Genomic DNA, 144,179 nt, shown 5'->3' with positions numbered 1-144,179 from the left:
TTAGCGCCCCCCACCTTGGTCTCCTGGAATTGGTGAGGCCGCATGGGGTACTTGGGGGCTATCCCAGACTTTGGAGTAACCGCAGTAAGGCTACAGCCAAAGACCTATAGCTGTCCGGAACCGCTCTTTGCAGGCCCCTTCCCTGCAGGTCCAACTTCGGGGAACCCTGTCACGCCCTCTCCAGCCGTCGCGGAAGCACACGCAGTGAACTTTCGCTAAGATCGCCCCTTTCGCTAAGATCTCCCTTTCCCTGGACCTTCAGCCCCAGACCTAGATTTTACTGAGTCTTATTTGTATATTTTAAATAGCCATTTGTATGGGAAGCGACTTATTTTTAAAAGAAATAGAATGTTTTTTTTCTTTCTGTGAATCAAGAATAAAATGTGTAGGGTTGGGTCCCCCAGCGTTTCTAATGGGAACGTATAGGTCGGAGCATGCTCACCGCATTGGAGCTTATAGCGCCGGTCAGCTCTTTGACTGAAGGGCAGGTCGCAGTGCCAACTCGGCTTTAGGAAGATGGGGGAGTGGAGGGGAGGAAGCTGTCAGTGGTGATCTCATTTCCCTGCATCCACTTGCAGGAATCCTGGGGATTCCGTTAACGTGTGGTAGCCTTGGTCCCAGAGTGTCGCTGAAGCTCCTCTGGGCTCCTGGAGTTTTGAAACTCCAAAACTCTACCGTGTGGTCCATGAGGGGCAATGAGGGTCTCCGAAGCTGGGTACCGAAAGCTCAGAGACCCATAAACCACCAGGAGATTCGCGGTTAATTCCTAAGTGTCTCACTATGCTGTGATTTTCCACCTCCTCTTGACGCAGCGCCTATCCATGGTGGGATTGGGTCGGGCAGCGGCGAGAAGAAATCAACAGTAGTAGGCCCTGGACACTGCCTCAGAGCGGCTTTGTACTGCGGGAACTTTGGTGGCCCTAGGTTAAAACTCAGTCCGCTAGTGCGCTTCCCCTCGTTTTATCTGCGCTCCCATTGCACATTAGGCTCCAGGGTCCAGGGCCTTAGTGTTCCACCCCTTGGGTTTGCAACTGCTCCTCATTATTTGGAACTCCCTGCAGGCAAGTCCCTCTGAAGAAGTGGTGATCTCATTTCCCCATCCACTTGCAGGAAGATGCACCTGAGAAAAGCAGTTTAGGGAATCAGGTCCAGGGGAAGGGAATAGGAGCCCCTAATAGGTCTGTGAGTGGTAGGTATCCAGCCAGTTAGAGGCCCTAGATTTCCTGTTCAAGGAGGAGACAGGGAGGCAGTGTTATCACCTGGGATTTGAGGGTGGGGGTGGAGAAGGACAGAGGGGGATGGGAGTGGGGAGTTTGGGTCTCAGCTGCCGGCCACCTTGCCTTCCATATGGATGTGGTTATCTTAGAAGAATCTCGTTCCTTAAACCTCCTTTTGTCTTGGGAACTGAAAAGGGCATTGTCGGGCCTGAAAAGGACCTAGACAAAATCCGAACTGTTTGGATTCAGGACTCTGTTTAATCAGTCCCTGGTGACAATGTAGTGGGTGTTAGGCAGGACAATAGTATCTTTTTAAACCTTGTGGCCTTCAGGAAGACAAAGGGCTTGAATTTTATGGGCTTACAACTTCAATTAGAACAGTGCCAGTGTGCATGGGAGATTATCAAATTTGTATCATAAAACCCCTTTCTATTAAATGATTGTTGGGGAGGGAGCTTGAACATTGTAAGACATATATTGGGACCTGCCAGAGGCTTCCCAGTTAACCCTGGCAGAGCAGATGGGGAAAGAAAAGCAGGAAAGGATTTCTGAAGACTTGCAGCTATGGTCAGCTGGCTGGGTGCTTGGCTCTTCCTTCAAGAATGAAGGGAAAGAGTCATAGCTTACTGAATGCCATTGGTTGTGACAAAGATCTCCTAAATATCCTTGAGGAGAAAATAAAAAGAAAGCACTACAGGGCTGAGGTTGTGGCTCAGTGGTACAGCACTTGCCTCACATGTGTGAGGTACTGTGTTCAATCCTCAGCACCACATAAAAATAAACAAATAAAGACATTGTGTCCATCTAAAACTAAAAAAAATTTTTAAAGAAAGAAAGCACTACCTGTTCCATTCTTTTCCTAGAACTCCAGAGAAAGTAGATTTTGGAATCTGCAAAGTGGACAGGGCCTATTAAATATAGTCTCATGGAGAGACTATCTAAACCAAGAGGTTTTGTAAGAGAGGGTATCCTCAATCAAATCCATCATGGTCCCAAATAGTGGGACAGAAGACACAATCAGTTGTTTCCAAGGAAGATGGTTAGAATCACAGCAAGATGTCCAGCCAGGCAGCCAACTGTGTCCTGGACAGGAGGAGAACAGCAATTTCTAATGAAAGTAGAACCAGGAAACATAATGTATGAGCAATTACTCACTTCTTTTCACTCTTTTTCCTTTAGGCTTGGAAGGAAAATCCAAAGGGGAAAGTGTAAAATGCATTCCCATCATGAATTATAGAGGCCCCAGGATGTCGCATTTTTTTTTTCCTGTTCACACCTGTGATAAGCTGGAATAGATATAAATGTCAGGTTCATTTGTGACCTAAGAGGTCAATTCTTCTAGGTTCTGACAAAAGCTGAATGAACCCAAGGCCTCTCCACAAACAGCTGTGAAAATAGTTAAGAGCACCCTCCCCAGATGAAAGTGTCTCAGACTTTTGTCACCCATCATCAACATCACAAGGCAGGTTCACACTCAGAAAACTTTGATTGAAACTTACTGTGTTCCAGGCATTTTTCTAGACACTTTCACAGTTGATATCACAGAAATTTTATACTCTCTGTGTGTGTGTGTCCTGTTTTATAGGTAAGAAACTGAGACTCAGTGGATGGGGCAGGTGACTTGCCCAAAGTAGTTATAAACCTCAAAGAAAGTTACCTTTGTCCTCGGCTTAACTCACATATAGAGACCTTCCTTACAAGCTGCCCTCAAGGAAGACAATTGTCATTTTGATGTGACAATAGAAATTCTATGAAACCATCAAAAATTATCTTATGGATAGCCTGGGAGTATGTGAGAGCATACCAAAAGCACTCTGTGTAGCTCAGAGCCACTCCCAGAGGCTGATCACATAGTAGAGTAGTTGCTAACACCTATTGATTCCTGCATGCCAGAAAATATTCTGAGTTTTTTCCCCAAATACTATCTCATTCAATCCTCAAAAAAAACATCATGAGATAGTACTACTACCCCCACTTTCCAGATGGGGAAATTGAAGGTCAAAGAAGTTATAAGTTCCCAGGGTCATAGTGTTAGTGTCAGAGAGGTTCTGAACCCAAGAAGTCTAGCTCCAGATGCACACTTTAACCACATGGTGGGAATGATTTCTCATTCTTTATATTCTGTTGCTCTCAGTGGACAGTCCTAGTTACCTCCCTGCTTCTTTAGAAAGGTTCTGTAGTGCCTGCCAGCCCCCCACTTCCATTTACCAAATCTCTAACTTTGGGACATAACCTCTGTGTTTCCCCTAGATTTGTTTGTGTGTGTTATTGTCCAGCTGTCAATGAAACACAGCTCTTGTCTGCAGGTCACAATATTCTCCTGTGACTATCATTTTACCATTCTTCTTCCAGAAAAACATCTGCTGTTGATGTCTTGACACAGATTGTCCACTCAGCATTCAGTAGAGTCTCTGCTGGCTCTGATAAGCTCCTCTAAGCTTTTCCCAACCCCCAGGCTCAGTTCCCTGTGGGGCTTTATGACTTTGGCTTTCCTAGTCCTTTCCCCAGTCATCTTTTTCCTTCCTGGGTCTCCAGTTTTATCTTTATTAGTAAATATGATCCTCTTCACATTTTCTCTCTCTTCTTCCCTTGTAAACATTAAGTCACTTAAGTCTCTTGCAGGTGGAGATCACAATTTTCACTTCAATTTTCTTTCCTCATTGTTCAGAGGATCTTACATCTTAGCACATCTCTTATCTGACCAATTTAGCACTTTAGAATCTTAGATAATGTGATACTGATGGGTTAGAAAGAAGTTATTTGAGCCCAGGTTAACCTATATCTTCCTTTCTAACAGTGGTGTTTAAGTGTTTATTATTCTCTTGCCTTGTTGACACAGTTAATTTTTCTTCTCCTCTCCCTACCCCACCCCTCACTTCACTACTTTTAAAAATACTTTTGACTTGTGAATAAGATGTTCAGGTAGGATAGTTATAGGCTTGGTATGGTTGAATATTTTGTTAATTGTGTTTATCTGTTCTGAGTGGTTCAGTTAACCAGCCTGCACAGGTTATCTGTAAACATGAGAACAACAGGAGTTTTTAGAATGCTGAGAAGTACTTCCTTATCCCAGAGCATAACAATTGCTATGGATATGATTGTATCCCTCCAGGTCACTTACCATTTTTCTAAGTCATGCTATTGGTGGGGCTTTAATAAATGGTTCCTTAATTATTTTCAGAATTCTAATTCTATACTTTTTCACTCCTCTCTGACCCCCCCACTCCACGTATATACTAATAACTAAAGGTGTCTAGCATCTTCCTCTTTATTTTGAGCTCAGTGCTTATATTACTGTCAGTAAGTTCACTAAAGAATTGAACAACATTCCCTTCAATGCTGATCCAGAGCGATGATATAAATTTAGAGAAAGATGAAAAATTGTTTAGGCTATTCAATGAGTAAGTTCTCCTTCTATTCCAACTCCTTCCCTCATCTACCCCAAAGTTTCTAGCACAGGGATTCTTATTTTTTCCAACCATGTCCAGTAGAGAAATTTTAATGTTTGTTTAGGAAAGTAACATCATCACAAATTAGAGGTAGAAAATGATTTTCTCTTCAATAAACTGCCCTATGGACAAAGAAAAATCTCAAGTTCTTCACTGAGGCCATGCAGTTTCAAAAGCTGCTACAGTTTCACATAGCTCCTATGAGTAGGATGTGATAGAAGGAACATCAGAAGGGACTTTGGTCATGCTTAACTTCCTCCTGCCTTCTGATTGGGTGGTCCTTTATGAGTCAACAGGTTTTCAAATGCTTTCCCAAGAGCTCTTGGACTCTTTTCTCTCTTCCTAATACACCAATTGCTCTCCTCCTGACCCCCCTTCCTTGAGACTGGATTGGGTATTTTGCAGAATTTACTAGGAATGGGAATAGAGGCTGTTTGCAAATCAAACTGGAGACAAAGGTATCAAGAAAATCCATTCAAAGGGCCCTTGAATCTCTCACCTGAGGCTGTCTTCTTCCTATTATACCTTTCTCCTCCAGCTTTGCTTAAGGACAGTGTTTGAAGCAACAATTCCTCCAATCCTAAAGATGTTATCAGCTTAGGTTTAAATTCTCAACTAGAGATAACCCTGAATCATAACTTCTCAGATCTGATACAGTTACATAAGCATCAGTGTAAGGACAAAAAGCAATTTTTATGGCAAACTGCAATGCAGAGGAAAATGCACAAAACACCAGGAAAAGACCAAAGAAACCTCATATGGAGTAAAGAACCAAATCCTGTTCTGGGAAACTGTTTTTATTGCCTAATCACACTAATGGATTCATTTATCTCTTTGACCAAGTATTCAACATGCTCTGTTTCCCTGATGGGAACATTTCATATTTAACTCAGTTAAAGCACAGAGGCAGGGCAGATTTTCTTATTGCTCATGTATTGTGGATTAAACATTATCTTAAATAAGGCCAATGATTTTATCAATGTGGGACCATGTGGGAGCAGGAGGAGCACTAACAATACAAAATAGAGCTCCCAGAATATTGTTGTCCAGGAAAAACTACAAGGATCCTCTCTCTCTTAACTGAACTTGTCAGTGATTAAGTGGAAAGAGATCATATTCCTAAATTCCTCAGGAGTGCCTAACAATGGGACAACTTATGTCCATAACACATTCAATTATGTAAACAATAGGAAATTGCTTATAATACACTTGTAAGTGAATGTGAAGGAAATTTTAAAATGCCATGTTCTTTTTCTTAAAGAAAGAAAAACTGTGATTCATAATCCCATTTTTCATACCCATATAGAATGGATATTTTGTTTTTCTCATTCTCAAAGGACATATACCACGATGTGTTAATAAGCTATGTTCCTAAGTCTAGCTGGTTTTTTTTGTTGTTGTTGTTGTTGTTGGTCTGTTTTTGTGGTGCTGGGCATTGAACCCAGGGTCTTAAGCATGCTAGTTAAGTGTTCTGTCATCACTGAGCCACATCCCCAATCTAGTCATTTCCATAATGACATTTGGTTTCTCATTAGTAAAATACTGGTATAATAAATAGGAGACTCGGGTAAGCTATTAAAGTGCCAGGAGGAAATTTCATCTGTATCATTGTAAACTATAACCACAAAGAGAAATGTCTAAAATCATATTGGCTTGGAAAGAACATTTCCCCTTTATTCTTTAGTTTCCCTGTTCTCTATAGCCTGGGACATTTCCTGTCTATCAAGAATCATGCATTGGGAACTACAACGATGGGTTCTGCCATTAAAAGGTAAAAAACAAACTAAGAAGAAGGACAAAAGGAAATAGACAGAAGCAGCTGGCTGTTTATTCCTTATTTGGCAGGACATGAGTTTGAACAGGACTATAGTGTTTCCAGGGAAGCTCTACCTTACCAGCTGTTGGTAAATCATGGACTTTTGAAAACTCCGCTACCCAAAGCCCATGTCTGTAAAGGCTTAGAACATAGGCTCTTGGCAGCTGCAGTACAACAGGCTTTAGATGCCAGGCCAAAAACATGCTATGATAGTGAACAAACAGGACATTTTAAAAGGAATTGCCCCATAGGAGGAGGGTTTAACAAAAGTAGGTATCAAAGGAATAGAATACCGGGTATTTGCCCACGATGCCGTAGAGGGAGACATTGGGCTAATGAATGCCGTTCTCAAACCACCATTGAGGGTACTCCTTTATCAAAAAACGGACAAAGACCAGGTATTTATCCACGATATCGTGGAGAAAGGCATCAGGCTCCATTGCCAAAAAACGGACAGGGGGGCCCAATGCTCCGGGGCCCACAACCACAAATATACGGGGCAGTGGAGGATCCCAGCAACACCATCAGGGTAGTGCCCAGGACACATTGTCCATTAAATCCCTCATCAGACAAACCCGAGGGAGCACAGGGTTGGACATCTGTGCCTCTGCCAGAGCAGTATTAACTCCAGAGATGGGAGTTCAAATCATTCCCACAGGAGTAAAAGGACCTCTTCCCCAAGGAACAGTAGGCTTATTATTGGGACGTAGTTCATCTACATTAAAAGGACTTATGATAAGTCCTGGGGTAATTGATCCCGATTATGTAGGTGAAATAAAAATTATAGCTAGTTCTCCAAGAGGTATATCAGTAATTTCACCTGGAGATAGAATAGCACAGTTGTTAATAATACCCAGCCTACATAATAAATTTCCTAGTCATAGTGTAGAAAGAGGTTCCAGGGGATTAGGCTCCACAGGTGTAGATTGGGCTATGTTGTCTTTAAATTTAGATTCTCGCCCAATGCTAAAACTAAATATTCAAGGTCATGAGTTTAATGGGCTACTGGACACAGGAGCTGACCTTAGCATCATATCTCGTCAAGAATGGCCAAAACATTGGCCATTACAACAAGCCACTCAAACGCTTTGAGGCCTAGGAGTGGCGACTAATCCCCATAGAAGTTCTATGATATTAGATTGGAAGGATCCTGAAGGATGTGAAGGAACTATACAGCCATACTTGTGGATAGGTCTTTGCCTCTGTAGGTGAGGCAAAGAACCTCACCCCCCCACTGGTGCATAGACCTATCCACAAGTATGGCTGTATGCTGGACCGGTAGTCAGTGATGGGTATGATCCAATTGCAGTGGTATCAACCTAAGACAGGAGGCTGACGCCTAAAGGTCAGTTTTCCGATGACGGGTAAGAACCATATGTTGAATTGGACAACCTACCAGGCACGGTCCTTAAGCCACATTGCTTGTTGTTTAATTAATCAGAAGGGGGGAAATGCTGGGAGCCATTAGCCAAGTAGGTATGACAATTTCCTTGCCAGCGTACCCCATGTTGCAGTGACATTGAATGTAGGTGACCTTGCTCAAGGACCAAGGCGGATTAGGGCGTTCCCGGTTTAGGTTCCAGGTTTAAGGTTTAAGATTATTCCTGCTGGGAATAGGGCGTATCCTGCTGCCGGAGTTCCCCTTGAGTTCTCACGGGATTCAGACAGTATATTTTGGGAGACAGAAGCCCAGTGGGAGTGGATTTGGGCAGAGAACGTGGATTTCCCCAGAACGTGTTTGTAGACGGCTGGTGTGAGTTCGGGAATAAAGAGTTGCTGTTTGAATCTACAAGCTGTGTGGTGGCTCGTGATTGTGTGCCCAGCCAGACTGCGGCATTTGTGCCCAGCCAGACTGCGGCAATAGGCAAATGATTAATCCACAACTTCTTCTAGATGTTTTCTGTTGCCTTCAATCCCTCTTAAACACACACACACACACACACACACACACACACACACCATTGTAGACTATGTAGCATTAACTTTCTCCCTTCTTTATCATCATATGATGTCACAGCCAGACAGCTTTGCAGACCACCAAAGGAGGCTGAGGAACTTTGGCATAAGAACCTAGGTTAGAGCAGGGAAAGCATCTGGGCTCCAAGGGAGGTAAGAACCCTATCCTCTTAGCAACTACTGATGCTGTGTGGGGCCACTAAGAGACAAACAACTTCTCTGATCCCACAGAATGAGAGAAACTCATTCTGTTCCCAAACCACACACACACACACACACACAAGTGTGTGTGTGTGTGTATGGACCTATATAAATGATATCTTAATATCTTAAATATATAAGGAACTCATCTATTTCAATACCCAAATATTGACAAATAGATTGTATATATATCAAGACGTACAACATGGTTAAATATGTGCATTGTGTAATGATTACCATAATCAAATAATGCACATACATCACTACCCGTGCAGTACCTTAGATAAATATCTTAAATATATAAGGAACTCATCTATTTCAATACCCAAAACAAATAAATAAAAACAAATAACTTGATTAAAAAACAAATTGACATTCCTCAAAAAAAAAAAAAAAAGAAAGATGGCCAACGAGTTTGAGTGTGTGAAAACATGCTCAACATTATGGTCATCTGAGAAATGCAAATCAAAACTAAAATGAGATACCACCTCATGCTTATTAGGGTGGCAATTATTTTTTTAAAAAAGACAAGCAATAAGTGTTGGACAGGGTGTGGAAAAAAGGGAACTCTTGTACACCATTTGTGGAAATGTAAATTAGTATACCCATTAAGGGTTTGGAAGTTTCTCAAAAATAGAACTAGCGTGTTGTCTAGCAATCCTTTTTCTGTGTGTGTGTGTATTTCCCCTCCAAAGGAAACAAAATCAGTATCTTGAAGAGATATCTGTACCTGCATTGTTCATTGCAGCATTATTCACAATAGCTAATGGGGTAGAAATAACCATCCATGGATGAAGGCATAAAGAAAATGTGATGTGTGCATGCAGGCATGTGCATGCATGTGTGCACCCATGCCCTCGTACCTGTGCACATACGCATGACACAGAGGGATATTATTCAGCCATAAAAAAGAAAGAAATCTTACCATGTGAAACAATATGGATGAATCTAAGGGTTGTTTTATGGAGAAAGGAAAATACTATATGACTATGGAATATAAGAGTTGAATTCATAGAAACAAAGCAGAATTGGGGTTACCAGAAACTGGAAGGTAGGAGAAATAGTGAAATGTTGTTCAAAGAGTATAAAGTTTGGGGTATGAGATAAACAATTTCTGAGTGTCTAAGGTACTTCACAGGTAGTGATGTGTGTGCTTATTTGATTTTGGTAATCATTACACGATGCACTTATTTAACCATCATGTTATACGTCTTGATATATACAATCTATTTGTCAATTAAACATATGGTTTTAAAAATAGATTATCATTGTGTATAAGAATGACAAAGGCCAAAACATTCATCAAAATATCCAAATTTACAATCTTAATTTTTTCAACCCTGTGAATCCTGTCTATAGTTGCTCTGACTAGACCATGCTTTCCTATAGTCTTGTGGCTCTTGTTCAAAACTTTCCTTCAGGACTGGGAAGTAGCTCAGTAGTAGAGCATGCATGAGGCCTGGGTTCATTACTAGCACAGAAACGCAAAATATTCCTTCACTGTCTGTTATGGGGAGGTCTTCATCAAGACTTCCTTGCTTCCCACATTTTTTACCTGCTGAAGCTTGAAACCTTGAGATCATCTCAAGGAAGTCTGCCCTGCTGTCATCATCCAACCAGCACATTCCTGCCTTGGAACTTCTTTAGATTGTCTGTTTTGCTAGGAAATGCCTTCCTCTCCAAGTCACCCAACTCTTTTAACTCTCTTCATGTGACTTCATTTTCAGAATTCTTCCTTTGCCTACATGGCGTTCTGTAACTAATTGGAAGAGAAGTAAAGAATTCCCATAGGTGCATGCTGTCAAGCTGCAACTAAGCTTAGAACTCTTTCATTCATAAGGCCACTAACAAAATGAAGAAAGCGTGGACTTGGGGAATCAGTCAACCTTAATTTTGAATTGAATATTGGCTGTCATACTGATAGCCTCAGACTCTACAACCTTCATCCATAAATAATGTCATCTACTAAATATGGTTCATGTGAGTATTAAGAGCATGAATAGTGTCTGATAGCTGGTCTCTCCTATTTCTACAGAATGCATTTAAATCTCTTACATATGTCCAGTATAAGGGTCAATTGGTTTACTTGATCAGGGCAGTCAGTTGGGACTGTTTTGCAGAAGCACACAACTCCAACACATCAGTGACTTAACTACAAGGTTTGTTTCTTATTTATAGTGTATATCCCTGAAGCTCTGCTTCATTTATTTTCATTCTGAGACTCAGGCAGAATGATCCATCTGCTAGATAGGACATTGAAAGGGCAGAGGGGAGAGGGAATATAGCAGAGCTATAAGGTAGCTGTTACACTTCTGACTCAAAAGGGCATGCGTCACTTCTCACATTAAATTAACTAAAGTATGGCCACATGATAAGCTTGATGTTAACCTGCAGGAAGAGGCAGTGAAGATATTCAATAATAATACAATATGACATTTCTGGTCTTAAACGTTTGATTTATAGCCAAATATTATGCATGTTTACAATACAAATTATTCACTTTTTAATAATTTATTTATTTAATCATTTTAATTAGGCATATATGAGAGAAGAATGCACTTTGATTCATTGTACACAATTTCAGCACAAATTTTCATTTCTCTGGTTGTACATGATGTAGCATCGCACAATATATGCTGTCATACATGTACCTAGAGTAATAATGTCCATCACATTCCACCATCTTTCCTGTCCCCATACCTCCTCTCCTTCCCTTCCTCCCCTTTGCCCAATCAAAGTTCCTCCATTTTTCCCATACCCCCATGGATCATTATGGATCAACAATCCACTTATCAGAGAGAACAACCAATCTTTGGTTTGTGGGGATTGGCTTACTTTGCTTAGCATGATATTCTCCAACTCCATTCATTTACCTGCAAATGCCATGATTTTATTCTCTTTTAATGCTGAGTAACATTCCATTGTGTATATATATACCACAATGTCTTTATCCATTTGTCTATTGAAGGGCATCTAGATTGGGTCCACAGTTTAGCTATTGTGAATTGAGCTGCTATAGACATTGATGTGGCTGTGTTACTATAATATGTTGATTTTAAGTCCTTTGGGTATAGACCAAGGAGTAAGATAGCTAAGTTAAATGGTTCCATTTCAAGTTTTCTAAGGAATCTCCATACTGCTTTCCAGATTGGCTGCACCAATTTGCAGTCCCATAATCAATGTATGAGTGTGCCTTTTCAGGCATATCCTTGACAACACTTATTGTTTTTGTATTCTTGATAACTTCCTTTCTGACTGGCATGATATGAAATCTTAGAGTACTTTTGGTTTGCATTTCTCTAATCACTGGAGATGTTGAACATTTTTTCATGTATTTGTTGATCAATTGTATATCTTCTTCTGAGAAGTGTCTGTTCAGCTCCTTAGCCCATTTATTGATTTTTTTTTTTTGGTGTTAAGTTTTTTGAGTTCTTTATATATCCTGGAGATTAGTGCTGTATCTGACGTGTGTGGCAAAACCTCCCAAAATGTATGCTCTCTTTTCACCTTATTGATTTTTTTCTTTTGCTGAGAAGAAGCTTTTAGTTTGAATCCATTCCACTTATTGATTGTTGATTTTATTTCTTGTGCTTTAGAAGTCTTGTTAAGGAAGTCGGGGCCTAATTCAACATGATGAAGATTTGGGCCTACTTTTTCCTCTATTAGGTGCAGGTCTCTGGTCTAATTCCTAGGTCCTTGATCCACTTTGAGTTGAGTTTTGTGCATGGTGAGAGATAGGAATTTAGTTTCATTTTTCTGCATATGGATTTCCAGTTCTCCCAGCACCATTTGTTGAGAGGATGTCTTTTCTTCAATGTATGTTTTTGGTGCCTTTGTCTAGTATGAGATAACTGTATTTATGTGGGTTTGTCTCTGTGTCTTCTATTCTGTACCATTGGTCAACATGTCTATTTTGGTGCCAATATCATGCCATTTGTTACTATAGCTTTGTAGTATAGTTTAAGGTCTGGTATTGTGATGCCTTTCTGCTTTACTCTTCTTGCTAAGAATTGCTTTGGCTATTCTGGGCCTCTTATTTTTCCAAATGAATTGCACGATTGCTTTTTCTATTTCTATAAGAAATGACATTAGTATTTCAATTGGAATCACATTGAATCTGTATAGCACTTTGGCTAGTATGGCCATTTTGACAATATTAATTTTGCCTATCCAAGAGCATGGGAGAGCTTTCCATCTCGAATTATTCCCTGTAACTTCTAGAAGAAAAAATACCACAATGTGATATTTTATACCGTGAAGTATATACTACATATACTACCTTAAACATATGCTACAGGGCTGGGGCTGTGACTCAATGCTAGAGCACTTGCCTAGCATGCATGAGGCACTGGGTTCGATCCTCAGCACCACATAAAAATAAACAAATAAAATAAAGGCATTCTGTCCATCTGTAACTACAAAAATTTTTTAAAAAAACATATGCTACATACATGTACAATAGATTTGTACTATAGATTCCAGAAAAATCAGGAGTTATCTTTTTTCATCATTGTACACAGCAACAGGCTCTTGATGACCTTTGGGAGAATGGCCAATTTTACAGGTAGGCAGGATAGCACCAGAGCACACCATGAGCAGTGATCATCAGAAATGAGACAGGGCACTGTGTTTACTGGCTTAATTTGAGGGCTGTTCCTGTGGAGTGTATTCTGCCATGACTTATCTGCAGGATGATAAAAAGCATAGCAGGGACCCAACTACGTTCTTATTTGTTTTATTACTTGTTCTAGGGAGTCTTCTTATAATATGGGCATCAGAATAATGCAAGGACAGACAACAGAAATACCAGCAAGTAAGTTTGTCAGTCCAGCTCCCATTTAAATTCACAGCATAGCCTCATATGTTACCCAACAGATAAAACACAGCTACCAGTCTGTTTTTAATTTAGGACCATAATTTAACCAAGTCTCAACTAGTGAATATTTATATAACTGTAATATATTTGTAATATTTTATATAAAATACGGAACTAATATTCTTATAGGTATTCCATATCTGCATCAATATTTCTTCAGGAAAAAATATTCAAAATATGGATTTTTGACTGAAGTGCTATGTACATCTTTAAGGCTTTTGATTCAAATTCCTTGGTCCTACTTTTCAGAATCCCCAAATCCTTTAACACACTCACTTCCTTCCTCACCAGACTTACATCCACAAAAAATCATGTAGTAACTCCCTTGTATGTACCTTCAGCTCCCTTATCACCCTTACTTCATTGTACTGGTAGCAAAATTATGATTCTTGTTAAGTTCAACCCTTCTAGCTACTCTATACCAGCACCCAGGCAGTATGAGGCTGGAGAAAAATGCCCAACCACATTGGCTGGTCTCATTTTAAATTTGTGACCACCAACTTCAAATCAGTCCTTAAAGTTTGCCAGGACCTTGTGCTAGATGTCTCTAGACCATTCATTCTCTCAGTATCTTCCTCAATTTTTCCACACCATTTTATTTCTTCTCAACTGCCTCCTTTTCCACCCTGATTCTCAGGTTTCTAACCCACTGTGCAAACTGAAACATCCAGAAGGCAGAGTATCCTTTGATTGCGCCACCACATTATTGTCTTAATAATGAGTCTTCTGTGATAACATCTTCCCAACTGTTAGCACAGATGAGTAGTCACTGCTCCTATTTCCTTCAACGTTATCACTCCAACGATTTTGTTCTTTTGCTTCTATGTTATTATTTGGGGCAGTGCATCATTCCCAGCCACATATAAACTGTTGCTTTTTCCCCCCATCTTAAAATAAATATTTTCTTTTGAGCCTCTATCTCTTGCCAACTATTGTCCCCTTCTAGCAAAGCTATAAATACTTGTTTATATTCAATCTTGTATTTCTCTTCTTCCATTCTCTTGTTATAACCATCATCAATGGAAGGTTTGCATATAATAGGATTTACCAAATTGATGAGTTTTGCAAATATAGACAGTCATACAGCAATGATAATTAAGACAGGACCTTTTCATTGCCCATCCCAAAGTACCAAATGCCTATTTGCAATTAATTTTCTCTCACCCCTAGCCTCTGGTGGATGACTGCTGATCTTCTGTAATTATGGTAGACGTCTTTTCCCTAGGTTTTTTTTTTTTTTTGGTGCTGGGGACTGAACCCGGGGCCTTGTGCATGCAAGACAAGCACTCTACCAACTGAGCTATATCCCCAGACCTTCCCTAGTTTTATATAAATGGAATTACAAGGTACACAGCCTTTTTGTAAGACTTCTTTCAGTCAGTATAATACTTTGTTTTTTATTTATAGTTGTTTGCTTTTTTAATAAGCTTCATGTCACGATATCAATATACCACAATTTGTTTACCAGTTCACCCATTGGTGGGTATTTGAGTCACTATCAACTTTTTGCTATTATGAATAAAGCTGCTACAAACATGCATAAACAAGTCTCTGTGTGTACATATGCCTCCATTTCTCTTGGGTAAATACTTACAAATGCAATTGCTGAGTCACATAAGAAGCATACATTTCACTGTAAAAGAAACTTCCAACTGTTTTCCAAGTTAGCTGTACTATTGTGTATTTTCCATACAAATGAAAACTAGAATGATAGGTCTAGTTGTTCTACATCCTCAACAACACAGGGATTTCAGGCTTTTAAAATTTCAGTCATTCTAGTGAGTTGTAGAGAAGTATCTCATAATGTCTTTAACTTGCATTCATCCAATGATTAAGGACCTTGACCTCTTTTCATGTACTTATTTAGCATCATATAGCTTCAATTGTCTGCCCATTTAAAAACAAACAGGTCTGGTAGTATAGCTAAGTGGGTAGAGCAGTTGCTACCATGTGCAAAGTGGTTTTGATTCCCATCACTGGGGAAAAAAAATTCACAAAACAAAATCAGGTTGTTTGTATTTCTGTTATTGGGTGATTTGAACTTTATGTATTCTGGGAAGAAATCCTCTCTTCTTTCAGATGTGAGTTTTGCCAATATTTTCTCTCAGTGACTTACATTTTTATTTTCCTAGTAATGCCTTTCAAAGAACATAAATTTTGAATTTTGATGAAGCCCAACTTATTGAGATTTCTTCTAATCTAAGCTTATGCTCTTAAGAAACTTTCATGACCCCAAGGTCAGGAAGATTTTTTTTTCTGGAAGTTTTATACTTTCATTTCATATGTTTAAGTTTATGATTCATTTAATCTTTGTTGGGAAATAAGAGTTGAAGTTCATTTTTTTCCATGTATATATCCAGCTACCTCATCAGTATGTTTTCTTATACTTTACATTCCCACCTGTTAAAATAGATGAATAGCACATTATTACACTCTGTCTTTTCCTTTTGAATTATACCAGTATTTTTGTTAAATGTGAATTTATTATATGTGTAGGTTTATTGTTGGATTCTCTGTTCTGGTGACTTATATGTTTATACTTAAATGAATACTACACTTTTTTGATTACTGTAGCCCAATAGTAAGTTGTGAAATTAGGCAATGTAAACACTAACACTTTCTTTTATTTCCTCAAAATTATTTTGGCTATTCTAGATGTTTTGCATTATCAAATACATTTTAGAATAAGCTTGTCAATTTGTATTTTGTTAAAGCCTGTTAGGATTTTGATGGAGATTACTTTGAACTTATAAACCCATGTTGGAAAAATCAGTATCTTAGTAATATTGAGTTTTCCAAAAGGTTGGAAATATTTCCATATCTTGGCTGTTTTGAATAATGCTGCATGAAGATACAGGTATTTCTTCAAGTACTGTTTTTACTTTCTTCAGATATATATCCCAAAGTGAAACTGATGGATCACATAAGTAGTTATATTTTTAAGTTTTCCATAATGGTTGCACTCATTTATATTCCCACCAACAGTGCACAAGGGTTCCATTCTCTCCACATCTTCACTACACTTGTTATCTCTTGTTTGGTAATAGCCATCCTATCAGGTGCGAAGTGATGCCCCCTTGTAATTTTAATTTGCATTTCACTGATGATTTTATCTCTACCATTGATTTATTAGCTACACCTGTTTTGTTTTTCAAAAGTGATATGGTTTACAGTTATGCATCTTGTTTCATCCTACTTTCAAAAAATATTATACTTATTCATGCAGAAGTTTCAGACCTTACAAAGGTATCTCTCAATCCCTTTCCTTCCTGTGTGCTATGGTTCTCAGACACTTTGCCTCTTTGCATGCTATAAACCATCTAATTCAATGTTGTTAGTTGTGTTTTAAATAGTGGATTATCTTTTAAAAATATCTAAATAAGAAAAAGTTTCACATCTATCCACATACTTACTATTTCTGACACTATTCATTTCTTTGTGTAGATCTGAGGAATCCTTCATTTGTTGTATAGGGCTACTGGTAATAACCTTGTCAGCTTTTGTTGTTGTTTTTTAATTTGTGGTAAGGACACTTAACATCTACTCTTATAAATGTTTAAGTCTACAATATAGTTTTATTAATTCCTGGCACAAGGCTGTACAACAGATCTCCAGAATCTAGTCATCTTGCATAACTGAAAAATTGTATACTTGTTGAATACATCCCTCTTTTTTGGTCTTAAAGTGTTTTTATTTCACCTATATTTTCGTGTGTGTAGGATTCTGGATTGACAGATTTTGTTTTTCCTTTCAGAACTTTAAAGATGTTCAGTTGTCTTCTGATCTGTGTGGTTTCTGATAGTCTGTTGTCATTATTTCTCTTTATGCAGTATATATGTGTATATATATATATATATATATATATATATATATATACACATATATACACACTTATATATGTATATATATATATATATATATATGTTCATTTTTTCCATGTATATATCCAGCTACCTCATCAGTAGTATCCAGCTACCTCATCAATAGTATCCAGCTACCTCTTCATATTTTTTTCATTACCAAAGGATTTCAACAGTTTGATTATGATGTGCCTAAAGTAGATGATGTTTATTGTTAGAGTCTGTGAACAAGTCAGGATGGCGCCTGGCATTTTCCAGAGGGAGTGGTTTGTGAAGTAACACCAGCGAGCCATTAAGTGTGGAAATTTCTTATTGGTTGACTGCTGTATCTAGTTTATGCTAATTAAGATAAGCTGTGTGGAATGTATAAATATCTCTGTTTCCTACAATAAACGGCTCCCACTCCTGCTGTATCAATCTACACAAGTTGCTCGTCACCCCCCGGTTATTTTGCTGCAGCCGGACTGCGGCAGTTTATTATATTTGGGATTTTTGAATTTTAGAGTTTTTATTTTCAACAAATTTAGATTTTTTTTATCATTCTTTTTTCAACTATATTTTATATCACCTTTGTCTTTCTATATTTTATATCACCTTCTCTCCATCTGGAACTCCAGTTAAATGAACTCTAGGCACTTTTTGATCTGTCACACAAGTCACTAATTGTGTGTGTCTGTGTGTGCACGCTCATTTTTTCTTTGTGCTTCATGTCTACAGTTTCTATTGAATTATCTTCAAGTTCAGTTACCTTTTATGACTCTTTGTTATATCTTCCATTTCTCTTCTTCTCAAGTTTGTTTCTCTTAGCAACCTCACACATACTTGTAAGATGCATAGCACTTTTTTAAAGGTCCTTGTCTATGAATTCCACATTCTCTGTCTATTCTGGGTCTATTTCTATTGACTGACTTTTATTCTGTTCATAAGTAATAGTTCTCTGCTTCTTTAAAGGCTTGGTGGCTTTTATTGAACATAGAATTGTGAATCTTTCTTTATTTGCTATGGGTTTTTATTGTATTCACTTAAAGATTATTGAGGTTCTTTTCCTGAGATCCAGTTATGGTGCTTGAGGTTCATTCTGACCCTACTGAGACTTGATTTTTAAGCTCTACTAGGCTGGGACCACACCATCTTTCTTTTGGGACTAATTTAGTTTCATCACTAAGGTATGCAGCTTCTGAGGATTCTAGCTAGCATATATCATTAGAGTCTCCCTAGTTTGGTGATGAATTCCTTTGAGCACTGTGTGACCTCCAGAAATTATTCTGGAAACTCTTTCCTTAACCTTAAGAAACTTTCTGTGAAGAAAGTTCATATCAGTACTTAGCCAAAGAGGAGAAGACTTCTTCAGAATCTTCAAAGAAGTCCCCCAGTCTTCTGTAAACTTAATCTGACCAGCATTCGCCTCATCATTCTGCTGAAACTCTTTGCCTCAAGGTCATCCATGATCTCCAAATTGTCCGTATAACCCTTGCCTGTATTTCAGATTCACAGAAAATGGTTAACTCTTCTTCAGAACACATAAGCTACTATTGAGGACATAAATAACATATAGAAGCACTAAGTAAATTTGTTTAGCATTTGCCATGAATTCTCACACTTTCTTAATGTGGGGCTTACGTAGGTGAAATGCTGTGAAGATTGAGGATTGGATATTTGAATTTCTTCAGTGGGCTATAGGATGATTTGGGCAGAGGAACATTGCTTCCAGGAGAGTAGAAATTGTAAGAGGAGGTGTTTTGGAGTAGGGCACTATACTGGTTAGTTTGCATTTAAGAGGCATACTTGCTAACAGGTTGTTTGCTACTTTTAGGAATTAGCTAACCCTAAGAGGGGCAAGCCTCAAAGTATCATAAAATACAGAATATAAAAAACATGATTAATACACAGCTACAACAAATTGACCCACCTCAAAGAGATTTATCTTCATCAGGTATGAGAGAGATGTGATAATTCCTGGAGAGTTTGATCTAGTCATGAGTCTGGTGACCAGGGACACTACTGTGAATGGGCCACTGTCTTCTCTCAGCTAGGCTGCTGCAGTTTTTTCCTTGCTTCTAGTTTTACTACCTTCACACTGTAGTCATGGTGATGTTTATATGTTGCATGTCTAATCATGTTGCTCATCTGCTTAACACCTTACAGTGCCAACCCCCTACTTATAGAATCAAGTCCAAACTTGTAAAAATTGGATACAGCTATTGGTTAGTCCCATTCCTTGTCTTCAAAGACCTATACTCACCACAAAATACACAGTCTAATCAGCTATACTGCCGCAGTCCGGCTGCAGCAAAATAACCGGGGGGTGCCGAACAACTTGTGTACGTTGATACAGCAGGAGTAGGAGCCGTTTATTGTAGGACAACAGAGGTATTTATACATTCCACACAGCTTATCTTAATTAACATAAACTAGATACAGCAGTCAACCAATAAGAAATCTCCACACTTAATGGCTCGCTGGCGTTACTTCACAAACCACTCCCTCTGGCAAAATGCCAGGTGCCATCCAGACTTGTTTACAGACTCGAACATTTGCCAGGCGCCATCCTGACTTGTTTACAGACCTTAACACTATACTGACAACTCCCCATCCCCATCAGTTCTTTTATTTTATTTTTATTTATTTATTTTTTTAACAACATAACATTTTATTTGTACATTTTTTCCAGTTATTAGAAAAATTATATTTTTCTGTATAACCTAGATCCTGTATCCTATTAGGACATCCTGTCCTTGTATTGTTTTTATTTGTATGTTTTATCTTTTTTTTTTAAATTTTTTATTGTTGGCTGTTCAAAACATTACATAGTTCTTGATATATCATATTTCACACTTTGATTCAAGTGGGTTATGAGCTCCCATTTTAACCCCATATACAGATTGCAGAATCACATCAGTTACACATCCATTGATTTACATATTGCCATACTAGTGTCTGTTGTGTTCTGCTGCCTTTCCTATCCTCTACTATCCCCCCTCCCCTCCCCTCCCCTCCCCTCTTCTCTCTCTGCCCCCTCTACTGACATTCATTTGTCCCCCTTGTATTATTTTTCCCTTTCCCCTCACTTCCTCTTGTATGTACTTTTGTATAACTCTGAGGGTCTCCTTCCATTTCCATGCAATTTCCCTTCTCTCTCCCTTTCCCTCCCACCTCTCATCCCTGTTTAATGTTAATCTTCTTCTCATGCTCTTCGACCCTGCTCTGTTCTTAGTTACTCTCCTCATATCAAAGAAGACATTTGGCATTTGTTTTTTAGGGATTGGCTAGCTTCACTTAGCATAATATGCTCTAATGCCATCCATTTCCCTGTAAATTCTATGATTTTGTCATTTTTTAATGCAGAGTAATACTCCATTGTGTATAAATGCCACATTTTTTTTATCCATTCATCTATTGAAGGGCATCTAGGTTGGTTCCACAGTCTTGCTATTGTGAATTGTGCTGCTATGAACATCGATGTAGCAGTGTCCCTGTAGCATGCTCTTTTTAGGTCTTTAGGGAATAGACCGAGAAGGGGAATAGCTGGGTCAAATGGTGGCTCCATTCCCAGCTTTCCAAGAAATCTCCATACTGCTTTCCAAATTGGCTGCACCAATCTCCTCTTTATGTAGGATCCTGTTTTGCATTTGAAAATCTCTCTTCTTAGGAGACCACCACGTTTTCATTGTCTTTCAAAATGAAAACTTATTCTCCACTGTGTCTTCTTACATTGTGATTTCTTAAAGTTGAGCCTTGAATACCCAAAACTGTAAAAATAATTCTTAACAGTAAAATATTGGTTAAGAATCTCTTATCTAGAGCGCTCAAGATTGGAAGCATTTTGGATTTCTGATTTTTTAAAAATATTTTCATGAACATAATGAGACTTCTTGGGGATGGGACACAGATCTAAACACAAAATTCGCATACATCCATACACATAGCCTGAAGATAATTTTATGCAATATTTTTAATCAGCTTATGCTTGAAACAGAATTTGTGTACATTGAAACATCAGATTTGTGCTATCACGTTAGTGCTCTAAATTTTTCAGATACTGGAACATTTCAGATTTGGGATTTTTGAAAAGTCAAAATTCAAAGTATGGTTTCTACTGAATGCATATCACTTTTGCACAATTATAAAGTCAAAAAATCATAAACTGAGCCATCGTTATCTCAGGGACCATCTGTATACATATGTGTATATGCCAGCACATAAATATATACTGCATAAGTTTTATAAATATATACATTTTTTTATGTATGATGCTAAGGATAGAACCTGAGCCCTTACACATGCTAGGCAAACACTGTACCACTGAGCTACATCCTCAACACCTACATATGTACGTTTATGTGGAATTAGAGTATATACAAACATATGACATAACATCTAACACTTTATTTATTTATTTTGGTACCTGGAATTTAACCCAGGGGCATTTAACCTCTGAGCCACAACCCCAATCCCTCTCCCTCCCACCCCCAACTTTTGTTTTATTTTGAGACATGGTCTCACTAAGTTGCTGAGGCTAGCTTTGAACTCATGGACCTCCTGCCTCAGCCTCCCAAACCACTGGGATTACAGGCATGAGCCACCATGCCCAGCTAACACTATGGAACATTTAGTCTATAATGGATGCTTTTAAGCACTTTATATATTTCATCTTATTTAATCCTCATAATTATTTTATTGATTTAATACTATTGTATTCCTGTGTTTAATTAAAGAGGGCCATAAATTCTTTGACACTTTTCCAATGAGGGTGAAGTCCAATCTTTTAATCTGGGCAGACTCTGTAACTGCATGGGCCAGTCGTTTATGGGGAAATACTTTAGTGCCAGTTTCCAGGCCCAACCCTTAGAAACATCCCTTTTCCTCTCCTGGTACAGCAGGTTTTGGATCTCTGAACCTCTAGTGTAAGACACCAACTACCCTGCAGAAGATACTAACAGGAAAGGCCCTGAGTCCAGCCTTCCAGCCATACCCACTTAGGTGCCAGATTATAAAGGAATACTTCCTGGACCCTTTATACCTGAGCAGTTGCCAACTGAATACCACCAAATGACCCAGGCAGTGCCACCAGAGCATAGAACTGCTATCAGAGTACTACTCAAATTTCTGATGCACAAAATCTTGAGATTTACTAAAATGGATATTATGTTAGCTTTTAGTGGTTAGGTAGTTCCTTATACAGCAGTGGATGGCTAAAACTCCAGCTCACAGATGGAAATCACAATGCTTGGAATAACTTGTTCTGGGTCGCACACCTCATCAGTAGCACAGCTGAGATTCCAGCTCAGGCAACCTGCCTCAAAAGCCTATAAGCATAGCCACCCCTGTGAATTCGTTTAAAATGATAATGAACTTTTGGAGATATGACATATAGAACAGATTGATTCTTTTTTAGCATCTACTCTAATTCCCATCTAATGAAGAATTTGTGCCAAAGGCATATATCCTCTCTCTGTTCACGGTTATCTATTTACACAGATTCTTACATCCTTCTGAATTTTAAAATGTAATGAAGTCCTTCCAAAGATTTGCCTGTGTTTATTTTCAAACAGTTAGGAACAGATCCCCCTTTCTCTTCTGCCTTTAGCTTAGATTTATATCAGCAGAACTGCTTAATTCCAAGAGGGCACACTAAGTCCAAGTTTCAGGAAGTTGATTTCTGTAGTATTAAAGGTGGCTTAGTAATTTTCCAATAGACAGAGGCCCTGGGGTCTTGGCAGTTTCCCTGATAAGCTATCAGGCCATCTATTTTATTAAAATGTATCATTTCCTGAAAAAGGGGGTAGGGGTGGGGTAAAGAGGAGACTCCATATGAGCTTCTAAACAGGCAAATAGATCTGTACCTGCAGCCTTTCTGGAGCCAAAAAGGTCAGAGGTCAAGGACCCAGAGGAACAGATGAAATCCAGGGATTTGGGCAAATTAAGCTCTTCAGCAATATGCACCTGGTGTACACACCGTTGTTCCCAAGATGTAATAAATAACACGATATGTGACATCCGAGAAGGCAGGTTCTTCATGCAAATATTATTCTTCTGTTTTTGAAGACATTTTCACAACAAATAGGAGAAAGAAAAAAAAACATTAAACTTGGACTTATTTTCTGTGGGATCACTTCTAAAACATTTTGATTTCAGCCTCCCAGAGACTGACCACGTTGAGAAAAAGAACACAAAGTGATAGACACACAGTTATCAACAACATTTCCTGAAATTTAAAACACAAAATTAATTAGCTATCACAAAATACTCCTAAATATACTTATTTAATTGATTCTTACGTTATAGTGTTTTATGCTCTAGAAATATCTGGCATAAAACACAGAATTCTCAAAATTGAGAGATCAATTGGCCAAATGGTTCTTAAACAGTGTCCTTCAACTAACTGCCTTCTAATAGAAATAAAATCACAACATAACACATGGCTCAGGGACAGAGCTCGGACTTAGCATACATGAGGTGCTAGGTTCCATGTCCGCACCAAAACAAGCTTTTTTAAAAAAATAAATAAATAAATAAAACAAAAGTCCTAGGTACCAGATGCTGGTCATAGCATTTACATTTATCTTCATAAGTGCTGTATGGGATGAATATTCTTATTATCCCCCATTTTACAGTTAAGGAGACCAAGACTTCAGAGAGGTTAAGCAACCCGCTGAAGATCACAGAGTAAGAAGGTGGAGTCTGGAACTACACTTAGGTGAAACACTACCCCTGGTGCATAATTTAGATATCAGAACAGCTCCACTTTTATCTATTTTTATGCATAAGATTAAGAAGTACGAGACTTTGTTTTTTAATTAATTATTTGAAAATCACTGTGCTAATCTAACCATTGCTTAGGTCTGTGAAGTAGCAGAAGTCCCCAGTTCCCAAACCAGCCTGCAAAAGATTTCACTGCTCTGAGTCAGAACTCCTCCCTGGTGGAGAGTCTAATGTCTCTCCCAGTGTACCCAGCTGCTTGTGAGTGACCACAAATTGGATTAAATATTTTTTGCTGAATTTTTTTTCTCTCTCATTTTATTTCTCTCTATATACAAAAACATACCAGTCCTGGGGGAAAGCAGCTTTATTTTTTACTAATCCCCGCTTCTAAAAGGAAAAAACACCATCAGAATGCTACTGCCTTTGAGTTCAAGTCCACATTCCTACAGCTAGTCTGGGGGCAGAAGTCAGGCACATATAAACGTCTGTGCTGCTTACAGAACAACAGCCAGAACTGTGAGACCTCGAGACCTCAGTGGATAAGTCTGGAAACTTGATCCTTTTCTGTCTGTGCCCAAGGCTCTGGTGTTGTGGTGAGGACAGTTCAGAGATGCACAGAGTGTAATGTGTCAGAGTTTACGCTCTGGACTAGGACTCAGCTGCATATGAATTCTGGATTTCCATAATCTACACCACCTTAGGCAAATTACTTAATCTTCCTGAGTCTCCTTTTTTTTTTTTTTTCATTTTTAAAAGTTTTAAATAGCTTCAACTACATCAAGTTATTGCGAGGATTACTTAAAACAATCCAGATAGTTTACCACCACTTCTGGCCAACAAAAGGTAGAAACATATTTTAAAAGCTGTGCTATTTTCCATGAATAGGAAAAAAAAAAAGAAAAAAAATTAAAAAGCACAACAATGCTAGTAAATGCTCACTGGAAACAATTACCTGCTAATAAACTCTGAGACTGAGTCCTGATTTCCTCTTTCTTTAAAAAAGCATATTTTAGGGAAGTGTTAAAGACAATTAGCACCAAACCAAGACTTTTTCTGTTTCTTAATAACTGAAAAATAAAAATTTTATTTTCTTTTTTGTTCTTATCTCTTTTATTGTTCCTTCCAAACTTATAAACTCTTGCTTCTGCTAGTGGGTTTAGTGGGCTTTCAAGGAAAAATTATAACGAAGGGGGAAATCACTTAGTTTTCTCCAAAATGAGAGTGCAAACCAATGACCAGAAAGATAATAGAGGAGAAAAAATATAAATGAATCTTATGATGTAAGAATCCACAACTACATGCCATGGACTGAATGTGTTGCCCCCTATCAAAATTCATATGTTGAAGCCTACATCCCCAAAGTGATGGTATTTGGAAGTAGAGTTTGGGGAAGCAATTTGATCATGAAGATGGTGGTCTCATGAATGAGATTAGTGCACTTATAAGAAGAGACACAAGAGAGACAAGACACAAGATAGCACTTGTTGTTGTTTGACTTCATAATGGCTGCCAATCTAACTGGAGTGAGATGGTATCTTAGGGTGGTTTTGATTTGCATTTCTCTGACTGCTAGAGATGGTGAGCATTTTTTCATGTACTTGTTGATTGATTGTATGTCCTCCTCTGAGAAGTGTCTGTTCAGGTCCTTGGCCCATTTGTTGATTGGGTTGTTTGTTCTCTTATTGTCTAATTTTTTGAGTTCTTTGTATACTCTGGATATTAGGGCTCTATCTGAAGTGTGAGGAGTAAAGATTTGTTCCCAGGATGTAGGCTCTCTATTTACCTCTCTTATTGATTCTTTTGCTGAGAAAAAACTTTTTAGTTTGAGTAAGTCCCATTTGTTGATTCTAGTTAATGACTTTTGTGCTATGGGTGTCCTATTGAGGAATTTGGAGCCCGACCCCACAGTATGTAGATCGTAGCCAACTTTTTCTTCTATCAGACGGCGTGTCTCTGATTTGATATCAAGCTCCTTGATCCATTTTGAATTAACTTTTGTCCATGGCGAGAGAAAGGGATTCAGTTTCATTTTGTTGCATATGGATTTCCAGTTTTCCCAGCACCATTTGTTGAAGATGCTATCCTTCCTCCATTGCATGCTTTTAGCCCCTTTATCAAATATAAGATAGTTGTAGTTTTGTGGATTGGTTTCTGTGTCCTCTATTCTGTACCATTGGTCCACCCGCCTGTTTTGGTACCAGTACCATGCTGTTTTTGTTACTGTTGCTCTGTAGTATAGTTTGAAGTCTGGTATCGCTATACCGCCTGATTCACACTTCCTGCTTAGCATTGTTTTTGCTATTCTGGGTCGTTTATTTTTCCATATGAATTTCATGATTGCTTTCTCTATTTCTACGAGAAATGCCTTTGGGATTTTGATTGGCATTGCATTAAACCTATAGAGAACTTTTGGTAATATCGCCATTTTGATGATGTTAGTTCTGCCTATCCATGAACAGGGTATATTTTTCCATCTTCTAAGATCTTCTTCTATTTCTCTCTTTAGGGTTCTGTAGTTTTCATTGTATAAGTCTTTCACCTCTTTTGTTAGGTTGATTCCCAAGTATTTTATTTTTTTTGAAGATATTGTGAATGGAGTGGTTGTCCTCATTTCCATTTCAGAGGATTTGTCGCTGATATACAGGAATGCCTTTGATTTATGCGTGTTGATTTTATATCCTGCCACTTTGCTGAATTCATTTATTAGCTCTAATAGTTTCTTTGTAGAGCCTTTTGGGTCTGCTAGGTATAGAATCATATCATCTGCAAATAGTGATAATTTAAGTTCTTCTTTTCCTATTTTTATGCCTTTAATTTCTTTCGTCTGTTTAATTGCTCTGGCCAGTGTTTCGAGAACTATGTTGAACAGAAGTGGAGAGAGAGGGCATCCCTGTCTTGTTCCAGATTTTAGAGGGAATGCCTTCAGTTTTTCTCCATTCAGAATGATGCTAGCCTGAGGCTTAGCATAGATTGCTTTTACAATATTGAGGTATGTTCCTGTTATCCCTAGTTTTTCTAGAGTTTTGAACATAAAGGGATGCTGTACTTTGTCGAATGCTTTTTCTGCATCTATCGAGATGATCATATGGTTCTTATTTTTAAGTCTATTGATGTGGTGAATAACATTTATTGATTTCCGTATATTGAACCAGCCTTGCATCCCAGGGATGAATCCTACTTGATCATGGTGCACAATTTTTTTGATATGTTTTTGTATCCGATTCGCCAGAATTTTATTGAGGATTTTTGCATCTAGGTTCATTAGAGATATTGGTCTGTAGTTTTCTTTCTTTGAAGTGTCTTTGTCTGGTTTAGGTATCAGGGTGATGTTGGCCTCGTAGAATGAATTTGGAAGTTCTCCCTCTTTTTCTATTTCCTGAAGTAGCTTGAAAAGTATTGGTATTAGTTCCTCTTTAAAGGTTTTGTAAAACTCTGCTGTATACCCATCCGGTCCCGGGCTTTTCTTAGTTGGTAGTCTTTTGATTGTTTCTTCTATTTCCTCAATTGATATTGGTCTGTTTAGGTTGTCTATATCCTCCTGACTCAATCTGGGCAGATCATATGACTTAAGAAATTTATCGATGCCTTCACTATCTTCTAATTTATTGGAGTATAAGGATTCAAAATAATTTTTGATTATCTTCTGTATATATGAAGTGTCTGTTGTGATATTGCCTTTTTAATCCCGTATGCTAGTAATTTGAGTTCTCTCTCTTCTTCTCTGCGCTAGCATGGCTAAGGGTCTGTGGATTTTGTTTATTTTTTCAAAGAACCAACTTTTAGTTTTGTCAATTTTTTCAATTGTTTCTTTTGTTTCGATTTCATTAATTTCAGCTCTGATTTTAATTATTTCTTGCCTTCTACTTCTTTTGCTGTTGTTTTGCTCTTCTTTTTCTAGGATTTTGAGATGAAGTATGAGATCATTTATTTGTTGGTTTTTTCTTTTTTTAAGGAATGAACTCCAAGCAATGAATTTTCCTCTTAGAACTGCTTTCAATGTGTCCCATAGATTCCGATATGTTGTGTCTGTGTTTTCATTAATCTCTAAGAATTTTTTAATTTCCTCCTTGATGTCTTCTATAACCCATTGATCATTCAGTAACCTATTGTTCATTCTCCAAGTGATGTATGCTTTTTCCTTCCTTCTTTTATCGTTGATTTTCAGTTCCATTCCATTATGATCATTTAGGATGCATGGTATTATCTCTACTCCTTTATATTGTCTAAGAGTTGCCCTGTGACATAATATATGATCTATTTTTGAGAAGGATCCATGTGCTGCTGAGAAAAAAGTGTAACTGCTTGATGTTGGGTGGTATATTCTATATATGTCAATTAAGTCTAGGTCATTAATTGTGTTATTGAGTTCTATAGTTTCCTTATTCAACTTTTGTTTGGAAGATCTGTCCAGTGGCGAGAGAGGTGTGTTGAAGTCTCCCATGATTATTGTATGGTGGTCTATTAGACTCTTGAACTTGAGAAGAGTTTGTTTGATGAACATAGCTGCACCATTGTTTGGGGCATATATATTTATGATTGTTATGTCTTGTTGGTGTATGGTTCCCTTAAGCAGTATGTAGTGTCCCTCTTTATCCCTTTTGATTAACTTGGGCTTGAAATCTATTTTATTTGATATGAGTATGGACACTCCTGCTTGTTTCCGAAGTCCATATGAGTGATATGATTTTTCCCAACCTTTCACCTTCAGCCTATGTATGTCTTTTCCTATCAAATGAGTCTCCTGTAGGCAGCATATTGTTGGGTCTTGTTTTGTGATCCATTCTACTAGCCTGTGTCTCTTGATTGGTGAGTTTAAGCCATTAACATTTAGGGTTATTATTGAGATATGGGTTGTTCTTCCAGCCATATTTGTTTATTTATGTTACTAAACATGGTTTGTTTTCCTCTTTGATTATTTTTCCCCCCTTTACTGTCCTACCTCCCACTGTTGGTTTTCATTGTTATTTTCCATTTCCTCTTCCTGTAATGTTTTGCCAAGGATGTTTTGAAGAGATGGTTTTCTAGCTGAAAATTCTTTTAACTTTTGTTTATCTATCGTGGAAGGTTTTAATTTCATCTTCCATCCTGAAGCTTAATTTCGCTGGATACACAATTCTTGGTTGGAACCCATTTTCTTTCAGTGTTTGAAATATGTTATTCCAGGATCTTCTAGCTTTCAGAGTCTGTGTTGAAAGATCAGCTGTTATCCTGATTGGCTTACCCCTAAATGTGATCTGCTTCCTTTCTCTTGTAGCTTTTAAAATTCTCTCCTTATTCTGTATGTTGGGCATCTTCATTATAATGTGTCTAGGTGTGGGTCTCTTATGATTTTGCACATTCAGCGTCCTGTAGGCTTCTCGGATTTGGGATTCTGTCTCATTCTTCAAGTCTGGGAAGTTTTCTCGCATTATTTCATTGAATAGATTGCTCATTCCTTTGGTTTGAAACTCTGTCCCTTCCTGTATCCCAATGACTCTTAAATTTGGTCTCTTGATGTTATCCCATATTTCTTGGATGTTCTGCTCATGGTTTCTTAACAGTCTTGCTGAGCTGTCTATGTTCTTTTCAAGTTGAAATACTTTATCTTCATTGTCTGATGTTCTATCTTCTAAGTGTTCTACTCTGCTGGTAGTATTCTCAATTGAGTTTTTAAGTTGGTTTATTGCTTCCTGCATTTCTAGGATTTCTGTTTGTTTGTTTTTTATAACCTCTATCTCCCTGTATAGTTGATCTTTTGCTTCTTGGATTTGTTTATGTAATTCATTGTTGAAGTGATCTTTCATTGTCTGATTTTGCTGTCTGATGTCTTCCTTGAGACTCCAGATCATCTGAAGCATGTATATCCTGAATTCTTTATCTGACATTCCATCTGCTGCAGCTATTACCTCTTCTAACCTTGAGTTGACCTGCATTGCTTGTGGTCCTTTCTTTCCTTGTCTCTTCATACTGTTCGCGTTCCTTTCTACTTGGTGAAACTGTTGTGCTATTGAATTTTCCCCCTATATATTTATATTGGTCTTATATAGTTGCAAAGTCTCCCTCGCAGGCGCAAGCGGCGGCTCTGCCCCTCCTCCAATTGGGGCAATGTGCCTACCAGGCCGGCAGGCCGCTGGGCCTGCTCTGCCGGTCGGTAGCAGGTCCGCCTACCTTGCAGGCGCGGGCGGCGGCTCTGTCCCTCTGCGGGCCGCTAGGCTTGTTCTGTCGGTGGTCGCAGTTCTGCCTACTTTGCAGGCGCAGGCAGCGACACTGCCCCTCTGCAGGCCTCTGGGGCTATTCTGCCAGTGGGTCGCAGGTCCGCCTACCTTGCAGGCGCGGGGGGGGGGCGGCTCTACCCTTCCTCAGGCCACTGGGCCTGTTCTGTCTGTCGGTTGCAGGTCTGGCCTGTTCTGTTGGTGGTCACAGTTCCGTCTACCTTGCAGGCGCGGGGGGAGGGGGCGGCTCTGCCTCTCAGCAGGCCGCTGCGCCTGTTCTGCCGGTGGGTCGCAGGCCCGCCTACCTTGCAGGAGTGGTTGGCAGCTCTGCCCCTCCGCGGGCCACTGGGCCTTTTCTGTCGGTGGTCACAGTTCCGCCTACCTGGCAGGTGCGGGGGGTGGGGGGCGGCTCTGCCCCTCAGCAGGCCGCTGGGCCTGCTCTGTGGGTGGTCACAGTTCCGTCTACCTTGCCGGCGCCCCCATCAGTTCTTTTAAAACATCAAGTTCTTCTTTTTTTTTTAAGAGAGAGAGAGAGAGAGAGAGAGAGATAATTTTTTTTTTAATATTTATTTTTTAGTTTTCAGTGGACACAACATCTTTATTTTTTATGTGGTGCTGAGAATCGAACCCAGTGCCCTGCGCATGCCAGGCGAGCACGCTACCACTTGAGCCACATCCCCAGCCCTCAAGCTCATCTTTATACTTATTTTTTTCCCTAGTACTGGGGAAACACAAGGCCTCTCACATTCGAGGTGAGTGCTCTAACATTGAGCTACACTCCAGCCTTCTGATTATTCATGCTTGTTCTCTCTTGTTCTAACTTTAAAGAATCCTTCAGTCCTTGATTCAAACATATCCTCCTCACAGAGTTTTTTCCCAACTGTCCCCCAATACAGGCCAGCTTCAGGGACCGACAGAGTCCTGCTTGGTCACCACACAGCCCACTCCCCTTCCCCATCACAGCTCTAATTGGACTTCTATGATTCTATTTATTTCTTTCACTTACCATGAAGACAGGGATCGTATAAATGTGTCCATGTCTGTATTACCAGCAACTTGTATGGGGCTCAGGAAACAGCAGTCTTTCAGGAAATAAATGTAAAATGCATGAAGGTGAGTAAAGTAGTGATCTCTAGGACCAGGCCTTCTCAGAAAGGTACTGAACCAAGAGGTTGGTTTCAGAAGTCCTTCAGACTTTTAACACTTTGTTGGGATGAGTAGTAGACCTTGAATTAGAACCAAACTGATCTCCAGGAGAAGAGAGAAAAGAAAAAATAGCATTTTCTTGGTAAATTTCTTCTATATTCACTTTGGGTCATGTAGTTCTTTATGTGCCAACAGGTTAATATACCCCTCAGTATCAGTGAGTGCTCTGACCTTCAGTTGATGACGACATTGGACAGAAGATGTCATAAGAAATTCAGTGTTTCTGAAAGACAACAAAAATTCCAATGTGCATTACAAAGAACACTTGTGGTATTTCTCTGTGTTCAGCATTAAAGGTGTCGGGTGCTATACCTCCATTTTTCTGTACCTTTAACTTAAGCAATATTTTTCAGATAAAGAGAACAAAATTTATAGAAGATTGGAGAAAGAAACCCTCAAAGACTAAAGTAATATCTCTGTAGGAAAATAAGTTCTTAAACATCTAAAAGGAATGAGAGGGAGGAGGATGTAGAGGTGCTAAATATCCCCCCTGAATTTTGATTGAGGGCTAGAGTAGAGAAATGAGCCTGAAAATATAGCAGGAGGTATTAGGTTAGACAACAGGGAAATGATCGTGGCAATTTGAGAGACCCAGCACCCACCCACCCACATACACCCACACAAACACACACATACTTTCTGCCTCTCCCTCCCTCCACCCCTACTCCCTGTCTAGCAGATCAATTAATACCAAGTTTGTTTTAAAAGCAATTCTGATTTAAAGGATACAAGGGTATACCAGACAACTTCCAAGGCAACTTTAAGCAAAGTGGCAGAACTTTTATTCCTCTAGCAATTCTCCTCTTGTTTATGGCTTTCTCAGCACTCTTTCTTCCATGTCAAGGAGATGTTGTCAGAAATTGTGAAAATTGCTGGTAACAGTTCTATCATCAGAAAAGCAATCATGCTGGGTATTGAACGTACTGAGGACAATGCATTAGAAATATAAGGAGGGGTCACTAAGAGCAGGGTGGGGGGAAGGTTTTTCCTTATTATTATGTATAATGAATTTAAGAAACATATATCTAACTAAATATTTTCTCCTCTCAAATCCACCAGCAGCAGCCAGAGTTAGGACTAATGGATTCGAAAATAAGGGCAGATTTAAGTGCATGTCATTTAAGCAAGGACTTGTTAAACATTAGAAGATTGCTAGGAATCTCAGACAAGGATTTGTGCATTGTAGGTAGTTGGATTAGAAAGCCAGTCGGTAGAGTGCTTTTCAAATCTAAGATTCTGTGTCTATTATTTACTCATGTGGGTAAGTGTGTTAGGCACAGTTGTGTAAAAGTGCCAGCTGCAACTGTTTATTACTCTGAGAATGATTTCTTTTCTCTGGACTGTGGCTTTCCACTTCACAAACATAAGCATCTGTAGCAGCAAGAAGGTTTTATAGCCCATTCTGTCCTTTTTGTTTCCAATGTTGTTTGGTGTTACATGGGGGTGGGGATGCAGGGGAAAGGAGTGTCCCAGCTGGAAACAACCTCCAGGGAGTATATGTCCTACCTAGAACCATCCCTGACTCTCTGCTGTCTTCATGTGGTGTATGAAGCACCCAGCTGCAGGAGGTTTTCATTTCACTGTCTACCTATTCCATTTTCCTTAGTCTATCTTGTCTCCAGTTTTATTATCTATTAGTATAAATTATATGGCTGTTGTTCTGTTTCATTCCCAGAGTCTTTGGGACTTGGATTTCTCTTTAGCCCTTGACCAATACTGCAATTTTCATATTTGCTTTTCTCTCTTGGCAAAATTGAGATTTTTAGGTTATGTGCTGCCAAATGATAAAAATATATGGTTGTTATATTTTTACACATCTATAAATCCTTCAATTTATTAAGAAAAAGAAATTAAAAGACCTGGTTACTGTAGAAAATTAGAAACACAGAAAAGAGTCAAAGAACCAGTCATTAAAATAGTGAAGTGATAGCCAGTAGTGTCTTTTTGATGGCAAAATAAAAAGTGCATGGTTTCTCCATGGAATAAGGAGACTTAGGTTCTACTTCTGTAGTTTCCTGGCTTTGTGATCTTTATCATCTCAGTAAAATTGAGGCAAGAATTAAACATACCTTGAGTGTGGAGTAGCCTACGCAGAGCATTTCAAGTCATCCAATAAAGGTTAAGAGACTGCTGCTCTGAATAGTTAGGAATTGCTGTATTCTGGTTTTTTAAATGCCTGCACATTTTCTCTCCATTCCCACCTCACCTCGTGGCAGTTCTTAAAAAGAGAAAAAAAGAAAATAGAGAGGGAAAAAAATCTATTGATCTGATATTACTTTATTTAAGGCCTTCAGAATAGTTGATACTTTCTATGAAATACACTTTTCTTGAAATTCAATTGGATGAAAAGATTGAACCATTTGTATGAAAAATCAAACACGTCTAGGAAAGCAGGTCATTTCCAACAAGGCCCACACATCTCTGAAATCCTGCTTTACGCCCTTCTCTTCAGCCCCTAGAGGGCAGCATGCACTAAAAGAAACTCACCCAAGGCCCAATTAGAATCCATTTAAATGGCCACTTACCTTAGATCCAATTGTTTCTCATCAACCTTAAAAAAGACCTTCGAAAAATCTCATTAGACACACTATCAAGAGTTTTAAAAAGTATTAGCTGTAATTAATGGCTACCACAGTACTGCTTTATTAAGATCATCAAATGAATAATATTAAGTATCTGGGATTTGCCCAGGAAGAAGCACGTGCTTTCTCAAATGGGATTTCTCCAGCGGAAGTGATTTCCTGGCCTATCTGCCCTGGGCAGGCTCTCTTCAAACCTCAGAGTGACAGAGCCATGGCTAGAGGTCTCTCTGCTCTATTTCCTCTCACCCACCTGCCTCCTCCACTTGCCCTTCATTCTTGGCCCACTAAGAATAGAGGCGCTCAGGGCTGGGGATGTAGCTTAGAGATAGGGCGCTTGCCTTGCTTGGATGTATGAGGCCCTGGGTTCCACCCTCTGTATGGGTCAGGTGGAGGGAGGGGACGTTCAAGGCTCCAGAGCCTAGGTTCTTGGACACTGTTACTTTGTTTCTAGAGTTCACTTTTGCTTTGCCCGCTAATACCGTCGTCAGTGCAAATATAAAGGAGGCTTAGCCCATAGTCTTTGCCCACAGTCAGACCACAAATCCTCCAATGATAAAATAAAGCCCATGGCACACAGGCTTCTGAGACTCTCCATCACAGCTCCTCCCGCAGGCTCCTTGGGCTCATAGTGCTGGTGCCTTAACGCCTGAATCTCCATTCTGTTTCTTTCTCCTGGAGCCTTAGATGCATTCTGGGTTCCACCGCTAATCGAAGCCTCATGGTTCTAATATGCAAAATGAAGGAGGATGCCAAGTGCCTTCATCCCCGTTCTAGAGAGGCAGATGGGGATTACAGGCTCTTTGATGCCAAAATCATGGAGGAAAAAGTAACACAATTTCTCCTATTCATAGAGACACATCATTGAGGATTCTATACTAATTCCTGTTGATTTTTGGATTTTTGGCGACTCCTTTTTTCTTCAAAAATGTCTGGCTTCAGAGGGATGAAACAGTTTTCATCAATGTATGGGATGTTGTCAAAACAGGACACTAGAGGATTTTTTAAAATGAAAAATAACCCTTCCAATATTGAAAGGCAGTATCCATTAATTCAATCGAACATTATTTTCATAAGCAAATATGTTTGAAAAAAATTAGCAAGTAAATGCATAAATAAATTACCTACATTGAAAGCTGTTACTGGCAGATATGATGACATGTTTCCTGTTAACTAGTTTACATTTCTTTTGAAGTGAATTTCTGGCTGACAGTGTTTATGTCACAGATGGTATCCTCACCTGCTTCATTAAGGCCTGTTTAGAATACAGTTCTAATGTAGGTTTTATTCCATGTAAAGCCACCTAGAGATAATTTTAAATGATCATATCGACTAACAAACACGTAATCAAGAAGCTCTTAAAATTTTATTAAAATTCAGGTCTTTCACCATTAGCAAACCTGCTTCATTAACATATTAATAGATAATGTTCCTGCTCATAATTAGCGTGTATTTTCTTTGCATCATTGTAGTTGAAAGAATTCAGGTGGGGTTTGATAGAAAAGTTTTTTTTTTTTTTAATTTCTGCCAACAAAGCACCTGGGAGAACAATGAAGCTCCTGACCACCGTTTCCATTTTAACCACCTGCTTCCTCCTCCCCACATTTTTTTCTCCTTAAACTTCACTCTATGATTTATTTTGCCCACATCAGCCCACCGTGAATTACAGACAAGCAATGAACTACCTACAAATGGATGAGAATTCGGATTGGACGAGATTGAAGGATGAATGCTACCTGCAAGAGAAATATCAGGTACAAAAACATTCTCATTTAGAGTTTGAGAAAAGCTGGAATATGAGAATGAAAATAAGCTCATCTGTCTTTAAAATAATTTTAAACCCTCTCTTGTGCAAACTCGTAATTCCAGCTATTCTGGAGGCTAAGGCAGGAGGATTACAAATTCAAGGCCAACCTGACCATGTCTCAAAATAAAAAAAAAATAAAAAGGGCTAGGATTGTAGCTCAATGATAAAGCACCCTGGGTTCAGCCTCCAGTACTGCAAACATATGACCAGTGAAACTCCACACCATGTACAACCACAAAAATGAGGTCCTAATTAGGCTAAGTTATATCCATGTTTGTATAATATGTCAAAGTACACTTTACTGTCATGTGTATCTAAAAAGAACAAATTTTAATAGGCAAAAACAGTTGTAGAAAATGTGAGTATAAAGAATAGACAATCTAGTCCATGTCTATGTTTCTATAAAATAATGATATCCATTTTAAGGAATGCTGTCTTATAGAGAGGAACCATACAGAGAAGTGATGGTTGTTCTTTTTTATTTTTCAATTACCACAAAATTTAGATTAGGTCTATAATTGAGGTCCTTGGGATAAAGCCACAGTGTTATTTTGAAATATTCTCACTGAGGCAATGGATTAGTTGTGACATATTAGCAATAAAAAATAGAATTCGCATTATCCCTTAAGGCAATAATCAAAATAAAATGGAAAATGATGTTTAAATTAAAAATAGTAATTGTCTTCAATATGGTCTAAACAATTCACCAATTCTTAACCACATTCTGAAGCCACACTATTCTGTGACTTTAGAGTTCATCTTGACATGAAGCAGAAGCTACCAGTATGTTGGCAAAATTACACTATTGTGTGATTGGCATATTGCAACCTCTTCTATGGGTCAGAACTTAGTCTTGGTTATTAGGAGTACCCACTATTTTCCCGAACTTTGGATTTTTGTTCTAATGTTTTAGGTCTTAGAGAATATGTGTGCCCCCTCAACTCATTTTATCCTGGATCAAAAGTAGGCCCAGAGAAATTTAGCAACTATCTCAACTTGTCAAGGGCTGAGGAGAAAAATTAAGACCTGATTTCTTTCTTTTTTTCTTTCTTTCTTAACCATTCCTTTCTTATAATTTGCTAGTTCTGATTTTCTCAATAAAAGACAAAAATAACATATCTATGAGTTGCTAAAACAAAGTGACATATCAGGCTGATTGAGGAGAGACTAAGTTGAATATGACCATAAAGAACATTTTCGTTGTCCATCTGAGATACCACCTGAATAAAGGGAGGATTAAATATGATACTGGAGAGGTGCTGCTTCTTTATCCTTCTAATAGTGTAATTATGAACTACTATTTCTACATTTATGAATTAAATTTACAAGACTTAGTGCAGCATGCCCACTAGAACTTTCTGCAGTGATGGAGTATTACCCAATGTGGGAGCCACCAGCCATATGCATCTGTTTCACTTAAAATGTGATTAGGGCAATTGAGGAATTGGATTTTTAATTTTATTTAATTTTTAAAAATTTAATCTTAATGAACAAATTTGTATAGCCACATGTAGCTAGTGGTTACTGTATGGGACAGCACAGAGCATATTCCTTGAAGAGTTAGAGTCAAATAATGTCAGTGAGCTAGAGACCTCTGGTGGAGGGGAATGTTATCTGCAAGATACAGAGCACAACTTTAAGATGGTTGATTTGATTTGATTTGATTTTTTAAGATGCACATATTTCAGAATTGGGCACACATTTTAATACTAAAACTGCCGCTGAATGTGATTTGTAAATTCCATAGCTAGTAAGGTATGGAATAATGAAGAATGTAGGGACTAATTATGCTGTTTTAAATTCCCTGTGGTAATAAGTTTCTATTGTTGGGCTTGTTAACAGGACATGGAAGGACAATTAAAACTGGTTAGAAACGTTGTACATTTTGGTTATCTGACTTGAATAATGGAATATCCTAGGACCCCAGGCAGACCAATAAGCATTTTTCAAGATGAGAGATGGTCTCAGATTGTATTCTATCAATTCAGAGATGATGTAGATTGGCTGAAGACTGCACTAAATTCCAAACAGCTGTTTGATCACCTGTCTAGAAAAGAAATGCAGACACTATTGCTACCTCCTGCACTGACTTACAACCACACGTAGTCACCTCCATAAGGTTAAGGTAAACTTTTGTTCTTATATTAGGCTTAAAAGGAGAGATGTGGGCCTTTTACTTCCTAATTTGTGCTCCCTAAAATGAAGCTCACCAATATATTTGTTTCCTTTCTGACTCTACTACCTTCTATATTGTTTATTACCCTCTTTAGCCATCAAAAGCCTAATTACTCAAACCACAGTCTGATACAGCCACTCTCCAGGCAATGTGAGGGCTCCTCTTCTCTTCTCTGGCCATTCCTACCTCTTCTTGAATCCTACGTTTGCTTGGCTTCAATCCTAATACTCTGCTTGCATGGCTGGAAACTCCCAAAGAACTGATGAGACTGTCAGCAGACAGTTGTCAAAAGTATTAAAACCATATCCTGAGCTTTTTCTAGATGTAAATTTCTTAAAATAATGCTCAGTGTGTGCTAGCTGTCATTATATGGGAATTTAAAAATCTTATGTCACCAAACCCATCCTTTATGGTTTCTGAGTTTCTAATTTATGTAAGAAGTTCTCCCCTACCTTAAAGCTATCCAAATATCTTCCTACATATCTGTGGATGATTTAATTACATACCTAGAAAATCAGAGAAACTTTATTTAAAAATGATTACAATTAATAAGTTAAATTGAGAAAGTAGCTAAATATAAATTTTTATAGAAAATAGTATTAACTAGTTAAAATGGAACTGAATTCATTTATTTAATTTTAATTAATTTAAATTTAGATAACCACATGTGGCATGTGGCTATTGGACAATACAGATTTTGTGCACCCCATATAAGAGTTAGATTCAGATAATGTTAGTGCACAAGACAATGAAATAAAATATACCCACATATAAGTTGAACAAAAAGAAGCTATGCACTATGTCTGGCATTCTTGAGGTCCAGGGTTTGATAACCAGAACCTCAACTCCACACACACACACACACACAACAACAACAACAACAACAACAAATAAAAAACCCTACAGATAAAAATCATAACATTTTCTATAGGACATAAGACATGGATAAATGTGAAGGCATAATGTGGCTTGGATGGCAAGATGACATGATTAAAAATGTCACTTTCTTAAAAATAAAAATACATATCTAATCAATTCCACTAAAAAATTCAACAAGATTTTCCTAGAACTGAAATATATAAATATAGAGAGAGACGGACACATAGAGATATATTAGAATTGCCAGAAAATGTTTTTGAAAAGGGCAAAATATATCCCAAATATAAAACCTACTATAAAGTTACTGTGATCACAAATATGATAATGGTACATAGCTAGAATAAACAAAGAACTAATTAGCAAGTTCAACAATAGATCCAAGTTCATATGATAAATATGCCATTTCAGTTCAGTGACAAAAGAGTAGTTTAATAGTCTTGGCAAAAAATGATTTAGAAGACAATAAAGTTAGATACCCCCAATTTCAATTTTTTGCTTCCACCTTCAGCCATCCCACCCCCAGACCAGAGAGGATTGAACCAAGGCCCTTATGTATGCTCCACACATATTCTACCTCTAAGCTATACCCGCAGCCCAATGTTTCACTTTTTAAATGTGCCATTGTATTAATTAAGAGAGGCTAGAGCTACGGAAATCCTCTGTATATAAGATTATTAGTTGACTAGTTATTTTTGTTTATATCTCCCCCAAAATATAGATGTAAGATAGATACTGATATTTTCATTTTGATATGAAAATATCAAATATCTTATTCTAAATAACAGATAATTCAAGACAAAAATGAGATTAGACACTTAGATTCTGAAAAATCAAAATGCAATATCACTTATGCAATACCTTATAATTTTACATTTTCCTTCTGTTTTTGTTTGTTTGTTTGCACTGAAAGTCCTACATGCCTCAGAAAAGTTTTGTCCTGGAGCGTGAGTCTATTCTTTTATAACCTAAGATGAACTGTAACAGTAGTAGGGGAAAAGAGGGGAGTATGAAGTTATTAAGCCACAATTTCTTTGGGGTTTCTGATGTGTAAAACCATTAGCAACGTGAGGACTTTCTAGTAGTTTTAATTATAGGTAGCACTAGTGAAAATATTGAGTCTGAGTCCCTGACTAAATTTTTTTTTAAAGAAAAATCTAGTAAAACATATATGTAAAATTACTATCTTAACTGACAGGGATTTGTATAATAAGTAGAAGTATAAAACAAATAAATGCTAATTATTTATAAATAACTGAACTTAGTGAATTTGTTTGGTATTTTTCCTGCCTCTGTGCACATTCACTGCCAAATTGCTAGAAGCTAGCTAGCTAGCTAGATGAGTGACAAATCAATCTATACCAGAGTACACTAAAGTTTGAAGTCCCAAACCCTTGCTTTATACTTTTAAAAGAAATATAAAGAAAACACTGATTGACAACAAGGAGTTTTATTTCTAATTTGCCTCAACAGTTTAAGGTTGAAAATGACTTATACCGTGAGAAGACTCTTCAGTTTAAAAAGTGATATTAAATTGAATCATCTTGTGCAATGTTTTACTCTTTCCACTTGTCTGGGAATAGAAGGATGAGTTGAGTATACTTATTTCAATGGATGAATGACAACAGTAAATGGACAAAACCGCTGTATGTGGCTTATTTCACATTATCTTTCTTCTGAAACTGGACATATTTTGCTTCTCTTTTTAAACAGAGAGAGTAAGACAGCATGGGGTAGATTATGAACAAAGCAAGGGTTAGCTTTTTCTTTCCTTTTGGTTGTTGCTGGGGTTCAAACACAGCACCTTGCACCCGATAGGCAAGTGCTTTACCACTGAGCTCCATTGCTTGCATTTTTTTTTTTTTTTTACTTTGCAAGACATATGGTCTTTATCTCTAGGACTCAACTCTGCTGTTGTAATGTAAAAGCAAACATGGACAACAAATAAATGAATGGGTGTAACTGTATTCCAACAAAAGTTCTTCTAATAAAACGGACAGTGAAGCTTGGCCTGTGGCGCATAGCTTAACCCCCTCCATTACCCACTTAGACCTCAAGTAGAGTGAAAGTCACTAACCAAGGTTGTTGATTAAGAAATACCTGGGAGGGGTTGAAAATCATAGTGACATTTCCATTTTAGATCAAATACAGTCTTAAATATTTAGAAATACCAACATGTAGCAAGATATCAGTACATTCCTCAATTCTCCTAATAAGTTAACATAATACATTTATCACCTTTTAGATGACAAGTAAAGATGGCATAAAGAAGAAAAATGCAATTTCCAACATAGCTTTTTCCATGTTATTTAGGCCATGGTAGAGTAGAACTAAAGCTGGGCACAGTGCATGTCTGCAATTCCAGGAACTCAGGAGTTGAGGCTGGAGGATTGCAAGTTCAAGGCCAGCCTCAGCAACTTAGTGAAACTCTATCCTGAAATAAAAACATAAAAAGGACTGGGGATGTAGTTCAGTGGTAGAGCAGTTTAATACTAGTACCAAACAAAGATTTAGAACTAAAATGTTCAACATAGACTGAAGGATGATCTCTTTGTGACCAGGAAAATCAGGGATAGTATCTTCACCATGATGTCCTAACTACAAATTCTTCTGTATTAAGAGAAGAATGCTTGGAGAAGCACCTTGAACAGTTAAAAAACGTAGAGTTCCAGGTGAATAATTCCATTCTTAACTTGCTAAGATGAATTGGAGTTTTATCAACCAGCTACCTTGGAGGGAAGCAGAATGATTTGCTGGCACCCAAAATACTAAATATTAATATTGGAATGTTGGACTTTAGATGGATTTTTAAGACTTTAATCTGAATTAATACATTTGAAAATAAATATGTTCAATTTTACTTAAATAATAAAGTAAATGTTACTAATAGACATATATTATATGAGGACTTCTCACTTTTGTAGTTTTTTATGTATTGAATTAAGGATCTTTCAGACTTGCACTTATAATTTGATTCTGTTAGTCAAACCACAAACAAGTAAGTTGTTCTCATCACCAAATAATACCGAGAGTTCCCTTTCTGTGCTGTTTATTCCATGATGCTTGCTGACAAAAGTAGGGAAGATCTGGATGGGGTTGGGAGAACATGTGCCCATTCTGGATCTCTCCTACAACATTCCAAATGGGCTTGGTTAATTTTATTCATATCTTTTAATAGCAAAAAAGTAAACAAAATAAAATGTACCCTCAAAGTAAAGGAAGGACCTTTCCTACAAACTTGCCCTTTATCTGGTGGTGTTGTTCCCTCCCAACCCAGTTATGGCTTCTAGCCACTAGTTCTACACCCTTGTGTGACAGAGCCTTCCAAATGACACAAAATGAAAATGCCAGATACTTTGTTAAAAAATCAGGAACACTGTGATGCTAAATTGTACCCATGTTTTTTTCTTCAGTCTCTCATCTATCAGGTTTTTATTAGATATTAGCATCAGATATCATTAGATATAATCCAGTGCATCCACTTCTATATTAATATTAGAAATTTAACATCCTCTCCTAGACCTTGGGAGACTCACTGGACAAGAACAGAGGCTCACAGGTCCAGATACCTCATGACTCCACGTTGGTTTGTTATCCATTACCTGTCAGTTCCTCCTTTTGCCAGCTGTGCCAGTTCCTGCCTGGAGACAGCTGACAGTTGCCCTCATTCCTCACCTAAGACACAAAGAGGCAAGTGCCTGACCCTGACCTTTCCTTTAGAGGACAATGACAGAATGTTGCCCTCCATCCCCAGCTCCCACTGATGTGACCAGGTCTAACTCTTACTCCGTGTAGTTTACACAGTTGTTAAACAGTGATGTCATATAACTGTCTAAATATGTTATAATTATAAATCTTTGATTAAGTCACAGTTTGCCCCAGAAATAAGTAAGTTGCTTTGGGAACTAATTGAGTTAGAAAATGTTGTCTGCTCATATTTTAGAACAAATATTTTGAAATTGTATTAAAAAAAAAAAAAAACTGTTGTGCCAGGAGCAGTGGTACCTGCCTTCAATTGTAGCTACTTAGGACACTGAAGCAGAAGGATCACAAGTTTGAGGCCAACCTGGGCAACTTAGTGAGACCCTGTCTCAAAATAAAATAAAAAGGGCTGGGTATATAGTTCAGTGATAGAGCACTTTCTTAGCATGTGGGAGCCCTGGGTTCAATCCCTAACACTGAAAAAAAAAATTCTATATGCAAATAAAATGGATACAAAAAGAAATATTCCTCTGTACCAAATATTTCCCTTAACTATATTTTATGATGGCTAAAACCCCTCAGATTTACAATAATTTCTTAGAATTAAATATTGTCTTTGCAAGTATTAAAAAATAAAAATATCAATTGGTAGAGTGAAAACAACAGTCATTCAGTTAACATCTCAGTGAAGGTTGGCTAATCAGATCTATTTCCCATAGGAAAGGACATCAGAAGGACATACTAAAGAAGGGCACAGCCCTTGAGTGTGGAAAGGAAAAATGGGAGATGGGGCTGTCCCCCTAATAGTTTTCATACATCCTTCTCTGGGCACTTTGTGATGATATCTTATATGAGTTATCAATTTATCTGTGGAAACTTTCAGAACTAGATCTCACATTCTAGGACCCTAAGCTGTATTATAATTGTCCAAGGAAAGATCCTCTCTTCTCTACCATTTCTAATTTCTTTATCCAAGGTATTTTTCTCAACTAATATTAGTACCAAGAAACTCTGCTAGCCCTTTGAAGGTCAGTTCTACCATATGCATCACATTATTTCCTCCTTTTATTCAATCACTCAGGATTGATTGAAATGCACTGATACGTGCAGATTTTGTTATAAAGTACTATATTTCACATCTCAGTACTGTATCTCAGTTTTCTCAGCAGATACTTAAAATTTGACATTTTCACTGAAAATGAAAATAAAATTATAAAATTCTCCTAAAAAAATGGGTGCTGGGGATGTATCTCAGTGGTAGAATGCGTGTTTAGCATGTGCAAGGTTCTGGGTTGGATCCCCAGCATCAAAATCAATCAATAAATAGAAAGAATGAAAAACGTTATGATAAATGAAAGAAGCCAGATTACAAAAAAGTACTTGTTGCATTATTCCATTTAAATAAAATGCCTAGAATAGGTAAATCTATATAGAGGGAAAGCGGATTAATGATTGATTAGGGCTGAGGGTGGGGGTGGGAATGACTACTAATAGATGTGAGGATTCTTTTTGAGCTGATGGAAATGTTCTAAAAACTTGACTGTTATGATACCTGTACAACTCTGAAAATATACTAAAGCTACTGAGCAGGATGCTGTAGCACATACAGCATCCCAGTGTAATCCCAGTGACTTGGAAGGCAGGAGGATTGCAAGTTCAAAACTAGCTTCAGCAACTTAGTGATACCCTAAGCAACTTTGGAAGAACATGTCTCAAAATAAAAAATAAAAAGGGGTAGGGATGTGGCTCAATAGTTAAGCACCCCTGGGTTCAATTACTGGCACCAATAAAGAAAGAAAGCTACTGAATTATGTATTTATGATGGAAAAAATTTATGGTGTATAAACTGTAGTCAACAAAGTGGTTTAAAAAACAAAGTCAGAACTGAGGATATAGCTCAGTTGCAGATATTTGCCTACCATGCTTGAGGCTTTGGGTTTAATTCCCAGCACCACAAAAAACAATAACAACAACAACAGAAAAATCAGTGGGCACTAGTCTTTGGTGGACCTCTCCATCCAATTCCAGCTTCCTTTCTTCTTCCTTCCTTTTCCTTTTTCTCATTGTTTGAATTCCTTCCAGACTGAAATAGAAGAGAGTAGCCTTTTAGAGCTCATTTTGTCACTTTAGAACCAAGAGAATCCCAAGTTTTCTTTTAGAAATGCATTAGCATAGGAAAAAATATAAAGCTAAGAAAGTAGGAGACACTGAAGTATGATTTATGATTTATTTTATGAAATCTTTCTTAGTTTCTTTAAATTGGTAGTTATAATAAGCTTCAAGTATCCCTACTCATACTAAAGATTGATTTAAGCTCTTATGAAAGTATACTTGTATAAAAAACATTCAGTCAGGTTGTCTTTGTCCATTTTGTGCTATTATAAAAGAACTACCCTTAGACTGAATGGTTTCTAAGAACAGAGATTAACTTTTTAGTTTTGGGAAGTCTAAGGTCAGGGAACCCACATCTGGCCAGGCCCTTTGTGCCTCATTCTCCCATAGTAGAAGGCAGGAGGGCAAGAGAGCACATTTGAGAGTGAGAGAGAAGGGAAGTGGACAGAATCGTCCTTTTCTCAGGGACTCACTAGCCAGTGATAACCTACTGACCACGGTGATAATGGCACTAATCCATTTATGAGGTGAGGGCCCTCTTGACCTAGTCATCTCCTAAAGGTCCCACCTCTCAACACCATTGCAAGTGAACTTTGGGAGATATGTTTAATCATATCACAGGGACAGAGAAAGGAGCTGACCCAAACAGGGCTGCTAGGGTCAGCAAAGCCAGAATTCCCCAGGGTTCACAGCCACAGAAACAAGGTACTGCCAACACCAAAACTTTTGATACATAAGCAATCCATAAATATATAATATTTGTCTGGCTGCAGGGACTAAAGTGGGATAAAAAAGCAGGAAAGGAAACTTCAATATAAATTAACAGTATCAACTGCCACTATTGGTCATTACTATACACCAGGCACTCCACTGAGTGCTATTACACATATCTGGTTAACCCACACAACAATCCCAAGACTGTTATCTCAGAATTACAGATAAAGAGCAGGTATGCTGGTGCATGCCTGTAATCCCAGCTACTTGGAGGCTGATGTAGAGGATCACAAGTTGGAAACTGTCCTCAGCAACTTAGTGAGACCCTGTGTCAAAATAGTTTTTTTAAAGGGCTAAGGATGTAGCTCAGTGTAGAGCAATTGCCTAGCATAGACAAGTCACTGGATTCCATCCCCAGTAGTGTAAACAAATAAATAAACAAGTAAGTAAATTATAGATGAAGAAACTGAGACTCAGAATAGCTAATTAACCTGCCCAAGACCTCACAGCTAGTAAAAATGACCCCTGCATATGTACTGTAGTAAGGTATATATTTATTTAACATTATGTAATATTGCATGATTATATGTGTATACAAATATATAATATTAAGAATACATAAGGCCTCTAATGTGGAAGCTAGAGAGCAAAAAAAGGGAAAAAGGCATGGGATCTAATAAAATAGAAGGGAGACCAGTAGAATAAAGGAAGAAAAGTACGAGAAGGGAAGAGGAGAGAGAAAGGAGAGGTACTCAGTAATAAAATTAATGAAATTATGTTGTGTGCATGTAGGCATATGTAACAACTAATCCTACTATTATGATAATTATTATGCAATGATAAAAATCAATTTAAAAATTTTTTAAAGATATAAGACTTCTAACTCAAGGAAGAACTTCACTTGTGTGGACTAACTCTCAGAAAATAGGTATGAACTGAAACTTTATTTTGGAACCCACTAGTTGCATAATATAGAATTAAGATTGATGTTTTCAATGGGTGGGGCAGGGTTTTTGTTTTGTTTTCTTTTTTACTTGTCATTTTGTTTCAGAGAACTGAGTTTTTCCCCCCTAGAATATAAAAATACATTTTAGAGCTTTAACTCATAACAAAAAGAAATATATTACACTGCTACTTATTTTAAACCAATTCCTGGGGCACTGTGATTTATCCATCTTTGATCAAAGGTTCTTCCTAAGCAGAGACTGATTTTATGAATTTTCTTGAACTGTGTTAAATGGCATCACATTAGCATCAATATGAAAGAGAAGCAAGGGGTGGGCTTGGCACAAAAGCATGACCTCTTATTAGTTACTATTCTGATACTTTATTTGTCAGCACTGATTCAATGGCAGGGAAAGACGGCTCATAGGAGATTATTTAGAAAGACTATGGTACACTTTACAGCCTTTCTCAAGCCATCAGGGTGAAGAATTGACTGGTACTTACATCCATCATTATATGTAGCATTTTGGCTCTGTAATTAAATTGAAAATAAATCACATGCAGCAATTTGTTAAATTTAAATACTGTTACAAAAAAATTTAAAAAGATCAGTGAATGAAATGAGCTTTTGAACTTAAGGATATGATTTGAAAAAAAGATTGCCATTCATTCCGACTAGCAAAAGAAAACCTAGTAACACTTAACTCTACTGAATCTCGAATGTGATGAGGCCATTAGAATCTGCCACAGAACTGGATTTTGCAGGAAATAACTGCAGTAAACCCCCATGTACAGGAAACTCAAAACTTTAAGTTTAAAATAACTCATGTTCATAGATTGGCTTCGGTATACTTTCCAAATTATTTAATTTTCCTTAAGAATTAGACATAATATTTATTAAAAACTAGTACAATTAATTTCAGTCCTTCAGAAGTAACTGAACAACAAAGAAGAGACTTATTCAAATTAGTGCCTGAACTAGGAAAAATCAAAATAACTATGTATGACAACAAGGGTATTTCAGGCTACTAAATATTTTTTGGTTAAAAGTATTCTCATATATATTAAATAGTTAAGAGTATATCTAGAAGATCCATAAAAGAATTTCTGATTTGGGATCACTTTAAATGCTCACAGTTTGTTGGGACAACTGACCAGGTGGGACAAGGGAATGGGATAGCTAGGGCTGGACTTCCCCAACAGACTTGCTGGACAGTGGGAGTTGATAAGGGATTTTCCCCAGCGTGGTCACTGAAAGAACTTCAAGGTCCAGAACTATTACACATGAATGATGTGCAGAATCATTGCTAAATGTGGAGGAGCACAGTGTGTGCTGGTTTGACTGGGGGTATAAAGGTCTTCTCTTTTCCAGGCAGGTGAAGCACTTCTCTCTGGGAAGGCTAACAAGAGGAACTAGACATCTAGCATTCCTCCTCGGGATGTGAGAGATGCAATGGGAAGCCACACTTCCCTACCTATATCTTCCTTAGATGTCTAAACTTTTCCCTTTTTGTTGGCTGCTTTAGGAGTGAATAAAAATAACCAACATTGAACAAAGTCTAAGTTCTTGCTCATCTTTGAACCTGAACCAAACTTTGTGGTCTGCTGAATACAGGGTAGGCAGGCTCCCATGATTCCCCAAAATATGAATTATTGTTGAGAGCCAAGTCGGAATGGCCCCTGGCATTTTGCCAGAAGTAATGGTTGAGAGGCGAGCCATTAAGATGATGCTGGATTGATTCAATTGTATATAGACTCCTACTGTCCTCCTGGGGCGCCCGCTACTTTGGAGTTCTTGCAGGGATTTCCTGGGGAGTTGTGTTGGTTGGTGAAGTTCCGGTGGAGGGAGTTCCGGTTGGTGTGGTGTGTGGGAGAGGGGCCACGTGGGTGGCCTTTGAGAGAGTTCCTGGGAAGTGTGCGTGGAGTGCTGTTGGAGTTCAGGCAATAAAGTTTCCTGTTTGAACATACAAGTGCTTTGCGGTGGCTCGGTGATTTGTGCCCAGCCAGACTGCGGCAAATTATGGGGGTTTCAGTCCATTCTGTATTTGTATTTAGAAAATAAGCAAACGGAATTGTGTTCGCAGTCGCCACCACGCAGTTGTCACTCTCTAACACCAGCGCCGCCTCTAGCTCACGGAGCTCCAGCCGATGGCGGGCAAGTAAGAAGGTCTTTCTGTTGTGGCTCATACAAAGCAGACTGCCCCCCAGATCCACTGGTGGTAAAGCACCCAGGTAACAGCTGGCCACAAAAGCCGACTTGCAAGCAGGCACCCTCTACTGGAAGGGTGAAGAAACCGCATCGTTCCAGGCCCGGTGCTGTGGCACTCCATGAAATTACACTCTATCAGACAGAAGTCCAGCGAACTGCTGGTTGGCAAACTCCCCTTTCAGCGTCTGGTGCGAGAAATTGCCCAAGATTTCAAAACAGATCTGCGCTTCCAGAGCGCAACTATTGGTGCTTTGCAGGAGGCAAGCAAGGCCTATCTTGTTGGCTTTTTTGAAGACACCAACCTTTGTGCTACCCATGCCAAACGTGTAACAATGATTCCAAAAGATACCCAACTAGCACGCGGCATATGTGGAGAACGTGCTTAAGAATTTACTATCTATGATTTCATTCTCCAAAAAAAATCGTTTTTTCTCTTCTTCCTGTTATTGGTAGTTCTGAACATTAGATTTCCCCCCCCAATGAGGTCAAAAGGTACCTAAGTATATGATTGTGAGTGGAAAAATAGGGGACAGAAATCAGATATGCCTAGAGATTTACCTCAGAGACATGAATACAATGTTTTCACACACACACACACAAATGCATGTGTGTGTTTCTAGTAGCTTTATTCCTAAGCACACACACTCACAAATACTTCTTGAAACAATACAAATTGTTCTTCAGCTAGAGAATGTACTATGGTATCTCCATAAAGTAGAACAGTCATCAGAAATAAAAGGAATGAACTGTGAATAAACATAACAACACTGATAAATCTCAAATACATTCTGTTAATAGGCACAATCAAAAGGCTATACACTATATGGATATGAGGTGTCCCCCCAAAGCTCCTTGTTAATGCAAAAATATTCAGAGATGAAATGATTAGGTCATGAGATGAAAGCTAATCAGTCCATTCTAGACTGAATGAACTGAGTGATAACTGTAGGCAGGTGGACCATGACTGAAGGAAGTTAGGTCAATGGAGCATCCGACTCTTGGAAATTATGTCTTCTCCACTGGCTCCTCCTTTCCTCTCTACTTCCACTTTGCCATGAGCAGAGCAGCTTCTCTCTGCTATGCCTTTACACTATGATGTCCCTCCTCACCTTAGATCTACAGTGTTGGAACCAGACAGTCTTAGAATGAAACTTCTGACACCATGAGCTCAGACTTTTCCTTTTCTAAGTTATCCTAAATTGTTCTTGTCAGGTATTTGGGCCACAGCTATGAAAATCTGATGAATACATTATATGATTTTTGTTTATATGACATTCTGGGAAAGGCCAAACAATAGTGACAGAAAATAGATCTGTAGTTGCTAGAAAGCAGGGAAAAGAAGGGTTAACTAAGCATGAGGGAATTGGGGGATAATAAACCTGTACTGTCTTGATTCCAGTGGTGGTTACACAGTTATGCTTTGTGAGAACAAAACTGTGCACCACAAAGACTGTGCTTCACCATCTGTAAAAAGATTAAGTGAATTGCCTATGGTCGTTAAGTTAGTATGGCACTGTTTCAATATGGAGTATTTCTGACTCCATATCTTCTGTCTTCACTACTGCTATTCATAAAATGCCATAGTCCGGTAAAACAGAAATGTCTCTTGTTAAAAGATATTTCAGGCATCAGAAAAATAGGTTGAGGTAGTTTTGGTGAGTCATGATTCCTAAACTGATTACCCTGAAAAATAACCATTTCAGAAGGTTTACAGTGCCTGGAGTATTGAACTGGAAGTCATTTCAGAGGTGACTCTTTCCTTTTAAGGATCTCTTATGTTCTTGGAGATAGTGATCCCCAGTTACTGCAGCTTTGGGTTGTTCAACTGGGAAAAGAAAAGCAAAAAAAAAAAAAAAAATTTATTGAATTTCCACTATAGTGCTGGAAGTAACTGAGAATAAGAAGTTTTACACATATTTTTTATTATATCCTCATAACAGTTTCACACAAAGGTATTATTATTTCCACTTTATACATAAGTAAAAACTGAGGAATTATAATTAAATAACCTGTTGACATATTGTCTCAAGCTACTGAAATTTGGGGATTGTTTATGATTAGTGTATGACCTATTCTGACTGATATAATTTGTTTTTGATTTGGTATAATATTTGCTGGTCTTGATGCTTCCTCAGTTAAGCATAGCAATCCATGGTCTGTATTTCAGGATAAAGAAGGAATGTTCTCAGCTGGGTGCGGTGGCAAAGGCCTGTAATCCCAGTGGCTCAGGCTGCTGAGGCTGGAGGATTGCAAGTTCAAAGCCAGACTCAACAGACATGAGGCACTAAGCAACTCAGTGAGACTTTGTCTCTAAATAAATACAAAATAGAGCTGAGGATGTGGCTCAGTGGTCCAGTGTCCTTGAGTTCAATCTCCGGTACCATCCACCCCCCAAAAAAAAACCAAAAATGTTCTCATTGAGCTATATGGCAATGTGATATAAAATTTCTCAAAACAAAAAATATAGCATTGTGTTTAAAATGGACTAAAACTGTCCAGAATTACCTTAATAAGATTCTGTTAAATTAGGAAGATGATTGAGTTCATTGTTTATTTCAAAATCATTAAGCTGATTAAACTTTTTGTGTCTCTATTACCATGTTTCTTTAAGAAAAATGTAGTGAGTTGACAAACTCTTTACATCAATGGAAACAAGTTTTAAGCTTTGCTAATTTTCATATTAATCACTACATTATCCCTATACCTACCAGCCAACTCACAAAATCATGAGAAACAACTAATTGCTGTTTTTTAAATATAGTTTTTTTTTATTGTTGGTTGTTCAAAACATTACATAGTTCTTGATATATCATCTTTCACACTTTGCTTCAAGTGGGTTATGAACTCCCATTTTTAGCCCATATACAGATTGCAGAATCACATCAATTACACATCCATTGATTTACATATTGCCATACTAGTGACTGTCGTGTTCTGCTACCTTTCCTATCCTCTACTAAATATAGTTTTTTAGATGTCAATGAGCCTTTATTTTATTTATTTATTCATTTATTTATATGCAGTGCTAAGGATTGAACCCAGGGCCTCACACATGCTAGGCAACTGTTCTACCCGGAGCCACAACCCAGTCCTCCTAATTGCTGTTTTAATCTACTATGCTTTGGACATTTCATTACACAATTTCTCTAGCTGTTGCAAAATGCTTGTAATTGTCTTTATTATCTAATTGAAAGAGAAATCAGTACATGGAAGTGGGATACTATGGTGATATTTGATAAATAGTAAATATCTGTGCATTTTGTGCATTTTCCTGGGGAGATCAATAACTTTAATTAAATCCTTACAAGGATATAAGACCAACAAAAATATTAAGACCCTCTAATTTTCATACATCTCAATTAAGAAATTGAATGTCAGGGAGTGATAGGTTCAATATGGCCACACATCTGAGTTTTTTTTTTTTTCTCTCTCTCTAAATTTTCATTAGTACCCTGAAATGCATCTACAGAAAGCCTCAAGTTAAGAATACCTGGTTCATTAAAAACAGAATACTACAGTGACACAGCCACATCCATGGAAAATGTAGCTCAACTCACAATAGCCAAGCTATGGAAACAACCTAGGTGTCCTTCAACAGAGGAATAAAGAAAATGTAGTATATATACACAATGGATATTACTCCGTCATAAAGAAGAATGAAATTATGGCATATGCCAGTAAATGGCTGGAATGGGAAAATATCATGCTAAGCAAAATAAGCCAATCCCCCCCAAATCAAAGGCCAAATGTCCTCTTTGACTTGTGGATGCTAACCCCAAACAAGGGAGGTTGGGGAAGGGAATAACAGAAATAAAATGGACTAGGCAAAGGGACATGAAGAGAAGTGAGGGGCGAGGGGAATAGGAAAGACATTACTTAGTCATAACTTTCCTAGCCTTGTATTTGTGTACATGACCAGGATAACTCCACATCATGTATGACTGCAAGAGTGGTAACCTAATAGAATAAGTTATACTTTATGTATGTATATTCTACCAAAATACATTCTACTGTCATGTATAGTTAAGAATAAAAAGGGTGGGGGGGGGGGAGAATCCCTGGTCCAAGTGTTGGTATATTTTCATTAATTTTTAGTTATCCCTTTACTTCTGTATACACAATTCTTTATTTATTGTATTAAAGTTGTTTTATTATTATATATTTGATTATTTCTTCTGTCTCCACTGCTCTTGATTGTAAGATTCAACCATCCATATGTAGAACCTCAGTGCTCTATTTCCCACTACCACTAGCTTCTGGCTCCTTGTTTTCATGTCTACATCCTTTTCCTTCATAACTTCAGTAGATATTTCAAGTATTTTCTCCATATTATTAATTTGGTGTCCTTGGGTATCAAGTTGAAACTCTTTATAGACATATCATTTGAACACAATGTGTGGAGCTGGTTTGGATTCTGATTAGACAAGCCAACTTTCTAAAACAATTGTTGAGACAACTGAGGAAATTTGAACACAGTCTGGGTATTAGATGATACTAAAGAAGTATTATTAATCTTGCTAAATGTGTAATGGAATCATGGTTACATTTTTTTTTAAATGAAGAGGAGAAAAAAAAAGGCTTTATGTATGTGCCGGGGATACTGAGGTATTTTCAGGTAAAATTATGTTTGGGATTTGCTTTAAAATATTCTAATCAAAAAGAGCTAAGAAAGATAGATTTTTTAAAAATTATTCACAAAATATTTGTAATTATATAAATTGGACAGTGAGCAAGTGGCAATTATTATATTAACCTCTTTACTTTGTTTTTCTGGAACTGGGTATTAAACCTGAGGCTGCTCTACAACCAAGCTACATCCCTGGTCCTTTTTGTTTTTTATTTTGAGACAGGGTCTCACTAAGTTGCCTAGGCTGGCCTTGAACTTTTGATCCTTCTGTCTTATCCTCTCAAGTAGCTGAGATTATAAATGTGCATCACATGACTAGTTAATCTCTCTACTTTTGTCTTTTAAACATCTCACAATATGAAATATTAAAATTATTTTTAAAAGTCTAAATTATGGGGCTGGGGCTCAGTGGTAGCACACTTGTCTGGCATGTGTGAGGCACTGGGTTCAATTCTCAGCTCCACATATAAATAATTTCTTTTTTAAAAAAGGGTCTATCAACAACTAAAAAAATTTTTTTTAAATTCATGTAACTTTAAAAAAAGTCTAAATTGTGCTTCTTTTAATACAAATTTAATAGATGCTATTTCATTAATTGTTTTCTTTCCTTATGACATCCCACTTCTTTTATATTTCTGCCTGCCTCAAAATAATCTCTTTTTAGCTCAGTCTGCTGTTTTATCTCATCTTTAATGTCTTATTTCAGAAAATAAGTTGGAAGTTTTTTTATAACATTAAACAGATATCCTATTCTTTCAGAAAATCTTTTTCAAAAACTTATTCTTGCCCATCCTGAAGCTATCTCCTCCATTTTGCAGTTTTATAATATTTTTTCATTCTCCCCATGTTAGTTCCCTTTCTTTCTATGTATTATTCTTGAAAGAGCTGGCCTGTTTTCCCCCATAAACAAGGTAGCTATATTCTACTTTGTCCCCTCATTATCCCTCACAGTGCTGTTATACTTTCCTTTCAGTCAGAAGTCTAGTTCATATAAACTTCAGTAAGCTAGAGTCCTAAGGCATGTAGAGGGGTATAGAAACATGAAAAATCCAAGCAGAGGAATTCCATCTCTATCGATCCCTCTCTCCACTGCGAATAATGAAGCTGCTATGTTGGAAACTAAATTTCTGCACCAGAAAACGAATACTCTGTTTCTATTTAGCTAGTCATTCATGTTGAATACAAGTATTTTGCGAATCTCTTTTATGCTGCTGCCAGCTTCATGGGTCTCAGGGCCCTGCCACTTGACTAGCTGCTCTATTCTCAGAGGTTTCTCATGGCCACTCTTTTTAATAATTGCAGTGGCAAAATGGAACCCAAGCAAGTTCCATGGAAACAAGTGTTTCTGTGGTGACTTTGTACTATGTCAACTGGCTAGGCTGAACTCAATTCCCAGAATTCTCTTCCCTTATGTTTCCAGTTAGAGTGGGTGACAAGAGACGTACTTGTATCAGATTGAAAGGCAAACATGAAGCAGAAGACATTATTTAAGAGGGTGTACATACATTGCCAGTGACCTTCTGGCTCACCTGTAGGTTTGTTTGCAGCAGCTCCATCTTCCCCAGGATCCTCCTTTGGCTTCTCCAACTCCTAGCCCAGATGTGTATTTCACTCCATGCCTAAGGGTACCATTTTCAGCCATGACCAAGTAGTGTCAAACATCCCCTTCTACTGTATGCAAGTAGAAAACTAGACAAAACAACATTTTAGTCATTGGATCACAAATAGTTCAGAACTATGATTCCCTGAAAAAAGCTGAAAAACCAGCCTCTACCTCAGAGCAAAGCCTGTCCAAGGAAGGGACATGACCTTAGTCCTTGGAAAAACCCACAGAGCACTCCTAAACATCTACAAATAACAGGAGAGATCTGCTGCGCCAGGTGTCCCTGACTCAGTCAGGCTAGGTGGGGATCCATAGCAGCCCCCTAGCAGCCACCAATCAGCATGAGACAGGGAAATACCTGGGATGCCAGATGACCCTCCCAGTGGTTTATGGTGGTTAATAACAAGTTGGGAAACACGTACACCCCTCTTGGCTCAAACCAATCAGTTCAAACGAATACCCCTTTGTACTGACCAATCACCCCTACCCAACTTGTTCCCGCCAGTGAATGTGCTAATCATGTTTTAGAGTTGTTATTTGATTTTTCCGTGGTGTGTGATGATTTGCTAAAAGAGGCTATGATGTATGTGAAGTCCCTGCCCTCTCCAAAAAAATGTATAAAACTGCTGCAAACCCTGGGCTCGGGGCCTCTCAGTGTCACCAGTTGCTGTGTGTGTGTGCGGAGGACAGAGCTAGCTCGCAATAAACACCTCTTTGCTGCTTGCATCGATCTTGGGTCTCTGGTGGTCTTTGGGGGTCCCGAATTCGAGCATAACAAAGCAAAACAATAACAAGAGCTCTATGACCCACCCAAGCTTTCTGCCTACCAGGACAACTTGGACAGTGACATAGGGAAGATATCCCAGGCAGCCTGTGAAAGTCTTGCCAAGATAAGAAAACAGACATCAAAGGAGAATGAGATGGCTTGAATGTGTGAGAGTGCTATGCCATGAAGGAGGGAGTTATGCCAAAAAAGAGCTCCAGAAATATGCATAATGTCCTCCTGAGTCTCTGACTGAATATAAGCTTCACATAATTAGGAGGAGATTCCAGAAGGCCAGGCAACAAACCTAGGTATAAATTGAGAGCTTACTCTGAACTGGACTGGGGAGTGTTTGGGTTCTAATAAGATGAAGTAAAGAGTCCTGTTTATATTCAGTAGGGATCCCCAAAATGTTATATCTAAGTAGTAGAACTAAGTTAATCACAAAGGCTACTATAGCTTTGTTCTGAGAGCTTAAATGTAAGCTCTTGAAATCATCAAACTTATCAGCAAAAAAACTTGTCTGACAAAATAAAATCGACACTCACTGCAGAAAGTAATAAAATGTAGACACTCAACATTGTAACCTAATTTAAAAACGACTAGGCGGCTAGGGATTTAGTTCAGTAGTAGAGTGTATGCATAGCGTGCATAAGGCCCTGGCTTCAGCATGCACACTCACACACAAATGAATAGTCATGTAGAGGAGCAGGAAAACATAATCCTGAAACAGAAGAAAATAAGACAAGAGAAAGAAATCCAGAACTGATGGAGGCGGTGGGATTAGTAGATTTTAAATATCTTCAAGGACTTAAAGGAAAACATAAATATAATAATTAGAGAAATAGAGGATATGAAAACCACCAACAAATGGAACTTCTAGACACAAAAATACAATACCTGAAATTATAAATTCATGGATGAGCTTTACAAAAGACTAGAGAGTATAGGAGAAAATATCATTAAATACATGACATTAGAACATATTCAAACTAGAGCACAGAGAAGAAAACTGTACAAATACTAAATGATATATAGAGGTGTTTAAAGCAGTTTAGTTTATAATTAGAGCCCCCCAAAAGGGGACAGAAAAAATTATTTGAATAAACAATGGCCCAGAACTTTCTTTTATGAAAGCTATAAGCCCACGTATCCAATAAATTCAACAGACTTCAAGCATGATAATCATAAAGAAAATAACACCAAGGTACATGGTAAACATGGTAAAAGCAGTAACAAAGAAAAAATATTAGAAACAGTTTAAGAGATAGGAATGATATGGGAGTTATTAAAAAGAAGCAATGGAATAACATATTTAAAGTTCCAAAAGAAAAGAATGTTTCAACCTAGAATTCCATCTCCAATGAAAATATATATTTTTTTTAAACGGGAAGAAACTAAAACATTTCCATACTAATAAAAATTGATAGTCTTCATCGCCAGCATACTTGAACAACAAAAATTGTTTAAAAAGTCCTTTAAGTTGGATCATTATAAAATAGACCATATCTTATGGCACCAAGCAACTCTTAGTAAATACAAAAAAATGGAGATAATACCCTGCATTCTATCAGATCATAATGGATTGAAATTAGGAATCAATGATAAAATCAATGATAAAAATACAAAATAGAAGCTACTCTAACACATTGAGACTAAATAATATACTATTGAATGATGAATGGATAGCAGAAGAAATCAAGGATGAAATAAAAAAAGATACCTAGAGGTAAATGAACACCAATACAATATATCAAAATCTCTGGGACACCGTGAAGGCAGTTCAAAGAGGAAAGTATTTAGTAAGCCTGGGCTGAAGAAAAGCCCAGGACCAGACGGATTTCAGCCAAGTTCTACAAGACCTTCAAAGAAGAATTAACACCAATACTCCTCAAATATTCCATGAGAGAAAAGAAGGAAACCCCTCCAAACTCATTCCATGAGGCTAATATTACTCTGATACAAAAATCAGACAAAGACACATCAAGGAAAGTAAATTTCAAACCAATACCCCTGATGAACGTACATGCAAAAATTCTCAAAAAAAATTCTGGAAAATCACATACAAAAACATATTAAAAAGATAATACACCATGATCAAGTGGGGTTCATCCCAGAGATGCAGTGTTGGTTCAACATATGAAAATTAATAAATGTAATTCATCATATCAAAAATCTTAAAAACAAAAATCATTTGATCTTCTCAATAGATGCAGAAGAAGCATTTGACAAAATACAGCATCCTTCATGTTCAAAACACTAAAAAAAAAAAAAAAAAAAAAAAGACTAGGGATAGTAGGAACATACCTCAACATTGTAAAGGCTATATATGCTAAATCCAAGACCAGCATAATTCTAAACGGAGAAAAATTGAAATCATTCCCTCTAAAAACTGGAACAAGACAAGGATGCCTTCTTTTACCACTTTTATTCAACATCATCCTTGAAACTCTAACCAGAGCAATTAGAAGAATAAAACTAAAGGGATACAAATAGGAAAAGAAGAACTCAAACTATCACTATTTGCCAATGACATGATTCTATATTTAGAAGATCCAAAAATTCCACCAGAAAACTTCTAGAACTAATAAATGAATTTAGCAAAGTAGCGGGATATAAAAGCAACACCCATAAATCAAATGTGTTCCCATACATCAGTGATGAATACACTGAAAGAGAAATTAAGAAAACTATCCCATTCACAGAAGCCTCAAAAAAATATATTTAGGAATCAATCAAACAATAGAGGTGAAAGAGCTCTGCACTGAAAACTACAGCACACTGAAGAAACTGAAGAATACCTTAGAAAATGGAGAGCCCTCCCATGCTCCTGGAAAAGCAGAATTAATATTGTCAAAATGGCCATACTATCAAAAGTGTTATACATATTTAATGCAATTCCTATTAAAATCCCAATGACATTACTCATAGAAATAGAAAAAGCAATCATAAAATTCATTTGGAAAAATAAGAGACCCAGAATATCCAAAGCAATATTTGGCAAGAAAAGTGAAGCAGGAGGTATCACTATACCAGACCTCAAACTATACTACAGAGATATAGCAAAAAACACACAAACAAAAGGGCGTGGTATTGGCACCAAAATAGACACATAGACCAATGGTACAGAATAGAAGACACAGAGATAAAACCATATAAATACAGTTATCTCATACTAGACAAAGGCACCAAAAACATTCACTGGAGAAAAGATAGCCTCTTCAACAAATGGTGCTGGGAAAATGGAAAGCTACAGGTAACAAAATGAAATTAAATCTCCATCTCTCACCCTCCATGAAACTCAACTCAATAAACCTCTAGCTCTCACCCTACACAAAACTCAAAGTGGATCAAAGACTTAGGCACTAGAACAGAGACCTAAGAGAAGAAAAAGTAGGCCCAAATCTTTACCATGTCAGCCTACCATCTGACTTCCTTAATGAGTTCCCTAGAGTGCAAGAAGTAAAATGAAGAATCAATAAATGGGATGGGTTTAAACTAAAAAGCTTCTCAGCAAAAGAAACAATCAATAATGTGAAAAGAAAGCCTACAAATTAGGAGAAAATCTTTACCACATGCACCTCAAATACAGCATTATTCCCCAGGATATATAAAGAACTCAAAAAGCTAAGCACCAAAAAAACAAATAGCCCAATCAATAAATGGGGCAAGGACCTGAACAGACACTTATCAGAAGAGGATATATATAATCAAACAACAAATATATGAAAAAAATGTTCATCATGTCTAGCAATTAGAGAAATGCAAATTTAAACTACTCTAAGATTTTATCTCACCCCAGTCAGAATGGCAACAATAAATGTTGGCAAGGATGTGGGGAAAAAATGTACACTCATACATTGCTGGTGGGACTGCAAATTGGTGCAACCATTATGGAAAGTGGTGTGGAGATTCCTCAGAAAACTTGGAATAGAACCACCATTTGACCCTGCTCTCTCAGTCCTTGGTTTATACCCAAAGGACTTAAAATCAGAATACTACAATGAGGGCCATGTCAATGTTTGTAGCAGCTCAATTCACAATACCTAAACTATGGAACCAACCTAGGTGCCCTTCAATAGATCAATGGATAAAAAAAATTCGATATATACATTCAATGGAATATTACTCAGCTTTAAAGAAGAGTGAAATTATGGCATATGCTGGTAAATGGATAAATCTGCTAAGTGAAATAAGTCAATCCCCAAAAAACAAAGGCTGAATGTTTTCTCTAATATGTGAATGCTAATTCACAATGTGGGGGCACTAAGGAAGAATAGAGTTACTTTAGATTAGGTAGACGGGAATGAAGGGGATAAGAGGGTCTGGGGATAGGAAGGATAATAAAATGAAACAGACATTATTACCTTGTGTACATATATGACTGCATGACCCATTGATTCTACAACATGCACAATCAGAAAAATGAGAAATCATACCCCATTTATATATGATACATCAAAGTGCATAAATACATTCTACTATCATGCATAACTAATTAGAACTGTCAACTCAGCATTGCTGGTTTTCCAGAGTCCAACTGTAGGCTGCTTTCTCACAAACACATGTGATGATGATGACTGGTGTACAATCCAGTACAGTCTACTCTGCTTCTGGGGTGGGGGCTTTATTTAACCCTGGCATACAAGCCCATTGGTGATGACAAGGGAAGGACAACTATAAAATGTATTGTTGAGGGCCACAGCCCAGTGGGATCACGCATGGCATTCTGCCAGAAGGGAGTGGTTGAGAGGTGACTAGCGAGCCATTGAGATGATGATGGCTATTTTAAGCTGTGTATTCAGTTGTATATGGACCCCTGCTGTCCGGCAATAGGGTGGCTCGGAATAGGATGGTTCCTGCTGCCTGCATGCATCCAGTTAGTAAGGTACAGAACCCAGCCTAATGCCTAGTTTAACTCCTGTTGGACAATCTCCAGCTTCACAGAATGAAAAGTGTTGCCTGAAAAGACATCAGATCAATGAGTCTTCTCATAGATCTTCTAAGGAGTTCTATGGCCAAACATTGCAGACCCTTCAGCAGAAACCAAATGGTTTCTTCATACCTCAGAATCAAATACCATAGTAGCTAGCCTGTCAGATATGATAATGTATGGAATCAATTTCTTTTTTCTTATCAAAGTCCTGTTGGAATATCAACTAGCCAGAATACAGAGAGATCTTGTAAAATTACTCGTGGCTGTATCCATTTTACTGAAAAAAGAAATCCTCAGTTGAACTTTCAAGTCAGAGTAGATCTAGACAAACTGGTGAAAAGAGCATGTTACAATTTCCAAAAATAGGAGATTTGGCTAAAGGAAGTTGAGAGCAAGGTGATATGACTTCCTTCAATAACACTCTCCCCAATCCCTCCGAGGGAAAAAAAGGAACTTACAACTTATTTAACAGAGGTTTTGATGAACTTTTGGTTGAAGGAAAAGTCAAACCAAGCACTAAACATTTGGTTAGCTAATAAGTAGGTAGAAGAACTTCTGTTGAAATATATTGTCTAGAAGGATGTTAAGTTTTGTTCTGAAAGCTTAATCAGGACAGCCAATAAGTGAATGCCCTGATCATGCTGATGAAGTGTTTGCCACACCATTGGTATAGTGGCTGGACCTCTTGCATGCTATGACCAACTAATGGTATGAAGCATTTTTATTCATGGGCCAAAAATATGATGGTCATGCCAACAATATTTTTCCTGGGTAAAATAACTTGTAAATGGAAAATTCACCTCTACCTGTCCAATCTAATAAAGCATAAAAATTAATTTTTGCTTTATATTTTTGTTCATTTGGTAATTATTCTACCTGTCACTGAGGTTGGTTTTTTTTTTTTCACTCTGCTTGGATTGGATAATTTTTATTTTTATTTGTTCTTTATTTATACATGACAGTAAAACGTATTTGGACATATTATACATACATGGAGTATAACTTCCCATTCTTGTGACTGTACATAATATGGCATTACACTAGTCGTGTATTCATATATGAACATAGGAAAGTGACGTCTGATTTATTCTACTATCTTTCCTATTCCTATCTTCCCTCACTCTCTTCATTCCCCCTTGTCTAATCCAATGAACTTCTATTCTCCCCCACCCTTATGTTGTGTTAGCATTCACATATCTGAGAACATTCAGCCTTTTTTTTTTTCCCCCCGGATTGGCTTGTTTCACTTAGCATGATAGTCTCCAGTTCCATCCATTTACTGGTAAATGCCATAATTTCATTCTTCTTTATGGCCGAATAATATTCCATTGTGTATTTTCTTTATCTGATTGGATAATTTCTAGTGATCTCTTCTCGAGTCCCCTTTTCTTTTGCTGTCTCTAATCTTTAGCCCATCTTATGATTTCTTTTTCATTTCAGGTGGTACATCTCTTTAGTTCTAGAATTTTTCCATTTAATTTTTAAAATAGCTTCCATTTCCCTGATAATGTTCCCACAATTGTTCAGTTATTCTTAAAATATTTTAATTTGCCTTTGAATATTTACACCTCTGTAGTATACTTTTCTGCTAATTCCAAACTGTGGTTACCTAGAGCTCTGTTTCTGTTGACAGCATTCTCTTTTGATTTTGGGTGTTATCTCATATGTCTTTAAATGCCTAGTAATTTTTTTCAAATCATTATGATCTGTTCATTATGATGAATACATTTTAGGGAGTTAGTATGCCTCTCTTCTGGGATTTTCCCACCTAAATCTTTCAGATATTCTTTTTGCCCCTAACTCCATGCTCTCTGATACCAAGTCAAAAACACTGTACTTTTTACTTGTTTTTTGTTGTGCTATGTGGTATGAGAGCCCTCAGTGGAATAGTCATAGACTTAATTTTTACCCAGTGAATGGTTCCATTAAAGACTAGAACTCCCTTCAGTTTCTGCCTGCTTTTGACCACTTTCTGATGCCTCCAGATGTGTTTGTGTGTATGTGTGTCTAGGGTTTATCATTTTTATCAGGAAAGGCATAGTCTGATATGATGTAGCTTCTATAACTGTAATAAGAACTTCCATTCAAGAAAATACACTTAAAACAAGCTTTATAGGTCTTATGTACTCTAAAGTTTGAGAGCTACTGTCTTCAATAAACTTCTGAGTTTAACTTTGTGTTTTGAGAAGTCATCTTCCTTACTGTGGAGAAGAACTTAAACTCTTCAGATACATTAGTTATACTCCTTCAAAGCCAAAAGTAAACTCCTATAAACACTGTTATAATACTCTTCCCTACAGAGTGTTCCTTATACTATGCTTTCCCAAAGTGACTAGAAACAATTTGTTGAAAATCAGAGAAACATTTTAATAGAGTGGAAACATACAGGTGGTCCCATAGTACTCAAGTTTTAAATGTGATAATGCCTAAGGTAAAAATTTAATTACATCAAAACTACTCCAGAGAACCCATAATATGGTGACAAAATTTGTGTATACAATTTGTGTACTATATGTAGATACTAAAATTATATTGCTATCTAAATAACTATAAAATTCTAAATTACAAAATGGTGAATAGGTAGATAATTCTTTAAAGTTCCTGTTATTTAGGCTTTGATTCATCTTGCATTTTATAATACTTACTAGTTAATATTTATATAACTACTTACTTAGTTATATAAGTTAATACTTATATAACTACTTACTAGTTATATAATATCTAGCAATGTGTTATACTCTCTAAGCCTCAGTTTTTCCATCTATAAAATTTGGGACAATATTATCTATCTCTTGTAATATGAATGCCAAAATGCCTGGAGAATTTTCTTGAACAGGTAAGAAGGAAGGGTCCAGGATGTTCCTTTTATCTAAGAGTATTACTCAAACTTTGTTCTCAAAAGACCCAGGCAAATGCATTTATTATGATTAGTTTGAAATTCACTCTATGTTCTTTTACTACTTTGTTAGTAAAGAGAGCAAGACTTCAGCGAACAACTTCAACTTTAAAACAAGGTAATCTTTTGAAAACTTACACTGTAATTCCCCCCTCACTTTCCCAATAGTGCATCTTGATGGACAGTTTATAATAATGTTAGGTAAGCAAAGAATAACCATGATAATGGTAATTATATCCCAAAAAGGGCTTAACGTCGGGATTATGTAGAATGTCTACTTCTGAAATTCCCAATAGAAATACACTCGTTGCTGTTCTGGAAACAATCAGAAACAATTCTGTAAACAATTCACCATTTTGTAATTTAGAATTTTATAGTTATTTAGATTGCAAGAAGTTTATCAAAGGCAGTAGCTCCTAAGTTCTATAATTTCCTTATATAGTGAGGATAAGATGATGAAAAGCAATCTTACATGCCTTTTGGGCATGTGGGAAGCAGGGCTATGAAACTATACTTACACAAGCTAATAAAAGTAAACTTTCCATATCAGAGATTGGAGGAAGTTTGTGCAGACTGTTGGGGTAGATGTGAAGTCCTTCCAGTGCTCCTCACTTTTGTGCTGTTCCTGGAAACAGTATAGACCAAAACTCACTGGAACATTTTTAAAGTGCTGTAAAATATATATGTGTGTATATATATATATATGTCAATCTATAAGGCTATAGGCAAGTGAAAGTGTCTTTGGAAAATGAAGTTAAAATAAAGATATTTTCATTTATGCAAAGGCTAAGAGACTCCATCATCACCCAACCTGTATAACAAAATAATGCTGAAAAAAAATTATCTGGGCAGAAAGAAAATAATACCAGATAGAAATATAGATAGATCTACACACAAAAAAAAATGGAAACCATCATAAATAGTAACTATGTGTGAAATATAAAAGGCTTTTCCCTCAGTATTCAAATCTCTTTAAAGGATAACAGACAGTGTAAAATAAAGGTGGTAAGCATTTATTGTGGAATTTATAGTATATTTAGAACTATTATGTATGACAACAAACACAAAAAACAGAAAGAGAAGAGACAGAAATATGCAGTTGGCGGTTCTTATACCCCATGAAAGGCATGGCACCATTAGAAAGTACACTGTAAATAGAATTTCAAAGTGATGACTAAAGTAAAACAAGAAAAATCATAGTTAATGTTTGTTTAAGGAGTTAAAATGGAATTATAAAAAATATTCAGTTCGAAGGAAGGCAAAAAGAATACAAGAGAAGTCTCAAATATAAGACAAACAACAAGATGATAGATCTAAATCCAACAATATGAATCATCATAATCATAATTAACTGATATTGTTTAAATGGTCCCAGTTACAGGCAAAGATTGTCAAATAAAAAAGTAAAAGCAGGACCCCACTGTATGCTGCTTTGAAAAAACTAAATTAACTATACAGACACAAAAAGCCTAAAAGAAGGAAACAGATATACCATACTAATACTAATAAAAGGAAAGTTATATTATCACAAAAAGAAGACTTCTGAACATGGAATATTAGCAGGGATAAAACTGGATCACTTCATAATAACAAAGTGTTGGATTCAAGAGAACATAACAATACTAAATGTTCACAAACCTAATAATAAGTCTTTGAAACTGATAAAGCAAAATCTGATAGAATTATATAGATAACAGAGAAACCCACAATTATAGTTGAACTTTAACACTTCTTGTTTTAGTTGGCGTTTTCACTGCTGTGACTTATAGACCCAACCAGAACAATTATAGAGGAGGAAAGGTGTATTTAAGGGCTCACGGTTTCAAAGGTCTCAATCCATAGATAGCAGTGTAGCAGAGAGAACCAGCTCACACCACCAGGAAGCAGAGAGAGAAAAACTCCACTCTCCAGATACAAAAAGTATAAATGCCCCCAATGAACCACTTCTTCCAGTGCCTTCAGTCACTAGTTAATCCAATCAGGGATCAATTAACTGATTAGGTTAAATCTATAGCCCAATCATTTCTCCTCCAAACCTTCTTGCATTGTCTCACACATGAGCGTTTGGGGGATACCCCATCTAAACCTTAACACCTCTCTTTTCATAACTGATAGAACAAGCAGAAATAATTTTACAAGTAGAAATAATTTTACTAAGTGCATAGAAGACTTGATAATATTATGAAGCAACTTGAACTAAGTGACATTTATAGAATAGTCCACTCAACAAGAGCAGAGTAAGCATTCTTTTCAAAAAGATAGGACATATTCTGGATCATTAAAAAAGTTTCAATAAGTTTAAAACGATTCTAGTGATAAGTAAGACTCGGCAGAATCAAATTGCTAATCAATGACAGCAAGATCTCCAGAAAATACATGAACATTTGGAAATTAACATTAAATTATATAACCCAAGTCAAATAAAACATCCAAAGGAAAACACAAAAATATTTTCACTGATATGAAAATGAAAATATAACCAATAAAAATTGTATGGGATGATGCAGTTAAAGCAGTGTTTAGAGGGGAATCTGTAGTACTAAGCACCTCTTTAGAAAAGAAGAAAGGTCTCTGTAGGGGGCCAACTTGTGGCCTCCAGAGAATTTTGACCTCCAAACAATCATCAGAACCTGTGAATGTTGCCTTATGATATTTGGGGAAAAAAATCTTCACAGATCTTGAGATGAGAAGATCACCCTGAATTATCCAGGTGGACCTTAAATACTATCCCATGCATCTTTATAAGACAGAGGCAAAAAGAGGAGAGGCCACATGAAAATGTAGATAGAGATTGAAGTGATGTAGTCACACTCAAGGAATGTCAAAAGTCATCCAAATATGGAAGAGGTAGAAAACAGAATAACCTTTATTTCAGACTTCTAGCCCCCAGAACTGTGAGAAAATAAATTTCTATTCTTTTAAGACTTTGAGTTTGTGGTAATTCTTTTTTTTTTTTTTTTTACAGCAGCCACAGGAAACTACCATAGTCTTCACTCGATAACCTCTACTTCCATGTCTCCACAAAATAGGAAAAGAACAAATTAAACACAATGTTAGCAGAATAAAAAGAAATAGTAAAGATGGAGTAGAAATCATTGAAATGAAAAACAGAAGAACAATGCAAAAAGCAGTGAAACACAAAGCAAATTGAGAAACTGGAGGTTCTAGCTAGATTTTTCAAGAGAAAGGGAGAAACAGACAAAGGAGACATGAGTTACCAATAGCAGCACTAAAGTTACGATGACATAACTAAAGACCCTACACATACTAAAAGGATAATAAGGAATTAGTTCATATGAGTAATTTTATGCTAATAATTTCAACACCTTAGACAAATTCCTTGAAGGAAACGGACTACCAAAATTCTCCCAGAAAGAAATAGAAAACCTCAATATATAATATATATTATTGTCAAAGCTTATGTACATATATCATATATTTCACATATACATGATCTTTTATAATAAGATATAAAACATTTAAAACTTACACGTTTTATGCTATGAATATGTGTAGTTTAAGGCATATCAGTTATACTCCAGTAAAGCTGTATGAATGGGGGAAAACATGAAAAATTTATAGCAGGTGGAGAGTAGATTTTAAAGGGCTAGATAGGGAGCCAAGAGGAAAGAAAGCTTGAACTCTGTCTTACAGACTGGGTTGTGGATTAAAGCCTGACAGTAGAAGCAGAAGATAAATGATGAGACAGTGGATGATGGAGGGCTGTAGTTAAGACAGAGAAAGAAGAGTGGTTATGAGGCGGTGGGGCTGAACTTAGGAGACATCTGAATTGAAATAACTTTATAATCATTAAGTAATGAAGAAGAAAGCCTTGGGAATTTCCATGGACTGAATGGTGTCCTCCTCAAATTCTAATATTGAATCCTTAACCCTCAACATGACTGTACTTGAAGATAGAATCTTTGGGAGGTGTCTTAGTCCATTTGTGTTACTATAACAGAAAGCCTGAGACTGGGTAGTTTAAAAAACTAGAATTTTTTTTCTCATAGTTCTAGGGGTTATGAAATTCAAGATAAAATTGCCAGCATTTTGTGAGGCCCTTTGTTGTATCTTCCAGAGGGAAGAAATGCTGTGTCATGACATGGCAGAAGAGTACAAGAGAAAGCTAGCTGAATGCTACAAGGAGTCTCTTTTATAAGATCTTAATCCCATTAACCAAAAAGAAGCCCCCATGGTTTATAAGCTCTTCAAGTTTCCATTCTTAATCCTATCATGTTGGCAATATCTGAATTTTGGAAGGCACATATTCTACGTAATTCAACAAGCTCTGGCCTTATTTTAAAAAAATGCCTCTCTCCCTTTTTCTCAACCTCCCCCCTACTATGTGAAGACACATGGAGAAGGCAGCCATCTACACACTAGGAAGAATTTTCACGAGAAAATGAATCTTGCTGAACCTGCAAACTTACCAGCCTCTGGAACTGTGAAAAAAAAAAATGTCAACTGTGGAAACTGCCTGTGGTATTTTTTTTTTTAATGGAGTCTGAGCTGACTAAAACAGGAGCTTATGGGGTGGTGGGGTGGTGGGAATGGCTCATGCTAATCATCTACATCAAGAACACAAAATAAGAAGCAAGCACAAGGCAGTGTTCATAAGTTCAGATGGGGATATTTTAGTGGAAATATTAGTCAGAAGCTCTAGATAAAGGTTGGCTGGGAAGTATTTGGGAATCATCAGCAATAGGTGGCAGTTGAAGATCCATGGGGATGGGTATACAAAGCAGAACGGGAGTCCGCAATGGATTCTGAGAATAAAATATCAAGAGACAGAGGAGAACCATGAAAAAGTGGTAACTCTGAAGTCAATGGGAGAATTTTGAGCATGGAGTGATTAATAGCACCAAATGCTTCAGACCACTGGGTACATTTCTGGGAACATTGTCTAAATGTTTTGATATAGCCCTTAAAATCAAGAAGCTTACGGTCTACCCAAAAAGAACATAAATACGTATGACACAAATCATAGCAAATCATCTTATTGGAATGATTTTGTATTATTAATGTGACCAGACATTCTTGCATTTACTCTGCAGACATATATTGAGCTACGGTGTGATTTAGGCATATTGGGTGGGATGGGATGGGGAAGATGAAGAGGATTCTTTTTTGACAGGAGTTCAAAGAGTGGGGGAAGAATTTGGAGGAGAGCCTATGTGGATAAATGGGTGCTAGAGATTGGAGACTGGAATACATCCACCTAACTGTAGCTAGTCCCAGAGATTTTCTTGCTCTACTATTTTCTAGGGGCTTTGATCCTACTGCTTCAGTACAAGGCAAAGTCTCCTTAGGTCAGGCTGCCAAGCAAGAAAATCTACTGCTTTCTCCAGGCTTTGGAAATGCAGAAAGTGCAAGCTACTGTCCATATGTCCTATTATCCTCAGAGAGGAAATGGGGCATAACAAAATTCCAAGGCCAAGCATAATTAGATGAGGACTTTAGGTATCACGGGATCTCCTATGGCCCTGATATACACACAGGATCTTTCAAACAGTGGGTGCAGGAGGCTGGGTGATCTGAAGTCAATCATAATCTATATCGCAGTGACATAATCTATATCGCAGGATGGCCCTATGGGGAGCTTGACATGCAGTTGGGTGGATAATATGGTGAATGGTTAGGGTGAATAAATGAGTGGTAGGTTAACCACTACTAGTCTTCGACAACTTATCAGTATTTTTTTGTCCTGGACCTAGTGAAAAAGACTCTCCGTTAGGACTCTAACGTTGCAGATCCCATGTAGCCGGTAGAGGGCGCTGTGGATTGCCTCGGTCCGCAAACTGTCAAACCTCAAGTCCGCCGCCGCGAGGAGGAAATGTCGCCTAAGTCAAGTCACAGAAAACCCCAGACCTGGAGAAGTCCCGGAGCCGGCCCAGAAAGCGTATATTGCGGCCACCAGAACCTTTTCCTGGCCAAAGTGTTGAGGAGCAGAAACAGAAAGGGCAAAGGTGGGAGGTCAGAAAGGAGGCAAGAAGCGGAGAAAGGAACCCCAGGGCGGCTGCGACTCCGCGGGAAATGCAGACACTGAAGGCTCACGGTTGGCACTGCGGTCTGTGGTGGATGGAGGGCAGGAAAAAAAAAAAACAAAAACACTGCATATTTCGGATGAGGATGCACAGGCCCTGGAGGGAAAGAGCCAAGCCCTCACGAGGATTCTTCTAGAATCTGTCATTTAGATCTCAGAAGCACTTGAAAAACTTTCCTTGGAGCTATACACATCTGAAAGAGCCTCTGTGGATGTCCCTGCCCCTTAGGATGGGGGCTGCCCAGAGGATCACGGAGTCGTCACCGTCCACTCTTTGGCCGGCTTAGAGAGTCTTGATTTAAACAGTAAAGAAGAGCTGCGAGGTGGGTTGGGTGGGGAGGTAGCTCAGTTGGAAGAGTGCTTGCCTCGCATGCACAAGGCCCTGGGTTCAATCCCCAGCACCACATTGAAAGAAGAAGAAGAAGAAGAATGGCTAGGAAGAAGCCATTTCTCTGTATGTCTGTCTGCTTTGCTGCAGAGTCGCGCTGAATCCACAAGCGTCTTCAGATCGGCGTCCCCCGACGCTACAGGTCTGGGTTTCTCCGCATTTCCAAGGGAGGGCTGAGTGCTGCGTACCCTTTCTCTCTCACTTCCCAGCCCATTCTCCAAATTCGCTTCTGCCCTCAGCCCCTTCCCACCAGGGGGCGTCCTAGAGTTGGTGGAGAGAGTAAAGACTGAATATTGAGAGGAGTTGGAACTAGGTTTGAACCTTATGGAATGGAAACAGACCTTTTTAAAGAGTTTTTCACCTTTAGGTGGGCGTGGCCCTACAGAATAGCGGGTTCTTGCATCCCAAAGGCCTGAGGGCGTTACTTTCTTCCTCTGAGGGAGTGTGATCTTCATAGGCAGCACCCTAGCACCCTCATTTCCATCGCACAGGATTTCAGTGCAGCCCTCAAGTATCCCCTGCCCCGCCCCCCGCCCACAGCACCCCCATTCCATTCCCGGTCTTCCTAGAGATCATGACTTAAGATAAGTGTTCCTAAAAGGAAAGTCTCTCAAAGGTCCTAGATGGTTAGGACAAGGAGAGAGAGAGAGAGAGAGAGAGAGAGAGAGAGAGAGAGAGAGAGAGAGAGAGAAATATAGGAATCTCTTTTATGCACCTCTGCGAAAGCTGTCCTGCTGGGGGCCGTGCCTCCGCAGACGCTCCAGATGTTTTCAGTTCTGGAGCCTAGGTAGGCAGATGGAAGCACCCTGTGAGATCTTTCAGAGAGCAGAAGTCAGGAAGATATCTTTTAAAGGCGCTCCTTGGATCTCCGGAATGGCAAGTATCAACCCCAGCTCCCGGTTTCATGCCTGACTTGGACTCTGGGAGCGGTTGCCTCGACAGAATTCCTGAGCCCACCTCAGCCCAGAGTGGAGCCTACAGCCAAAGGAGACCTGCTGGAACAAAAGAGGGTTGCAAGTGCTTCCCTCTAACAGAGGGTCAGAGGTTTACTGTTTCTTTAAATCCAAAATATAGAATCAGAAGGAAGAACTTCTGTTGGACAAACTCAGGCACAGGATTTCTTCCTGAATTATCTGAGGCCCTAGCACAACAATCCAATAAGATACACAGGGCAGGTTACGACCATTTTTGCAGGTGAGGAAACAGCTTTGTTCCCATAATATTTTTTGAGGCACTGGGGGCTTTAGCATTTCTCGAGACAAGGGTCTGTCCTGGACGACGGGAGTCAGAAAACACAATAGTTTAATCTGCTTGTGATGGAGGTTGCTCCAGGATATGATGGGAACCTACAAGAGTTATACTGCACAATTGAAAAATAGTGAAGCTAAGGCTCAAACTCCAAGATTTCTAACTTTTACTCATGGGTTCATCCCACAACCTTGGAGAGAGCACTAAGAAAATTGGGAAATAGTGCAACCCCCCCCCCCCTCAACAAAACTTCATTACAACCCTATCTGGATTGGATATTCAGTAACACTTGTCACAAACTACATATTACTGGGAAGATTTATTGTTAACATGTAAATTCTATATGGGGAGTAATTTCATCAAGATTGTTGAAGGCTGAATTTTCTAACCCAGTATAGTGCCTGATAAATATTTGTTGAATGAATCATGAATTTTGATAAAACTTGAGCAAAACAACACCAACAGGAAACACACTTATTGCCCTCGGGAGATATAAAGGATTATAAAAGAGTTGGATAAAGCAAGTCAGGGAAGGGTAGCAGGGAGGTGAGACTGGTGTTTCCTCCTCAACATCCCACCCGTTGGAGTTACAGAACTAGCCTTCTATAATGATCTCTCTGTTCTTGTCTCTCAAAGTGACACTGGAGGGAAAGAAGGGAATCCCCCTTTGGCCTCCCTGTGGGTGTAAAGGCTGATGGCCATTCAGCACCTCTAGGACTGGGCCTGTGCCTCCGCAGCTCCTCGATTCCTGGCCGACCTGCTGCCAGGGAGGCAGTGTGCCCAAGACCAAAACTGGAAGGCTTGACCCTAGAGAATAGCGGAGCTCTCGCACCCGTAAGGCCCGAGGGCATGACTCTCTTCTTCTGAGGGAGTCTGATCTTCATAGGCAGCGCCCTATCCTTCCATTTCCACCCCAGAGGATTGCAGTGCAGGATAGGGCGGTGCAGCCCAACAGTCGTTGGAGAAAGCGTCTGGGAAACTCGAGGAGAGGCCAGCGTTGGGCTCTGCTCTGCCGGCTCCCCACCGCATCTACTCCACTCAGGAGCAAGTTAGTTGCGGGGCCAAGGAAGAAGCGAGGGCCGGGACCGGAGAAGCAGACTGGATTCTCGGCTATAACCGGCAGCCGTGGAGAAAACACCGATTTAACTCGAATCTGCCCTATTCAGGATGAGTCAGGGAGGAGATGGGAAGAAAGGATGCTCTTTGGTCAGAAAAAGGTGTTGGGGCCAGAGAAAGGACTCACAGGTCTTTGCTTGGACAAGCCCAGAGATACACATATTTGCCTTTTCCCCACAAGGCCCCGGGGTCTTTGGGCTTATCCTTAGCAGTGCAGCGTGCTGGGGGGGAAAGAATGCGGCGCGGTGGGTGTGTATGAACCTGCACACGTGGGAGAGAAGCCTGGGGCCCGGGATGCAGGGAGCCAGCAGGAAAGTCTCAGGTGAGGTCTAGACTAGGCTGGAGCTGGCTGTTGCCACGTCAGCAGCTGAAGATAGAAACGTAGTCCTAATTTCAGGGAGAGAGCGAAGCCGTTGTCCGCTCCACCCCTTGAGCTCTAATTCTTGCTTTGCGCCCCAATCCCACCCACCGCCACGGTCCAGGTGGCTCAGGAGTAGGGTGTCTTCCAGATCTGAGACCCTGATTCTACTGGAGGCTTAGCCCCGAGAAGCTGCCAGCCACATGCATCCAGGGCCTGCTGCGGGGCTGGAGCTAAGCTGCCTAGGGAGGAAAGTTGAGGAGGCACAACTCCGGGGCTGTGGAAGAGTCATCAAACTCTTCACTCAGGTCCGGCATCCTAACTACAGAAATCTGGGGTTCTGGCAATGAGCTTTAAAAATGTCAAGGCTTTGAAAGCACTTTGATATGTTGGATCTTATTTGAATCTCATTAAAAAAATGTCGAAGAATTATCACCATTTCTAAATGGCATTGAGGGAGAGGTGCACGACATTGGACGCTTGGTGTTTCCTACATTTACCACGTATGAAATAATGGAGAGAGAGAGAAAGAGATAGAAGATGAGTAACTGGGAAACCCACTCCACCTTCCAGATAAGACCCCATTCTGGATTTGGGCCCATCTGTGTTGCGCCTACAGTCAAAATCCGCTTTCCGCTTTACCGGAACTTTTGCACTTGAACCCCACGACGCCTCCCTTCCTACACCTTAGACATTACATTGACCAAAGCACAATTGATGTGGTTTGAGTTCTTCCTGAGAGCGCCCCCCAGAGAAGCCCCTGGGAAAGACCGGTGCAGGGCCCAGCTTTGCACCTGTCTTTAGCCACGCGTGTTGCAAGCGCATCTCTGCACGAAAATGCAGGGTTGCCTGCCCCAAAGCCACTGTGGGGGTCCTGTAAAAAACGAGGGTCCAGGTGGGAGGTCTGGGAGTGAGGTGGGGGATGAGGTAGGTGGTGAGGAAAGCGAATGTTAGTATAGAAGTTGGCTTTGTATTGAAGGAGTACAGAACACTCTTCAAGGAGAGGATAGAGATCTTAAAAAGCAAACAGAATAACTTTCACTACTATAATTGCTATTAATGAAAAAGGAGTTTAACCTGCTGAATTAAGTAGATAAAACCTGCTTGTTCATTATTGGGAGTTCCCTCACTACAAAGAGGGGAAATAAAACAAAGAAACAAAAACCAAATTCGAGGAGCTTCATTGACTGGCCTCCGAAGTATCTTGGAGGCATCAGTCGGTCCGGAAAGCGCTCCGCCCTCTCAGTCCCCAGCGCAGTGAGAAAGCTAAAACCACCAAAGAAAAAGCAAAACAAAAACAAACAACGAAAGCGTTTAAAATCCAAGAGGGAAAGTCTAAGTTGGTCTCAAAATCTGCGCCATGCCGCGGGTAGTCAACTCGGCTGCAGATCCCGGACCGCCAGAGCCACGCATCTGACGCCCCCGGCCCCGCTGGGGAGCGCAGCCCACAGCTCCCCCTCGCCAGGCGCCCAAGGACCCTCAAGGCGCGGGGCTCACACTTGAAGCCTGGGAACGCTCAGACAGGAAACCCACTTCCTCCTAAGCAGTTTCTTGCTCGCAGGATGAGAGGTGCCCAATTGAAGTAGAATGATCCTCATCTACTAATATCCAGCGTGGCCACAAAGCGACTGGCCATTTACGCAGCCACTTTAAACAAAGATATTTGGTTATTCCCGGGGAAGCAAGTGCACTTTTGCATGGCTGAGCTCCGGGGCGGAGGAGAGCTTCAGCCCAGCCTCCCGCCCGTTAGGTTGCCAGCGCCAGGGTATTCGCCCCCTCCCGGTCAGCGGGTCCCGCCAGGGTTTAGTTCCACCCGAGTACAGGCGAGAGGGCTCTCTCGCCGCCGGTTGCCGGTGTCCTCTGGAAGCCCCCCAAGGGGAAAACAGAGAGGCTCTCCTCTCTGGTTCTGAGGCTATGAGGTCCTCTGAAAGTCGGTTCCAGCCCCAGAATCCTGAGTGTCCAGACAATGGGCCAGGGTCAGGGACAACTTCAGTGACGGACTCTCACGTTAGTCGTTCCCCATCTTCCTAGCTCAGGAGGCTACTGGTGTGCTTGCCTCAACCGGGGGTGGAGGTGGGGAGACAGCGTGCGGGTGTGGGGGTGTGATGAGGGGTGGCCCGCTAAGAAGCCCTGAGCTGGGGGTGGGGGGAGGCGCGGGGATCCGCGACAGCCTCCGGGCGGCAGTTGTTCCCTTACTCAGCTCCCCCTCCGCCCGCTAGGATTCTCTCCGGTAAGGGGAAAGGGGGCGGGGAGCAGAGGTGTCCCTCTGACGGCGGCAGAAGAGGCAGACAGACTGACAGACACGTAGACCAACAGTGCAGCCCCAGGGTTCGTCCCCAGACTCGCTCGCTCATTTGGTGGCGACTGGGGCTCTGCGCAGCGAAGCCCGATGTGGTCCGGAGGCAGTGGGAAGGCGCGGGGCTGGGAGGCCGCGGCGGGAGGGAGGAGCAGCCCCAGCAGGCTCAGGTGAAACCCCCACCCCGTCCCTCGGCCCCCTCCTCCTAAAGACCTGTCCCTTCCTGGGGAACCCCGACCGAATTGGAAAGTGGTTCCACTTTGTAACTCCTCAAGTTGGTTGCAAAGCAGTATTCACCTTCCTTCCTCCCCATCCCTCCTCCTCGGCTACTCTCCACCCCACCTCCTGCCTTCCCAGCTCTCGGTCCCCTCCTCCTTCCCCTCCCCCGCCTCCTCCCCGTGCGCTGCCGGCACCCCACAAAAAATGGGGATGGGGGTGTCTAGGGGAGAGGGAAAGAAATGCTTTGGGTCCCTCTCTCTCTCTCTCTCTCTCTCTCTCTCTCTCTCTCTCTCTCTGTCCCTCCCTCCCTCTTTGAGACCTAAAAATCCTGACAAGTGAAACTTAAAGGTGTTTACCTTGTCATCAGCATGTAAGCTAATTATCTCGGGCAAGATGTAGGCTTCTATTGTCTTGTTGCTTTAGCGCTTATGCCCCGCCTCTGGTGGCTGCCTAAAACCTGGCGCCGGGCTAAAACAAACGCGAGGCAGCCCCCGAGCCTCCACTCAAGCCAATTAAGGCGGACTCGGTCCACTCCGTTACGTGTACATCCAACAAGATCGGCGTTAAGGTAACACCAGAATATTTGGCAAAGGGAGAAAAAAAAAGTAGCGAAGCTTCGCCTTCCCCCTCTCCCTTTTTTTTTCCTCCTCTTCCTTCCTCCTCCAGCCGCCGCCGAATCATGTCGATGAGTCCAAAGCACACGACTCCGTTCTCAGTGTCTGACATCTTGAGTCCCCTGGAGGAAAGCTACAAGAAAGTGGGCATGGAGGGCGGCGGCCTCGGGGCTCCGCTAGCGGCGTACAGGCAGGGCCAGGCGGCACCGCCGGCCGCGGCTATGCAGCAGCACGCCGTGGGGCACCACGGCGCCGTCACCGCCGCCTACCACATGACGGCGGCGGGGGTGCCCCAGCTCTCGCACTCCGCTGTGGGGGGCTACTGCAACGGCAACCTGGGCAACATGAGCGAGCTGCCGCCCTACCAGGACACCATGCGAAACAGCGCTTCCGGCCCCGGATGGTACGGCGCCAACCCAGACCCGCGCTTCCCCGCCAGTAAGTCAGGCCGCCCCACTGCGGGGCCGCGGGCTGAGCACAGGAGGCGTGGAGGGGTCCGGCTGAGAGCTAGGCATCAGGGTGGGCAGCCTGGCAGCGGCGCCTGGGAGATGGGTGCAGGAGTTGGGGATTCTTCCTTCTGCTGGGCTGGGGATCCAAGAAGAGACACTTGGTAGCGCTGGTCCTGTGAACAGGTGCTTCTACTAAGCATCTCCAGGCGCGGCTAACTGGCAGCTCTGCTGCGCGCCTAAGACCTCTGAGAGCCGATCAAAGCCACCCCCGAGTTGAGGGAGCAAGGGTGAGCAGCGCATGGAGAGGCAAGGCCTGGCCAGGAGCTAGGCCGCCCTGCTGGGACGCATTTAGGCGCCCGGCCTGGCCCGCTTTCTAGCGGAGTCTGGCCAGGGAGGAGGGCGCGCGGTTCCGCAGGGGGCTCTAAATGGCCTGAGCTGGTGCCTTCACTGGGACCCACAGCAGAGGCAAAACGTCTGGGGGCTTGAGTTTCTGAAGTGAACACTCTGCTCTTGTTACTTCCCAAAGTTGGGGTCTACTGTTGGACCCCAACTCCGGCTCTGAGCTCTGTCCTCTGCCTGTGGCGGGCTAACACTGTGCTTCACATCGGGCTTGGGCGCAAAAGGAGCAGGAGCGGCCTTTCCCCCACTGCGCTTTTTGAGTCAAAAGAGAGTTCTGAGGGGGGTAGCCAGGGTTGAAGCCGCGAGCTCCTTCGACGGCGCGGCTAGACCTCTGGAGCCGAGCAGTAGGCCTGGGTGAGGAGGGCGCCGTCGGGGTTGGACCGGGTGGGCCAAGGGCGCTGAAGGTAGGGTTGGCCTGAACCCGCCCGGTCCCAGCCGACGCTGTGCGTTTGTCGCTTACAGTCTCTCGCTTCATGGGCCCGGCGAGCGGCATGAACATGAGCGGCATGGGCGGCCTGGGCTCGCTGGGGGACGTGAGCAAGAATATGGCCCCGCTGCCCAGCGCGCCGCGGCGGAAGCGCCGGGTGCTCTTCTCCCAGGCTCAGGTGTACGAGCTGGAGCGACGCTTCAAACAACAGAAATACCTGTCGGCGCCGGAGCGCGAGCACCTGGCCAGCATGATCCACCTGACACCCACGCAGGTCAAGATCTGGTTCCAGAATCACCGCTACAAAATGAAGCGCCAAGCCAAGGACAAAGCAGCACAACAGCAGTTGCAGCAGGACAGCGGCGGCGGCGGCGGCGGGGGTGGCGGCGGGGGCGCCGGTTGCCCACAACAGCAGCAGGCTCAGCAGCAGTCGCCGCGCCGTGTGGCAGTGCCGGTCCTGGTGAAAGACGGCAAACCCTGCCAGGCTGGCGCCCAGGCGCCGGGCGCCGCCAGTCTACAAGGCCACGCACAACAGCAGGCGCAGCAGCAGGCTCAGGCCGCCCAGGCGGCAGCAGCAGCTATCTCGGTCGGCAGCGGTGGCGCGGGCCTGGGGGCACACCCGGGCCACCAGCCTGGCAGCGCAGGCCAGTCTCCGGACCTGGCGCACCACGCAGCCAGTCCCGCAGCGCTGCAGGGCCAGGTCTCCAGCCTGTCCCACCTGAACTCCTCAGGCTCGGACTATGGCACCATGTCCTGCTCCACCTTGCTATACGGTCGGACCTGGTGAGAGGACACTCCGCCCGCCTTAGCCCGGCGCGCTGCCTCACCGCTTCCCCTCTGCCCGCCACACAGACCACCATACACCCGCTGCTCCACGCGCTTCTACTTTTCTTAAGAACCTGTCAGCGTTTAGACCGAGGAAAAATACACAAAGGCCAAACTGCTGGACGTCTTTTCCCCCCTCTTCCTTTCTTTCTAAATTTGTGGATTTTTTTAAAAAAGAAAAAGAAAATAAAAATCAACCAAGCAAATTCAATTCTTTACGAAGTCTTTAAACATAGAAGGACATAGAAAGAACAGCTCTGGGGTGTCTTTTCCGTGATTCAAATTGATTTCCCACGCTGGGGCGGGGCACAGTTTGGAGAGGGCTGTACACTGGTATGGCTCTGGACTCTAAAGATCTCAAACTTCACTGTGGGTACACTCTGACAGCAAAGTGGGCTCTCTTGTAAATACCAGATTTTTTTTCTTTTTCTTTTCTTTTTTCTTTCTTTCTTTCTTTCTTTTTTTTTAAGAAGGGAGGAAGGGTGCTGGGGAGAGGAAAGATTCTTGGACATAACCCACTTGTCACTGACACAAAGGAAGTGCCTCCTCCCAGATGCCCTCTGGCCCTATAGGTTCAGCCCCAGACCGTCCCTCTGGAAAATTGTTTTATGTTTGATGTGAACTTGTAGCTGTAAAATGCTGTCAAAAGTTGGACAAATTCATAGTTTTTAGTAATCTGTACATTTTGTTGTAAAAAGAAACCCACTCCCCATCCCCAGTCCCTCATTTTTTTAAGGGCATTGACAAATCTGTGTATATTATTTGGCAGTTTGGTATTTGCAGCGTCAGTCTTTTTCTGTTGTAACTTATGTAGATATTTGGCTTAAATATAGTTCCTAAGAAGCTTCTAATAAATTATACAAATTAAAAAGGTTCTTTTTCTGATTAAAAAACTTTCTTCTTGTTTGGTTTTGATTTGACTTTAAATAGCTTTTTTAGTGTTGGTGGCAGTGGGGGGCTCATCTTTGGCCTGATGGGATCTGAATTGTTTGGATTTGAGCTCTAAGGATTCTGAACTAGATAATGAGGCCAGGCCCAGAGTTCCTGTCCCGCAGGAAGAGGGAATTGTATTCTACCTTGCAATTGAGTGGAATCAAATCTTGAGCAGCCCTGCTACTCAGTAATAGAGGACAGAAAGCTACACTACTTCTACCCTAGAGGGAGAAGAAGAGAAGAAGAAAAAGAAACCATAGGACTTGTTTTCAAAGCAAGGCTTTTGTTTTTAGAAACCTCAAAACTATGTACTGTGGTCTTATACAGTTGAGCCAATGTTTTAAAACAGTGGTCCAGGATACCCATTTGAAATAATCCTGAATGAGCTATCATTTCTGGTGAAGGAATTATTTCTGTAGACATGAACATCAAACATAATATTTATAATCCTCAACCAAGCTCTTTTACAGTTAGAATTTGGTGGGTGGCTGTTTTCGAAAGGGAAGCCATTCAGGGTTTTATTTTGGCTTTGAGGCAGTGATCCCTGTTCAGGAATCAGCAACGGCCCCCCACTCCACCTCTCTACTTCCTCCCCTCCTGGCTGCTCCTTGGTCAGTGTCTTTAACTAGATGGCTGGAATGAGGATCCCTCTGGCAGGACTTTGAAAGCTGGGGTTTTATTCTTTGTTCCTGAGATTTCCATCTCTGTTTTCTAAATCTTTGCAATGATGCCTCTTTCTCCTGCACCCCCCCCCCAACAAAATAATTTTTGCTCCTTTTTTTTTTTCAATCTCTAATTTCCTGATCCCAGCTTTCAGTTATATGTGTTGGGGGAAATATTGAGGTTTCTGTGGTGAGCCAGGGGTATTGGTGGTGGAAGAAATGTTTGTGATCAGAGAGAAACATTATAGTCCCGTGGATGGGCTGTTATTCCTTTCCTGTCACCCCTGATGAAACTACAGAGAAAAGACAGTCTAAAAGACTGCAGGAAGATGCCCCTCCTAGCACTTTCCTCTAGGTCTGGAAGTACTTGTTGTTGAAGATTGATTCATATTTGGCATGCATTCACGCCTTGCCTAGATTTTCAACTTTCTTTTCCCCTTCATGCTTTTTTCCCTCCCTCTTTTCTTCCTCTTCTTTCCATTTCATTTAGTCTCCAAGTTTCCCTTCCAATACCCACACCACATCCCCAGCTTTATCCCCAAGACTTTGTAAATGAAGCAGAAAGCCAGAAATGCCTGCCCGGCATCTAGCAGTCCTTTTCACTGTCTTCCAGAGGAGGCCTCTCTGTGTGCCTTAGAACTAGGGGTTAGTGTGGGCTTTCTCCCTCACCAGGCCTGGCTACTGAGATAAGTTTTCAATATCCAGGTGGGACATGAAGATTCTGAAAGGATGGTTGGTTGGGTCTAAAGAGTGAGCCGGTTTGGGGAAATTTCAGGAGGCATTTCATTTGGGAAAACAATCAAAAAGTTTGAACATTTGCTGTGTAAGGGGCAGCTTTCCTTCTGTGACAAGGCACCCAGCTTAGGGTGGCTGGGCAAGGGACTAGCCTGGACAGAGACATGGCGCGCGCCACTGTGCTGCCCCCTGCCTGTTTTCTACCCGGGGGCCGGTTCCTGGGAGTCACCGTTTTAGTGTGCTGTGATATTCTTGGCCTTATCACAGGATGGAGTTTCTATCAAACACATTCTTCTCCCCGCCGGCTTAGTTTGAAGTCTGTTTACTTGTCCCGGGAAAAGGTGAATTCAGCCGGGTCTGCGGATGGGACCTATACAAACAGGGCCTCCGCCGCCTCTCGCCATCAATCAGTCCGGGTCCACTGGCTCCCGGTCCTAGCTGAGGGATTTGTTGCAGCTGCAGGAAGTAGCCCTGGAAAGCAGTCTTAAACGTCTCTTGACGAGTGTGCAGGGTTCCTCTCGTGGAGTCTCCTATTTTAGGTTTCCAGCAACTCGGGTCCTGGTAGTTTCTGGCCTCCCTGAAAGAGAAATCAGTATTCTGGGAATGCATCTGGCGTTGAGGTGCTGGAAAAGTTGAAAACTTCCCTCACGTGAGGGGGCAGATCAGTTTGTTCAGATATACCCGAGAAACTTTGCCCCTTCCAAAGTACCCCACCCAAACCTAGGCCCCAAAGGCTCCGGGAATGGGGGAGATTTTGCAGATAGCATCTCCCCCTTTCCTACTATCCCCCACCCCACCCCCACTCGGCCATGTAAACAGGAGGACTATCTCGAGAGCCCTGGAGAGCCGCTCTAGTGGCTTCAGGGCCTGAAACCCCAGGCTTGGTTTGTTTGATGTTTAGCATCCCAAAGCGGCTACCCACCCCCGCCCCAGTCTGGGAACCCCGAGCTGTGGGCCTGTGGGCAGGAGAGGAAGGAAAGCAGCCTTCTCAGCTGGCGGTCCGTGGACTGGACTGGGCTCTGGGAGGCGTGAAGAACCAAACAGAGATGCCCAGAGGCGGGGAGGAAGGGATCCTGTGTTGCTGCTTCCACAACAGGGACACCTCAAGGATGGGAGGCGGGTGAAGGCATCGGGTGCCTCAGGAGAGCCGGCAGTGGCTCGGGATAGGAGCTGGCGGGATGGGAAGTAGCTTGGAGTCCGCAAGCCACATCGGGGCCCCCTCGGCGAGACTCGCTCTGGGCACCTAGTCCTGGAGGCGGGGGAGGCCCGCAGCGCTCCAGTCGGAGGGCATAGCCGGAGGCAGCTCTACTTCCCAGCTTAGGGCTTGGCCTTTCATGGGGAGCGGCTTGCTTTCCAAAGGATTTTATATCCTCCGAGGTTGTGCTAGGGAGCTCCAGCGACAAGGCTTGGATCTAGCATCGTAGTAGTCTTCGATTTTGAGACCCCAGGACGAATCCTCAGACTTTAGAGGCCGCACACCCGTAGCGCGCGCGCGCTCCGCGGCGTCTGGGCGTCGGTGAGGGGCTATCTCAAGGCGAAAGTGCACAAAAGGTAGCGCGAATCTCTTCCCAGGCGATCGAGATAAGAGGAAATGAGAGCGAGGTTTTCTGACTTCCAACTCATTAGGGACCAGGTAAGGTCAATACTTTCTCTATTATGTCTTTATCTTAAAAGCGGGTCAATTTAAGATAAGGGAAAAAAATCTAGAATCTGTGTGAACCGTGCTGATAAAGACTGACCCCTTTCCTGAACTAAAGCAAGCCAGGCAGACATTCATTTTCTATAAACAAGAGAGTTGAGAGAAGCTGCCTTGAATTCTGATCGGATGTCCCCAGTCTCTCTAGACATAGCTCCCCCCTCCAACGCTTCCACCTCCCAATCATTAGAGTGAGGAACCTGAGTGAGCGGGAGATTTTATTTGTGGAGAACTAGGAAGTCCATTGGGAAATGTGAATCTGAGATGATATGATTCTTAGGTTGTCTGCTGGCTGTTTTCTTCAAAGATGTCTTTCTTTGAAAATGGAAGGTAGTGACATGGATATTGGGAGGAATGAAGCTGAATGTTTTCCTTGCTTGGCCAGGTCCCCATTAGGAGATGCTTCTTTTGGCCCTCCCTGTCTTCCTGGCTGGTGGGTGCTTCCTTGTGCAGTTGTGTTCCTGAGGCTTCAGGCCACCCTCTGGGGGGCCCAGTTTGGAAGCCTGCCTTAACTTGGAGCACAGAAAGTTTTCTGCCTCTTCAGTGAGTGGTTTCTGGAAGGAGTGACCTGGCTCTAGGCAAACTGTCCACCCAAGTGACTGGAGGAATTGCCATGGATGGGAATAAAGTATGTGTTTATGGAAGGGGTGGCCCAAGGACCTTGTGAACCCCCATTCCCACCCAAATAGTGGTTTCTGAGCTTTCTTTGATGAGTCTTAAAGAAATGGAAGAAGAGCAGCCTCTGTAACTTGGCAGCATAGCTTTTGCCTCATCTGAAGCCATAGCTGAAGTGGCCGGCTACTTTTCTCTCTGATACTGACCTAATACCCAATTTGGAGGGTATCTATGTATAGTCCAGGGCTTCTGTTCCTCCCCACATTTGACAGTGTTTCCCATTTCATCTCTGCTTCCTAAACATTTATGGCCTTTGTAATTATGAGTTATAGCAAAGTTTTGGAAAAAGGTGAGATTTGAATACATTTCCTGTTTTATTTATTTTTGCAATTTTCAGGACACTGTAATATAAATTGCCCAATGTAGTACTTTTCCTGAATGATAAAACATATATGTAAACATTTCAGGCAGTAGAAAATTCCTTCTTCCAACATAATATTCACATCTGATTCTGCTCACTCTGTATATAGGGATAAGTGGTTGCTTACAATAGATGTCTGTCAATGTATGTATATGTAGAAGTATATATACACATATCTATTTTTAAGATGTTCCAAAACAAAATTTTAAATATAGAATTGGATTTTACAGATTCTGTTAGATGTAATAAAGTTGAGTACATTCATTACCTCAATTGAAACTTAGTTTTCCTTTAAAAATTAAAAAAATTCTTTAATTTGTCCAATTTAACTGGAATATTTATTTATTGTCATGTGGAACTCTAGAGAGCTAATCATGTTTGGGAAATTGTTAAATTTGTGCTTAAAGAAATGGAACTTGGTGCCTGAGACACAGCTGTGGGTGAGGGTTTTTTTTTTTTTTTTTGCAACCTATATCACAAATTGTTGTCTCTCGCTGAACTTACAACATCCACTAAAAGACATCGTTAGTATGAATGCTACTGCCCGGCTAATGAAACAAACCAAACTAACAAAAAACAAAAACAAGAGAAATTATTCTGCTCCTTGTTTATAGCCAATGTTCTCTCTCTTTCTGCTTTCATATTATAGTGGAAATACAAGGGCAGGTCTGAATGTGTCCCACAAGAAAAAAAGACAAACTCACTCAACCCCCATTTTGCACATTTTTGGAAAACCTGTCTTTGATTGCTAGATCGTGGTTGTCAGTAACTGTAGATTGTTGATGGAGAGGTAAACATTGCATTTCTAGGGTTTTGGTGATTGCTTATAATTTCATTTCTACAAAACCAGAAATGTCAAAACATGAAAAGTGTCCTTGGGTACCTTTCTCCTACAGCTGTGCTCTGGAGGAGTTCTGTGGACAATTGCCCAGAACTGGACGGCCTCCACCTTGCCTCTAATTCTCTCCCAATGATGGTGCTCAAAGGTGTCCAAAGCTCTAGGAAAACAAGGGTTCATTTGGCTTTCATGCTGCTGGTTTACCTGATCTCCCCAGCACACACAAGGTTGAATGTGCATGTGTAGATGTAAACCTGGAATTACCGTAATGACGCGAAGAGGACTGAGAGCTGGTTCCTCTGAGCTGGCTGTTTGCTCTGCCCTAACCCAGGAGACCTGGGTAATATTTAACTACCAAGTATACCTATGTATAGAATGAAAACTCTTTAGGGTCTTGGAAGATGCTTCCTGAGATACTGAGAACCAGGTCTCTAAACAGAGGTTCAGAGACAGGCTTTTTCAGAGAAGATACTGAAGCCACACAGGATTAAACCTTTCTCTTGGCCACTTCAAAGTGTCTGGAGGTCTGCAGGCCTGAGTGGGGACCAAGGGGACCAGGAGCTGGGCAGTGAGGGCTTCTTTTTTCCCTTCTGACTTGGCTTCAGAAAGAATTGTAACCTCTACCTTTACAGGTGTGCACAAAGCAAGTGCCTACCTCTAGCCAGGGCAGTCAGAAGTTGTAGCTAGTTCATTACTATTCACCACCCTTCAGTATTAACTGGAATGTTGATTTCTGCTCTTTGGTATCACTGCTTCCTGACAAGAATGCTGAAGCAAAGGCCTGAGTGCAGTAAACCCTGGAAGTGTGCACTGTATCATACTTACATCCAATACAACAGTAAAGCTCAGATATCTCTGCACACATCCACATGGTTCATTGGTTTCATACTGACATCAAAAAGGAGAACCTTTTGGAAATATTTGACAACAACAACATCAACAGAAAAGTCAACCCACTTATAGTCTATAATCGAGTACTGGATGGGGGTAAAGAGAAAACCTTTCAGATCCATGGTAGCATAAAGTACCTGGTCATTAACCTTACTGAATGAATCACTTTCTAATGATTACAATGCCACATAAACAGAAAATTAGCTGTTGAAAAATCTTGACATGGCTAAATACTTAGATTTTGTTAGTTGTGTTCTGAAAGCTGGGGATTTTCACGTACATGGGTCTGCATGTTGGAAAGACAGAAGAGAGGACAGGGGACTGAAAAGGAAGGAACGGGAGAGGACAGAAACTGTACCTGGTGACAGTGTGTGGGATTCTGTAGGTGGTTGTGACAGCTGAGAGGTGCTGGTTGTAGCTGATTCAAAGTGTTGGGGTGGAGTGGATGAGTGTGTGGTGTGTATACATTGTATTGAGGGGGTGATGCCAGTGGAAAGGGCCTGGGAGATGGCTGGGAGGTGGTGTGTGTACCATGTGTGAGCTTTGGACCGGTAACACAATGGGAACCTAATTATCTGGCTGAAACATGCTCAAATGGCAAAAAGTTGCAAAATAGATCGACCTCCCTGAGAAGAGAGGGAGCTGGTTACAGAGGTCTGCAGCCATCATCCTTTTTTCAATACATTTTAAACAAGAGGATCTAGCGAGTGATTCTGATTCAATACACATAATCAGTTTGCAAGTCTTATTTCCATTTGAAAACAGGGCCATTTGCAATCATAAGAGCCGGACACGCTGAAAGATACAGAGCGCATTCCGAGCAGATGATGGGTGACAGAATCTGTAGGCAAGCACTAAATATTTTCTTCTAGCCTCAGACCTTGTGTGTCTTTAGTCCCAACGTATTTTAAATGGAATATTCCTGTTGAATATATAACTTAATTGCTTAGAAAATCGAGACTCCATGGTGGTGGAGGTGGGGGGGGGCGGCGGCAAAGAGGTCACTGAGAAACCTTGTTGATTGTGCTTCTGCTTGGCGCTGCTTAATGGTCATGCAATGAAGAATACACTAGGTAAAAGATTTGATGAAAAACTCGAATTTGTTTTTTAAAGGCACGGCCACAAGAAAGTGTTGCCCAGGGCTAAGGCTTGCGGGCTGGAGCCACCCATCCCTTACCTGGTGTGGGAGACCAGCAGGCAGGCTGCGGAGCAAAGGTGCAGAAGCTAGAAGTAAGCCAGGGGGACAACTCTGCGGCCTCCCAGCTATTCTGCTAAAGACTGGGGGGGGGGGGGCGGCTTCGCGGTTCCCAATTGGTTGTCAGGGGTCTCAACAAGAAATGTGGGCACTTGAAATCTCAAGCTGTTTCTTGGTCTCTTATCAAGGAAACTTTTGGTTTCCAGGACCGAGAGAAGCTGCTTACCATGGCCTCACCTTCCCTGCTGCCTCCACAGCCAACCCCCGGCCTCCGCGCAACCCCTGTCCAAGGGCTCACCCCGCCTATCCGTCGCCTCTTCTCTGACGCCCAGCCCACAGCCTCACTCCCTCCACTCTGTCTCAAGAAGCCCCCACCCTGTCCCATCCCAGCCAGTGACTCCATCCGGTTCCCGCGCCAGTAACAACCAACCTCGGTGGCGCGCCGCCTGCCGACAGGACCACCAACCCCTCCTGGAAACCACACCAGCACGTCTGGAGTGCGGTAGAATAGATGCTTCCGCTGAATTTACCCCCAGAATACACAGATATGAGTTCACTAGGTTACAATGATGCGAACTCTAAAGTGATGAGATTTTTTTTAAAAAAAAATATCTTAAAGCACATCTTTGAATTGAAAAAAAAAATTTAAACCAAAGTCAACAAGCTAACTGCTACTTTCCTTATGAGTTTTCCCAAGGAAAAGAGGCTTGTCTCTGCCCAGACACCAATGTTAAACGAACTTTCTAGTAGGCTGAAACTCGATCTAACAATAACAATAGTGTGTACTTAATGAGGATTCCATTTTGATTTCAAATGAGGATAATTCGTTAACCTTAAGTTGGTTCCATCAAGGCAAGGATTGTTTCTAGACGTTCTTGCAAAGCATTTTGACTCCGGGAACATCTTCGGAGAACCAATAGATGGAGTGTGTGTATGTATGGGGAGAGTGGGTGGGATTCTGAACAATTCCCAACCTTGCTTGTTCAATTTTCTGCAAAACTATCCTAAAAAACCCCCAGCGTCCTCTTTAACAGGCACCAAATGATAGGCGCCACAGAAATCCAAAGACATCCTTCCTCCCTCCTCTACCCCCATCAAACCATCTAAAGGTTGTCTTTTCTTCCTAGAACCTATTCTGTAGAAAAGCAACAGTTGTCCAGAGGCACTCTTCACTCCCAGAAGAGGGATGGTGTTGGTGGTAAGCCTTCCATGGCAGGAAGACTCCGGGCTCTCTATTTCAGCACACTGGGAGAATAGAACTCCTGTAACTGGCAGGAAGTGAGGGTGACTTTAGGACCAGCAGGACACAATCTGCTCAGGCACAAGACAGGGCCCGACTGGGCTCGGCTTGGTAGACATAGGGTGATGCACAGTAAAGTGGTACCCAGAACAGTAGAGAGCCACAGAAGGCTTCCAGGTAGGAAGTTTCAATCACCAAACAGCTCCATAGTGATATATGGTAACCACAGGACAAATTCTAGACTTAGCGGTTGATTTGCTTATCCCTCCAGATGCTCTTGGACCAAAGAAACACTCAGGCTCGGAATTGCTAGCTTAAGTCTTCCAGTGCAATTCCAGCCAGAGATAAGAAACTTTCATCAGGGAGCCTCCTTCCCTTGCCTCCCAGTGCAGACATGTCTCCCCATTTGGACCTAAAGTTTGCGGGCAGAAGCCTCTTAATTCTTGTTTTTGTAGCCTGATGTGATTTAATCTACTTTTTGTTTCCTTGTTTTCCTTTTTTTTCATTTCAATGTCTATATTTGCTTGGTTTCTTGTCCAATTCCAACCTCATAGCTGCAGTCTTGCAAGTCTTACTTTGTAAGCAATTCAGTATCATTTTCCTAATGCTAGTACTAAAAGGAAAAGCAGATAAAGTGGATGGGCTAAACTGTAAAGAAAGCCAGTAACGTCCATATGGGAGGCCAGCTGGGGAGTAAGAAAACCAGAGAATGGCCAAGGGGACTAGCAAGAAAAAATGATAGAAGCAAAAAGAAACCTCACTCTGGAGAAATTCAATTAATATCAGTAGATGGGCAGGAAGGAGTACAGCCAAGACCTAAGGCACATGCCTAGGTTGGGCAGGCATAGAACAGAATGAAGAGGAAGCAGATGTGTATATAGTAGTGTCTCTTAGCCCAAAGGCAAATCTAGAAAACTCTGCCTTTCCTCTGGCCAAGCTTTTAAGAATGGGGGCTGTCTTGCCAGAGCAAACAGCTATGCAGTCACTCTGGACAACTCTGGGCTCTGCACCCTGGGAAGGTGCAAATTCAGGGAATCCTGGGGGTGGGGACTCAGTCGCCTCTGGAAACTTCTATAGAAGTAGCTAAAACTCTCCCCCCCCCCCCGCCTTTCTCGGAACACGTGCCCCACTCTCCTCCCTGTGGTTGGGAGAAGAGGCTTTGGAAAAGGGGAAAAATTAGTTTCCCCTACCCTGGCCGTGGGACAGCGGCCTTGTTAGTCCCTGCGAATGCAGCCTCTAAGAAGGCGTCACGTGGAGGGCGACCCAGCGGCCTCAGAGTATGGAGGGGGAGATTCCGCTGTAATTAGGAGCGGATCCCAGCCCGGGGCCCTCACCTAGGTGGCTTGCCAGGATGGAAGACGTCCTGAAAAGGTGATCTTCCTTACCCGCGACGGGGTCGGGCTGCTTGTTTTGGCAGGCGACACGACATCCCCACTCCCATCTCCTCACTTAAAAAAAAAAAAATTAAAAATAAATAAAAAAATAAAAACCCTCGGGAGCTGCCTGGCTCGGCGGGGCGCCCGCAACTTAGAAGCCCGGGATTGTGTCCCGGAAGGAAGCCTGGACTTGCCAGGCCGCGGGAGGCTCCGCACTACAGCAAGGGAGCCCCCACTCCCAGCCCGTTCGGGGGCTTCTCTGAGGAGCCTGGGGCCACCGGGCCCTTTCTTTTTACAGGGTCGCACACGCTGTGATATATTTTAGCTGCATCACAACCCTTTTAATACCCCAGCATGACACTGACTGCGTTAGTAAGGACCTCATTTGGTTGGTGACCGCCAAGCGCACATTTGAGACGCTTCCACGGCTCTGAGGCACAGGCTGCTTCTGCTCTGGCCCGGGAGAGGGCAGAAGCGGTGGTGGAGAGCGACCGCCGCCCAGTGCGGGTTAGTCTGGGCAGGAGTGGGTGGCAGCCCTTTGGTCAGTGTCCTTTGCTCAACCCCATTTGTGAAAGGCCTCTCGCATCCCGAGTCGAATCCCCGCCCGTTCCTGGCTCCGCCGTCGGGGCTTTTCTCGGGAAGAACGCGGCGCGCAGCGCCAAGTCAGCCGGGACAGCTCCAGGAGCCCGGGTCCACCGCCGGTAGCCCCAGGCCGCACCAGCCTCCTTCCTCCGCGACCCGCGCGCTCGCCTTCCCTCCCCCATTTATATTCTCCGATAATTTCGGAGGAAAAGAATTACATCTTTTGGGCGAATTTGTTTCATCTCTCCTAAATTCAGAAACGGAGCCTTCAAAAGTCTTAATGTGTGTGTTTATTTTTTCCTAGCATTCAAATGAATGCGAAGCCACGGATCGAATCCCGTCACTCATTTGGGGTTAGCTTCTCCCGATATTTCACACGGAAAACAAAACTGGGTCCCTCTTATTTGTACTTGTCCTTAACCTTTGCAGCAACTGCTGTAGATACGGCTCTGTCCATTCTCTAATAGATTTTACCAGGGGCTGGTGACAGAGAACTGATTTCTTTTCTATTAGGGTTTAGCACATCTTTGTTGAAGGCCTGTAGAATGACCAGGGATTAGATTTGCATCTCTTAGACGCCCTGTGTGGTCTTTGTGCGAAGCTTGTAACTGTTAAAAATGACTTGTTAGGAAGCGTGTGGGCTCTCATCGCTCTCCTTTTGACAGAATGATTGTGAAATTCAGATTGGCCCTGTAGGATTTAGCCCGCAGATTCCACCTGAACCCTAAGCAATTAGACCCTAATCTCACTGCAATCATATTTGAGTTAGGATTTGTTGCACTTTGTTTACTTCAATTAAAAGCAGTGGAATAATTTTTCTCAGCTTTTAAAATGAAATCTCCAGGCATAAAACCTCAGGACTTCTTAGAAGCGGTTTTGGTAGTGATGAGGATTTCTTTTCTTGTGTGGTTTCCTCTTAGTCCTCAAGCCTGTCCCCTCCCCCATTTAAATAACTCTTCTTTCTCCCCCGGTTGCTCGCTAATGCCCCAAGCATCTTCGCAAAGGTTGAATTCGGGTCGCCAGGGACTAGCCGCATGGAGATGACTCCCAGCTGCGAGGGTCGCCCACGCTCTGGGAGCACCCCTCCAAGTTCTCCACAGGGTGCCCACGCCCGCTCCCTCGCAGAGTTTTCCCACCCGTTGCGCCCGCCGGCTCCAGGCTGTGGTCGCCGGTCCCGAGTCTGCCTTCCCGCTGCGGAGTAGGTGCTTCTAAGGCTCCCGGCATCAGCCCAGTGGCACTGAGATTGCAGAGTCGGTGTGGTCAGCCTGACCTCCGCATGCGTCCCGGGAGGCTCTCGCCAAGCTAGCGGAGCTGCCCTCAGGGATCCACTGTGGTCTCAACTTGGAATTCGTTTCCGTCCTGCAGCTCTGCTGCGCAGAGTCCACACCTAGAGGTGGACGGAGAGTGGTCTCTTCCCCTGGGCTGGCACTGGAGGATACCCAGCCCCAGGCTTCGGGGCGCCGGTGATCCTTCAGGCCCGGGGCCTGCTCCAGAAGCCCAAAGCCCAAAGCTCAGGCCTCTCAGAGTGGCCTCTTGTCACGCTGAGGAGAACCAGTCGCCCAAGTCTTCAGGATCTCGGCCGTTTAACCCCTACGCAGTTCTTAAGGGTTGCTTGCAGTTACTGTCAAGCCAGGTCGCCTTCGGGGTATTTCTTGATCAGTGGCGAGTTTATCGCCTTCATTTGTTTATCTGGTGTGACTTTGTCACTTTTATTTACTCAAAGCATCTCTTTATTTGGAAGACATGACAATGACTTTGAGTTGTTTCTTCCATTTCTTCCATGTTTATTTGCTCCCAGTGAATTCGATTCGGTTTCCTGGATTACTGGTTTACGTTTCTCAATTAATACTAAAGGGCCAGCCAATACAGAAAGTAAATGGGGGGAGGGTTTCATTTATTTTTTTTGAGGGGGAGAGGGAGACATCATTTTTTATACCACTCACTCTATAAACTTTTAAACAGTACGTGTTCTCATGGTCACTTGTCTCAGAGAGGATATTTTCTTTAAAATGTCCTTGTATTTGATTCAATCAAAATGAAGACAGAAAGCCAGCCTGCAACCTAGTTCTGTGTTGTAACTAAAATTTTTTAAGACGGGAGAAAGTACTTTGCTGGTACTAAGTACTACATGAAAGTAGCACGGTACGAGCTAGTTTAAGCAAGTCATACTCTCCTCCAATATTTTCTGAGGTGGAGTCTATTTAAAATAGGCCTGCCCCTTTGTATAATTCTCATTACTAGCTGTTATTAACCTTAGTAAAATATTTTAAGAATTCGAAGGAATAAATGAGAACTTTGTTTTGAACTTGATTTGGGGAATGTGGAACATGGTTTGGGGGGAAGATAAAGAGGGGAGCAAAGCTGTGGTAATAATTTCTTTGAGATCCATCAGAGTCTTGATCAACTGATTTGAGGATTTCTGCTTTAACCCAATTCTGTGTGCAGTTTAGTGCAGTTTTTCATTTGTGAATAGGAACTGTATCAAAACCCTAGTGTGACGACGACAATTAAATAATCACAAACAAGGCATCTTTGCTAATGGAAAGATTCTGTAAATATGTTTCTAGTGAATACACAAATAACAGTCACTGGAAGGGTCAGGTGCCACAAATCATAGATTACTCTGCCAAGGGTTGCCAGCCATCTGAGGCTTGGAAGGACATTAACTGCCTTTGCATTCTCAGAATACTCTCCACAGTTCGTGATTTCACTTACTTGACCCTACTTCTGTTATTAAAAAGCTGGCAGGCACAATCAAGGGCAAGCAGGTTGGCTACCTACCCTTCTGGCAGCTCTCCAATATTCCCATTTAGCTGCCAGGAGACATGGAGAGGAGTGAATCACTCATGCAATCCTGTGGTAGCATCTAGAAGGAACCAGGAAAACTTTAGTGGCAGAGGGCTGGTCCACCAGACATCTCCATTTATACATTTTTCACTTCATATATGGAATAAATCACTGGGGGAATTCACTTCTGAGAAGGGAGAAAGGGGAATGATCAGATGTGACTTAGGTACAGGAGATCACCAGAAGTTTCCTTGGAAAGGGGTTTATAAGTACATTACTTGATAGTACCAGTTTTGAAAATAGGATTCTTATTACTAATAGGGATCAAAAATCAGGAAGTATCTCTTATCAAATAGTGCTAGGGAAAAAGAATCTGAAGGAGTATCATTTCTTATTAGTAGAGTGAACTTCTGGTATTTAGTATTTGCTTTAATAGAGAAATTATTGCCAAATCCATAAGACTTAGATACTCAATTTTCACATAAATGTGAAATTGAGGTTATATTAAAATAATTTTTTTTCTACCTCAAATTGAAACAAGCTGATATATGCAATACAGGGACATTAGAAAACCAAAATACTTTTTTCTTAAATATTATTGTTCTGTGTTTTAGGCTGCAAAACCTAGAATTCTGGGTCTTCCCCGCCACCCCCCCCCTTTTTTTTGTCAGTACAGGCTCTCTCCTCATACTCTTATGTTGGAAGTGGTTTTTGGGATTTGAAATAAGCCATCATCACTCAAAACAAGGCCATAACTTTTACTAGTAGATACCATGAAAAGTACATGGACTTCAGTGAAGTTTTCTCCAGAAGGTGCACTTATGTTAGAAGCTGGTAGCATTTTTTTTGAACAGAAAAGAAAGGTACAATTCACATGGAGAGGGGTATGAGTTTTCAGGAAGGCTAGCAAAATATATTTTTCAAAGAATATAATATTTTCTAATATTCTAATGGGTCTCTAGATGTGAGATATAAAAGAACTTAATTTAATTTCCCCCAAATCATCACATCAACATATTTTTAAAGAAGAGAGATGTTACTCATCTGCATTACCAAAGGGGAAAAATATTTTAAAACCAAATGACAGGTTTGTGCCTTATAATTTAAACAATAGTGAATGATGAATAATCTTCCAAGTTCATTTCAGTAAAAATGAGAGCAAATATCTATAAGAGAGAATAAAAAAGACTTTATCTTACAAATATGCCTAACTCCCCCATTTTATTAGCTTATAATGCAAATCATTACTTGTTCTTGCTCTTAGGAGTCATTTTAATGTAATTGATTCATTTCAGACTCTTAAGAAAACCAAAGTTCATGTCCTTTTATAAGTTTGTGAAAAGCTTTTAAATGGTTTCACCCCAATTAAAGACATTGATACATTTTTTTTCTTGCTTATTAAGTTATAAAGTTGAAATTTATGCTGTAAGTGTACCCATTGTTCACATTGTTCAAGACCTTTACCATCCTAAATGGGAATGAGGGACTCTAAGGTCACAAATATTATCATTCCTTAGGGGTAGAAATGGGAACTGACCAGTGTGATCTCATCAACCACTACAGAATTTTAAAACTAATGTTAATTGTTAATGAAAATTTCATGTAGGCCTGCTCCATGGAAAGTGGTCTTAGGACCACAGTAAATTTGTTACACTGGAGAAACGCTAGGTATTACTCTTTCCCTAACTTCTACCCTTCAGTGAGCACACCTCACATTTCAGTAGAAGTTGTAACAACCTAGGGAACAATCTCAGTAGAAGTTGTAACCTAGGGAACAATAATCTAATGAAGTGGAGTCAGGGGGGAATTATGAGATTAAAAGTGGCCTCAGGTTTGGATACCCTTGGCTTCTATAAGTCCAAACAACTACTGGAACATCTCTTCATCAATTTTGGGCCTGGCCCAAGACTGTTTACATGTTAAGGCAAGAAAATACTAGCAAATTCTTTTGAAAGCAATTGGTTTGTCAGTTCGAAGGTATCATTTCAAGGGAATACTGGGTGCTCTTAGGTACCAAAATCATCCCTGGCTTCAGCTGAACAGCCTCCTTTAGAAGACATTTGCATCTGGGCAGTGTTTGCTCAGCAAGATGGTGAAGACTGGAAATGACAACAGACACCCAAACAAGCTAAATCATAAATCTAAATTCCATTTGTTTAAGACTGAAAATTCTCCTTTAAAGCACTCACTTGGCATGAAGGTACTGATACCAACTCCAATATATTCAAATAAACATTTACAGACTTTCTTTCTTTCTTTCTTTCTTTCTTTCTTTCTTTCTTTCTTTCTTTCTTTCTTTCTTTCTTTCTTCCTCCTCCTCCTCCTCCTCCTCCTCCTCCTCCTCCTCCTCCTCCTCCTTCTTCTTCTGTACTGGGGACTGAACTCAAAGGCACTCAACCACTAAGCCACATCCCCAGCCCTATTTTATATTTTACTTAAAAACAGAGTCTCACTGAGTTGCTTAGCACTTTGCTTTTGCTGAGGCTGGCCTTGATCCTCCTGCCTCAGCCTCCCGAGTCACTGGGATTACAGGCGTGTGCCACCATGCCCAGTATTAACTTGTATTTATAATTAAAAAAAATCAAGATATAAAAGGCATTGCTCTTTGTCAATGTCTGGAACCAACAGTGGCTCATTGTTTACCTAACATTTCTTCTCTTTATTCACATGAGATAGAAGTGGGTATTTTATCGCCAACCTGATATCAGTGTCAAAACACTATCATGAGAGGGTAATTTAAAATTTGTACTTAGAGAAAATGATTGGTAGAAACCCAAAACAGGTTGGTTCAAATATTCTGTTGTTAGTGTGCATCCTGTTTAGACATTATACAGAAGAATGAGGGGATATCATTTCAAGACTTAAAGGTAAGAGAAAATATGGTGACCTATTTGTTGATTCATTTATTCAATTGGAAAACATTCACTGAATACTTACCCCAGGTAAAGTACTAAGAATGGAGAGAAAAATAGGACTCTTACCTTAAAGACAATGTATGTGGGAAGACAGGCATGTAGATAGACAATTATCATCAAGGTAGTGAGTGAACTAATGTGAAGTCTGTGCATGGTGCACTGGGAATCCCCGAGAAGGAGTATCTGTTTGTCAGGAGCAGAAAAGGTGATGCTCAAGCTCACTTTAGAAGGAGGAAAGTTTTATCAGGCATTCCAGGCAGAGGAAACAGCATGCACAAAGGCCCAGAGGCATCAGGAATGTTTATCACGTTCGAAGAATCATAGTTTGCATCACCGGAGCATAAAGTACGATGAGTGTGTTGGAAGTAAAACTGAAGGGATGGGACAAGTTAAACATTTTGAAGACCCTTGAGTGTCAGACTAAAAAGCACAGATGGAAAGTCATCAAAATTTTATAAAGACCATGCTGTCAGCAGAGGGGAGAATGAATTGGAGTGGGGACAATCTAGTGACAGTGAGACTACATAGTGGTTGTTTTCACCTGCCTGCTTGGTGTAGGAATACTAAAGATAAATACCTTTTATTATATATAGATAAAAATCCTCAAAACCTGGCAAGAATAAAGGCATAAAAGTATTTTCCAGAGAAGTAAATGTTCATACTGTGTAAAGATGGCTGATTAATTTGGTATTATCTGCACATAGCTTTTATATACTTACTTTACTTAATTGTATGATTGACATGCACCTGAGTGGACCTTTCTGCTACTATATTGAAAGATTGTAGAGATGTAGAAAGTGTACTACCAGGAGCCAGTGACTTGCCTGCAGTTTAGCTTTACATCTGAGTATTTGAAACACATATTGGGAAAGTCAACTTATTTCTTTGGACCTTAGTTTCCTCTGTGGTAAAATGGGGGCATAATGTGAATTACAGTATCTGTAATGCCATTTTATTTATGTCATTTGTGATTTACAATTTTGTTTGCACTTATTTTTTGTCTTAATGTTTATTTCTTACTTCATCTTAATGCTTTTTCACAGTCTTAAGAGGGACAGAAATATGTGGAAGAAAACCCTTTCATGTGTTATTTGGGGTAAAATTCTGGTTTGGTTGCTCCATACTTAATACACTTAGCTTTTCTCCTGGAAAGAGTAAGGATGTTGACAGTCATTTTGAAACAGGGGACTTTCTAATCACATGAATCAAATTTTATCCTCATATGTACAAAAAAAAAAGGACTATTTAATCACTTTCAAGGTAAATAAATGATTAAGCTCTAATTTTTTTTTAGGTTATGGATTTCTCTGTCCAAAATGGTTCTATTTCTCAGGTTAAACAATTGCATGTTCTCAGATAAAACTGTGGCCCTTAAAATATAGCAAGTGTACTGCTTCTAATAATAGCCTCCTAATTTCAAATTGTGTATTTCTTTGGAAACTTTGTTTTTAAAGCCTCCTACCCCCATTCCTACCTCAAAGGCCTGTTTACATTAGTAATATAGCTTCTAGAGCTCTGGGAATTCACAGGGTTTGTACCTACAAAACATCACAGCACTGTTACTGTGCTTCAGAGACATGCAGGGGTCCCAGGGCAAATCAAAATGTTTTTAAATGTATGACATGTGTGAAGTTGATGAAAATTCATGACTTCTCTCTGTCAGTGCTGCTTGAGCTTAAATCATCAGAGAAAGGTGAGTGTGAAGAATTTTTTAAAAAATACTTTTAATTCTGGAATCCTTCCCATTTCTTCCTCATGGTCCATATTTTAGCTCTCTTCTACTTAGCAGTCTGATTGCAAAAATAAAAATAAATAAAAATTAGCAGTGTTCTCTAAATTGCTTATTGGAATTTTCTGCTTAAACCATTGTGCAGATGTATAACTTGTAAAGAAGAATTGAAATGTGGTTTGATAATGTAGTAACATACCATAGAACATGTAAAATACACATGAAAGATTACATGAATGATGTTAATTTAACTGATTATACTTTATGGTTTAGGAATATATCCAAATTTATCTTTTAAAATTGAAATGAAAATATTGCAGGAAAATTTTAGGAAAAATCTTTAAAGCCAAAATGCTGGGGATATTGAGATCAGCTGTTTTTAAGTAAAATTCCATTCAAAGCAAAATAAAAGGCATTGTGTAGTGTATGCTGGCTAAAACTGAGAGCACAAGAGCATTGCAGTTAATTAGAACCAATCAACAGGATGCTTTACAACATTTCTCACATTAGTACAACATCTGATCTTCATAATACAAATTTCCCACAGTCTTGATGCAAAAAAAGATTGGAAATAAATATTTGACTCAGTTAAAAAATATGCTGTATCTTAACTGCTCTTTCTTCTAATTATTTTTTAGTCACTGTTAAGAAAATAAGATCTTGAAAATCTCCAAATGTTGTTCTATTTTTGCTTTAGAACAATCTGAATTACATTTTTTTGTTTTAGTTTTAAATATATGTGAACTTAAGAAAAATATTTTTTTAAGAATAAAATTTAGAGCATGAATTTGGTTTATTATATACTTTATGTATGACTATTGTACTTTCGAACAATATGGGACTTTTCCTTGGCTATTGAACCCAGGAATATTATGAATGACTAATTAATACATTACAAATGATGAAATACTACATTATAGTCACTCTCATCTTAAGAGAATACTAAGTTAATGGCATTAACATTTACATCATACATGTCTTAAAAGAATACGCAATATTTAACACTATGCTTTTTCCATAATTCTTTCAAATACTTGATTCTGCCCAGAAAAGTTTAGCTTAATTTTCACTTAAGTTTAGCTTAGTTTCATTTATAATATTCATGAAGTTCATAGTCTGTTCATTGTAAATAACATTTGTCTTCTTTCTTTCTCTTTCCCTGCATCAGACTTTTTTTTTTTTAAAATAAGTTCTTTGTTACCTTTCCTCTCACAATAAAGGTAGAGCTCCCTCAGAGCCACTGAGATGCTTCAAACCATTTTTAACACTGTTAAAAAATATGTTTAACTTGAATCAGAAATATATACGTCTTCACAATAGTTTATTGTCAAGTTTTGCTCCTTCACAAAAGCTAACTTGTGAATGAATGGCTAGAAAGTACCCTTTTTGCAGGCAAAACTAGCTGTGAAACTGCTGCTATTAAGGAGAATTGCCTTCGAAACAAGTTGATGATCCCGTCTCTAGAATTTATAAAGTACAACTCCCTAACAGGAGTAATTTGCTCTTCGGACTCTGCAGTCATCTTTTGGTGAAAAGAAATATGCTTTAGAAACAAAACAAAACAAAATAAATACAGTCTAGTTTTGACTGTTTTGTTTTTTGTTTATTTTGTTTTGATTTGTATTTTTTTCTCCTGTCACATCATACAAGATGTTTTTCTCCATCCCGCCCCCCCCCCAAAAAAAAAAAAAAAACTTACTGCTAAACATTTTCTTTCTTGAGCACTCATATTTCTGTAGAAAGAAAAAAAAATAGTGTTAAGAAATTATCTTCTCTTTAGCATTAAACTTTTTTGTCTTCTTTGCAGCGATTTAATCTAATTCATTGTAGAGAGGGTATCTTTTAGCTAGGTTCTCTTTAGAAAATTTACTCTTTCTACTGCTTTACAGAGACAAACAGCTTTGATGACTAATATTTTATGTTGAAAACTCATTTTACAAATACAAAATGACCACGTTTACATATAGATTTTTTTTCTTACTAAGGATCCTACTAAAGACATAGCAGTATTTGTTTTTGAATTATAAATTTGATATATTTACCTGTTAGGACTGAAACATTCGCTACAAATGCTAACTAGTCCCATGAAAAGCAGTTTCAATAAATAGCAGCCTGAAATTAGCTCTGCTGCATACAGTTTGATTTATAGGAATTGGAATATAATAGCCTAAAATGCATGTTACAATAACTCTGCTTATCTTTAAAATCAGTATTTCTTAAAGCAAACAATTTAAGTAGAAAAGTCATTTGATAAAAATAATTGGTTCAGGCAAGATAGAACACACATTCTTTTGCCAGATAATGATTCAATGGCTACTCTAACTTCGGTAGTACTTCATTAGACACAATTCTCATTCACATTAAAGTCTTAAGAAAATCCATATTTGTTATTTTTTAAAAATTATTTTTAAAGAAAGTAAACAAATATGGGGAGGAATGGAATAAAATCTCTATCATATCTACTTGCTGTTATTCAATTCCTCAAAAATTTTCTTAGGGGACAGGAATGTCATATGTTCAGTTTTAGGACAAAGGCAGCTTTTAAAATGAAAAGCTTAAGGAAAATCTGTAATGAAGTTTGCTTAACAGAAGGTAGGCTAACTAAGCTCTTGGTTGTAAAAATTATCTAGATCACAATATTAGGATAAAAACTAAAATTTTGTGAACTTTACAACTAATGTAAGACTTGTCTTTAATAAACAGCACCTTTAAAAAATAATAAAAGCAACTTCTCAGATTCACTTTGAGTAACATATTTGGGAGCACATTGTTTTACTGTGTGTGTGTGTGTGTGTTTTAACTTGTGAGTTAAGAAAAATACGTAATTATAAAATGTTTTCAAGCAATAGTCTTTTGCAGGATGGCATATAGTTAAAACAAAAGCTTGTAGTCTAACAATATTAAGTCATTTAACCATTATATATTATTATTGTTATTGCTATTATTATTTGGTTTGGTAAATGACCAAACTATACAGCTGGGTTATCAAAACAATTCAGATTCTTATCTATGTCAGAAAAATGTTCTTTTAATAATTTAGCAGTTAATTAAAAGCTCCTTGCACCTGATTCATTAATATTCGATTTTGTATGTTAAGACCTTTATTCACTTATATTTTACAGATCTGTGAATGCTTTTAACTGCAAATTGTGTTACAGTAAAAAAAAAATCTATTCTAAGCTGGTTGAGTTCATTTAAGAGAGCTTTTACATTATTGCACTTTTTAGTACAAATAAAGTTTCTAAATTTAATACAAGGCTATTGTTAATTTGTTAAGGTTATTTGGTAATTAAAAAATAATTTCATGGATAATAATAAATCTTAACTAATTTCTCAACTACTTTCTATCTTCTACAATTTTTAATTTCTTTAAAAATACAACCATATGATTTATTTTTCAAGGAGTTAGTGAATATACTTAGAATTCAAGCTCTATAATGAAAGAGAGTTTAAAATTTTCAACAGGATAATGAACTACTTGGCTTCAGTTTATCTGTCTTGTACATAACGTGATTTGACAGAACTAACTAGTGAAAACTAACCAAAACTAGGAATCAACAGAGAGAATAGCCAAGAAGGAAAAAGGAAGACTTTCAGGAAATGATATTTTCCCATCAGTGGATAGGCATGCATACATTAAAGGCATAAAAGGCAGCAGGGGGAGAAACAAAAGCTCTAAGCTAAGGATCCTGCAAGTCTGAATTAACTAAATGGAAAAAAAATGAAATCATTCTGCTTAAACTTGTTCACTAATAAAAGGAGAATCGCTTTTGTTAAATATGCTTGGTGTGATTATCAAGCAAAATTTTTTTCTCCCAGACATCCATGAATAAAACATGTGTTTGAGCATTAGGTAAACAAACAATAAATGGATGAGTTCAGTTGCAACATAATAACATTTTATTTAGAAAACATATATAATCATATTTGTATTGGCAATCCAAATTTAATGACTTCTTTCAGTAAAATCAAAGTGCCTTATAAATAACATCTAATGCATAAGGATTGCTTATTCTTTGCCCATTTTTTTCTATTTTCTCAAACAGACAGATTTTAAAGGTCTCTGCTGAGTCATACGTAAACTAGGTGAAGTGTGATTTTTTTTTCAGGAAAAAAATTTTTCTTTTAAATCACCTTAATATTATGTTACACATGCTTTAAAAATAGACTTAAAAATGCATTTCTGAGACTGAGGGAGAAAATGTTTTCAGTCTACATAGCTTGTGCTGATTTGAACAAGGCTGTGTGGCTGAACCAGTCTTTGGCTTATTAGCCATTTCATTAATGCGACGCCTTCTGTAAAATATGAATGAGAAGAAACCATTTACAATAAGGAAAGCAAACAACAGAATGAATTTCCTCTGTTGGTGTTTTATAAGACTGTTAAACAGAAAATGGAGGGAAGAACTCTCTTTAGACGATATCACTTAATTAAGTAAAGCATCCTAATCAGAGTCCCCTCCAATTGTAATGACTGTAGGGAGTCAAGTACATTTCTGTCTATATTAGAGTATCTAACTGCAATGATTTATTGATATTTATTTTAGAAGTACAACACAAAAGCAATAAAACAGTGGAAGCAGGGAGAGGGAACATGCCATTGCAGGTACAGCCAGAACACTTCAACAAAATTCCTAAGTTTCTTGTGGGAGGTTTTGCTTTCTAAAATCAGAGCACACCTTTAGAAAAGAATGTTCCTTTCCAGCATTTGATTTTTCCAAATGTTTTCTGTGACGTTTCTTTGTCCATTGGGAGAATCATTGATTCACTTTCCTCACTGCAAGAATCACTGCAAATGAGTGGATGAACACCTGCTGTTTTCTGCAGTGACATTACTGGATTGCATGCTACACTGATTTTAGTCTTAAAATACAGCTTCTCTGTATGGGAGAGAGATTTGAGGAAGGAGAGTAAATATACTGTATAGGCAGACAGACATTGGCTGCCCTCCAAGTTGCACACAGCATAAACCTGTTTATCTGCCACATTTCACAAATCTTAAAAACATGTGAATAATCAAGCGAGCAACTGGATAAGTGATTCACACTAGGGAACCTAACCAATATTCTGATGAGAGGATACTATGATGCTAAGACATTGGCACAAATAAGACTTGTATTGTAGAAACTGCACATAATAAAGTTCATTAGTGGTTCAAAGGAGAAAACAGTCCACACTAAAATGAATTTGAAGAAGTATCTCAAACCTTCGGACTTTAGTTTGGTCTATTTATCTGGGAAATTGAATATAAAAATGTAGTTTCACCCATTACCACTCCGATAATTGGGGCCACTGGGCCTTTGGGTATCATGCTAGTTGTCAAGATAAATTTATTTCTAGTAATCAAAATTTAAATATGGGGGTGTGTGAGTGTTTTAAACCCCAAAGGACACCTACACATATATTTAAAGTTAAGTTGCCAAATGTGCTTAGAACCTATTCATTTTGGAAAAGCAAATTTTCTTGGAAAGTTATATTCATTTTTATAATTGGAGAAGATGATTTTTTTTGGTAATAAGTGAACTGGGCAAACAAGGCTCTTTATTGCTACATCACAGCTTTCTTTATTTTTCTATTATTTTCTGTTGTTTTTTCTTTATTTGCTGATCTTTTAATTCTCCTTTCCTTTATTTCAGTGATAATTGTGCATTAGCATTTAGCTGTAAATTGGAAGCTCTCAAAGGATGGAAGGCTAACCTCAAAAGTACGCCTTGGTTCTGAAATTTTCTTAAGGTTATTCATGAATTGCAGGCTTGTTTCACGTCCATAAACTAGAACTTGTTTATAATTATAGCAAGATGAGTTATCTACTTGCTTGATATATCAATTAGCTTATAATATAGACCTGTCATTTTACTGTCCAAAAATGTAGGTTTTCCATGTTTGCAAACACAAAATACTATTTCCAGAGAAAAGAGCAATAATACACAAAATAATTAAATATACATTGTATACTCTACAACTTCCACTCCCCCTGCATTGCAGAAAGACAAATTGCTAAAATATTTTGATACTGGAAATTTTGGTTAAATTAGTAGCCAGACATCATCATCTTTGCAACAGAAAGTCTTGGAAAAGGTAGGTGACCTGAAAATTGATGTTCCAAATAATATTTTGTTACATTTAAGTTTCAAAGCCTTGCCCCAAGAGAATGTACATTGAGACTAGTGCCAATTGTACTTGCCAAATGTTTTTTCCCGCCTTGACATTTTCTCATCTTCTTGCTTCTTGTCTCAGGTTCTCTTTCTTCAAGATCAGGCCACAGAGACTGACTGAATGGCTCCAATTATCAGGATGTGAAAATCTAAATCAGAATCTACCACTTTGTGTAAGTCTGCCCTGAGCAGTCTCTTCTTTAGCAACAGAACACTTGCATAATATGGGCTCATCTTCTTCACTTCTCCCCGACTTTGTAAAATATGATAAAAAATTTCTTTTCATGATTTTAAAGTCAATTGCATGGGGAATCTTGCAGGAAACACAACATAAAAACTAAAAAGAATTCCTTAAAAGATGTGTCCAGGTAGGTGAAAAGTGGAAGTTTGTGGGCACTCAAGGATGATACTCAAATTACTAACCATCTAGTAAATAGTCTGAAGGCTGAACACAGGAAATTTTACCAAGTTTTCTGCATGAGTTGGGTTTTGAGTATATACAAAGCTGAGGTCCATTCTGTGAACATCAATTAAGGCCAACCATAGCTGTTTACTCAGCCATAAAACCCCCCTTTTAAGTTTTTTCTTGTTTTTGTGGTACTGGGGATCATGCCTATGAAGCAAGTGCTCTATCCCTGAGCTACACCCCCAGCCTAAGGGTTTTTAAAGTGATGATTCTTCTGAGTCAAGAGTGATCATTAAACTCTATATAATCTATATACTGCAGAAACCTTAGAAACAATAGCTTGATTGCAAGTGAACTTTGTAATTATAAAAGCAATACAAAACATATAAAGTAAAAAAAAAAGTTCCTTTTGTTCTCCAAACCCATCCATTCCCCAACAATGAATATTAGAAAGAGCCTCAAATATTAATAGATACTTTTACTAATGTATATTAGTTGTACAAACTAGTGGGTTTCACTGTAGCATTTGCATACATGAATATATTGAGCTTTGATCATATCCTCCTTCCCTACTACCTTCTCTCACCTTCCCCTTTTTCCCCCTCCTCCCAGTCTCCTTTCACCTACTCTAATTGTTCCTCTACGACTTTCAGGTCATTTTTTTTGCAATTCTAGATTTCACAAAGGAGAGAAAATATGTGATACTTTTCTTCTTTTTTGTCTAACAGATATTTTTATTCATATGCAAGTATTTCTTCTTTTAAATCACAAAAAAATCATATAATATATTTACTATTTTGAGCTTGCTTTGATTTTCCATGGCAATATATGTTGGCTACTGCACCAGCGCTATACATGGGTTTACCTCATTCCCTGTAGCTGCAGGGATATTACATAATGTTATTATGGATAAAATCATTACCACATTGATGAATATTTAGCTTACTTTTATTTAATCTTTGCTTTACATAATAGTGCTTCAGTAAACATATACATATTTTTATGTACTTTGTAAATGTACTTTCAAAATTAACTCCTTGAAATGGAATTTCTAGGTTTTACACATTTTCGGTGTTGAAATTATATTGCCACATTACTGATACAATAAAAAAGTTGTACCAATTCACCTTTTCCTGACAGATTTTGAGAGGCAGTGATTTTGACAAGGGCTATGATAGGTCATGTGTGTGAAGTGTCTCTTTTATCTCTTCAAAGGTGGCTAACACAGTCCAGTGGCAGCTCTGATGGTTAGTGATGACCAGGTGGAGAGAGCACCTCTAACATACCTGCTAGGGTAGAGCAGTGCTAGAGAGGGGCATGCCTGGGGGAAAAGACTGCCATCAGCTTAGGAACAGGTCTGAGTTTTCACCTGGGCCCTGTGCAACAGTTTTCCTGATAATTATGGGGGCTGCAGTGCAGCTCTCTCTGGCTCTCTCTCTCTCTCTCTCTCTCTCTCTCTCTCTCTCTCACACACACACACACACACACACACACACACACACCTCTCTCTCTCTCTCTCTCTCTCTCTCTCTCACACACACACACACACACACACACACACACGCACCCTTCCATCTCTGTACAGACTATACTCTGAACATCCATTTACCTTTCTTCTTTACCTGGGCCTGGCTTCTGAGGAAGTGCTATTCTCAGTCACCTGTGGCTGATCTTCATCAGGCAAGAATTCTCTAGGCTTCCTCTCTGTTTTGCCCTTCAGCCTCACTGTGTGTGATTAACCCAGAAATTTACCTGACTTTGACCCAGTCCCTGAATTTGAAGAGATAGTTTCATCCTGGAAAACTTCTACTCCGTATTCAATACTTTTATTTTTATGAGTCCCATTTTTATCTTGAAATAGAAACACCTTGATCTCAGCCTTTAAATTGAGGGGTTATAGTTACACTAGGAAGTTCAGTTGGTATTTAACTGTACTGTGGTAAAGGCTGTAGAAGTAAAGATAAATGAAACCCAGTTGATGTCTTCCAGAAGCTCATAAAATAGTGAGGAGGTAGATAGCATTAACCAAGTAGAGGTCACACTTTTGAGAAGTGTTGTAACAGATATTTAATTTGTAAAGTTCCAGTTCTGGAACTATGCCTTACAGATACACCTGTACATGTGCAAAAAGATTTATAAGCAATTTGTTCACTGCAAAGTTGTATGTAATGGTAAGGTTTAACAAACCTGATTGTTGACAATGACACTCTGTATCATTTAAGAAATGTCTTCCTGAACTAACATGCAGTGATCTCCAGGATATGTTTTATATGAAATTGCAAGTTATGTGCATAAAAAATCTAGGAAATAAAAATATGTATTAATGCTTATTTGTATATGCAGTCATGTGCCTAATAGCAATTTGGTCAATGACAGACCACAAATACCATGGTGGTTCCATAGACTACAATGGAGCTGAAAATTTTCTGTCACCTAGAGACACTGTAGCTGTGATGTTGTAGCACCAGGTATTACTCATATGTTTATGGTGATATTGATGTAAACAAACCTACTGCACTGCCAGTAGTATAAAAGTATAGCAAGTGCAACTATGTATAGTATGTAATACTAGATAATGATGACAAATGACTTTTTTTAATATTTATTTTTTATTTGTAATTGGACACAATACCTTTATTTTATGTATTTATTTTTATGTGGTGCTGAGGATTGAACCCAGGGCCTTATACCTGCTAGGTGAGCACTCCACTGCTGAGCTACAACCCCAGGCCCCAACAAATGACTGTTACTAGTGTATTTACTATATCAAGCTTTTTACCATTAAAGTGTACTCCTACATACTTAAAAAAAAAAACTTTATTATAAAAGTATGCCACATCATCTTGATTGCATAAAGGGGCCACCTGAAGTCATTGGTCTGTACCACATAGGTATACTTCATAAATTGCTCACACAATGATGAAATCATCTAGTGATGCATTTCTCAGAATTTACCCCATCATTAAGTAGTGTATGACCGAACATACATTGGAAGTCCCCAAAGGAAAGATTAGCAAGTGCTAGTCTATAGGGGACATCAGGGATTGGGGGATGGATGGAAAAAGGGAATGAAATACGACTTTTCAATATATTCACTTTTAGGTCATTTAAATTTTTGAACCATGTTAATATATCATCTATTTTAAAAATCATATTAAATAATTTTAAATTTCAAAATAAAATTCCTTCTTTCCAAACTTTGCATTTTCCTAGGTGTTTGGGAGTACTTAGATACATTTACTGGAGATAAAGAATATTTCTCTGGGGCTGGGGTTGTGGCTTAGTGGTAGAGCACTTGCCTAGTACGTGTGAGGCCCTGGGTTCAATCCTCAGCACCACATATAAATAAATGACAATATTGTGTCCAACTACAACAAAAAAAATAATAATAAAAAGAATATTTCTCTGAACTGGAGAAAGAAGCCTTCTTAGGGACCACTTGATTTTTTAAAATATTTTTTTAGTTGTTGAGGACCTTTATTTTTATTTATTTATATACAGTGCTGAACATTGAATCCAGTGCCTCACTAGGAAAGTGCTCTACCACTGAGCCACAAGCCCAGCCTCTTGACCGCTTGATTTTTGTTGCTACATGGTAGATCCACTGTCTCATGGAAACGAGAAAAAGTTCTACAAAGTTCTCGGAGATGAAATTTCATATAAATAGGACACCCATAAGACATGGGAGCTATTTTAGGAGTAGATTATAGCCTTCAAACTTCCTATTGGCAAGGCTGTTCAAGAGTGACCTTCTTAGGGTTCCCATGACGTCTTGGTAGTAAAGACATGATTTGTTCACATCTTCAGTTTGCCTGCTTACATCACGAAGGTAAGCAATATGAAATTTTTCTTCTTTAAGTTATAAGTAAAGGTCCTATGCTGAGTTACAAATAAGAGAATTTATCTGTCTTGTAACAAAATTGCTTTTCTTTAATGAGAATGTGCTTCATAAATTTCCCAGAACATTGAATTAAAGTGATTTGGGGAAAGATATCAAGATAGAATTAGATCTTGAGAATTCTCTGGGGACTTCCATGAATTGAAATTTGGACATTTTGCAAGAAGATAATAGAGCATAAAATAACATGTGAGAAAAAATGTTGATGATTTATGATTATAAATGACAGTATGCTTATAAACAACAGAAGATTGTTGAAGAGTGATAGTCTCACAAGTCACACAAGGACATGAAAGGCCTCTGGTCGATGAGGGGTACTTTACTTCCCTGTACAACTCTGCATGGAATCTCCTCACTGCTACTGCTACTGCCCTGCCTCTTCAGCTTGTTTTACTCACTTTGTCCATGAAACTGTACCCAGGGGATAAGCCCTACCTAGGAAGCTGGGGACAATTGGCTGGAGGTATGGAGGTAGGTAAGCACAAGGTGAGTGACATCCAAGTTTCTTTCATTGCTCCCTCCTCCACTTACCACTGCTTTCCAGAAGTGCCATTTAGTCTCTCAGCTGGTCTCAAATCAGTCCTGAGGAAAGGATCTGAAAATCCTGACTTAGGAATGAAACATTCACATGTGATAAAGTGACCTTATAACTCATCTAGCCTAAATCTGGTGTCAGTTTATTTTTAAAAGTACTAGTGAGTCGCTATTTTATTTTATGAGATTACCACACAAATGTGAACCTATTAAGTGAATTATTGCCAGCAATCAAGGTCACTTGTTACATAACATTAGCAAGAGGGACTCAGGTGAGAAACAACTCTGATTATAGGTATTTAGTCCAAATGTACATCAGTTTTAACTCCTTAAATGTATTTCTTTTAGCAGCTAATTGAAATACTTTAAAAGTCTTGACACAACAGTTATACAAACATACATGTAACAACATGGGAAATTAAATGAGACTTATAATATACATCTTAACAAAATGATGGCTTAATTTGTACTCCTTTTGTAATTTTAACTAAATATTGTGGTGAGTAGTTCTTACATTAAATCCTAAGTATATGGGCATTTATTACACACAATATGAAAATACTTCAGGAGGCTTGTGATTAACGCTGTGGTATTCAGGCATAGTTTATAGAGATTTTCAATCAAAGACAAAAGGCCCAAGCAGATGATGAAACACATGAAAAAGATGTATGTATATAGCCAAGGACTTAATTCAGACTTGCTCATATTAGCTCAGTTCTAGTTCTTGGCCTATCAGGCATGTACTCAAACAAGTATCCCCTGAGACTGGCTCAAGGCTGCCCTATGGATTAACCCCTAGGGGAGGGTGGCCATGTAAAATACAGAAGATTAAGTTAAATTTAATTTCAGATAAGTAATGAAAATTTTTTAGTACAAATAGGTCCCAAATATTGTATGTTATGTACTGTACTAAAAATTAATTGCTTATTATAAATTAAAATATCATTGGATATCTTTTATTTTTATTTTTTCTAAATCTGACAAACCTACCCAAGAGGTTCTAAAGAACACCCACGTATCACCTCCTCTTGTCCTCTGTGACTGAATTGGAGTATGCAGACATTTGCCCTAGTATGTATGTGCTTACTGTCTGAAACAAGATGACTGACAGATTTGAAATTTCCAGAACAGAATTTTAATCTAGCTGAATCTCTTCTTGGATACTATCTGCTATGGTTTGGATGTGGTGTGTTCCCGGGAGAGTTCATGTGTTGTGCTTTCCCTGCCCCTTAGTGTGGTAGTATAGGGGTGGTGGGGCCTACTGGCAGGTCACTGAAGGCACTGCTCTAAATGGGATCAAGGTAGTTCTCATGAACCCTGAGTTAGTCCTAGGTAGATCAAGTTGTTTAAAAGCAAGCCCAATCCCTAAGCCCCTAAATCACTCTCCAAACTTCTGTCTCAGGATATGATGTCTTCTTCCCAAAAGTGCTCCCAGCATTATAGCACCATTTACCATGGGGCCCTCCCCACCACTAGGAGCTGATGCCTGTACCATGCTACTATGATTGAGACATGAGGTGTCCCCAGAAGTTTATGTGTGAGACAATGCAAAAATGTTCAGAAGTAAGATGATTAGATTATGAGAGCAGGATTAATCCACTGATATGGATTAAGTAGGTGATAACTATAGGCAGGTAGAGTGTAGCTAGAGAAAGTAGGTCACTTGGGGTGTGTGCCTTTGGGGTTTATATTTTATCCTTGGTGAGTGGAGCTCTCTCTCTGCTTCCTGGTTGCCATGTTCTGAGCTGCTTCTCTTTGCCATGCCCTTCTGCCATGATATTCTGTCTTACCTCAGGCCTAAAGGTATGAAGTTGCCAACCATGGACTGAACCTCTGAAACTATGAACCAAAATACACTTTTCATCCTCTAAGTTGTTTTTGTTAGGTCTTTTGGTCACAGTGATGCAAAGCTGACTAAAACATCTCCACGACAGTGAGCTAAATAAACCTCTTAATAAATTGACCCAGCCTTGGGTATTTTATTATAATAACAAAAAAGGACTATTACATTGCCTTATTTCTTATTATTTAGGCTTGTTCCTTCTAATGGAACATTTTGTTCATACTTTCAAATAATTTTTTAAACATAGTGATTGAAGAGGGACATTGGCAACCATGTCACTAATTGTAATGCAAAGAAAATTCTAAGGTCTAACTTCTTCTCTTTGCTCCTCTCCTTGAACTTGGAGCCAGTATTTATTTTTCAAATGCATGTCTGCCAGGTTTCTGTTCTCACGACTAAAAGGCTCAGTGGTCACTCCAGTTAAACTGGGCTGACTAGGCTGCACCAAATAACCACACAAGAGACACAAATACCTTTTTCTTTGGGGTCACTGTGATGGCTCCTCTGACCTTAAGGGTCCGCAGAAAGAGAGAGAGCGAGAGCACATGCTGACCCCTTTTATGAGGAGAAGCTATTCAAATGAGTCAAAGGGTCAGGTTTCAGGGGGCTGAGTCTATCTCATGATGTCCACTGTCAGCAGGTTGACTGACACCTGAGTAGGCCACACCCAAGGGCACAGTAAGAGAAGGGGACACACATAAGGCACTTCCATGGAAGATTCTATCCTAAACAGGGCAAGGGGTAATGTTACAAAGGAACAGGTGAGCATAGCTTCACCCATGGGGCTGTAGCAAGACACACCCATGCACGAGACCCTCGAACCTAAGAAGGGTGGGGAAAGCTCTGCCACATTTCTGTGACTGAGCGCCTCAGCACCCAGCCGGGGAGTGTGACTCAGTCAAGTGCAAGGTTGGTCTCACACACATGTCCTTAAGATTTGATATCTTCTTTTCTTTTCTTTCTTGCTTGGGATTGAACCCAGGACACTCTACCATTAAGCCATATCCCCAAGTCCTTTTTAATTTTTATTTTTGAGATAATGTTTTGCTAAAGTTGCCTCAAACTTTTGATCTCCCTGCCTCATCCTTCTGAGTCATGGATTACAGGTGTATGCCACATACCTGGCAAATGCCTAGGTTTTAAAGGGCATATAGATGTGAAATGAAATAGGAGGGTTCCTTTTGGGCTAAGTTTGTACCCCTGGATTAGTCTTTTGGAGCTTTGGTAAATGTAGTTAAGTTTTATTTTAATCAATTAATTTATTGTGCTGGGGATTGAACCCAAGGGCCCTGTACCATTGAACTACATCTCCAGCTCTTTTCATTTTTTATTTTGAGATGGGGACTTGCTAAGTTGCTTAGGACCTTGCTAAACTGCTGAGGCAGGCCTCAAACTTTTGGTCCTCCTCTCTCAGCTTCCTAAGCCACTGGGATTAGGCATGTGCCACCATGCCCAGCTGGGTAGCTACTTTTAAATATTTAATTTTAAATTAAACCTTGGTTTTCTAAGTCAAGGAAAATGCCACCACTACTAAAATTTAGCAACTAAAGCAACGAAACAGCAATGTGGTAGAGTAGAGAAAAAAAAATATAGAGTTGGCAGATCTGAGATTGAGTCCTGGCTCTGCACCTGAACTGACTGTGAGATTCCAGGCAAATCATTTAGCCTTCATGACTTTCAATTCCCCTCCAACAAAATAGGAATTATAAGGCAGTTATGAAGAGAGACAGTATATATAGAAATCATTTGTAAACTTCAAGACGAATTTAGATGTTTGAGGGAATGATGATAAAGATCATGCTCAGGATATAAACATTCTAGCAAGTCAGTTATTACAGAGAAATTTTAATTTATACCTAAAATGTTTGTTACTTAGTTCACAAGAAGTATATATATGATCATTTTATATATATATATATATATATATATATATATATATATATATATCATAATTATATTGATTGAGAAAAGAAGCAAAACACAATAAAAACAAACCTAATTCCATATTTTAGAAAACAGCTTACTAAAAGATTTTGTCTAAAAATTGAATGTTTGAAGTAGAATATTTTATTTATTTAGGTTGACATTAAGAAATGAATAACAGAAAGGAACACTTTTGAAAAACATTTCATTTAAAGCCTTTTATAGCGTGGCATGGTGGCACATGCCTGTAATCCCAGAGGTTCGGGAGGCTGAAACGGGAGGATTGCAAGCTCAAAGCCAGTTTCAGCAATGGCAAGGTGCCAAGCCACTCAGTGAGAACCTGTCTCTAACATACAAAATAGGGCTGGGGATGTGGCTCAGAGTTCAAGTAAGTGCCTGAGTTCAATTCCTCATACCTCCCCAAAATTAATAAATACAGCCTTTTACTTTTATTTTCGGGCAAATAATTATTCAACATCCAACCTGTTTATTTTGTAAAAACATTGGCAAAGTCTTCTTAACCCACTTATTATTATTTTTATGAACATAACAGCTTGGAGTTTTAAAAAAAATTTTGTTCTAATTAGTTATACATGACAGTAGAATGCATTTTAACACATCATACATAAATAGAATATAACTTCTTTTTCTTCTGGTTGTATAGCATGTAGAATCACACTGGTTGTGTAATCATATATGTATATAGGGTAATAATGTTCAATTCATTCTACTATCCTTCCTACCTCTGTACCTTTTCTCCTCCTTTCACTCCCCTCTGCCTAATGCAAAGTACCTCTGTTTTTCCCTAGCCCTCATCCCCTTATTGTGAATTAGCATCCACTTACCAGAGAAAACATTCAGCCCTTGGTTTTGGGGGATTGGTTTATTTCATACAGTATGATACTCTCCAGCTCCATCCATTTACCTTCAAATGCCATAATTTCATTCTTCTTTAAGGTTGAATAATATTCTATTGTGTATATATACAATATTTTCTTTATCTCTTCATCTGTTGAAGGGCAGCTAGGTTGGTTCCATAGTTTGGCTATTGCGAATTGAGCTGCTATAAACATTGATGTGGCTGCATCACTGTGGTATGCTGATATTAAGTCCTTTGGGTAAAAACCATGGAGTGGGATAGCTGGGTCAAATGGTGGCAGCTTGGAATTTTTAATGCATGGTAAAATCTTTGGTAAGATCTTAAGAGTAGCTGGGTGTGGTGGCGGATGCCTGTAATCCCAGAGGCTCCAGAGGGTAAGGCAGGAGGATGGCAAGTTCAAAGCTAGCCTCAGAAACTTAACGAGGCCTTAAGCAACTTAGAAAGACCCTGTCTCAAAATAAAAAATAGAAAGGGCTGGGTTCTCCTACCCTCCAAATCCTTAGTGTATAATTTGCTCAGTAATAAAACAGAGAGAGAGAGAGAGAGAGAGAGAGAGAGAGAGAGAGAGAGCAAGAGAAGAATTTGGGCCAGATGTCCCCTGGTTCCTTTTAGCATTTGTGTCTTGTGCTAAAGGAACTCAGACCAGTTCTTGTGAAGGCTGTGGGAAAGCTGAGACATATGGCACTGGGTGCCAACTCTGATTGAAGGGTATTCTTTTTTTATTTTACTTCATTTTTTACTACACAACCAATGTGTATGGGTCATAGAAAACTAGAAGAGGTGGTAAAATTGAAACAGAGAGCTTAATCAAGATCCCGACTCCACCTCCAGAGATTTGGAATGCTGGAGAGATGTCGGTTTGTGTCTTCATGTGTGCTCTGTGCTCGATGAAGGTGCAGTGTTCACCTCACTCTGTCAGACTCTCCCAAGGGGATGCAGTGGTCTATACAGAGGCATTGCACAAAAAGTGCATCTTAACCAAGGCCCTGAAGTGGTATGGTTAATAAAATTCCACTAAAATAGTTCTTGCAATGACAAGACAAACATGGAAATTAAACCTCTACATTTTAGGATTACACTTCTTATACCTTCTTTATTTCCATTCACTCAACTCCTCCCCAATATTCTGAATAAAACACAAAACTTTTCCAGAAAAACTCAGAATATAACTTAGTGCTAAAAGTCTTTGTCACCAAACTCTGAGCTCCATCCTTTATAGGGATTCAAATTGCTTTTCTTTGACGTCTACTTCACACACATGGGCTTGAGAGTAAGTGAGATGGGGTTCCAGCTCTAGGCTAAAAGTGTCCACCTTTAAAACTTGGTATCATCTGTCCTGGGAAGGAGTTAGGGGAGGGGAATTGAGTAGGATAAGCCTGGCCCAGTTGTTGCAGCAGAAGAGTTATTCCAAGTACCTCGGGTTTGGTTGTATTTGCCCCAGATTTCTGTGAGCTCAGTTCTGAATCCTGGGTGAGAATGCATGGTGCATAAAAACCAGAAGATCCATCTTTTCTTCAAAATAATTTTTTTATTTGTTCTTTTAGTTATACATGACAGTAGAATGTATTTTGACATATACTTGGAGTATAACTTCCCATTCCTGTGGTTGTACATGATGTGAAGTTACACTAGTCGTGTATTCATATATGAACCCAAGCCTCTTTGAAGAGCTAGCCATTATTGATTTGCCAACATCTAATGCAAAGTGTAAATGCAAAGGCATTCTTCTCCACTGTTTCACAAACCACTGAGAAATGTTGGCCTGTGTGTGTTCCAGAATTTTGGTGGCAGTGCCCAACAGAAGGGCAGATGTCCTGGTGCTTGTGCAGGAGGCAGCAGCTCTCAGAGAGGCATAAATCTGGGGGTATTCAGAGTGTGGTGGGACCTTGAAGTATTCCGGTTTACAGTAGATACGTTTGTATCTGCAGGACACACAATGGCATTCAACAGAGCAAACATAGAAATCACATCTTTTACAATCATAAGCAAGAATTTTGAGATCCATCCCAAGAAGTGTGTGTGTGTGTGTGTGTGTGCGTGCACATACACCTTTTTGGAGGGCAAATATCAGAGAGAGGGCTCTATTTCAGACATCTTGCTTCACTTCCTAAAACCAGTTCTAGTGAGAAAATGATGATTCTTTCCATTATTTGAAAAATTGACTCATGGACTCAAAACCTTCCTCTGGTTTCCTTTGAAACTTTAATTTGATTTAGGCATCTCTGCCTCTCACTCCAAAGTTTTTGACTAATAATAATACTTATCTTGTAGGGTTAGTAGGAAGATTAAATAACATAATATGTGTTCAGAACTTAATATGTGTCCACATAATACGTGTCCAAGCACACAGTAAGCCTATTTCAGTATTAACTCTAATTTGATGGCTGCCTAAATTCACCTTCCGGACAGGCCTCACTTACTACCTCATGTGCTATGAGAGAGATTTAGGCTTAAATTGTGATTCATCATATATCAACTATATGTGCATGGATAAAGTACTTAACTTCTTGGGTATTTTGAATTAATCCTGCAAATATGGCACTATGTACCAGGCATTATGCCAGGTGTTGAAAATTCAGAGGAACAGCTTAAGCATGGCCCCTGCCTATAAAGCACCCCAAATCTGGGATGTGGGGGACAGACAGCTAAATAAGTGACTACAGTTCAGAACTGTATGGACATAAAATGCTCACTTATCTGACTTGAGGTGGACCAATAGTTAGTAGATTAATCAAAAGAGTCAGTGGAGAGTCATACAAATATTATCTATTTGTCTTAAATATTCTATTTCAATTTAAGCAGATTAGGGTTTGCCAGGAGACAGAGGAAGGGAGAGTACAAGGTGTTCTTCTGGGGTTATGAAAAAAACTTGCAACTAGAGAGTGGTGGTTGCACAATATCATCAATCATTAAAAACCACTGAATTTTATACTTTTTAAAAAATTTATGATTTTACAAGTATATTACACTTTTATATAATTGTGGAGTTTAGTAAACGTCTAATTGTATATTATATGAATTTTATCTCAATAAGAAAATATAAATGTGCATTATTTTGCCAGTCTTTTGATTAGGACTAAGAACTTTAGGTTTTTGTTCAGTTAATTTAAGTTATCTTTCCAGTATAAATCATATCCATAATATAGGTTTTTAAAAAATATTTATTTTGTACTTGTAGTTGGAGCCAATACCTTCATTTTATTTATTTTTATGTGTTGCTAGGGATCAAACCCAGGGCCTCGCATGTGCTAGGCATGTGCTCTACTAAGGAGCCACAACCTCAGCTCCCATAATATAGTTTTTTTGATTGTTTTGACTTCCTTAAATTGGAGGAGAAATGTATTACCTACAAATCTATTTCAAGATAGATAGAATCTGCTTAGATTTTTATAATAATTTTTTCCATTTATGGCTTTACTTCTCTTATTTCTTTTTTTTTTTCTTTTGTGTGGTACTGGGGATTGAACTCAGGGCCTTGTACATACAAGGCAAGCACTTTACCAACTGAGCTACATCCCCAGCCCATAGCTTTACTTCTTTATATATAACATGACAATTTTTTGGCACTTCACATTTATATCTTTGGACATAACTGAAATAGAGAACATGGAGCAGATCTGGTCGTGGGGGGAGGGGAATGAATTCAGCTTGGAATACATTGAATTTGAGTTTTAAAGCAACTGTGGGTTGGCTGGGCATGGTGACACAGGTTTATAATCCCAGCTACTTAGGAGGTTAGGGCACAAGAATTGCAAGTTCAAAGTCAGTCTGTGCAACTTAATGAGACCTTGTCTCAAAATAAAATAAAAAGAACTAGGGATGCAGCTCAAAGGTAGAATATTTGTCTAGCATGTGCAAGGCCCTGGGTTTGAACTCCAGTACCATAAAAAATAAAATAAAATAAAATAGAAGGGCTGGGGATATTCATTAAGTAGCTAGACAAATAAATCTAAAATTGAATTTCAGAGGTTAAAGTGGCCAAAAATTCATGTAAGGTAAAAAAAATGGAAAACATGCAATCAATTTTACCCAGAGGAGGTAAAATTTCACATTGGTGAAAGCAATTTTAGAAAGAAGGTGACACAGGAGACAGATGGTAGGAGTGGAGGGGTATACGGGCATGAAATAACCATTTGTGGGTAATCAGAGCATTAGGACTTTGAAGATGATAGAGTCGGGGGTGCAGCAGTTGGAAGGGGAGTAAGGGATGAGTAAGAACATGTAAATGTTTCAGAGATGCATCAGTACGAAGGCAGAGGTTGCAAATGCAAGCAGGAGAAGGAATAAATGGGGATTAGATAGAGAAACCCATACGTGTTAGGGACCACTGTTGTGAGGGATAAATGAGTGAGACCACATGGCATGCATGTGCCTTGTTAGTTCCTTCCCTTATCTATCTACTGCCTTGCTGAGAGCCATCCTTTCCTCTATTATGTCTCATTTTGTTCTTATCTACAATCTGCTGTGAGTACATTGGCCTGGGCCTTCCTGACTGCACACCTGTAGTTTTAGAAGTCACCCATGTAATTCCAGATGGACATTTAAGTTTAGAAACTAAGACTGGCCTAATGTCTTACCTATACCTTCTTCCCACATATGTCCACAATGCCTACAGTGAGTTTCATTTCACAACTTCTTACTTGCATCCTGATTCTTATTCAGCTGCTCAGCAGAGGCAATAGGCTCCTTGTTATACCTGAGTTGTCTCATGTGCTCACTCAGACTTTCTTAGCTCTCAGTTTCCTTCACTAAGCCAATATGGCATATTCTTGTTCATTGTAGAAATAAGTTCTCTTCTCCCCAGAGACTTGTTCCAATAAACATCTTTAATTATTAAAAACAATTGTTAATGGCATTAGATACTCTGTTCAGGACTTTCACACAGCATTCAAAAAACAATTAAGTTTCCCTTTATTTAGCTCCATTTGACACATCCTGTTTCCTCATTGCTCACACATAAGCCATTTCTGTCATCATTTAGAACCCCTCCTCACCATTACTGGGAGGCAGTAGTGGTTGTTTTTTAGTATTTTGGTGTATTTCTTTCCAGTGCTTTAGAAAAACATAGTTGAAAACATACTGTACTTTTTTCACTTGCTATTTTAATATAAGCATTTTCCTGTTAAAGTTATTAACTATGATTTTTGATAACTGCCAGATATTCCTTTTTCCTACAGGTGTTCCAAGTTTCACTTGGCCATCTTCCCATACTTAGACACATTGGTTTGCATGTGTTTACACATACATTTTTCTTTGCTTTGCTGATTATTCCCTTACACTAGGCTTCTGGAAGTGGGACTGTGATGGCAAATATTTTAAAAAGCATAAGAAAGCTAGTTTCAATTTAAGAATTGGAGATGATGTTGTTTTCTCACCAACAGAGTACTAATTTTTCAGGTTCAATTGAGCTTTCACACACACACACACAAAGAATGGCTAGTGCTGAGGATGTCGTTCAGTGGTACAGCCTTTGCCTAGCATGGATGAGTCCTCAAGTTCAATTCCCAGTACTGTATTAAAAAAAAAAAAAGAAAGAAAAAAAGAATGGCTTTATGAATCTCTCTTTTTACATTTTTATAAGTAGTATTAGCTTCTTCATCTTAAAAATATTAACCCTGCAATTGTTTATAGTGTTACATACTCTTTTAAGAGAACTACATAGATCTGGTCACTGCGTAGAAGTTCACAGTCCAAGGAAGATGTGCTGATGATGCGGCATGCATGTTGAAGATTCACTGAGTGCAAATACGGGTTATGACCCCAGGGATGGACCTCCGAAGAATCGAGGTAAAGAGTCGAGATAATTTAGAGGATCAGCCTGAGGGAGGGGAATAGATCAGAGGGGACCCAGCTGGGACATCCAACCTTCACCTGGGCCAAATGTAAAGAATGAATGTGTGGTGTGCCCATTCCCTCTGAAGGTCTCTGTTGTAATCTATTCCCTCCTCTTTTCCAGAGCATAACAAGTGGCAATTCTCAGAAAGGCACTGTAACTACCACATGCTGGGCTCTCTAACTTCCTTCCTCATTTTCCTCTTCACTCACATTTGCCATATCTCTTTTTTTGTCCCCCAGCCCTGCTTCAGGCCCCAGACTAATCCTGCCCCAAATCAGTGAAGGTGGCTGGCACTGGTTTGAAGAGCTTACAGAAATCTCTTGTGGCTAGTCAGCTTGGAGTTCTTTTTGGAAACCACAGGCCCTAACCAGGGCTGACAGACTTCAGACACCAGGTGCTGCCCATTTGTCACTTAGCACCCCCAGGTACTGTGCTTCTGTGGCTCTCTCCTCCGCTCATTCTGTGCTGCAGCTGTCTCATAAGGGTCTGCCCTCCCTGACATCACTAAAGAGACCATCTATATTCCAGGGACAAACCCATCCCTGTCTGCCACACTCCCATTGAAGATAAAAATAACATTAACAACAAAAAAATATTTAATTTACTATCATTCATTTAACCATTGGACTTTCCATTCCTGGACATGACACAGGGCACACTATAGCTTATTCCTTAAAAAGATCTGATAATAACTGTAAACAAATATATTGGGCATATTATCATTGGCATAAAAACTAATATCCAGTCTACCCAGTACAAGCTTAGGGGAGAGGGAAAAGCAGAACACCTTGCTTTGTTACCACTCCTGTTCCAGGTCCAAGAAGAGTGCTAAAGCCACAAGGAAGGAGGTTGGCAGAAACCAAGGCATTGTCATAAGAATGTTTAAGTAGAGACCCTAACTTTATCCTTTGGCAGAATCTCTTCCTGTGGAGAATCTGGCCCATTTGCATAGTGTTCTTGTTTTTCCTGAGTCTGATCTGTATCTGTTTTATATTTTCTAGCCACCAGAGGATTAAAGTAAATTTGGAAGAATTCTAAATAATTTCCCTCCACCCCCACGTTAGCTTCATGTTAATATGAACCTATGATGTTGAAAAGAAGTTTTTTTTTTAATTATCTGAGGACAGCAGTCATCCATACTCTCTTACCACTGACTACCTGTGAATTAATTATCATCAAATATTCATCTGCCCAGGGTGAGTTACAAGTTTTGCTAGGTGTTTGGTGAATAATACAAATGCAGTTTATTTCCTTGTTTGATCTCTCATCTTGAGGTAATCAGCTAGAGAAGTAAAAATTATGGTTTGGTACTTAAATTTTTGTTGTTGTTGTTTGTTTATACTGTCTCTGTCCCATCTATATTAGATTTAAACTGCTTTTTAAATTTATTTTACCTTTCATATTTCCTCTGATAGAATCATATAATCATATTCTCTACCCATTTATCCACTGGGGATATTGGTAGTGTTTATCTATATGTTTGGAGATGATAACTATTTTCTGTTTATGGTGAACTTTTTTGTTTTCATTGTTAATTTTTTATTGCTTAGACTTTAAATGTTATATAACTATATTTTATTATTTAGTTTTATTTCTTATTTCTCCTTTTGCTCTAATTGTAGAAATTATCACTTTAAAGTGGGACTAAAAGCTGTATTCTTCCTTTAGGGTTCCATTTCCCACCACTCTGACATTCTCTGGACTCCAAAGCTCATGCCCGGTAATTCTTTTTTTAGTTGCCGTTGAACACAATATCTTTATTTATTTATTTTTATGTGGTGCTGAGGATCAAACCCAGCGCCTCACATGTGCTAGGCAAGCACTCTCCCACTGAGCCCCAGCCCTAGTCCTCCGGTACTTCTTCCCTATCATTCTTCCCTAACAGAAGGTTGAACTTGTTATGACTAAAGTTGTGCAGTTTATTGTTCACTTGTTTATCCTATATTCAGAACAATTTTCTGTTTTCTGTTGTTCAAGAGGCATGTGACTTAACATCATTCACACCCAGTTTCACTCACTCTTTTATTCATTCACTCACAAATTCACGTTTTCATTTACTATAGGTGGCCACAGACTCTAGGTGACCCTCAATGATCCCTGCTTCCTGATGTTCACACTTTGAGTGTGGACAAGTCTAATGACCTGCTTCTAACCAACATTATGGTAAAAATGATGGGGTGTCTTTCCTGTAATTGTGTTACATAATGTAAGGCTCTGTCTTGCTAGAAGACTTATTTTATATTCCTTGCTGGCTCGATGAAGTAAGCAGCCATGTTGGGAAAGCCCACATGATGAAGAAACTGGGGCAGAAGCTTGGATTCTTAGTCTTAGAGCCATAAAGAAATGATTCTGTCAAGAACATAAGTGGACTTGGAAGGGGTACCTTCCTCAGTCAAGACTGAATGAGAACACAAACCAGGAGACACTTGATTGCAACCTTGTGATTCCCTGAGTGGAGGACCTGTCTAATTCATTCCCTGACCTACAAAAGCTGTGAAAAAAAAAAAAAAAATGGTTGTTGTTTTAAGCCAATAAGGGTGTGGTAATTTTTTTTATGAATAGAAAATAAATACACTGTGCTACACTAAATACTATATGTGCATAGTCTCAGTGCTTAAAAATAATCTCCCAAATCTGATACTTACTAATATCCCCATTGTACATGTGAAGAAATTAAGGCTCAGGAATTGAACTCTTGAACATTCTGTTCTTTACCACAGATCATGACATGTTTTATTTTAACGTTTTTTGTTATTTCATTGTTTCAAATTTACAACTGGTTTAAAATATATCTTCTGTAACACAACTAATACATTTAGGAAAAATCTTACTTGGCACACCTTGCACACAAGGTAAATGCTTTTATAAATTCAATATTGTAAGGAACTGTCCTGTTTTTTACTATATCTTTTTACTATATACCTCCTAGAAATATTAGATATATGAATAGAGTTTCTCTTTTATATTAAAAGTGATAGACACGGGGGCTGAGGATATAGATGAGTTAATAGAGTGCTTGCCTCGCATGCACAAGACCCTGGTTCAATCCTCTCCACCCCCCACCTCCCCCCAAAAAGTGATAGACATGAGAAGGATCATGGGCTTCATATGCATGGGAATTTATCTGGAATAAGGGCCTTCAAATAAACACCAGAATGTGCAGGAGCTTGGATTCTGTCTTTAACTTTTCTATAAAACTAAAACATTTCGTCTATGTTCTAACTTTTTGTTTCTGATTAGGTATAGACATTTCATCTATGTTCTAACTTTTCGTTTCTAAGTAAGAATAGGGAAAGATTAGGAAGTGGAAAGATTTAAACACTATTTTTTTTACAACTAAAATCCTCTTTGGATTAGTGTTCTGAGGAATGAAGGTGGGATTGTGACCCCAGTATCATGTCTTCTAATGAGAGTCCTTTCTATTCTGCATTTATCAGATGTTAATTATTCATACTGCATGATTGAAGATTTTGGAGTCAGAGATTCACCTGCAATATTTGGAATACCAGTGAAGGTCTACATCAACACAGAATTTATACAGCAGCTGGTGCTAGTCAAAGCTAATGATGGAATTTCAGTTTAATAAAAAGACCCCCAACTGAGCACACCATCTTGAAAAAAGTATACTTATCAAACAGCTTTCAATCAGTTCAAGAGAGACACCTTAATTGGGAAGAGGAAGAATTGCAGAGCAGTTTGTCATCGTGCCAATTCCAGATCAATAACTGCAAGTCTGTTCTTTGATAGACATAGCTTTTGCTTTATATTAAGTAACCACGTCTACATCCTCTCCATTTGGATAAGGAGATCTTTGTTTCATTTTATAATGTGTAATGATATCCTCTTTTAATTCACCTCTGTGGCTTCACAATAAACATGATCAAAATTTAAGCATGTAATTATAAAGGTCAATATTATTTTTCATTCTTTAAATTTTCTGCTTCTTGTAATTGGAAAGCAGTACTTATAAACATTTTATATTTTAAAAGAATTGTTGAAATAAAACTATATGAAAAAATTAAATTATGCTGTTTCACTAAAATAAGAAACAATGATAATGTAATCTGTATAAGAGTCTTTTGAGGAAGACTGTGCAGAATAATCTACTATCAGGAAACAAAGAGTAAAGGGTTTACTTTTGGCAAGAAGAATCTGGAAATCTAAAGGAGAATATGATGCAAGTCTTAGTTTCCTTATTTTTCAGAAGATAGTCCTTCAACCTACTTATAGACTGCTGGTCTTAGTGATGCATTAGGGGGCACCATGGTCAGACTGAACAGGTGGAGGGGGCAGTGGGGGCAGCAAGGGTAGTGAATCAGGAGCCCAATATGAATATTAGGACCAAAGCCTGAGAGGGAGGTTTCTGTAGTTCCTTTTCTCATTTCCAATGAGGAATATATTTTCTCCTTCTCCTCCCCCCTCCCTCCCTCCTTCCCTCCTTTCCTCCCTGTTATCTATTTAGATAGATATAAATATTGACCTATTCATATTCTATGTAAGATTTCTTTTTGAAAAAACAGGATTCTATTACTAAAATATGGTTTGAAAATCACTGGACTAGATAGTTCTAAATCCTCTTCCTTCCATGTTTTGTTTGTCGAGAGATCCAGGTAAATATAGAAAGGGAGATTGAAATCTTTTTGAAATATACAGCAAATATTTATCTTGTTGAACTGTAGTTCTGCTAAGGGGCAAAGCTATGAGTTAAATGGTATCTTGCATTCCCTTTAAAATATATGAGATGATGATTAGTAGCTCAATTTTTTTTTCAGAGTAACTGTATAGAACAATTACCCTCATTTAAGCATTTAATCTATTAAATAATATCTGGGAAAATGGACAGAACTACAGCCTGATTTCAAAAATCAAAGCCTCCTCATATTTATAAAATCATATATGGTTAGAGCTGGTGGAATACTTGAGTTTGTTTCTTTCATTTTATATATTTACTCATTCATTAAATCAATAAACTTGTATTGAATGCGAGTTTGTACCAGTTGCCATGCTAGGTCTTAGGTCTACAGTATATTGTTCCTATCCATATAGAGATTATGCTTTAGTGGGAGAGACAAGCAATCAGACAAATAATCATACACATACAATTACAAATTTTTAAGTGCTATTAAGCAAAAGAATAGGGCTTTCTGAGATCATATGTTAGAGATTATGAGAAGATGGGCTGTAGAAAACAAAATGACTTGCCCCAAGTCATTGAGTGTGTACTGCAGGACTGGCACTAGACTGAGTCAAATGTTCTTGCTGTCTCAACAGTGAGGCCATAGAGGTTTAGATCATTAGTAAAGACAAAGTGATGGGAATCTGAAATCTGAATTTGAAGTTATTTTCTCTGACAAAACTGAAGAGTAGGGATACGTGGATCTGGCTGACACAGAGCCATATTCTTTAAAGATTCAACAATACACAGCCACATTAGTATCCTTTCACAAAAGGGAAGCTTTGCCTATATGGATGCCATCATCTGGGAAGCACCCTCCATCAGGTGGTAAAGTTTAAGTCCTCCCTAGTGTGTGACAGTATAAGTGATGGACCTCTCTCAATCTTGCCTAAATTATAGTCAAGTAACATTAGTTTGTAATGTTTCCTTTGTTCCTATACACACAGGTTTGCATTTTTATCATAATCAGAAATTATGTATATACACTATATATAAATCTTTGCATTAACGAATGAATGGGATTATAGCATACATGTTGGGTTTTTTTTTTTTGTATAGACTATTTTTTCTTCTCACCTTTTGGTAAAACTCCTCCTTTCCCATCTCTTTTCCTGTTCCTTCCATCCCCATCATAACCCATGCTATCAAACTAGCATCTATTTTTGCATATTTTATCCATGTACATATATATCCTTATCTATGACTATATGTACATGGATATAGAATGGATTTGTATACCTATATATGTATATACATTGCTATGCATAGGGTTTTAGGAAAACAAGATCATATTATATACCTTTTTCTACATTTTTAATTTTCAATAGAAAATATCTCAGAAGAATCCCCCCAAGTCAACAGTATAGTTCTACTTCATTTTCTACCTACTTATATGCTATGCATGTACTGAGATCTACTTTGTTTTCAGTTTTCTGATATGTTGGGATTAACCTTGGCTATGCGTCCCTGTGTTCTAGGGCTTTTATTTTTATAAGTAGTTTTCCAAAAGTATGAATTCTAAGTCAAAGTTATATGAACATTTAATTTCAATAAATGTTGCCAGATTGTTTTCCAAAAGTGATTATAACAATTCTCATTCTCAACAAGAGCACCATTTCCCCCCTGCAGTCATACCAAAATGGATGTTATCACTCTTTTATTTTTGCCAAACTGAGGATCATAAACCTCATTGTTACTGTATTACCCATTTCCCTAAATACTAGTGAATTTAAATGTCTTTTTGTAAATTTGTAGACCATCTGGTTATGCTCCTCTATGAATTGTATTTTCTTGTATGTATCTTAAGATAGCTAAATATACACATATTTTCTTTTTTAGCTTCTAAGTTTACTGTCAATTATTGGAGATTCTCCCATACATGTACATTTTTGAAGAATGTCTATTCTTTTTTTCTTTTTTGGTGCTAGGGAGTACACTCAGGGCCTTGCATGTGCTAAGTATGTGCTCTAATGCTAAGCTACTCTCAGTTCAATTTTTTATCTATATAAGTTTTTAATCTTCTTGAAATTATTTTTATATATGAATTCAACTTGATCCTTTTATACCATTTAAAAACATTTTACCTTTCCCCACTGGTTTGGATTATTATCTTTATCATTGGAATTTATTTCTGGGTTCTACATCCAGTTCCACTGATTTGTTTGTCTATTCCTCTGCAAACACATGATTTTTTTAGAGTCTTTACTATATCTTCTGATGGACACATAGAATAAGTAAGAAATAAATTTGGGTTGTGTTAAGTCACAGAGATTGTGAGGATATTTGTTATGGGAGTATCACCTAGCTCATACCCACACATAAGATTGTTGTGAGGTTTAAAGTCAGAAAGTGCACATAAAAACATGTATCCAAAGTCAGGAACGAAATATAGATCAATAAATATTATGCCAAATCATAAAGCTTTTCCCTCCCAACTCTTCTTTTTTAAGTTCTACCTAAAATTTATATTTTCAGGAATTTCTTTAGGTAAACTTTAAGGTTAATAAGCAAAAACAGAAGTTGTACACATTTCTCCTGGATAGAAGCTTTAGGAACCGTATGGGATTTGCTATGTCTTCTTTTCCTACTTTAGTGATGGCAGAAGTACTTGGTGAAATGAAACTTCTTTTGGCTTAAACTTGTGAGTGACAATAATAAATACAGCTATCCTAGTGACCATGTTGGACACAGAATGAGTGAGAAATAAACTTGTGTTGTGTAAGTCACAGAGATTATTAGAATACAATTATTTCAAATCACAACACTAGTGAAGCTACTCTCATGTCTTGAGACAGCAGTACCTTCTGGTTGTATGGTTTCATTTCTATGGTTAAGATACATATGTAGAAGAAACGTGTGCCCTGCTTGATCACCATTGCCCATACTGTAGTTAAAAGTTAGTGCTAATGCCAGTAAAAATGCAAATCATTTTACCTTGATGATAGTGCATTGATACAAGGAAAAAAACTTACAACACATCTGAAGATGATGATTTTTATCAGGGATTATAAATTGGTAGCCCATGGGCCAAACTTGGGCCACAGATGTGTTTCCATCACAGTGTTTTAAAAATCAAGGAAACTTCCTCTCCCCTCTTCTCCCCTGCTGGGAGCCATTAGCCAAGTAGGTATGACAATTTCCTTGCCAGCGTACCCCATGTTGCTTAGTGGAAGGACTCGTGGAAATAGGACATTTTGCAGTGACATTGCATGTAGGTGACCTTGCTCAAGGACCAGGGCGGATTAGGGTGTTCCCGGTTTAGGATAATCAGGTTTAGGGCGTTCCCGGTTTAGGTTCCAGGTTTAAGGTTTAAGATTATTCCTGCTGGGAATAGGGCGTATCCTGCTGCCTGAGTTCCCCTTGAGTTCTCACGGGATTCAGACAGTATTTTTTGGGAGACAGAAGCCCAGTGGGTGTGGATTTGGGCAGAGAACGTGGATTTCCCCAGAACATGATTGTAGATGGCTGGTGTGAGTTCGGGAATAAAGAGTTGCTGTTTGAATCTACAAGCTGTGTGGTGGCTCGTGATTTTGTGCCCAGCCAGACTGCGGCACTCCCCCCATACCCACCCAGCTTTATTACCCCCCCGCCCCCCACCCCAACACACTTCTGACTTCTCTTGAAAACCCTAGAATATATTACAACTCTAAAATCATATTTCTGCATCATCAAAATCTCTGGAGCTGAGTAACTGTATGGACGAGTTCACCAGACCCCTCTATCTCTTATTTACACCCAGTCTCCTCACCTATTTGCATTTCCTACTTGTCCAAGTATGCATAGGAATTTATGACTCCTGGGCATTTGTAATGAATGAAAATTTAACTATTTCTTCAGCAGTAGGGTGTACTGAGCTCTAGATACACAAAAGATGAAACATGAATGGAAAGAAGAGTGGGGTACTGATACCTAAATCATGTGTTACCTTTCTGATAAAACCAATTAGTGGAGGAAGAGACAGTTTTCTTCCTGCCTAAAAGAATTAACAGATCTTTGATATCTCAGAAACAATTTTCTTCATCAAATCAGTTCTAAACCACACAGGCTAATTAATTCTCTCAGACCCCTCATAGGGTGAGAATTCTAGAAGTACTATTAGTCAGAGAATGAACTAACATTTACAAAATCTTTGGTCATCTAGGAAAAATCCTTAAAAAATAAACTAATGAATTGTCATTCAAACCTGCAAGTGGAACCTCCCCACCTCATTCATTTAGGAAGGGGGATCCTAATAGAAAGGAGAGTGAATCAAAAGGTCTAGAATCTAGATTGTTCAGTGTATAATTCCTATGCAATTGCTTGAGCATTATCTAAAACCCTTCACATTCATATCCCTTGAAATCCCTCTTATGTTAATCATATTCATCATTTTGGCTCCATTTTCATTAAAAGAGAAAACATCTTCATGCCACTACCACCTTAGGGTCTGCTAGCTGACCCAGTTTTCAAAGGCAAAATCCCTCAACACAAATATGGCTCTTGTTACATATTCAACCAATGAAAGAAAGAAACAAACAAAAAATGCCTGTACAATATTTTTTAATCTTATTACAGATTACCAGGATACTTTATCACAATTTTACTAAAGTTCTAATTTAAATCAAGCCTTGGGAACCAAGGGAGAGTAATGGATACTGCTCCATAGTAAAAATGGTGTCTTCAGAATTACCTGGAACTGGTGATGGGTTTGAGACTAGGACATACTAGGATGTCTAGCAAGATACCTCTTTCTATTTGCTGAAGTTTTAAAGATCATGAAGAAGTCAAAAAGAGAATTTTTCCACCTGTAGTTTTCAAACACAGACTTCTTAAAAAATTCCCTTGGAAAACTTCATTATCACTGATAAGTTATTAAAATAACTTTTTCTCCAAATATAATAAAAAGCATTTTTCATAGGTCTGTTGTATAACATCAGTGGAATATACACACAAGAGAAAAGAGCTTCTTTCTATTTTTATTCTTGTTATAGTGAAGGCATGATTTTTGTTTTTATTCTGAGTTCATTTCCTTTTTAAAAGTACACTGGAAACCCTGTATAAATGAAAGGAATGTGTATAGTATGCAAATTCAAAGTGTGCTGTCCTCATTTACCCAGTGGAATTCAAAATAAGCCCCAACTTGTGAACATATTAAAGCAGATTGAAATGGATATTAGCGGGATTTGTAAGGAGAAGCACTCCAGTCAGTCAAACATGCTATGCACGAGAACTTTGATAATGTTGTTTTACTGATAATTACCTGCCTGCTGTCACCTCAAAGTGGGATTTCATGCAGGTTCCAGTATTTAAATATTATGTTCAGAGCCAAGCCTGCAGACACTTATACCAATCTGGCCATGTCCATTTTATTTCAAATTATCTGTGTCTTTCTTCCTGAGAAGCAACACAGTTAACTCCCTTTTAATTGTGTTTGAACTGTGTGGGCAGGAGAACAGCAATACCATGCTCCCTCTTCCCTGGTCTGGAGCAGGTTCTGCCCTCTCTCTCCCAGACACCAGCATTGCTGGAAAGAAACACTCCCTGACTAGCATGAATATTCAACTGACCTCAGAAACAAGTCGCTGGGCAAAGCAAACAACAGCCTAAAGGTAGCCTAAGCAAGGACCAATTTATGTGGCCCCCCTGTGCTGCTAGTGCTTGCCGCCTTACAGCACTGCAGAGAACTTCCTTTTTTTTTCTGTCACCGCCCCCCACTCACCCACTTTTTTTTTCTCATGCTGAACTCCTAATTAAATTTAACAGTTTCAAGAGTTTAAACTGTATACCTTTTTAATTGTGTCCTACTTTGTATTGGCTGATGCACAAGTCTGAAAATGGATATTACAGCTTTTTATGATATAATATCACCCTAATTGGTGCTTCATAGGCCGTGGCTGAATTCTTTTCAATTAAGCTCTAACATACAGTAACTGTTTCTCTCTGCAAATGCTGGAAAGCCATTCACAAGAGAGGACTGGTACTGCACAATTCCGAAGTACCTTAATGTGTCAAAAATGTTTTGTGAAGAAAGCTACACTGTAAATGCAATCACCTACATTGGTGTTCCCATTGTTAACTGGGAGTGAAAGTATTGCTAATTGTCCTGCGTTTTAGCTGGGTTTTTAAAGCATTATGTAGTAAGTACACCGGAGGGTCAATTTGTGAAGTGAAATACTTAGCATGCAAAGCGTAATACAAGATGCTGTGTAATACTTGACCTCTCAGCATAATAAATGTAGCAGTGAAACGCTGTGCATTCAGTATTCACTGAATAGAGCCTTCGCAGTGGAACAAAACCAGAAAATGTTCTCTTCATTCCTTTTTTTTTTTTCACTAAGCGAAAATTATTCTTTATAATGGCCATTGCAGCAATTAGCTGGCATTTGGTAGAATAAATGTGCAGAAATAGCAATTTCTTATTTTAAATGAGATTTTGTATGGAGCCTGCAAATTACTTGAGGTATATGAATAATTGTGCCTTAGCTTTATGCTACAGAATAGGGTGTGGGTGGGTATAAAGATTTCCTATTTGCAGTTAAATGTTTAGACATTTTATTATTTTAATTTCACTCACAGTCTGCCTGGATTGACCCTGCTTTCCCATTGATCATTTTATGTGCGCCTGGAAGCAAGTGTGCAGATGGCGGGAGACTCCCAATTAGTGCACCATGTTTTTCATGAATGTGACATGTAAGTGCAATCAGGTTTCCTTGGAGGCAACGGCAGTGTTTCAAGTTTGGGATCCTAAATCAATACAATTTAATAATCTGCGTGGAGTGAATGCTTATCAATATTCTCTATGGTCAAATGCAATTGGAAACTTCATTAAATTTTTATCCAAAGTTTTTCACCTTATTGAAATGCATTCTTCCAGGCGTCCATGATTCATCTAATTAGCCTTAAGTAGGGTATTTTTTCTCTCTCTCAAAGTGATTCAGTTAATTATGGCCATATATTCATAATTATAAGGTGGATGAGTCGGGTAAATCTGAAATTATAAAATCTGCAGAGAGATTCTATGAAGTTTAAAATGTGAAATATAAAAGAGAGAGAGAGATGAATAAAAAGTCAGGCAAAGAAATAATTTGTTTTAAACTCCCTCAGCCCACTTCACCCCAACCTCTTTCTCACAGGGTTTTATGTATTTATTCATTCACTTTTATAATCGGATAACTTCCAAAACTTGATTTGAGGCAAGCTTAATAATCTAAAAAGCAGACACTAGAAATACTAAAAGCATTTGACTAATGCTTTAAAATGTTATTTTTCAATTTAAAAAAATTTCAAGATAATATATGGTCATTTAAAAGTTAACTATTCAAACAGCTAAAAAAGAAAGTTTCTTTCACCGACTGACCAATAGTACAAGTTGTTCTACCAGACGTAACTATTTTAGCCAGCTTCTTGTGTGTTCTATTTTCATGTTTAGGGTTTTTAGTGTTTTCTTATTATTTTTGTTCTTCACAATTTTACTTGCATATTCTAATTACTCTCACATTTTATGTAATATCTTGTTTCAAGAGTTCAAAAAGAATTTCCCTTGCAAATTTTCTAACCAAAATTTTTTTTTGTCTTTAAACCTGTGTTTTTTGGATTCTTTTTTTATACAATGAATGAGCAGTCCCACTTAATTTTTATTTTACCTAAGACCTAAGCACATACTTTTTCCTCAAACTAATTTTCATTCTTCCATTGAGCAATGCCAAAATTTCCTTTGCCAAATACTATAATGAAGGCACCCATTATCAAATGATGTGGTTCATCTGTTAATCTAACCTGGGTTAGTATAAAATTGGAAATATCCCCAATTAGTTATTGTTAATCTAATCTGAGTAAAGTGATGTTCTCCCTCAGCAAGCAAATGCCAGTCCTTTGTGGCTCCACAACCGAGGCTTGTTAGCTATAGCCCTTCATAACAAGCTGTAGGGTGGGTGCTGGGCAACTACATTACTGTTTTTGCTTGATGGTCCTGTTCAAGATCTTTAGCAAATTGTATAACCACTCGCTAAAAAGAACTGTACATGATTTCTGATCCACTTTAATTCCTCATGATTTTTTTTCCGAAATAGGGCAAATAATAAGACATAACTGTAGTTTTAACATTTGAAATGGTTTAGGGTTGATTCAGGTAGCTGGCTGTAAGAATAAATTTAAAGTTAAAAATTATGTATGTGGGCTGGGGTTGTAGCTCAGTGGTAGAGCACTTGCCTAGCACATGTGAGGCACTGGGTTCGATCCTCAGCAGCAATTAAACCAAATAAAATAAAGGTTAAATTCTTTTAAAAATTATGTATGAATTGAAAGAATGCTAGTTATAACATATTTCTAATTACTTGTTTCTGAAATGTTCCTCCTGAAAATTTGCAAAGGAGAAGAATGTGGTGAACTAAGGGTAGTTTCATCTATATTTTTCTAGGGCACATGTAGATATCATAAAGATCATGTATGTTAAAAACAGAGAGAAATGTCCACTGTGCTTTCATATTGATGTTACTAATACCCTGGTCATGGTATCTCTTGGATAGTTCTTTCTATAAGGTATTTCAGGTTATTGTGACCATTTAACAATTTTTCACCACATCATAGAAAGGTAAGTAGGTGACTTTAAGGATAGTTTATCTATAAAGAAGATGACAAATAGTAAAAAATATGTTGTATGTAGAGATATTATGTTTTTTAATTTTAATTTTTATTTTTTAGTTCTAATAGGTGTAGAGCTATCATTCTTAACAGCATTGGAAGTTTTATATCATTGCCATAAAATATGATGACAATATTCTCATCTGAAATTTTTAACAGGGTATAAACTTTCTCTTTCAAAAAAATGGGTAGAGGGCTGGGGATGTGGCTCAAGCAGTAGCGCGCTCGCCTGGCATGCGTGTGGTCAGGGTTTGATCCTCAGCACCACATACAAACAAAGATGTTGTGTCCGCCAAAAACTAAAAAATAAATATTAAAAATTCTCTCTCTCTCTCTCTCGCTCTTTAAAAAAAATGGATAGAAAATCCATGTGAGGGATACTTCCTGTTTTTTTGTATATATTTCCTTTACTGTCTCAAAGAAACTCTAGGTGAGGGCTTTATTGCACTTCACTCTAAATGGATGACTTCCCATTTTCCCTCTTTATCCTCCTCTCTTTCACCCTGCCTGCACATGGGATGGATCTCCTCTCTGGGAGTCTTCTCACTCAATTCAATTCCTTCTCCTTTTTTAAATACTTAAGTCAAAAGCCCTCTTTTTCATTGAGCTTTCCCTCTATCCTCATTGGAAGGAATCCTTCCCTCTTCTGAACCAGAGGTACATTTTACCTTCTTACCTCTGGCATTTATGCATATTTTAATACCCCTGCTTGACTGTGGGCTTCCTGGGAGTAGGATTTAGTCTGAAAAAATTCCAGTGCTTTGCACATTGTAATCATACAATAAGTATTTCTTGAATGAATGTATCTTATTAATTTATTTACTCAATAAACAAGTTACGTTAATTTACCCAAAACCTTTTTTCCCCATAAAATTTCATACACAATTTATTGCTGGTCAATAATCTGTTACTATATATAATAAAGCATTTCAAACAACCAAGGAAACATAAGCAATCCAGGAATGACTTTATCTACTCTCTATAGCATATTGTTGAACCTTTCTAATATTCTCCTACATTTCCCCATAGCAGGCAGTTTCTGATGCTTTTTTATCTGGATCAAAAGCAAACCAGTTGAAAACTCAGCTGGGATCTTTTGTTACAACCAGAGCAACTGTGAAAAGCAATTCAAAATGTAAATTAGTAACTTTTCAACCATCCTTCAATCATACACATGATATGGATGGACTTTTGTGACCTTGGACAGCTGTGTAAACTTGCTAAGCCTTGCTTTCCCCATCCATAAGTTGGGGACAACAATGCCAGTCTCAAATGCTATTTTAAGGATTAAATGAGGTAAAATTCCTAAATGGATAGAAAAATGGTACCATTGTGATAGGGCTGTCAAGGGCCAATGGTGCCCTTATGTTTATTAGAAAAGGAATCCATTTGCATCTGTGAGGAAAGAGAAAGGTGCCCCCTTAGAATGTGGTACCATTTTGCTCTCCACAACTGTGCATGATGGTCCAGCATCTTGATGATAATAATTACAATGATGGTGCAGGATCTTTATCTTTAGCTGTCTGAGAACATTCTAGCACTATTCTTGTAACCTAAGTTCTGAGGAATCAGCCTACTTTTGTTAACACATATCTCATTGGATTCTAATAATCTGAAAATACTTCTGTCTCCATGACTGACTAGTCTTTGTATAACATGAGGGCAGGGGCCAAAATTCTATCTTTCAGTATCCCCAGTGCCTGTAGTAAGTGCTCTGTAGAGTCTGCCTAAGTAAATGAAGAATTGAATATGTGTCTCCACGTACTTCAGCAACTTATTTCTTTTCAACATACCTATTAGGTGACAAGTTGAGAAAAAGTATCAGAAAAAAATATGGTACACATGTGTGTACCAAAGTGAAAGCTCATTTACATTTAATCAGGAATTAGAACTTACTTTTGAATTATTGAGAGACAGAACTCAATATTCTCTTATATAAGGTTGGCATTAGAGTTATTAAAACATTTAAAAAATATTTATTAAGCAACCAAAGGTTACTGCTAAGGGCTGTGAATCTCAGATAAAAAAAGAAATTCTGCATAGTATCCTGAATGATTGGGGCTTGTTACCTCCTTATCCTAAGAGGACAATTATAATTTTCTTACTTTTGGCTTTCTGGCTAATTCTCTGGGGTGGGATTCCTAGTAAGATATCAGAACAGGTCTTTGGTACATATTTAAGTATGAAGACTGTGGATGTGTGTAGAGAAGGCTCATTAAATGGTCTCTCAATTTGGACTTGCTTTGTACTTGCTTCTGAAAAAGTTTTCTATACTTGATTTTTCATTCCCTCAGGATTTTAAACATTAAAAAAATCCTTATATAAAATGACCATAAGAGAAATTTGGTGGATTCATTCCTGATGCTTATGCTCTCTTTTTCCTTGAGGAATCACCAGGTTCTAATAGTGCCCTTCCTTCTATGGCAAAAAAGTTGGTGTCCAATTTAAAGTGACATTGGTCCTAGTGTCTTGTTGGAAGTACATAAACCCTAAAAAAACGCTACCTATTTTCTTTTATGGAAGTTTATTTGCCATTCAAGTCATCTAGCAGAAAAAGTCAGTTTATTTTTTTAAAAAAAGTAGTAAAAGTTAACTAACATTTTTTGAGAGTTTTGTGTCAGGAGCTGCTGCCCTGTGGACTTTATAGAAAATGTCTCCTTTGACCCTCACAACAATCCCACAAAAGGAGAGAGAATTATTTATTGCTGCACATGACTGTATGTGGGGACTGAGCTCAATGTTGGATGGCTTCCTCAAGTTACATTATGATTCTGGAAGGGAGCAGAACCAGGACCTCATTAAATCCAGAGTTCTAAATCCCTACACTTTCTTTTCTCTAGCACCACAGTTTTCCTCTGAAGTTTCCCCTGTTTCCACAGTGAATTTTCCATAGAATTCTTCAACTGAGGTGGTGTTTATGTACCTGTATGGGGAAGTGCTTATGGAGAGAAACCAAACTCAAGGGGCTATGGGAGAATATCCCATTGTTTTCAATCAAAATTAATCGCCAGAAAAATCTCATTTCTATCTAGTATGGGCTGTACAAGAGGAAGAAAAGGAAGCTGGGGGAGGGAAGGGTATGCTTCAACAGCCCACAAGGAATAAAGTCATGAAACTCCCTTCTGGCCTAAGGGAAGGCATACTCACACATTTAGCAAGAAATGGACTTACATATGAGAGGTGGGCTCAGGTATGAAAGAGGGGACCCCTTCACCCACCTGGGAGCTATGACTTTGGACCTGATTCCCACAATACCCAAAGCCCTGGCACATGCAAAGTGAATCCAGGAATGACTATCTACTCTCTGTAACACATGGTTGAACTTTTCTAATATCATCTTGACATAAAATTGCCAATATGAGGGAGAGAGTAAAAGACAAAACAATTTGTTCAAAGAAACAGGTCAAATTCCAGATGGTAAATCCTTCTACAGTCTTCCCTTCAAATTCTATTTATTTAGCATTTATGCTGACAATTCTCAAATTTTGGGGTGCAAAATAATTTGGGGAGATTACTAAAACGTATGCACCTAGATCCTATCCCCTACAATTATAATTTGTGGGTTTGGGGTGTATTCTTGGAAGCAGTATTTTAGATGGTACCCAAAAGATTCCCATATTCCTCATCAGAGAAATAAATTCTTTTTTTTAATTTTTCACACTTTTTAACTTGATGCATTATAGTTGCACATAATGATGGGATTTGTTGTTACATATTTGTACATGCACACACTATGACAATATAATTTGGTCAATATCACTCCCTAATACTTACCCCCTTCCTCTCTGCCTGCTATTCTTCGTTACCTTTTCTCTACTGATCTACCTTTGATTTTCATTAGATCATTCCCCCCACCCAAGAGAAGTAAATTTCTAAGAAAATAATCCTGGAGAACTGACATTCTATGGGCTTATATAGGGTGAAGTCCACTAATAATATTGTCTAAGACTGTTCATTTTTGGAAAGCTGGCAATGGTTGACAATGTCTGGTTACTGCCAGGAAACTTCCTATACTCCATCACACCTACTTACAGGAAAACTTGGTGAGGTGAGGTGGCACTCAACTGTGGTTCCTGCTCGTCTTATCTGGGTAGACCTTCCTGGACAGGTGGAAGGTACCGACCCCTTAGCTTCAAGGAGGGGCTGCCTTGTAAAGGAGTGCACAGAGGATCTCCAGTCTTTATCAACGGATCATTCATTTTTTCTACAATTGTAGAGGATGTCTTATATATGCACTATATTTTACACCTGGGCTTTGTTTGTACTTTTCTCTCTTCTTAAGAAGACTTCTATTCTTCAGCCTTGCTTACTTTACTCTCCCAGACCTGGCCTCACTGATGAGGCCAGTTCTCTCAGGCTATGTGCTCCCGGAACCATGGACCTGTCAAATGTGGTTCCTGGGTTAATGCCTGTCTTCCCCACTTATATGCTTCATAAGGGTACAGATTATGTGGTTTTGGTGTTTTTTTTTTTTTGTTTTCTAAAAGGCACTATGCCATATTTAGAAAGCTACCAATTTATCAGAGTGGCTTATTTTTCTGTTTATAATTATACAACAAATATTATTGGATAAAATGTTTTAACAGCTTTTGGTGATTTTCAGAAAGTTTAGTTGGTTGGTTTATAATTTTATCTTCATAATGTCATTTTAAGGATGGTCAATTTTTAACAGCTAAGGATCATAGGATTGTGAGCCTTTTACAGTATATATTTAGTATTCAGGAAAGGGTATTTTAAAATCACTAAAGTCTTACTATGTCAGAACCTCTATTCTGACATTCATTTCCTTAAGTATGAAATTGCTAAAGAAGGATTCAGAGCAACTAAATCAACATGAGATGCAGAGATTTTGGATACTAATTACCAGTCATATAAAATGAAAGCTGATATGCCATTTGAGTTATTGGTGAAAGAACATAAAAATGCTTAAAGATGAGAGAAATTCTAAATGACATTTTAAAAGATGAGGAAAAAATCCAAGTCAATTGGAACAATCTCCTCTCATGTATAATGCTGAAATTTAAAAGTTTAACAACTAGAGACAAAAAAAGTCCTCCATGACTCCAAGCAATTATATAAAGCATATTAATCATGGGTCATAATTTGAAAAAAATAGAAAATGACAAAAATTAGAAGTAACCAAAGATAAAATGCTCATTTTTATTTTCCAACAAGGAGAAACTGAGGCGGTTTTCCCTGGATGTAGTGAACCAAAATATTTGACATCAAAGGGCAAACCTGTTTAAAGATGCATAAAAGAAGTGAGGAGGCTTAGAGGGATTGGCATAATGAAAAGAATAATAAAACTTCAAATGTGATTTATATATTACCATAATTCTAAACTTGAAAAAGGATGTAAACTATTGATTAAAAATCCTTAAAATCAGTTAGAATAAGAATTTAACTAGGAAATAGTGGAGGCCAATAGTCATCATAGAAATAAAATTTAAAATTTAAAATTTTAAGTAAAATTGGAAAAAACAATCCTATAAGTGCTAAGTAGTTGACAAAACTGTAAATGACTGGAAAAAAGAAATATAGACAAGGCTGAATATTTTTAAGAAAAATAACTTAAAATTTTGTAAAAATGTAAAATATTTTATGAATGGAAAATTTATGCAAATCATAGAAGCAGAGAATAGAATGGTGGTTATCAGAGGCCGCGGGACAAATGGGAAAAGAGTTGGGTTGATAAGGGGTATGAAGTTTCATATAGACAGGAGTAATTAGAAATGATTCATTGCACAGTGTAGCAACTACAATATTAATGCATTGTATATTTCAAAATTACTTAAAGATTAGATTTTAAATATTCCTACCACAAAAATGATAATTACATGAGATGATGGAAATATGACTCATTCCAGAATGTATATCATATATGCAACTATTGTCAATTAAAATGTTTAAAAAATATTTATATGGAGAGTAAACTACTTTTAGCCTTCAGTAATTAACTTTTCCTCAAAATATTGCTATAAAGAGCAAATGAGGGGCTGGGAGTATGGTTCAATGGTAGAGCTCTTGACATGCATACATGAGGTCCTGCACCACACACACACACACACACAAAAAAAAGTGAAAACCGGTCAACTAAAAAAAAAAGAAACCACAGAAATTTTTACAAGTTTTATAGTTAAAAGAAACAAATTTTTATAAGTAATTACATTTGACAAATTTGACAAATTAGTGATTCAGTAAGTTTATCACTTAATGAATTGATTTTGTGGGTTGATATTTGGCCAACTGGGCAATTTCTTTTCTTTAGGAAGATGGTTAAATTGACTATTATATATCAAAAGTCTGCTATTAGTGCCTGGTGTAGTAGGTAATCAGAAAATAGTTGATGAATGACTGAATGAATTGTTTTGGATGAGGGAATTACAAAAGGAAACAAAACCACCAAAGCCCTAGCTTAATGGAATTTACATTCTGGTGTAGAGTGATATAGTCCAACTATTTTATGTTACTAGTTGTATAACTACAATGCTCATTCTATGTGTTGTACTTATTCTTAGGCTCATGGTAACAGGTTAACTTAATTATTATACCATATTCAGTGACCATGTAAATGTAACTTTATGCCATAGAGAGATAAAAAACACTTTTTCAAAGAGTCCAGAGTCAGGCAATCTTACCCAGGGTTGTTTGACAGTCAAATTTCTAATGAAACATTTAAAACGCTAAAGGTAAGTTCTCACATATGTGACATTCCCATCACACTCCATTCTGAAGTGATTGTCAAATAGACTCGAGTGAGAGTTGCAAGCAGAGAGGAAGGAAGAGCCTTGCGGCCCACTCCACCTGGTGAATCACGAAGGAAGTGCTCAAATAAATATCATCCCAGGAAGTCACAGCAGGCTGAAGCCTTTTTTAAAATTTTTATTTTCCTTCTACCCCTTCAGTTCACCTCCTTGTTCATGATCAGAAATGAAAGGAAGTGAGATGAAGGTTAAGTCCATTCCACACCGGAGTGGACAGAAGACTGGCGGGCACCTGGGGCACGACCCATGTTGTCGTGAGCTGGTGTGGACCGGTACAGTCAGAGCAAGAGGCTTTTCCTGTGCAGTGAGTTGGAATTAAACATGCTAATTTGAGGTCTCTTTCAAGTATTTTGTTTAACTCCATTGGCCCTTAATTCCTTTATATTGCATCGTTTAATGTAATGTTATTTATATATGAAGCATGTTATGCTTATTAACCAATGTGCCAAAATCTAAAGTACAGATTTTCTGTAATGGGCTAATTACAGGACTTTAAAGCCACCTACTGAGTTTTGCTGAGCTTCACAACAGGTTCACTGAACTGGATAAATTTATTCAAACGTGTGGAAATGAACCCCATTCTATGTGCAATGGTACTGGGAAAACACACAAATTATACCTCAATACCAGTTTAATGGGTCAAACAGTGAACCTGAATACTGAACTTATCCACATCTTAAAATAGTGGGGAAGCCGGTGGTAAGAAGGGGAAATGCCCTTTCAAGGGAGTTTCTCACTGTTTGTAAACAGTGGCAATAAAACAATAAGCCTGGCAATTAAGAGCAAGTTCTCTATGCTCAGAAAACAGAGGTAGTTGCCTTTCAATGACCTTTGAAAATACACAACTTTCATAACTGAACCCAAGAGTGGAAGGGAGTGACCAAGACTCAGCAAATATGTCTCAAGCGCAGCCTTTCATCTCTCCCCTCAAGAACAAGAGGCCAGTTTTCTTGTGTCATGGTTTAGGAGGAATTCAGGACAGAGTGTTCAGTTAGAAATACAAACAAGGTATAAATATGGGTGGAATTATACACTCTTCAAACCAGTTTTTTCCCTGAACTTGATCAAAACAATGGGGAGTCTATAGCTCATTATTTTCTTATTAATCCTTTCTCAACCTTTTTTCATTTGTGAACTCCACAGACTTTAGACTTAAGCTCCATAGTCATTTTTAGAATATTATTCTATTATGAAAATACAAATGGTGAGGGGAGAGAAAATGAAAGCAGAGGGAGGTGTGAGAACTTGGTCACGGACAGAATTGAAAAAAAAAAAAAGACCTTATTTCTTATGTTGCACCATTGCCAATGAAACTAATGTTTTCTGGTTACATAAATTTTCTCTCTCTCTCTCTCTCTCTCTCACACACACACACACATGATCATTTTATGCTTGAGATGAAGATAGACATTGCTTTTATTTTTTGATGGGTTCCTGTAGCAGCGATCTGTTAATTTCATCATGAAAGGGAAAAGAATATTATTTTCAAGCCTGCAAGAGTTCCGGTCTTGTCCTCGGGGCACCTTACTTACAATGTACAATGCACACCCAGTGGCTGACAGTTGGGTGTTGATAACCTAATTTGTGCTTTTTCACTTCAGAGAGACACTGGTGTGCCCAGCTCTGGAAGCCACCAAAGCTGGATTTTTGGAGCATTCTCTGAAAGTGCCATGTATACCAATAAAAAGAGAGTTCTTCAGGAAATGAGATGTGACGCAGGCCAACTTCACCAAGACTCTCGGACCAAGAAATAAGAATTTAAATATGAAATACTAAAATTTAACACATGACTGAAACAAAATAAATGGTGTACCATTGAAAGCATTTGAGGTAATTAATCAATGCTGTGTTTGTACATATCATTAAATATATTATACTCAGTTTAGATTTGATTTCTATGCTCCTTTTATAAAGAGTTAAAAGAAAATACATTTGAATTCATGCTGATACCGAAAACATGCTCCTAGCTTCTAGTTTTTTGGATTTCAAATCATTTCCATTAACAAACAGCTATTTGCCCTCTAATAAAATATGTCATTATGCTTTATTCACATCGAACAAAAGAATCACTGAAAAATCGCCCCAATGATGGCCAATAATTACACATTTTGCTCCTGTGCTAGCGATGAAGAAATCTGTTCATTGGAGAAAGCAGGTGCTGGGGCATCAAGCTAATAGTCAATGTGTGCCGTGGTAATTAGCCGCTGCGATTGCTAAAATTAACAATTAGCTAACATGCAATTCTCTTTTTTGCAGGCTGCAGTTTACTTTGTATAATCCTTGCATGTTCTTAGTAATTACTCTGACAGCTTATTATTTTTATTTTTTCTGGTTTGAACACAGCTTTAACATTTGCATCGGGCGACCCAAATGTTCAACAGGCAGAACTGAAACAACTGCTTGACTAGGCATTTTTCTGAGGCACACATTTGGTTGTTTTCTGAACTTTTCATTGTTGGGGAGGGAAGTGGTCAGAGGAGATCTATGATTCTTTTATAGCTATTGTCTTTGCCTCTAGAGCTTTCCTCCCAGGGCAGCACACTCAGGCATCCTAAGGCTTTCTGAAGGAAAACTGCCCAGTCAGTGGTAATTTAGACTGTAGGGAACAACTCCAGGGATGAAGTGCTGCAGTCAATCTGGTCAAAACATCTTCTTTTCATTCATTTTCCCTGGAGTGTGTCTTTGGTTAATACATTCACTGCCCCAGCATAAGACCCCTCTGCCCCACTTACTGAGGGAGAAAATGTAGCATCCTGTGTAGATTGTTCTTGTTAGGGGCTATATGTTGAGATAATATTGTTAGAGCTTTTTAGTGAATAGAGTAAGGCCTCATCCTACATGTAGAAAAATAAAAAGAAGAAGGAGGAGGAGGAGGAGGAGGAGGAGGAGGAGAAATAATTAAAAGGCAAGGCAGTGATATGTTTCCAGAAAACCCACAGGAGAAAGAAATGTAATGAAAGCTCTCAATGCAATCAAGGGAGATAAATCATGGCAACAAATTTAGTCAACTGCTTCTCCAAACTATATTAGTTTTCCATGGTGGTCAACCAATGACTATGGATTTAGTAAACAATACAAATTTATTATTTTACAGTTCTGGAGGTCAGAAATTCAAAATGGGTCTCTCTAGGCTAAAAATAAGTGTTGCCAGGGCTACATTCCTTTTAGGAGACTGTAGGAAGAACCTGGTATTTTGTCTCTTCCAGCCTCTGGAGGCTGCCCACACTCCTTGGCTCGTAGCCCCTTCAAAGCCAGCAACATTGCACCTCTCTTAGCTCTTCCATAATCATGTTTCTCTCTGGCCACAGTTGGGGAAGATTCTTCAATTTTAAGGACCTACGTGATTACACTGGGCCCACCTAGATGATCCAGGCTCATCTACCCATCTCCAAGTCTTTAACTGAATCATATCTACAATGTCTATTTGGCCTTGTGAGATAACACATTCACAGGTTCCAGGGATTAGGATGTGGACATTTTTAGAGGGCTGTTATCCTGCCTGTTAAAACACAGTGTTAACATTTGCATCAGGGGACCCAAATGTTTAATAGGCAGAAGTGAAAAAACTGCTTGGCAGACATTTTTCTGAGGTACACATTTGGTTGTTTTCTGAACTTTTCATTGTTGGGGAGGGGAGTGTCTGGGGGCAAACCAAAGAAAAATATACAAATGGTAAGTGTGTGCTTCTCTACAGTTGTGAATCATTGCATGTCAGAGAATTGGATTATTTAGGAGTGGTGGGGCAATAGATTTCCATGTTTCTATAGAAAATAACTCTATGGCCTTCCTGTGCTAGGTTCCTTCACTGATTCGTGGAGCTAGTGCAAGCCATGCTTTGTCATGTGGCTCCCAGATTCTTGACAGCTTGGCCCAGCTAAGAGCTAGCATCCTGGGAACTATACTTTAAAAAAAAATCTGCAGCTAGTTGCCTAAAATTTTAAATTAGTGCATTATATTTATACCTAACAGTGGAGTTCCTTTTGACATATTCATAAATTCATATAACAGCTTGTTCCATTTTAATCCCCAGTATTTCCTCTTTCCCATCCCTCGTCCCTTCCAAATGATCCCCCTTCCTTTATTGTCTTGGCATTCCTTTTATTTATTTATCTATCTATATACTGCATTATAGTTACATATAAAATTGGAATGCATCATGATAAAGTCATACATGCACACAGCATATTGGGTCAACTTCATTCCCCAGTGTGTGAACTGTACGTGAGCTGCAGCACACCTGCCTATCTTGCATATGAATGACAAGAACTACTGTCCACAGAAACTCTGAATGACATGGAAAACATAGCCCATTGCAGTCCTGCCTCCTAAAATGCAGTGATAGGTGGAGTGCTGGACTCCTGAGAAGTGCTGCCACCTTGCCTATGTATCAGTGTGGGCTGACTACCAGCCAGGTAGAGGCAGGTATTAAGCTGAGCCTGGAGAACCTGAGCCTTGGGGTCTGCTGTTGGCTGCTGAGGCTAAGGAGGGCCTGGCTTAGTAGAAAATGTCATTAAAGTGAACTATGATAGAGGTCAGACTGGGCTTGTAGAGGTAAAACATAGTAATAGGTTCTGTTTGCTCATGTGGGAGGAAACTGGAATGAGCAGAGGCTTCCCAGAAGATTCAAGCCAGGAGGACTCAAACATCCTGAGGTAAAGTAAGGTAAGACCACATGGTCTTGCCAAATGGCAAGAAAGGAGGGGGTGTTGAGGTGTGCCAGGTATTAATAAAATTTACTCTTTGAAATAGAAATGTGTTAGATTCCTGCTTTATAAATTAAACAATCAAAACCAGGTTTGGTGATGCATGCCGGTAGTCCTAGCTCCTTGGGAGGCTTTGGCAGGAGGATTGCAAGTTCCAGGCCAGCTTGGGCAATTTAATGAGATGTTGTCTCAAAATTTAATTTTAAAAAAGTATGGGGATGAAGGTAAAGTGATAGAGCACTTGTCTAGCTTGTGTGAGGTACTGGGTTCAATCCCTGATAACACACACACACACACACACACACACACACACACACATAGAGCTATAAAAAAAGTTTGTTGATATAGTGAGCTCCTCTGATGTATTTTAAATAAAATTCTGTCCACCAAAAATGTATTGTCCACCCTCAACAACACATCTGCTCTGTAAAGTGAGCCATCCATATAAGCAGAGGTTCTTGAAAAAATGGTGGTCCAAGAAAACTTTTGGAAAGGAAGGTAGAAAAGCTTTAAAATACTTTGCTAAAATTGCCAGGTGTATGCTTCAATTCAACAGGCTGGCTAAGATGTGGGCACTAAAGCTGAGCAACGTGACAAAGAGTGCATTCTGATATGAAAATATCTTGCCAGAGGATTCTGATTATCTCACATAAGAACAACTGTCATGCACAAAGACAAACTATGTTGGCTTAGAACATGTGTGCAGCCTTTGTTATTCTCTAAGACCCAGCAGTATTTCTTCACTGGTGAAATCTTACCAGAATTCCAGGTTGTTATTTATTTATTTATTTTGATTTACAGATGGAGATACCAAGACACAGTGTGTTAGAAATTAGGTTCCCAGGGCTGGGGTTGTGGCTCAGTGGTAGAGTGCTCGCCTAGCATATGCTAGGCACTGGGTTTGATCCTCAGCACTACATAAATGTAAAATAAAGATATTGTGTCGACCTAAAACTAAAAAACAAATACTACCAAAAGAGAGAGAGAGAGAGAGAGAGAGAGAGAGAGAGAGAGAGAGAGAGAGAGAGAGAAATTAGGTTCCCAGAAGCGGGCTGAGTTGGGAATAGAACCTAGAATTTCTAAGTTGTACTCTGCAATTGATCTCTTTGGGCTATATGATCATAATATGGGGGTACAGGAAGTAAGGAAGTTGGCAGAGGATGGAAGGTAAGGAAGAGAGAGCCTGACATTTTTAGAAAACAGTGAACCATATGAGTTATATTTTATGAGGCAAGGGGCCACACAACCCAGGTCTTAGGCATAATAATAGAATATTTTCAAAGATGTCCATGGTTAAGCCCTTTTTAATCATCCACTAAATGCCACTTTGTGGTCAGGATTGGCTGAGGAGAAGCATATTGTCAAAAGCCACTATAAAGTTGTATACTATAAATATAAATGATTTTTAAATTTATCAGTATAAAAATATAACAAAGATACATTCAGAAGAGGAAAAATCACTATGAAGGAAATGGAAGGACAAGGAGATAAGAAGCCAAGGAAGAGAACACTCTCTTTATTGTAGAT

The 144,179-nt window shown here is 39.1% G+C and overlaps 2 protein-coding genes and 1 long non-coding RNA gene across 15 annotated transcripts in view; 2 read left to right on the top strand and 1 right to left on the bottom strand.

The window, feature by feature from the left end:
- Positions 1–36, top strand: part of Nkx2-8 (NK2 homeobox 8) — a 1,343-nt gene extending 1,307 nt beyond the window's left edge. Inside the window, exon 2 of the mRNA XM_046460938.1 lies at positions 1–36. This exon is cut by the window's left edge and continues 518 nt beyond it. Within this exon, the coding sequence (XP_046316894.1) occupies positions 1–36 (36 nt within the window).
- Positions 37–46,037: 46,001 nt separating this feature from the next.
- LOC124104454 (uncharacterized) lies at positions 46,038–75,803 on the bottom strand. Its single transcript, XR_006855435.2, has 3 exons — positions 75,444–75,803; positions 54,751–54,910; positions 46,038–50,419 (listed from the first exon to the last, which is right to left on the bottom strand). It is a non-coding gene; the product is annotated as an uncharacterized LOC124104454 (long non-coding RNA).
- Positions 74,800–124,404, top strand: Nkx2-1 (NK2 homeobox 1). Of its 13 annotated transcripts, none has more exons than XM_058584477.1 (10): positions 75,052–75,655; positions 75,754–76,139; positions 77,012–81,764; positions 102,654–102,744; positions 106,479–106,806; positions 107,123–118,316; positions 118,893–119,087; positions 119,560–119,611; positions 119,955–120,054; positions 121,329–124,404. In XM_058584477.1, the coding sequence occupies exons 1-3, from the start codon at positions 75,516–75,518 to the stop codon at positions 77,761–77,763; spliced, it is 1,278 nt and encodes a 425-aa protein (XP_058440460.1). In that variant the 5' UTR covers positions 75,052–75,515; the 3' UTR covers positions 77,764–81,764; positions 102,654–102,744; positions 106,479–106,806; positions 107,123–118,316; positions 118,893–119,087; positions 119,560–119,611; positions 119,955–120,054; positions 121,329–124,404. The 13 variants fall into 13 exon arrangements, with proteins under 13 accessions (XP_058440467.1, XP_058440460.1, XP_058440461.1 ...); XM_058584478.1 differs by having other exon boundaries at positions 107,105–118,316; XM_058584475.1 differs by having other exon boundaries at positions 106,939–118,316.
- The last annotated feature ends 19,775 nt before the right edge of the window (positions 124,405–144,179 follow it).

This window comes from Marmota monax, unplaced genomic scaffold, assembly GCF_021218885.2.
Source record: "Marmota monax isolate L192 unplaced genomic scaffold, Marmota_monax_Labrador192_F-V1.1 WCK01_AAM20220418_F8-fsc00001, whole genome shotgun sequence".
NCBI classification, from domain to species: domain Eukaryota; kingdom Metazoa; phylum Chordata; class Mammalia; order Rodentia; family Sciuridae; genus Marmota; species Marmota monax.
The sequence above is the reverse complement of the archived record's forward strand: the minus strand, read 5'-3'. Positions and strand labels throughout refer to the sequence as shown.

Bases quoted from the DNA above. Each gene is read 5' to 3' on its own strand.
- Nkx2-1 (XM_058584482.1), top strand. From the start codon at position 75,516: ATGCCCCGCCTCTGGTGGCTGCCTAAAACCTGGCGCCGGGCTAAAACA. The intron at 75,656-75,753 runs GTAACACCAGAA...TTCCTCCTCCAG, and splicing joins CCAACAAGATCGGCGTTAAG to CCGCCGCCGAATCATGTCGA. The intron at 76,140-77,011 runs GTAAGTCAGGCC...TGTCGCTTACAG, and splicing joins AGACCCGCGCTTCCCCGCCA to TCTCTCGCTTCATGGGCCCG.